The following is a 144179-nucleotide window of genomic DNA, read 5'->3' as shown; positions in this document are numbered from 1 at the left end:
AACCCCACAAAACCTGTTGTACCTGGGGGGTAAGACCCTGTCATGCCCAACTGTACTACCCAATCTGGCTTTTTCCAAGGGTCACACCCTGGGCACCGCTGCCCTACAGAAGATGCACCACAATTTGCTGTTGGTTCTTTCAGTAATCACAATAAAACTGTGTGAGCACTAAACTTGGATAAATACACCCTAATTCTGTCAGGTTTTCATTCACCTCAGTGGTTTATATTTTTTTTATCTTAAGAAAACAACATTGCTGATGAACTTCACAGCAGAGCATCCACTCTGGAGACCAGAGCAGGAGCTGCATGAGAGGCTTTGAGAGGCTTCTTGTGCTGGTGGCAGAGGAGGTTGGGCATCCCTGCTCCAGTGAAACAAAATCCACATGATCCAAGCCAAAGTACACACTCTCCAAGCCACAAGTCAGGGCCAATATAAAAATCTCTCCTTTTTGTAAACACCAGAATGGAATTTTATTAGGTCTAAACTACCTGTGTGAAATCCAATCACCATCCCATCAGGAAGCAGAATTTAATCCTCTCTTCCCAGCAAGTGTAAGAATTGATGTTTTCATTGGCAGTCAGGTTTGTTTCAGAAACACATATTAGGAAAACCACAGTTGGATGGAGGTGAAAAGGTGCATTTTCAGTGCAGATCCTCTCTGGTATATGTGGCAGAGGATGAAGTTTGTTTCATCAACACGGAAAACCCAGGCCATCTTCCAGCATTCAAGAAATCAAGGGCTTGATGCAACAACAATTTCAGATGTGGTCATCCAGGAAACATCGTGTTGATGCACAAGTGGCCTTGAAAATTCAGAGCTGAGGAGGCAAATGTTCTCCTGCTCCCCAAACACAGGTCCCCTGACACAGTCACCACCACACACTGACATTCAGTGCGTCTTAGATTCCCAAATCCTGATTTACCAGGGGATGATTCACCAAATTAATTAATTCTAACTAAAGCAAGCATGCATCTTCAACATTAAGTTCAGTTCAAACCATTTCCAGCACCTTCCCCACTCGAGGAGATTTGTGCCCCTTCCTGCAGCCACACATTTCAGCCCAGGGAAAAGGAAGGGCATAAAATTGTGCCTGCTGAGGAAAATATATCAAAACTGGTAAAGAAATCACTCTTTCCTCGAAAAAATAAACCACACAATCCCACATAGGCAGATTTGAAGCTATATGAGTTTCACAGCAAGGGAGGGGGCTTTGTGCACACACAGCCAGAGCCTGATGCCACCCAGGGCAGTTTCAGAGCTGCCTTTTTTTTTTTTTGTCCTTGCTCAAGGCATACTATAAACATAATAACAATTAAAAAAGGAACAGAAATATTTTTACTCCCTGGGTTAGACACTGGCTGCTAAAATGCATGTTTGTCTCAGTTCAGGGCACGGAAAGTTTCTGATTTTAACAGGAATTAATCTGTTTACCACAGCCTGTATTAATTAGGCTTTATTGCAGAACCATATTCTGTGCTAGAAAAACACCACCACACATTTATCAAATTTTAACCGTGATTATTGTGTTTTATTGTTTCATAAACTTTCAAAATGTCATGTCATGATCTATTTCATCTCAGACTTTCCTTTCCATCTAGAAGCCATTACATATGCTCCAAGGAGAAGCCAGCCCAGCTGCACATGTATGTGCTGCAGGATCCTGTTTGCAATGAAAATTATCTGCAATTGATTCTCATGGAGACCAATCTTCACAGGCATTTTGCGAAGCCAGAGCTAAATAACAAACAGGGTTTGTAAAAACCATACGTTTTCCTGTGGGCAAAAAGGAAAAAAAAAAACAAACAACAAAAAAACCAAAAAGGTCAGGGGGAAATACAATTAGTGCAGTAACGGCAATTCCAAGCTAATGAAATTCTGAGACATCAGCAAAGCGCCAGAGGTGCCTCGCTGCAATTTCAGATGTTGGACCTTTGTGGAAGAGCCCAGCAGCCACAAAACCACCAAGTTTTAGAAAAATATTTAACTGGCACCAAAGGCAAACCACATGGTATAGAGCAGAGAGGGACAAGCCAGAGGGCCTTGCTGGTGCTTCTGCCTCCATAAATAGTGCTGCTGGTCCCAGTGCCCTCAAAGGGGTATGATGAGCTCCAGTATCCCAGAATGACAGTGGAGAACCACGACAAGTGGGCTAGCTGTGCCACTGGAGATCTGAAAATCCAAATTTACCCCCATTCTCCCCCCTGCTGGCACTAAACTCACAGAAATGTTTCTTTGCTTTGGTACTTGAGCCCCCATGAGCTCCAGACTCCCTCACCTACAGCAGTGGCCATGTATGCACCAATACTCCCTCCCCATTTATTTCAGCATTCGTGTTACCACCTAGGAATTTAAATTACAGCCCCTCTATGGTCACTCTGTGTTCACCCATCCCTCTTCTGAGGATTTAGTTAATTCATCAGTTCAAACTCTGTGTGATAAGGTGAAGATGTCTGGGTGGGGTTTGGATCTTCTTTGAGCCCAATTGCAAGGGTTCCATGTTCTCTATCTTTCCTTAATGGTTTTGCAGCCTCCACTGAGACAGGGAAGATACTTGGACAGCAAAGGCTCTGTCTGTGGATGCCTGTAATTCCCCCAGGAGCTACTGAGCTAATTTGACACAGAGCTCAAAAGGCAACATGCTTCAGGCAAAGTCTTGCTTTGCTCAGCCCCACACAAGCATCCCCTGAAGAGATGGGCAAGGCCATCTCCACACTCCTGAGATGGTAACTGAGCTCAAACTAACAAGCACTTTGACAATCAAGGCAGGCTCTGCAGCACAGGGTGCTTTCATCCCACCACCCAGGAGCAAGAGGTTCCAAGTGGCACAGCTGTGACCCCACAGGAGCAGAGGAAAGGTGGGAGATGCACATTATGGATCCTGACATAACAGTCCTTGCCTCCTCTGCACACCAATTATTGACCACTGACCTCAAAGCTGTTACAAATCAGCAGATACTTGACTGTCAGGGATCCTCTGACCCTCTATCCCACCAGGGTCAGGAGCCACTGCCTCAACATCTTCAATGCCAAAAGGATCCAGCACAGAAACGGGGAAAACCAATCCATGAATTGCATTTTTGTCTCCCAAAGCCAAGGGAGAGCCCCACCATGCACACACAGGGTCAGGGCATTGCTTTTAGGGAAGAAGTATCCTCAGGAGCTCCCTCCATCTCCCCAGACACACTCCAGACACAGGGAGGACAGCTCTAGGGCTGGGCTGGCTGCTCCCAAGAAGCTTGTCCATTACAGCAGACAGACTCAAAAGAATCCCCAAACCCTACATAATTGATTTTATGCATATTTTGTAGATTTTATGCATATTTCCTATCTTTCCTGGCAGCAGAGTGGATACAAAAGGAATCAGGACCAGTACTACTTGCTAAACAGATGGAAAAAGTCTGTCCCCTGCAAGAAAGTACCACTGAATAAAATTCAAAGCAGCAGTGCTAAAACCATAACATCTAGGCCAGTCTTGAACATCAATGACTGGATCTCTGCCTCCCTCTGACCTTACAAAAACCAAACAAATGTCAAAAGCTCCCTATTTCTTCAGCACCAAACACACCACTTCATGTCCAAGAAGTGCCTCCACCGCATCTCCTCCTCACCATTGATGCAACACTTATCCTGGTTTTTATAAAGCCTGGAGAGATTAATATTAGCTGATAAATTCTGAAACAATAGGGTTTACAAGTGCAAGAAACACTTTTTTCCCCCCCTCTTTTAAGCTTAACCAGTTGAAACAGTTTGCTGGGATCTCTGCCAGGACCTGGTGGAAAATTTTCACATCTGGGCTCTACAATTAAAATGTCAAAGCCGGAGATTATTTAGTGTATTGAGAGTAAATCTAAAGAAAAGCCACACATTTTTAAGAGCCATTCTTCACTGAATTATGCCAAACTGTCTCCTCATTCAGTGTGAGCCAGTATTTCATATACTATTGCAACTATTACCAGGATCTAGTCAGTTTTTAAACTCTTTTTGTCACTTCATCCCCTCCCCACCCCAGATTTCTTCCTCTGCCCCACCAGCAGCAGTACCTCGAGCATCCCTCAGCAGTGGCACCAAACCTGCTGCCAGCACACTCTGTTGGCTCTGCTGGATGAGAAATTGGGATTCAGGAGGTGAATACCTGCAAAAAGCCTGGTCTGTGAGGGTCTGACATCAGATGGAGAAGTGCACCTGTGTCACTCGCTATTTGATCACTCTTGGATCACTAGGACCTTGTTTCTTGAACTCTCAGTAGCAGTTTCAGATCAGAGCTATTGCCATGCAAAATAAAGAAGTCCTGCTGTTCAGGGCAGCAGGTTCCCACCTTCCTTTTGCAGATCTGCACGGGAGTCTGCAGACCTGAAGCAGGATGCTGACAGCAGACCAACAGCATCAGAATAATGCACTCAAAGAAAGTGAATACTCAAGTGTGGGATTGGAGGGGAAGGGTTGTTTTGTGGGTGGTGCATTGGGTTTTTTCTAAATAAATCGATCATAGGGACACCTCAGATCCCAGGTTCATGGTTTCCACACATTCTTCTACACTGGCATGAGCTGTAGAGGAGATGCAGTCCCAGGACACCAGCAGCAGCACTTGTCCTGCTCCTGTGACTCAGTGACCTGCAAGGCCAGAAAAACCCAGAACACAAGAGCAAGCTTGGTTCCTGAAGGGCCAGTCACTCATTTTGGCTGTCTTTGTGTGTAGCAGGGATAGGGGAGTGATGAACTCGAGCTTAAGTTTTCTTGTGTCAACAATTCTACATTTTCAAACAGAATTTTTATCCAGAAATTCTGGGAAAATAAAATATCTCTTTCTACCAAAATTAAATCAATTTATTTCCTCCTGAAAGTCCCTCCTGCCAATCAGGATGTGCTGTGGACCAGTGCTGTCCCCACACAGTACAGGGATGCAGCAGATGCTTTGTGGAGCCCTCCAGCCCCCCAGTGGGGGTGACCAGTGACAACCAGAACCACTGCAGTTTCTTAAAGAGGATTCACAGAGGCACTACATCCCAAGCTCTCCAGTACACATTGGCATGATCCAAATAAAACCAAAATATTTTTAAAAATACGCTCATTTTTCATTGATGGGACTGCTCAAACCAATCCTGCGTCTCATTTTCTTGTTTCTTTGCCTCAGGCTGCCCAAATAATCACAAGTTTCACTCAACCTGAGCGAGGGCCAGATTTGGACAGCAGCATCCTTACCAAGAACTGGAACTAATGGCTTTGCAATTTGATAATGTGAACCAGAGCAAGGAGGAAATTATTTTGGCAGAATGGAGCAGAACCGAAACCGAAAGGTCAATCTATTTAAGGAGTGGTACCACAACATTACAGAATCTACAGTTACACCACCTGCAGGAAATATTATCATCTTCAGGATGATCTGTTCAGAGCACTGGACAAATCAATGCACACACAAGCCTAATAAAAATCTCTACGTCCTAATAAAAACCTTTCAATCCTAATAAAGAAAAACACAATCTGTTAACAATAACCAGAATAACACTGAGCAATCAAAAAACTAGAACCAGGATTGACTGCACCCAGGGATTTGAAGTTCCATTCCCATAAAGAGCTACCTTGGAATTACAACTGTCTTGTTGCATAAAGCAGAGAGAGCAGGGATTCACTCAGCAGTGCAGGGCAAGGCAAGGGCTCAGCACTGAAGCCTGTGGGAGGAGGATGGGCTTGATGACTAAATAAATGTCCTTAATTAACCTGCTGCAAAAATATATATTCCTGTCTAGTTTAATCATTATGGTCCCCCTCCTGCTCTTTCAAGGGGGGATTCAAGAAAGGGCAGCAGGTCCAGCAGAGCATTTAGCAAGAAAGGATGAGATGGGACAGAGGTAGGAGCCAAGAGGGGAAGGTTCCCTTTCATGCCCAGGTAGGTTGTCTGTGATGTTTGACTTACAGGCTTCATCAGTCATCTTTCCCCCAAAATCGTGTCTAACTCCATGTGAAAGACATTTATGATGGAGATTTATCTCCTTTTGTTTCTAATTATTCATATGCAAATCCATTTTGGGAAGGGGCAAGACCACAAAGGAAATGACATGTCAAGATACATAAACTGGTAAGGAAGACAAGCAAACCAAAGAGGGCTCCTCCAACCAAAAATATCTGCAAACAAATAACTGTAGTTATTGCTATTCCCAATTTCGGATGAATAATTCACAGATGAGAGCTGAAGAGTTGCATGTGAACAGAAATTAAAGACTTAAATGATAACACATTAACGATGTTCATACTCCAGGCCAATCCATAAGAAAGATGCAATGGGTCATGCTAATCTGATGTATTTTCACCTGGCTGAGGTGAAAGGAGCAAATTTTGGCTGAAGCTCTCCAGCTGATCAGAGCTGTGTGTGATGCCTGGCACTGAAAAGCTTCAGCTCAGCCCCATTTTGTACCACTTATGGCTCTAACCAGCAAATCAGTTTGTGTTGCTTAAAAAAAAACAACAAACAAACAAAAAAAACCCCACAACTTTAAGAAGCTAAAAAAACCACATCCAAAAAAACAAACTAAGCAAAAAAACCCAAAAAACAAACACCAAACAAAACAAACAAAACCCAAAAGCAAACAAACGAACCCCCCCAAAACCAACCAAAAAACCTAACCAAAACCCCTGAACATCAAGCAAAGTTTTTCTCCCTTAAAACGGCCAGAAAGGACCCTTTCCCTGCAACAGTCCCACAGAGGTGTTCAAAACACAGACCTCCCATTTTCCCCTCTCTGGAAATGACAGCCCCGATTAGGACTTGGCTGCACAAACCCGATGAGGCAAAACAAAAACATTTCACAGCCCACAGCATTCCTGGCTCCCTATCAAAACGCTGGCAGTAGGGAGAGGGAAATCAAACCCTCTGGAACCGGGCTGAGCCTCCGTGCCTTCATCTTCCAGCTTTTGCACTTCAGGCTATCTGATAAGTACAAATTGCCTGTAACAGGCATTATTATTCAGCATCCCAGGTGCTGTCAGGAGTGTCCTAATTTGAGTGGAAACAGCTTCAGTAAGTGGCCTTGATGAGAGGGGTCCCCCCTCTGCCTCCCAGCTGAGGGCTATATCCCAGCTGGCCCCAATCCTTCGGCTGTTGGCAACTCCTTGGCAAGGGCACAGCCCCAAGCAGAAGAGATTAGTGGCTCAAACCCGGGGCCCCATTTCACATTAAGCCAGGCTATTGCTAAACTCTACCAAGCACCGAGGTTTAAGAGCAGAATTTGGCACCAACCCCACAAAAGCTGGCACCCATCAGCAGCGACCTCGGCGTCCCCCAGCCCCACCAACAGCCCCCAGTTCATGCTTCATCAGTGTGGATGAGCAGCACAACAGCAATGAGCAGTCACTGCCTAGCATAGGGAAAGATGACCCTCCAAAGTGGGCCTTGGTTTGTGGGTTTCTCCCTCCCTCTCTTACATTTTGTGACACCCCCCAAGACATTCTCTCCTTCATCAATAAAGGTCAGTCTGCTTCCACACTGCACCAGTACAGGCATTCCACAAGGAAACCCCCAAACAAAACAAACCACAGGGAACAAAAATACTAAAGACAATAGTGCAGTCACAAAACTGAGTTGAGTTGGAAAGACTGCCACAGACAGAAGCCAATTAGTGTTATTACCAACCTTCCCCCCACTGCCTGTTGAACATTTTCATCTCTAAGTGTCACCTTTTTGGGATGGCATCCCAGTGTGCCATCTGCCATTCTCACACAATCCCATGCTGGTGTCTCACCAGGGCCAGTAACCAGGCTCAGCCCCTGCTCCCCACCAAGTCCTGAATTCCACAGAATAAAATGGAAACCTGGGAAGGAGGATTCAGGGGACAATCAGCTCAACAAAAGTTACTGACTTCTCAGCCACCTCTCCTCTTACAGACAGACCAACCAGCTGGTTACAAAGGGTTACTCACAGGGAAAAGTGAAGCCACTTGCTCAGAAGGGTGGAGGAATACCCTGGAATAGCTGCACAGCCTGTGTGTAAAAGCAGTGCTTTATACAAGAAAAACACCAAAAATAATAGCCAAGGAAGACTAAGACCCCTGAGAAGCATCCTATGGTTTAACATCTTGAAGTTGGGCCACTTCATTCTCCTACTCAGGATTTCTCCTCAAGGTGCACATTTGTTAGACATTTCTCACATTACAGCACAGTCAAGCAGACACCCAATTCCAGAGGAGGTGGGCTAAAACAGGCTTCAAAATAACACACTTGTGCCCCTGGTCAGATCAAAAGCTCCCCTGCAGCAGAGCCCACCTCCTGCAACAAAGAGGCACAGAGTTCTGTCACAGTCTTGCACCTCCAAAACAAAAATGTAAAGGACTTCTCCTCAACAGCCACCCACACACAAACCTTCACGAGCTGTCCTGCACACACGTGCATAAATATACACACCTCTGCTTGCCTACTTCACTACAGTGCATCTTAATCCCTGCCCCATATTTCAAAAGGCAAGGGGATTCTGATATTTTAAAGTCACCTGCACATAACTCTCATGCCCAGGCTGACCAGCAGTCCCACCTCACACAAGAATAAACACACACTTCCAAATTGTCCCTTTGGTGCAGCTTCCCGAGAACTGAGAAAGAGCAAATGCCACAAGACTCACCTCAGCCACAGAACCACATCCTCCCAGCCTAGGGCCCCCTCCGTGCTGCCAAGGCATCCCACAAGAGCTCAGAGGACAAAGAGGAAAGCACTTCCTGAGCCCAGGCTTTGTAGAAGAGGAGGAGCCCCCCCCCAGACACACCTGTGGTGAGGGAGGTGCATCAGGAGCAGCAGCTGTGCCCAGTTACCAGCACAGGCAGGTGACAGTTCTGATTCTTCACAGGCTGTGTCTGCATCTTGCACCCCTTGGCAAGAACAGGGGGAGTAGTGCTATTGTTTTTTCTGTCCCCCTCCCTGAGACATTCAGAGGAGGGAGAGAACTTCCAAAATTAGGTATTAAATCAATTTTAATGCAAAACAGTTCAGCAGACTGTTGAGTTCAAGCAACACATAATTACCAGCTTAAACCAAACCAGGATGGAGCCACCTAGTTTCACTCATTCCCCACAATGAAATTACCTGGGGATGAGCTGTTGGTGCAGAGCTGTCAGCCAGGGCCAGTCTGGAGCAAAGAGGACCTAAAACCTGCAATAAGCAAAGCCCAGAATAAAACCCAGTAAAAGAGAGTGAGCATTTAGTCACCAAGGAGAAGGAATGTGTTTGTCACTCCCTAGTTTTCATTGCATTTTGCTTTGCCACTTAACAAGCACTAAAGTATATATACACATATATATATATATGGGATTATATGTGGGAAGGGAGATATATATAGATATAGATATGTCTGTATGTATTTCTATAAAAAACTCCTTCTTATGAGGAAGGCTGAAGAGGAAGGGGCTCTTCCCAGAAAGGGAGAGGGTTGGAAACATCCACTGATCTGATAGGGTGAGAGGGATGGAGAAGGGATGCTCCAACTTCAGACTCCCTTGTTAATTCAAAAAAGTGAGGTTTGGTTGTTTTTTTTTCTTGCTAAATCCCAAGTCCCCACTTTAACAAGACACAGCCTCCCCTTCTCCGCTGTTTTGCTGTTTTGTTTTGTTTGTGTGTGTGTAAGAGCAGCGAAGCCTGGCTTTCATCAAAGGCCTGAATGTGTCTTTGTGTCGCTATAACCAAAGGGAACCAGACCAGGGGGGTGGCTGTGCTGCTGCTCCTCCTCCACACAGTCCAGACCTCGTGTGTCTGATCGTCTCCAGCACGGCCGTCTGTCCCCGGCACCGGGGCACGACCGAGCGGCGGGGATGCTGCGAGGCACTGGTGCACTCTGACCTCGTGTCTGTGTGAAGGAACAGCTAAAACACTGTGAACCTTTTCACTCTGAAAATGAAGCAGAGTTCCTTAAAGCCAGGCTCGATTCACACTGAAGCAACCCTCGAGGAGCTCAAATACGGCACTTTTATCCTTAAAGACAACTGGTCTGCACAAACTCCCAAGTGGAGTTGAACACCCCTTCTTGGGGAATTTTGCCCTATCTTTGGAATTCAAATAAGGCTTTTATGTGGTCCTGATCTACAAAATGGATGGATTCAAAAATTAAAAGAAGAAAAAAGAAAATGCAGCAGAAAAGAAAAGCACATGCTACTTCTGGACGGGGCATCTCTGTTTTCCTACCGTGCTCCAGCGTGGGAGTGACATGTGCCCAGGATGAGGCCAGTAGCCAAAATGCCAGGACTTCTCTTAAGAAATGGGACATACATTCCCAGTTCCCTATCAGGGTCCATTTTTGCCACCAGTCATGCCCTCAAGCTCCTCTGGGATGGCGCGTTAGTCCCTTGACAGGGTTTCTGCGCAACACGGTTGAACATATTTAAATGTTTGCACAATAGGGCCCCAGAAGCATCATTATTTGGTAGTAGTTACTGCCAAAGCTTCCCAAAATATGAAGCAGATCGTATCAATACCAACTGTTCTCATCCTCCAGACAGATCTGCTGGGGGGGGAAAAAAAAAGAAAAAGAAAAATTAAAAAAGAAAAAGAAAAATCTGTTCAACATCTCCTCCAAGATCCTCAATCTCTCTTAGCAGCAAAGCAGCCCAAACCTGCTCAATCCTCCTGCACCGAGTGGGCTGGAATAGCACGAACAGGGGCTGCTCAGAGACAGCACAAAACGGGGAGAAAACCCAGACAAACTCGAGCCAGAAAAAAACATTTCCAGATGTACTGCACTGACAGATCTCATCTCTACCAGTATTTTTTTTTTTTAGAAGTCTGACCACAAGCACACAGATGGTCGGGAACATCATCGAACCTATTTAAATTTTCTTTGTAAATACTTCCATCTCCATCATGTCACACTTGCTGGGAAGCCACCCAAGAGCCTGGGGCATGAGGGGTAAAATTTTTATGTGGTGCAGAGTTTAACAGGTCCACCCAGGGGCCACTGGCCTCTACGTGCTGTTTGTATGGCCAACGTCCACGGATGTGCTATGAAGAGCCAGAAGCAAAGGGATAAACACGGGATTTCTTGCAATGCATAGGACACATCACATATGGGCTGGAGCCAAGTCCACCACTGGAGTTGTCTTGACATAAATGGTCCCAGTCAACTTGTACTGGAGGGGATCTACTGATGAACAAAGTCCCGTGCCACTGGGGGTCAGTGGTTCCTGCCATGGGGCTGCTCTGGTGGGTTAAAAAGCAATTTGTGTCACGCAACCATTCCCAGGCACAGACTGGCTTTTCTTGGCCTTCAAGTCTTGCCGTGATTGCAATCACTGTGAAAAAATAAACCATCCAGGGCATTCACCATTCAGCAGAAACCAAGTTCTGTTAATGCCTTCAATGCATAATTACATAAACAGACCCAATTTAGAAGTGTGCAGAAACATGGACAACAGCTTCACATGCAACCAACACAGCCCTAAATCCCTACTCCACCCAAGACTCTGCATGGTGTACAAGATGAATGTGAGGTCTTTCACAAATACATCTCCAACTCAAATTTGTGAGAAAAAAGTGGAGTCCTGCCACGAAATCCAAGAGCCCCCTCTATCAGTCCCCTGGCCACACTCAATTCCTCCTACACATGCAGTTTTTTCCCCTTCTTGCCCTACTAGGTCACATTAAAAAAAGCAAACACCCCATGCTGGGCGGGCAGGGGGTCACTGAGGCCCTGCCATTCCCTGCATTTCCACAGCTTTCTGCCTTGCTCCCACAAAAGGCCATGAGCTCAATCCATCTGCCGCAGGGATGAAACCCAAGAAGCACATTGTACTGCACAGGCTGCCAAATCCGGGTGTGCAGGGGCATCTTGGCACCAGGGTCTCTTCTGCCACATGATAAAACAGAGACTGATGGTGACAAACAAAGAACAGGTGGAGGTTTAATTAGGTCATTAACCATGTGAGTGCAACCTGTAAGGCTGCATTAACCCAAACTTGCACCCACCAGACTCTGCTCAGGGTGGAAGGCACAGCCTGCAGAGACCATCACCTCCTCCCAGGCTGGATGCTGGGTGGGATTACCATGGGGTCATAGCTGGGAAATGATGAGAATTATTGCCTCCTGGGTCTGATTTAGAAAAGCAGAACAGAAATCCAGCCTTTTTACTGTCTTAGTTTATCATGGCAGGACAGGTGCAATTAAAAAAAGATCAGCCACTGACTCTGTCTCCTCATGCTGCTTCTCCTTGCAGTGTGTCCCCGCAAGGACCTGCCACTCCGGGTGGTGGTGTACCTTGTGCACGTGCATGGTGAGTTCATTCCATGGTTCCTGCACATCCAGCACCAACCCCAGCCAGGCACAGCTCCCGTGTGCATCCCTGCCACCCCACCCAAAACCACGTGGTTTGGGTTGGAAGGGACCTTGAAGATTATCTTGTTCCAACCCCCCTGCCATGGGCAGAGACACCTTTCACTAGACCTTCTGATGAACAGGTTGCTCAAAGCCCTGTCCAACCTGGCCTTGAAACCCTTGGGCAAAAGACAATCCTGCCTCCTTCCTCCCTGCCACTGCCTTAATTAAACAGCTCACTCCAGCCAACTTCCCAGGAAGTTCTGTTATACAAATGTTTAATGATCTAAACACATTTTTCCCAGACTCATTGGAGGTGTGATCCACTCTCTTTGCCTTCACTGACTCCAAGAAGTGCCTTGAAGTTATTCACCACGTTTACAGGCTTCCCCCTTGAACTTCACTGAATCTTCCCAGAGAATTGTGGCACATATTTTGAGAAAACAAACAAAAGTTTCCTGATCTCTCTATCCTTTTATGTCTGAAATGACACCTGGAGTTTTAAGCACAATCCCAGCTGTCATGATCAATGCTTGGCTCGTGTTTTGGGTTGGTAGTGGAGGGGTAAGCGATCCACACTCGCGGCTGGTGTTTGGATTCACACCCTGGGCTTTCTAATCCAGGCAAGCCACATTTCTCAGTGAGCAACTGTTGCAACATAATTACTTGATTAAAATCCTGTTAGGACTCTCAGCTACGGCCAACTAGGGGTTTCGCTCTCCGGTTCGCCTTCCTCCCTCCCATGAAAATATGATGGTCAAAGCATGAGCAAAATTTGCGATGTGAAGGCACGTTGTTCAGGGGCTGGTGCTCAGAGGAATGCTGTCCTTTAAGGAAACTCTATTTAACAAGTGCTGAAAGGCACTGTCTTGCCCAGAAATCCATAAAATAACTGAAAAAGCTATTGATAGATTTGCTAATGTTTTAACCCCAGCTGGGAACTAAGTACCACACAGGCACTCGCTGCTCCAGCCTTTTTGGAGTGTCATGAGTGATGGAGTTATATTTGGATTCTTTAAAGGTCACTACACCTACTGCCCCTGCAACCCTACAAAGTAAAACACATGACCTTGTCTTAGAGCAACGAAACAGGAGCAAACAAACAGCACCAGGGGAAGAGCAGTGTTTCTGATCGTGGAATGGCATAACAGGAGATAACACCAGGTTTATGTTGTCCAGGACTTCTCAAGTGGGAAGCCAAGGGCAGAGGCTGGTGGGGCAGATGAGGCTGTTTGTCCAGCCTTTGTCTGGGCTGGCACTCCCTGAAAGAGGCCAGAGGGAAGGTTTGTTAACAGTACCTACTGGTGAATGACCCAGCGCAGGGAGAGCAGGGGGAACAGTTTTACAGCCCTTCTGCTACAGTCTGATTTTGGCTGCTGTTACCTACATACCTACATGTGCTGCATGCACAGGTGATGGTGTTACTGTGCAGGGTGTATTTGTGCAATGTGAGCCATGAAATGTCAGCCTAGAGCTTCTTATGTCAGAGAAATAAGGCAGCTCTCGCTCCAGGAATACATCAATGGTAGCTAACTGCCTCAAAATAATTTCTATGCTAAAACCTGCTTCTATCCACACTGCATGAATGATAAGATCAATCTAAAGCCAGCTGGGTTTGTGACACATTCCCATCCTGTTACACCCAGGGTGGACAGGAGATGACAGCACTACTGGCTCAGTGAGGAAGCATGGAGATACAGGAGGTACCATGCCAGCACCATCTATTTTCAATAATGGGCTCTGCAAAGCCAAGTCACTGCTCACACGGGTGACAATAATCCTTCGTTTGAACAAGAAAGAGGAGGAAACCAACTGGAAGCTAATGGGAAACTCCCAGGTGAGTCAGTCCATGAGCACTGAATCAACCCGCTCCAGACCCTCTTCTCTGGAAAGGCAGCACTGAAGGGGTTGGCAGCAAAAAATATCTGTGCCTGGATAAATGACTTCATATGTCGAGACAAAGATAAAGTTACACAGAGCCTCTCACAGAGGATATGGTCATCGGGTTTATTTTTGTAGTTTTCATTACACTCAAAATAACTTTGGCAGACTTAGAAAAAATAAATTTTCAAAGCCTTCTCCTATTGATGTCACCAGTTTTAATTAATTTTTGCTGAAGTGGTCTAAAGGCAAATGCTGCTGGGATGGGCTGGTTCCTGGTGTACTGCTCTGGGCCTCTGTGTTCAAACGCTGGGGCTGCACCAAACGCCACCAGGACAAATCCTGCCTCATCCCCACTGGAAGGCGGCTCCGGCCCATTTCCCTGCGACAGTGGTTTTGAGGCCAGACTGCCTTTGAGCTCGTGCTCCGACTGTGTCAGAGGCGCCGTCAGCTCTGGGAATAACACTGGTTCCACGCTATTTCCTGCCTCTGAAAGCCGTGGCCACAGCCAACAGTTAAAGCCACCTCGGTAGGACGTTAAATGTCACTGCTGGCTGACACAGCAGCTGGTCTGTGGGTATTGTCTGGATGGGTGTTGAGCAGAGGACGTGCCTTCCTTCAGATGCCAGCACGCTGGGCAGCTCGGTCTGAGAACAGACCCCTCATTCCCAGACTCAAACCTGCCCTTTGCTGCACACCTGGTTGTCACCTCCCGCTCCCACCACCACCACGAGCTGTCAGCAGGGTACCAAAAGTGTAAGCAGAACCCCTCCAACAGTGCCATGATATATCTGGCTGCTGCCACCACGCCAGCAACCCCCTCTGGACACACAGCAGCCCACAGGACCACCAGAAAATCATTCCTCTGCTTTCCAGGGGGACTCTGGGCTCCTTCCTCATTGCTGGCTGGCACCCTGCAGCACACAACACATGGCTGGGAGGAGATGCCAAACCAAGCAAGACTCCCTCTCCTCCATTTATTTCCATCTATTGCAACCACTCAAGAAAACAACCCCTGACCTAAAGGCTTCCATCAACAGAGAGTCTTGAAACCAGAGTTCCCCAGGATGAGATGGGGGCCTCTTTCCAGCTGCTTTCCAGCACCTTTCAGTAAGAGGATGCAGGTTATCTGTGCCCATCCCAGGTAGCTCCCAGGAGAAGGAGCTGGTGGGTACTGCACATGTGGCATGCAGACACAGCTCCAGATGTCCTTGGGGCCTTCCACAAATATCCAAAAGGGACTGGGGCATGGTCGCCAGGAAGGACTGATGGAAGGGAGCCAACAGTCATTTCTATGCTCAAAGAGCATTTTTCCAAAAGCTGCTAAGGTCTGCAGATTGGATTTTTGAAGGGGTAAGATTTGAAAACACCTGAAACAGAAAGTAAGTGCCTGCATTTAAATGGCACCATTTGTCAAAAGCCCTTCTCAGCCAGTTGTCCTTCGTTACTTAGATGCTTTAACACTTGGCTTCTGGCTCATTTTTTAAAATCCTGGCACCGCTTTTTCTTAGCAGGAGAGAATTCTGATTGCATTTGTAAATTTAGTACAAAAAAAAATCCTGTTTATGCTAATCTGTAATTCTGATGTTCCAGCCTCCTGCAGGCAAAGGCAGATCAAGAAAGCAAACCCTGTCGAAGCAAAGTGATGGGAAGGGTACAGGAAACTGAGGCAAGGGGGATTCAGGAGGCATTTTAGTACCTGAAGATGGTGTAAAGTTCATTGCCTGACTTTTAATTACAGAAATTACAGAAAAATACTGAACTTTAATGGCTTCAGTAAGCAGAAAAGTGTATCTTAAATGTCTATAAGGAATACTTCAGAGGTTTAAGCTGAGTAGGTGCAAAGCAACTCAGAAAAGCAGAGATCACTACTAATTTAAAAAAAGAAATATTTGCTTTTATTTGATATTTTTTATTATCTATTGAACTATCCAGAAGGACTCATGACTCAGAAATGCAGCACTACAGGCCCAGATCCTGGAGATGTAATAACAGAGCTGCTATCACGCGAGAGTGTGAAACAAAGAGCCGGCATTAGCAGAGCTCGGCGCATCCCATTTGGCCTCCTGGAAAACATCTGCCGTTTGTCAGGACTACAAAGCCAGCAGAGCCCTCTCCCCCTTGATCTCCAGCAATTAGTGAAATTCTGTTGTGCTAATTACCTGGGGAGACAAGGTGGAGAAGGCAGATAGCGAGTGACACTTGAAGGGCAACATTTACACCAGTAAAAATTAGGCAGATATTTCAAGTCACTGGAAACCACAAAAAGTACTGTGCCAGACTTCCAGAGCAAGCTGGGGAACGCAGATCTCTGGGTATAAAGTTAGGGTAAACACTAAAATACTACTACTACTACTACTACTACTAAAAATAAAATTATATAAATGATACAAGCAAGAGAGTCTCTGGAGTTGCTGAGTCTGCAGGGGTAGGGAGGGTTTTAAATGATCGTCTCCCCCAAAGTACACATGGTTTGAATTGCTGAGAAGTGGAGCAATCCGCCGTCCTGCTGGCTGGAGCACCACTGCGCTCGTCCTGCTGCCAAGCCATTATTGGGAAATATTTGTCACATATTAACTGGAACATCAGATTACTACACTCGACATTTAACACTGGTTTAGAATATACACATACGTTCGAAAGCGTATGACACCCTCCCAGTGTGAACTCGAGATGAAGGCAGGGATGTGCCCCATCCAGCAGCCAGGAAATTTGGAGTTCAGGCTCAGGAGGTGCTGTTAAATAAAAAGGCACGTGGAAACACAAGGCATAGGTTGAAATACGCTGTGTGAGAGCAGCCAACAGAGCTGGAGCTTTTCACACCCTCAGTCTACAGCACAGCAAGGACCAGCTGCTGGGCAAGGCGTGCTCTGTGGACTGGGGCTGGTTTTTGCTCATTTTTACTGGATTGAAGAGGAAACATTTGTTCTCAGGCTCTAGCAGGGTGCATCCAGCACCTTGAGCTCTTACGGGACCTTCTCACAGAGCTTAGAGACTTTTGGCGTGGCAAATACTGCATTTAACAAGAGCCTTTTGCACCCCAGGTTTTAAAAGACTGCATTGAAAATATAAGGTGGAAAAAATAAAAAAGAATCCTTAAAAAAACCATATATGAAAAGGCATCCAGTGCTCACACAACTGATAAACAAAGCGTTTACAAGCACGAAGTTTTAGTCTTGCCTTCAACCAAGTGCTTATCAGCTGAAGGCTGTCCTAAATGCCATATACACAAGTGTTCCTGCACCTGCTGGGTCTCATCCTGCAGCAAAGGCTGCGTGAGGATCCCATCAGAGAAAGAGGATGAACATGAGGGGATGAGGGGCCTCTGCAAAGTATTACAGGCCTGGCTTAGGGAATGACAATAATACAAATACTGCACTGCTGTTTCCCAGTGAGACAATGTATGGGGACAGCCTGTCCTGGCCCTGCCCGGTGCCCACAGCATGGAACTGCTGCCACCCTGTCCCAAATAGCTCAGGAGACTGAAAGGCTGTATTTGTCCCCAGAGTGGGGTCACCAGCCCATCACAGCGTTCCAGAGCCTGACCCACACTTGGTCCAGCTGCCCCAGCCCCCCAAGGATGCTCTTCTCTCCCTCAGCCACAAAAATGCCCAAACCACAGAGGACCCAAAGTGACACAAAGCTGTTGTCATCATTCCCCCCTCCTTTTGGTTGAATGAATAAAGCAAAACAAGTCAACTCAAAGCAGCACACAGATGTTCAGAGCAACTACAGAGGCAACTTTTTGCAGCGTGCCCAGCATTAGAGACAGATAGCACTATTTTAAGCTGTTAAAATTTTTTTTTATTTTTTTTTTTTTTTTAAATTGTTATTACTGTCAAGGTCAGGTTGGGTAGGGCTCTGAGCAACCAGATCTAGTTGGAGGTGTCCCTGGCTACTGCAGGGAAGTTGGGCTAGATGACTTTAAAAGGTCCCGTTTCCAATCCAAACCATTCTGTGATTCTATGATTTTTCTTGATGACCGGGATGTCTCCGTGGCCCTGGTGAAACAGCCGGGCCCCCTCTGCCGGCCACCAGCTTCTACTGGCCACTGGCCCCTCTCCACAGCCCTGAAAAGCCCCATTTAGAGGCCAATGAGCTCTGCAGACAAATAGGTGACTTAAAGCACAGAATGAGTCAGTTTGTGTTGGGGTTTTCTTTTGGGAGGGGTGGGTATTTGTTTTGTTTGTCTGTTTTACAAGCAGTGATTTAGGATGCTGTAGTCAAAATAATTTGACCCTTATTTAACTCTTAGGTGGATCCTAATCATCGTGTCCCATAAGTCAATTCTACCAAAGCAGTGCCCCAAAAGCAACCTCCACCCCCTCAAATCCAAATGACCCCCCAAACTGACTGACTTCTAGGAAAAAACAGGTCTTGTTTAAAACAAGCCCAGCTGGCAGGGCCAGCTCTGAACATGTGGTTTGCTCCTGCCTCTGCCCACGGGGGGGTCTGTGGGGCTGCAAGTCCCCCTTTTCCCAAAGAGGCAGAGAGGGAGGAACGTCCCCAGCATGAGTGCAGACAGAACCCTCATCAACAGCTCACCAGTGGCTCTCCAGCTCTCTGTAAATTCAGTGGTAAGAAGGAATTCTTAAGCTTAGCAGGGTTTCTGGCAGAGGAAAGCCCCCTTCAGCCCACATGTTCAGGACACCCAGCAGCTTCCAGCTGCCCCCAGGAAGCAGGAGTGGGGCTGGCACCATCTCCCCATCCCCTCCACAGGGGAATTTTCTTTCCCCCAAGGGCTGTTTTTTCAGTGCACAGAGGCAAATTGAAGCTCAGCTGTTAAGCTTGCATCCTGGGGTAGCCCAGCAGTGAATGCCAGCGAGGGCCTCAAGCTCTCGGGAGTTTTCCAGACCAAGCTCTTTAGGTACAAACCAGGAGACAATTCAGCCTTCTTCAGGAGAAAGAGGGAAAAAAATTAAACACATGTAAAGATTTCTTTGATTTGTTCAAAAATAGCTGAAAGGCTTCAGGACAGTCCAGCAGCACATCCTCGTGTAGCACAGCACTCCCCTCCCTGCAGGATGGGACGTTTCCTACCCACCAGGAAATCACTTCTCCTTCCCTGGGCTCACAAATTACTTTGACGTTCGTTACTAATGAGTGTAAGGAGTATTACAGCAGCACGTGGGAAAACCTTCCCCCTTCCTCTCTTCCCCCCATCTCCCAAACACAGCAACCAGCAAACCCAGTGACCCAGAACAGAATTGGGACCTTCCTGGACAAAAGGAGCCTCTTCAATCCCAATTGCTTTCCACAGAGCAAAGGAAAAGCCTCTTGACCACTAAGGCACACCAGTAGTGCCCTGATTGCCCAGACCAGAGAAAGACGCAGCCCCAGAGCCCCGTGAGGTGGATGGATTTGTTGTGTATCAAAAGGGAGGAAACTGTTTTGAGTTTGTTTTGAGAGCTGAAAATAAGCAGGATTTGTGTCTCAGCTGATGGGGCTTGTTACCAGGCAGTGAGGCACACAGGGAACCCACAGGAGCCTTCCACTGGAAAAGCAGCAAGTATGTTTAAGAGCATCATTAGCGAAACGTTTCTGAGGTTATTAAACATAATCTCATGGGGGAAAAAAGTCCATTTCCGAGGTTATTAAACATAATCTTTTGGTAAAAAAAAGTTCTTTTTTTTTTTCCTCCTGTGAGTATGGACTAACGCTGCATGTTCTGGCAGGAGTCAGACCCAGGAGGGCAGGAAAAATTGAGCCTGTTCCTTTGCCTATCCTGCATCTCCATGTAGCATTTATGGTTTGTTTGTTTTCTTTAAAACTACAGTGGAACTATCTGCTGCTTGCAAGTCCTTGTAACACGCCTGTGCATTCTCCCCCATCAAAGCACTGCACATCTTTCACCCATCTTTTGCTACTTCTGTGAAAAGAAAAAAGAAGAGGCTTGAAGTGCTTCAGCTCAAAGTCATTTGCCCCGTTCAGTGTGACAGCAGAGCACTTTACAGAGCATTTCTATAAATGAGGTTCCTTTACAAACTAATCTGAGCTGGTTTTTGTCTCCAAGGAGCATGCACTTCCACAGAAGAAGAGGTTTTTCCGCAGAACAGGAAGTTCTGACGGTTTTAGAAGTTCATTAAACTCTGTGAGGAAATTTAAACAATCGGTGACAGCTTTCCTACAGCAAAAGAAGTTGCTGCCCTCTGAAAAGGCAGAGAGGCTGCAGCTTTTAATTATAACACTTCCATTAAGCCCCAGTGATTGTGTTACTACTTCTAAATTGTTTTGGCCCAACACCCAGGACCCACAACCCAGTCAAGCTCTTCTCTCTTTTATTCTTATAGCCAAATGTCGCTTTTGTCCAAACCTCAAGCTCCTTTATCTGTAAACAGGCCAAGGCAAGGCAGTGGGAGAAGTTAACGGTCTCAAGCACAACAGAGTGCTTCAGCTTGAGAAAAAATACTTCATAACACATTTTCCTTGATAAAAAGGAACATATAAAATAGGAGAGGTGGAGCTCAGTGGCCTCAGAGCCTCTTCAGTGGCCTCAGAGCCTGGCTCCCAGGCAGCTCCCAGGCAGTCTGGCGTGGGCTGTGCTGGAATGTTTGCACCTACCTGGGGGGCACATGCAGTCTGAGGGAGCCTCTCTCGCTGTCCTCAGCTTTGCTAGTCCTTCACCCAGTTTCTGTTTGGAGGAGGAATAAAAACAGTCATTTAGAGAGTACATTATGTCTAAATGCAGGCTGTGCACACGTGCCAACAGCCAAGCCATCCAGCACACTCCCTTCCAGGGAAGTGTAATGGTTTCATCCTGTTGCATTCAGCCTCTTTGGATAATAACCCATGCTTTAGAAGCACATAAATATTAAAGATTTCTTAGCAAGTGGCCAGTCTACAGCTCTCATATGGAGCAGGCAGAGACTCCTTCTGCACATCCCAAAGTCCCTTTAGCCAAGCTCCATTGGTAGGATTCATCCTGAGCTCCTGTTACAAGTCCTGTGTTCAGTTGTGCCGTGATCTGGCTGATATTGTACTTAAAATCCATGCTCTGTGGAGTATTAGAGGTTTCTTTGGAGAGGGATGAGGAGGGGAAAGACAGTCAAGACTGGAGTGCTCACCCACAGCCAGGTCTACCAAAAGCACAGTGTTTCCATCTCCAAGGTGAAAAACTCATTGATGGGACAACTAGAACTCATAAAAATTCACGAAACTCAAGCAGTGTCTACGTGGCATATTGCAGGCAGATGTGAGCACACTCTGCCTGCTCCCTAAGCCAACCACACTGTTCGTGCCTGTTTCTAGGACACTGCCAAGCCCGAGTTAATGAGCCCTGTTGACAGGTATGTTACATTAACTCCAGCCCAGCACTTCATGGCTGGGGCAGCCCAGTGAGGGTGGGAACAGCTCTTCTTCACCCACAGTCCTCACCCTCAGTCCTCCAGGAATGCCCTGTCTTACCTAAAGTACTTGCCAAGAAACAAACCAACAATCTGATAACTGGAGTCCCTACATTTCAAAGAAAGAATATTCAAAGTACCTATTGATTTCAGGGTGTTAAGACTTCAATTTTATACAGCCAATGACCCAGTCTCTGTTCAAATATTTGAACACTGTGGACCATTCAGGAATTAGGCTACCTGTGAATTAGGTTATTTTCCTTTTATTCTGAGGATTAAATAGTTTATCTGTTGCTGAAATCCTATGCATTCCGCTCTAGCTGCTAGGATGTGATGCTAAGAGATCCTGAAAGTATCAATATGGTTTCATAGCACCTCACAAAGCAGTTGTCCTAAGGGCAGTACAAATGCCAGAACAATCCAGTTGCCTTCTGCAAAACACACACCTTCCTTGAGAAAATGTGGCAAAAAATTAGCTAAATGACTTTTCTGACCTGCAGTCTAAATGTCACAGATTTGCTCAAATTTTATCTGTTTACTTTTAAAGTAATTTGGATGATGAAGATGCTTGAGGAAATGAAAATAAGCTCTTCCATCCTTTTAGTTCCGCAGGCATCACTGGGAACAGCAGAGGAGATCTGAATCCTGGAGCCAGTCCTCTGTTCTCCCATTGAATTGCTCTTGTCATGCAACTGATTAATCTGGACACTGTGGACAATAAATCCTTTGTGAACAAAACGGTCCAGCTTTGTTTACAACAACTGGATGCTTCTATAATCCTCCCGTTAATATTTTCCCTCCAGTGTGAAAACTACACGCTTCGAGTTGGGGCTTTTGACACAGAGCAAGTGGAGATGCTGCCACGTCTGGCCCACGCTGTTGGCAGTGTTTCAGAGGCCATCAAAGCAGGAGCCTGCAGCATGTCCCCCTGATGGGACAGCCAAGGGAAGGGCAAGGTCCTGCCACAGTCAAATGAGCAGTTTCTCTAAAGTTAGAGGGATGCCTGTCACAGAGCCAGAAACTAAATCCTAGTTGTCCAAATTGGTTTTCATTACCTTAACTACACACTCAACCTTCCTTTACTGTTTCCTATCCTCTTTTACTTGCCAAACATTTAAACAACACTAGCAGGAACCGAGTCAGTGTGTTGATGTTGTGTTTGCTGCTCTTTACACACAGCTCTGCCATAAATTATGCCAGAAAATCACTCGATTGGTATATGGAGTAATGCTTTTTGGGTCGTGGCAGAACAAAGGATGTTGGGTCATGCACAGAGAGAGTATGGAGCTTTGGTTTCACTTCTGAAATACTGTGGTAAACTTCAAAGGAGGGCCAACACAGAATTTAACAAAAAACTGACCCCAGGCATCAGTTGATGTTCATGACGATGGAAATATTCTCTCGCTCTCCAGAAACTCTCAAGTACAGAAAGAACAGGAGTTGCCTGACAAGCGAGCCATCTTATGTAACAGAGTTTGGTCAAGAAACAGACCCTTCCTGAAACTTTACCATAAATTAATAGGTTCATTTGAAATGGTCATTAATAGATAATCACAATCTCTACCATGCATTCTTTGAATTTGTTACTTGATTCAAAATTTGCTCTAGTATTGACAAAAGTTTGGCCATACTAAATATTTCAACAAGCTCACTCCTGCATTAGAAACACAATTATGTGGTTTTACTTTATTTTCCCCTGTACAAACTCCATCTGAGCATTCCCAGTACAAAACAAGCTTTCCACACTTAACTAAATCTCAGCAAGAGGTTGCACATGATCTTACGCAGTGCCACAGAAACCATTCCCATTGCTAAGCACATTTGTTGGAATAATTGGAACAGAACCACTGCCACGACCAGCAGGCTAATTCCTGCCTGGAGAAAAGACGTTAACTCGAGTCTGTGACTGTGCCTCACAGGCACCCCTCTGGTCTGGTATTCAGGGGTTTCACAAAAATATTTTTAACATTTCACTTTTATCAAGGCACATCAATGCAACTCCGACAGCAATAAACAGCATCAGGAATTGTCTCCCCATGCCCCCAGCACTGCCTCCATCCCTGCTAAAAGCCCCACAGCTGGTCACAGGGCATCACATACAAGCACATTTTTGCACGACTGAGGCTTCATGGCTGTCACATTTTTATGCAGCACCATGTTTTGCACCCAGTCAGGCCATTAATGAAATCCCAGTGTAAAACCTTCCCCAGATGTCAGAATCGATCACTTGGGGTGTCCTTGGGCAGCCCCGTAAGCCGTGTTGAATCTTGCTGAACTTTAGGAACTACTGTTTAAACAAATCCAGCAAATCAACTGTGGGATCTTCAAGCATTTCCTATGAGTGATGGAGCCGTCCCTGTCCCCCCGTGCCTGCAAAAAGCCCCAAACCTAAACACCAGAGTCAGGAAAAAGATGATCCTGGAATCAACTAAAACTTCTTCTAGAGATTTGGTTTAGTTACAGAGAAGGGCATCAGTGTGCATAATAGTTCTCCAAGTAGGGGAAATCTTTCAGCACAGAAATATTTATTGAATAATTTCAGAAAACCCTGGGACTGAAAGTTAAGTAACTAGTGGCGGGTCTCCTCTGCTCGCCGTAAATCAGTTCTGCACTGCCAGACCACAATACGCTGGGAGAGACAGTCCAGATAACAGGGATCATGTTCATAAATTTCTAACAAGGAAATTATGGTCCATTACATCCCAAGATAAATAGTATTTAAGTACTCGGGTTACCTGTGCCAGTGAATAGAATGAGAGGGGAAAGTCGCATGTCCTCAAACCCTGAACTGCCCGCCCTTCACCTGGGGCATTTTGCCTTGTAAACCAGACGGGCACTGCCACGCCTGATTCACGGAAATGGCAGCAAGAAGGGGAAAGTTTGGTAAAAGGGAGGAGAAGCCGGTGACACTCGGAGCGAGCCCCGCGCTCCCCGCGCCGGAGCGGAGCCGGGAGCGCCTTCCCGGTCCTGCGGGCGCTGCCCGCCCTGCCCGCCACTCACCTCGCGGAAAAGCTGCTCCACGCGGGGCTGCAGCGCATCCAGCAGCGGCCCGTGGGCGGCGGCGCCCCGCTCCTCCAGCGCGGCCAGCCGGCCCTGCAGCTCGGCCGTCTTGGCGCCCAGCAGCAGGCACACGGCCACGGCGGTGAGCGAGAGCAGCAGGCACAGCGCGGAGGTGGCGGTGCCCGCCGCGGCCGCGGCCCCGCTGCCGCTGCCCGCGCTCATCGCGCCGCGCTCCGCGCCGCTGCGCGGGGTCCCGCTCGGCTGCCGCCCGCCCCCCGCCGCCCGCGCATCCAGCGCCGCCCCGTGCGCCGCGGGCGTGGGGCCGGAGCTGCGGAGCGGCCGCTCTCCTCCGCTCGCCCCGCCGGCCCGGGTCTTAAACGGAGGAAGCGGGGGGTGACGGCTCCCCCCCGCCGCCTCCCCCCGCCCTGGGGAAGGGGGGATGCTCCGAGCGCTGCCCGCCGCCCCCCATGGGGGATTACGCGGAGCAGATCCCACCCCCGCTGCCCGGCCCCCCGCGGGGACCGCTCCCCCTCCCCGCACACCCCATCCCGCCCGCCCGCCAGCCCCCCCGAGGTCCCGGTGGATCCCCGCGGCCGGGGCACGGCCAGAGCCGCTGCGGGGCACGGGGTGGTCGCGGGGCAGCCCCGCTCGGGTCCCCGCACCGGTCCCGGTGCGGCAGCGGGGGCGCAGCGCAGCCCGCGGGCCGGGCGCCCTCCAGCGGGATCCCCCCGCCGGGAGCGAGGGAAGGAGGGAGCGCGAAGGATGTGCCCGGCCGCGGGGACACGGAGACGGGGAACGGCAGCGCTCCCGGAGAGCAGGACCTGCGAGAAGCGTCACCCGGCCAGGAGGTTTGTGCCTTCTGCGCTACAGCCCGTCTGGACCGCGGTCTGTTTTAGGGAAGAGACCTTACCGGTAACCCCATGGCGCATTGTAACTCACGATGTTACCGCGCTGAAGTGCCCCATACACTTTAGGGAGCCCATGAATGAGAGAAACTGTGCTCATATATAACACTAAGTATCCCCACACTCTGCCGTGCCTTTTCCTCGCTGTTACAAGTGCTTTACAACTTTTAACTTACCCGTAAAACAACCTCTGGTAACTTCATGCCTTACTGCCTGTCTAGACTCTAAGCACATAGCAAGTCCAAATGTACTCTTTGCCTGCTGACCACAGACACTGCCCTAGTAGGAGTAATTCTTACTTCTAGAATAGATGAGTGAAGCATAGGACAGTTAGGAAATGCTGTTATGTCAGTAATGATACCAATGTCAGATTCCAATTAAGTTTGTCAATAAAACACACACATGTGCACAGCTAGACGGCAGTGCTGCATATAGACATGATTTCGTAGCTATTTCCAAAGCAGTTAGCCAGGCAAATCTGTATCATTTGCTAACAACTATTTCCTGCTCTACTTCAGGGCCTGAAGACACAAAGAGCCTCTTCCTTACCTCCTTCTCCCCCTCTCCTTCCTCTGAGCCTGCCAAAACTATCCTTGCAAGCTCCATGAGATCAATTGCAGACTCACAGCACCATCCCACTGAGGGAGAAGCATCTCATCCTAAAATGTGCCCATGTGACCCAAGCCCCCTGGCAGCTCTGATCCCCAGAAACTGAAGCAAGAGGCAGGACTGATCACTCCTGCAGCAGCTGAGCCCCTGCCCCAGAACTCCAAACCCCTTTCCTTTGCTGTTTATCCCCCAGCTCAACTCTTCCCCCACTCGAATGAGGTTCTGAACCTCTGGATCTCCATACACTCTTTGCCCTTCAGCAGTGTCCTTATGTCCTTCTCTTAGAAGACAGCTTTATTCTGTCCCATCATCCATGTCTAGTGAAAGGTGAGACTGATCCATTATGGAACACACTCTGTTGGGTCTGCCTGGCTGACCCAGTCACAGACCAGGCATTTAAGCTACAATAGCTAAAAATCAGATGTGCAGAAACAGACATGAATGCTCTTGTAATTATTTAACCAACAGCCATAGCTTGATCCAAACGTGTAAAGATTACAAACTGCCCAAATTACACTGAGGTATAAAGATGACAATGAGGGTGTGCACATAATCTGTCTCCTACTGAAGACACATGACCAAGGGCAGCCCAGGAGACACCAGAGCCCTGGCCCTGGGTGCTGCTCAGCTGCCAAGAGCCCCACTGAGCTTCACTGGGGAGTCCAGGGGCCCTGGACACGTGTCCCTGCACATTAACACTCCTGTACACACTGCAAGGCCTGCAAAGCCACTTGGCACCTCACTGCAGACGCCACATTAATTGTGATAGTGGTTTTTTAAAAGTTTACTGGAAGAAAGTCAATTTAAACAGGGCTTTGTATGTTTTTCTAGCCTGTATCTCCTTGATGCAAGGCATTTCAGTACCTACATCAAGTACTCTGTAAGCAGGAGTACAGTGTCCTTGCCTCATTTTGATAGAACTGTTTTATGGTTACAGTTTTATTGTTATAGCAGCATATAAACTTTTCTCCCCCCCATCTGCCTTTGATTTGCAGTGTTTGGCTGATACACTCGGCCAAGTCCTTGCTTTGCCCCTGAAGCTGTGGGATGGGAAGTAGTGAGGGAAGAAGGGAAGGAATTTACTCTGGTCCTGCTCAGCCCCATGGAGTTGACCTGGACGGCACCAACTGTTCCATCTTCTGTCATGCAGAGCAGAAACAATGTCACCAACACCAACATCCAAGGAAAGGGGGTGGCTAGGATGGGCTTAATCAAGCCCAGGAGGTGGCACTGGTTACAGAAGATAAGCTTTCAAAGCCTGTCCCAGCTCTATTCTACCCCCACGATTCAGAGATATGCACGTCTGGAGCCTCTTGCAAATGAAGACTCATTCACATCAGTGGAACAAGGACATCAGTCTAAAATCTTACTGTGCATTAGGGCTAACTCAGCAAGCACAAAACCTGAAGTCAGGCTCCTGTGGAGCTGGAACAATTTACTGTTGCCACACAAACCTTTCTTCAAAGGAAGGAAAAGTCAGGACTGAAATAAAGAGCCAAAATTTGCTTATTGCAGCTACCCTGACAGACAGCCTGAACACTTCCACAGAAGGTTCCCCTCCTACTGCTCAGCAAGCCAACCATACTGTGTCAAATGGATTAAGAGAGTTGGAGTAAGACCAAGAAAACATCAACTTAGACATGGAAGAACAAAAACTAGCTAAGTACATCAATGGGTCTTGGAAACTTGTACCATTTCCTTCTCAACTCAGCACCTGAGTTCAGGAGTCACAACTGAGAACCCAGCCTTTTTCTTGTATAATCCTGATGCCTGTGTTTCTCAGTTGCCAAGGTTACTTCATTCATCGAGCAATTAGAAATCAAGCTCCACAGAAATATGCATTTGAAGACTTCAGAACGATCCCCTTACTATGGCAAGGGCTTAAATATGCCACAATTCCATGGCACACTGTATTCCTCTGCAGCAGGACAGTCCTCCTAAAAACCTTATCACAAAAATCTTCATCTTTAATGACCCAGAACAATATTTAAAATAGGAAATGCTACTTTTCAAACCTCAACTAAAAAGATTATCTATAAATACTTAACCCTGAAAGCATCAGACAAGTTTCCAAGGACTAACTAGCCAGGTGATTAACGGAAAATCTGCAAAAAGGTGACTCGCAAAAAATACCTACTTAGGATAATACACCACTTCCAACCACGTTTCAGAATGGCAAAAACTGTTACACATTGTAACTAGGTGGCCCTAGTCCTTCAAATCTTTTCTTATGACTAATGAAACAAAGATTTTTTTTTTTTTGATTGTTTCTAGATCTTCTTCTCCCAGCCCAGACTCCTCACCTACAGGCAGGTGGTCAACCAGCCTCGTCTGCAAAAGGAGAGTGGCACAGGTTCAGACAGAAAACAATTTTCAAAAATGAAAATTACTTTATTTTTCACTTTGATACCGATAAGACTACAACTCAACAAGGTAAACATAACAGTTATACAAAACATATGTAATTATTTACAGACTTAACTGTACAAAATAATTTAAAGCTTACAAAAGTTTCATGCAACCTCTGCTGACTGACTGACACAGTCTAGGAAATCTCCTGGAAGAAGCATAAAAGATCTTTGAATTTATTTATTTAATGGTTCAAAGAAAGGATGCTGCAAGGCTTCATCAAGAGTAATTCTTTTGGCTGGGTCATATTCCAGCATCCTGCGAACAAGGTCAAACAGACTTTGATGATCCGTGTCCTGGCAATGCATGAATTCCTGAAAGAAAAGAACAGGAGGTATTTTAGAGAGTTGTTTCACAACTGCAAGTCTAACAGAGCAATAAAAGTGTTGTCTCCTACCTTTAAAGGCTTACAGCGCCTCCTGACATAGCGGCCTGCAGAGCTGTGCTCATCCCAGTCCAACTGGTCATGGTGGAAATAATGCTTCCTGCATGACAAGGAACATCACGTTAAGACAGTGCCAGTGCACAAAGCAGGCAGATGCTTTTCCAAGTCTTGAAACACCATAAGGTGTGCCTGTGTCTATCTCTGCATTTGGGAGTTAACATTTCTTCTCGTGCAAATTTATTCACAGAGACCTGTTGCTTTTCTATTACCATTGTCAGAATAATTAGAAAACAGGTCCTTCAGTATTCCAACCAACAAAGCAGGCACTGAAAACATATTTTCCATTACTGACATTCAAAGAGATGGATGATCTCAGGTATTTCAAGAGAACTACTTGGTCTCATCTGCTACTAACAAAAAGACAGCTTTTGTCTATCTATCAGCATTTAAAAAACATTTCCTATAAAATCTGCAGAGTTTAAGTCATTAGCAACTATTGAACAAAACCAGATATTCCCAAATGCCTTTAAGAAGTATAAACACATGAGACTACCAGTGCAAGTGAAGTTCTGACAAATCCACAACTCAGCATTGCATTAACAGTGCTGCATAAGTAGCATTTTATTTTTTTAGTACTACCTTTATCTATTGCAATTGCTGCTTTCTAAGTTTTTTTTTCTGTGTTTCCAAATGCTCTATGATCAGCTGGACAACTGTAACGAACTCAATACATTACCCAACCCAGCATGACTGCAATTCTACTACAAGTTACAGTATTATCGACATTAGCTGGCAAGAGGACAGCTTTTTTCAGAAAGAAAATGGACCATCAAATCCCATCCTCGAAATTTTTGACATGGGGGTTAGGAGAGAAACCCTTTGCCAGCTGCTCTTCCTTGCAATGGAAGTGGGAAACTTCTCCTGCATGAGTTGTCTTTGAGGAAGAGAGAAAGATCACTGAAGCACACGTCTGAGGGGTAAGAAGGGCCAGTGGAAGAGGATGGCAGTTGTATTAGCAAGACAGGACCCTCTTCTTCCTCTCAATATAAATATTCTGACAGCAGGTTCTTTATTCTCAGAGTTTATACAAAAATCAATGTCTAATACTGTTCTGGTGACCATTCCAAACGTGGCTTTTAAAGACCTAAGAACATTCATACTCAGTTACAGCTCGAGAGCCTGACAATTCACACTAAGACCAGAAAAAAGGACTGTCAACTATTTAATTAATCTCCATCTGACACCACTTCTTGCAACAAACTAAGAGGTAACAAAAAGCCTGTGAGTCCCTTTGTTGATCTTCAGCAGCTCATAGCTAACAACGGCAACTTTACAATTTCTCTTGTAATAGGAAAATATGAGGCAACTTACCACTTGTATAGTGAACATACCTGGATTTCTTGATCATGTGAGTGGGCAGAGGCCCCAGGATTCTTTCCATCATTGCCAGGTGTTCTTTACTATCATGTGTCTGTGTGGAAAAAGCAATGAATGCACTTAGCACATTTTTCTGCTCTTAGCCACTTGGTAACAACGTTCAACTACAAACAAGATGTTTGCCAGAGTACCGTCCCAGTACCTTTACATGTTACCACCTCAAATTATTAAAAACAGATTATGCAATGCAGATTATACAACACTTTCCACAGTTAAGATGGCCCTCGAACAACAGAGTTCATAAACCAAGTTTTGTACAAGTGTTTTCTTTACTCTTAATTTCAGCAGTATGAGAGATTCTACACAGGCTTCTTCAACCAAAATGCCAGAACAGACCATCTTAGACACTCTGAAGGAGATATTTAAACATCTTATTTTTATATGCACACTGGCTTTACAATCTTCTCTATATAATCCTTAAGAAGCCTGTGAGGTTGGTTATGTCTTTTACACTAACAGTTAGGTACCATCATTAAGAGATCAAAATCAGTAGCCTGTAACAAACACATTGTATTTAACTTTATGTACCCACCTGAAACACTGTAAATCCCAGGTAATACTCAATCAGAATACAGCCAATACTCCACACGTCACATGGTTGTGACCAGCCCAGTGCTGCAAAACAGGCAAAGTTTATGGTTTACTTTTCAATACATTCTCAATACCTGTAACCCACAAAGCACATGCCCAGTTTCCACACATTTACTGATGCTGATCTTACCCCTCCACGACTCCCCAAACCTTGGTGGAAGAGAGTGGGAAAGGAACATGTTTGGACTTCTGTTTTTAGCATATTTCTTCTACTGTTTACTCTCAAGAATTATAACACCACCATCTGTTATGGTGATGGTTCCACGACTGGTTATCAGAACCATGAGTAATTCCCCCAGTCTATGAAGTAAGGACATCTGAATGAACTGCAATGAACTGTCAGAAGGTTTAAGATTCTTTACTGACCTAAAATAACCTCAGGTGCTCTATAATGTCTTGTAGACACTAATGTGCTGTGATGCTCATCATCAAAAGTTGCACTTCCAAAATCAACGACTTTGATGTCAGTGTTTTTTAAAGTGCGCTCATCTCGCTTCTGCAAGAAAATCAAAATGCTGTCTGTTAGTATCTGTTAAAAGCATGCTCAGGCAAAAGGTATTCATCACATTATCTTCAAAGCACTAGCTATCAGAAAATGCTAAAAATTAAACCCCTGTAAAAAATCACTTCTTCCAACTACATCAATTCCTATTCAGCTCAATCATCCAAGAAAGAAGAGTGGGTAATAGCTGAGTAAAGACCTTTCCCACAGTAACAAGAGTTCTTTTCCTCTTTCCTTAACTTTCAAGTTAACTTCAGTTACTTGTTATCTCCATCCTGTTATTTTTTTTTTAAGAGAAGTTCCAATGAAGACAGAAAACAGCACAATTCAAGTTGGGAGAAACAAAGAACAAACTTACCATTTTGGCATTGTACTTCACTATGTAATCAGACTCCACAAACAAGATATTTTCAGGCTTTAAGTCTGTGTGAGTTAGTTTATTATGGTGTAGAACTAGAAGGAAATAAAGAACAATATTCCATAATTTATACAATAATTTCCAAAAGGAAAAAACAAAAAACACCCACATATTTGATAAGGGCATGGAAATTTACTTACAGTTTATGGACTGGCAAATTTGATAAGCCATGTTTCTAATGTCATTAATATGAAATGGCAGAAAGCTGTTTTCCTTAATAAAGTCATAAGTACTAAGTCCCAGTAGCTCAAAAACAATGCAAACATGGCCATGATGATCAAACCATTCCAGCATCTGGACACAGCGGCTTTAAAGAGAAAACAAAAAAAAGGAAAAAAAAAATGAAAACTCCATTCGTTGAATAATTACCTTCCTCAAATCCGTGGTAAATTGACTGATTTTATACTTACAAATTGCTGCTGGGATCCATGTTGTTCAAGTGTTCCAACACCTGTATTTCTGAACGGGCTGCCTCCCGGTATCGACCAACATTTTTCACAATTTTAACTGCTACATGCATTCCTCTCCTTTAAGAGAAAGCAAAGCATCACAGACTGGATCAATTATTGTTAAATACCCACGACCTCAAAGCAGTTTGATTTTAATAAGAGAAACACAGGAAGATTAAAGGTCATGGAGAATTATGAACTGGATTAGGGGAATTTGACTTAAGCACGCTGCACTCAACCAGAACAGGTTTTATGAAAAATAAATGTAATATTGAGCTTTCCTTTCTCAAATACTCATTGTATATGCTACACTAACTACTTCCCAGTGTTCTTATCTCATCTAAAGCAGAATAAACATCAGGAATCCACCTGCAAAACGATGAAAAATATTCAAAAAGTTCTCATTTGAGCAAAAGTATGACTTTTTCTCCTGCAACTTGCACAACTTGTTCTGGTTCTTTCCCAGTGCTCCTATGAAATCAGGGCAATTGAGTAACTTCTGAAGTTTAGGTTATGAGTATTTCATACCAGTGAAAGCTGCCCTGAATTGACTGTAAAAATTCCAACTGTAAGGTTATTACTTAAATGGAACACAGACAGACACGGGTCATTCTGTGCCATTCACTTTCAGACAAGTTTTAATTGTCTCTGTAGAGCTCTTTAGATTGTAACGACTTCAGAATATTGTCTGCCCTCACACCATGATCTCAAGCTCCACAATACACCTAACTTGTGAAATGGCTGAACAAACAAATCAAATACAGAGGAAAACATATTCAAACCACCTCACAGAACTGCAGACATAAAACATACAGTTAAAATAGCTTAACAACTGTTAGAACATACAGAACTATTGGAAATACAACAATTTTCTTCTCCTTCACCAAACATGCCATCACACGGAAGTAATCATTCCCTAAAAAAAAAAGACTGGATAATAGATTACTGTTTATTCAAAAAAACTTTTAAAGGATAATTCTGATTATGGAGACTGAGGAAAGCAATTTACAGCTCGACCAATTGCAAGTAACTGCTTTCATTAAAAATTAAATCTACTCAGTATCTCACTGCAACATCTTCTGAAAGTCAGTCTCCCAAACTCTCTAGTTATGGCAGCAGCACTTACAGAATCAACAGAAAAATGTGATGAAGCAAAACATAGTTCTTGGTCATTAAAAAGGGTACGTGACTTCTACTTAGTAGTTTGCACCCTGTGATTAGACAGTTTGTACAGAAAAAAAGTTATTAAAGGTTTATTTTGAAAGAAACCCTCTCCAAACAGACGTTTCCAATGACAAATGTGGTTAAAGAAGTTTGTTAGAGACAGATTCTCAAAAACTTAAGGGGAAAATTTGAAGTATTTCTCTAGATAGCATCTTGTATAAAGTCAATACCATCCTAGAAACAAAATACATTTATACAGGCAGAGATGACTGAAGCACCTTAAAACCAACCAGGGACATGTAGTATGTAGTATCACCTAAAAGTCCTTAACAATTTTAAACCAGGAACAAGCTTAGTTTTCAAAACCAGTATAATTGCTTTTCTTAAATATACTGCCTCACTTCATTTGAATTGCTTTCTTTTAAAGAAAAAGTCCCTGAGCTTTAATTTCTGATCTAAGAAGTGTCATTTAATTTCTGATCTAAGTAAGAGATTCACTTAAAAAAATAATCAACACTTACATATCATGATCTATGCACTCCACTACTTTTCCAAAAGCTCCTTCTCCTAAAGTCGCAACAATTTCATCTAAAAAGAACAAAGATAAGTTAGAACTATACAACTACTTAAAAGAAGAATGAATATTATTAATGTAGATTTAAAAATGTGCCATTATAAAAGCATAATTACTTTAAATTTCAGCATCTGAATGCATTACTTTATTGGACAGGTGTCATGAAAACAGTTAGCCAAAAAACTATCTCTTGTTCTAATCTCAAGATTCAAGTTCATTTACTAATTGGAACTTCTTGAACACAGTATTTAAATTCTACAGAAAAGAAGATATGCAAAAAAACAAAAAAGCACAAAAAAAACAGAACAAAAAGAGCAATGAAGATTTCTTTAGCCCCCCTCCTCTGACATACTATTCTAAACAGATTTTTTTCTGAAAAGTTTTTTAAAAGTGTTGAAAAATGTTCTATACATCTTGCTCTTAGAACGTCTCCACTTTCACAGATCAGGTGACCCTCCTCATCATCCTCTACACTCCTGGATCTTTTCCTTCGGTGACTCTTCTGGGAACGGCACCAAGATCGTCCAGCCAATCAATATATCAGAGTGAATTCAGGGCAGAATACGCAATTCATTCAGCGGGGAGATATTCAGGCATTCAGTTACACACCAGGCCACGAACAGTTGGCAGGAGCAATTTCAAATTCAGTCCCCAGAAATTCACAGGGCACAGTTTATGTTACAGAAGAAAAACATGGCAAGGAACAGATTTTCAGATAAATACTTAAAGTGATACAAGCAACAGAAAAAAAACAACACAATTTTGTCTCTCAAACAGTGGCTTAATTGAAGACAGATTAAGACTGCAACATTGCTATTTCTAAGCCTTTGCTAACAAATAGTGAAAAACAGTATTTATTTGCATATCTAAGCTCTCAGTCAGGTGAAATGTTTCTGTTCTTAAAACATACAGTTCATGTAACTGATTTTACTTCCCTCATGTTTAGAGAGAGAAGAAAAATTACTCTCAAGTCCTTAATTTGCATGGGATAATCTAATACAGCTTGCTGTTTCTACTGCAGAAAAGTGACATAAAACACCTGGAGCTGCAGATGCATCAGTGGGCATCATGCCAATCCTGAGAAATTCAGAGGGCAAGCCTTCAAAGAAGGCAAGCAGCAAACGTCTCCCATCTAAGACATTAGGTGCCATTAGCTGGGCTCACACCTTATCAAAGGTTTTTTGGAATTAGGTGCAGAATTGTTCTTGTCAATTTAGCAGACATGCACATTCATACTTCCAATTAAGCCTATGTTAAAAAGGCATGTCATGTCAATTACTCAGAGTAACAGGATGGATGGCATCTCAGTCTGCCTGAAAAAGCACAGTTCACTATGCTGTAAAACGCCAGCCATACTTTACACTAGGATAGCTACCTGTCTTCAATTTCAAGACAACATTTTTCAGATCAATCCCAGCGATTTTGACTACCAACCACCTACATTCCCAGTGTCCAACTTGTACTGATAATAATCCCACCCCCCACCCAACAGTGATACAGAAATCTCAGCTAAGAACATATTTACATGCTCCACAAACGGACTCAAATACAACTCCTTTTTTACTAACATATTTCTTAACGTACTGTGGATCAGGAATTGAAGCTCTAGCACTCACTTAAGAAGTCTATTACCACTAATTCATTAATAATAAAGTTAAAAATTACTCATACCGAATGCGATTGGTGACTGGAGCAATGATGTCTCTTATGCTTCCTTTTATGACTACTTTTCCTGCTCCGACCAGAGGATTTGCTATAGTGGTGATGGTGACTCTTTTCATAGTCTCTGTGATAATGCCTGTGGTCATACACTTCACAGAAGTCATTCCTGTACTCCTCAACATATCTCCGGTCATGATGGTCTCTTTCATTTATGGCTCTATCGTCCAAATAATGACTGAAAATATATTTTAAGTGAATGTTCTCCACTTCAAAAACTTGAGCTTCCAACAAGATAAGTGACTTGAGCTGAGTTACACAGTATCTGTCTTTACAGCAAAAATTGACTCCCTCCCCAAAACCAGTGGAGCTTTTGATGTTACTTTATTAGGAATTTAACAACATTGTCAGTCTCAAATACATAGCAGGCGTCCACAGGAACAATATATGATCTGTCCACAGTTTGCACTCTAAGTAAGAAACTCAGACTGAAAAAGGAGAAACACTTACTAAAACATACTGACCAACTCCATTACAATCTTAGAAGTCTCACAGTTAGACACTTCCAATATAGAAACATCCCTTTCTACACTTTCAAAGCTCAAAGTGTTAAAGAAAAATAAACCCTAGAGACTGAGAAATGTAGCATCATTCTTAGTGCTCTGCAGGGAACATTAAAAACTCAGATCATCTGGAACATGGATTCTTCTGCACAGGAAACAGACCTTTAAGAAAGCTGCTGAGGCAGAGTCCCCTTACTGCTGTACACCTACCCTTCCAGCATTTTATAAGAATGAGTATGAGCTCTTAAAAGAATTCCATTGGATCTTCTTCTCAAGGGAAAAAAAACAGAAAAGTACATCTTTCCAGTGAAAGCAGTGTGGGAGAAAACACCAACCACCTCTAAATTAGTTAAGAGAAATTCATACTTACCATTGTATTTAATGATTAAACGAACGTTCTCTTCCTCTTGTTCACATTAAGTAAATTAAAATGCATCCTTTTTACTTGAAACTTAACATTGATTGTATTCAGTACCAATATTTAACTGACACCACTGAAACAAACTAGTTACATTTGCTTGTTTTTATTAAAGAACTTCTATTTAATGGGTCAGGTATTATGTTAACAACTACCCATTAAGCTCGTCTCAAGTGAGCCAAACCATAAGGAACTGGCGATTCTGAGCACTCAAAAACTCTTATCCTGAAAACATATTTATTTTAGGCACAGCAAGAAACATTTGCACTACTCAATTCAGTCTTATACCTTTCTGAAATGCGACTGGGTTTATAGTGCTTGCTTTCTTGGCCGCTGCTCTGGGACCTCTTTCTGCGTTTGCGGCTGCTACTGTGCTTCCTCTGATCCCAGCTCCTCCTGTCATCCCACTCAGGACAATGGGATTGCTTTGAATGCCTCATCTCCCACTGGAAAAACAAAACAGATCAACAAACACACATGTAGATGCAAGTCAGCTACTGCAGTCTGATCAAATATGACAGAAGTGGAAAGAATCGTTTCCTCAAATAACTCTTGTTCCTCAGCCTCCCCCCCTCTATTATTTCAGTTTGGCAGCAGACACAGCTCTGTCAGCCCAACACTAACGCTGTTATGAAACACAAATCAAGATTAAATAGGCCAACTCATCTTCACTTAATAGCTTCAAACATGTCATTAAAGCCCGTTCTAAATAAACTCTCAAGTGACTAAAGAGAATCACTTCCTTAAAGAGCCTCCTATTGGAAAAAAATCCTTCATCTCCAAACATCCTCTCTGACGAAACCTGGATTTAGCTTTTCATGCTCTATGGTGCATAAGTTACTATGTGAAAATCAAGTATATAAAAATCAGTCTAAAAACTTCTCTCACAAAACTCTTCACAGATCCCAAAGCCAAGCCACAATTTTTGAACCCTATCAGCATTCAGGTCTGCGGGTGCTTTACAGTTCAGCTGATGTGCCAAAGACAAAACCCACCAGCTTCTCTTGCTGGATGTTAGGTGGAGGAATTCTTTGTTCAAACAGGTACATGCACAACTGAAAAAAAAAAAAAAAGTAAAGTAAAACAGTGGTAGAAATAAGGAATATAACAAAAACAATTATTATCTGTCTACTGATCTTTGGCAGGAGTTTTTTGGAAGCAAAATAACCTTACCTATCTATTCCAGTATATTCCAAAGAATTAATTCACACAAGAAAAAGTCTGCATAGCAAATAGTGACACTGAGAACAGCAGTTTAGACACAAAGACAGCAGTACAATAGAAAAAATGATTGTAAATCATGTGTGACTTGTGCGAATCTGTGTAAATTTACACAGAACAATGTTGGTTGCCTCTATACAAAAGAGGAGGCATTAAAAAGGAAAGTCCTAGAACATGTAAATGAAAATATCTATTCTGAAAAAAAGAAGTTTTCTGACACTTTCACAAGATTTGTGAGAGGTTGGTAGTTTAAAAAAACCACAGCAGACACATGCACCAATACTTTTTACAGAAATAGGTTTTTAAACTACCAATACAATGTAAATAGTGACAAACTCTGCAAAAATGAGTGACCGGCAAACCCTTTGGGTCAGTCATGATCTAAGTCTCAAAAAATCTTATTCACTTATGAAACGTTAACAACAATTAAAAATAATAATGTGGCAAATGCCAAACCAAAATACCTGAAAAATTAAAACCGACTTGGTGCTTCATTTATACGCTTGAATTTCTTCTCTCCTTACACAGCTCCAAAGCCATTTTCCTCTATTTTCACCTTATGTAACTCGGGTTCTGAAGCGCACTCAGGTTTCAGTTACTCAACTTTTGACGTGCACGAACACTGAGTTACAGGTGAAGCGAAAATTTTACTTATGATTGCTTGCTTTTTCATTCCTTCCCCATTTGGTAGAAGGCAGGCTACACTAGAGCTCTGTAGGGCAATAAAATCACCATTAAAGGGTCCTGCAGAGCACGGCTTGGGGGTGGAAGGACGGACATTTGACACGAAAAACTGGAGAAACAGTTTTGTTGAAGATTAACTGCTGCTTAACTACACTCAAATGCTTATGGCATTACTGGAATTAAGATACGAGTTGCAAATTCTGTCCTTAAAGGAGCAAAGGAAACGCGAATGAGGAAGAAATGGTCAGAATCGGTCTGAGTCCATTTTACAGCGAGAGCCACCTTAAGATTTCTGACTATTGTGCTCTCCCCTCTGAATTTATGCGCCGAGGAACTTCACTTATGTAATCCTGACAGCTGCCACGAACATATGCATTCCTGTAGCATATGGATCTAATCCATATCGCAGGCAGTTTTCGCTCCCACATTGTGCCATCAGGTTCCTCAAAAGGGAGCCGCGGCCCGTTTGCAAACGATCCACGCACGCAGAGGCCGCAAAAGCCGCGCCGTGAGCTGCCTACACAGCAATTTCTAAATGCCTCTCCTCCAAAACTTGGCAGGCGGAGGAGGTCAAAGGCTTATCCCTTTGGGATGGCCAAAGTCCGACACCGCCGTCCCTAAAGGGGCACCCCTAACCCCAGCCCGCGGGCACCGAGCCCCTTCCCCGCCGGGCTCCCCCGGGCCGGCTCCGGGGTCGGCGGGGGGAGGAAGGGCCAGTGCTGGGCGGGCGCCAGGCACGGAGGGCCCGGTGACGGAGCACCGCCCGCCCCAGCCCCCCGCACAGACTCTCACACGGCTCCTGTGCCGAAGAGTCCCCTCCGCCTCAACATCCCCTCACGCTGCGCTCGGCGCTCCCCGCGCCGCGGAGAAAACGCCAGCACCCCCACGCCCTCCGGCCCCCCCTCCCCCCGCGCCCGCTGCGTTTCCCCGCTGCTTCGCCTCCCTCGCCCCCCCGCAAACAGAAACGAGTGAGAAGAGAAGCAAAGATGAAAAGCGGACAGGGAAGAAGGGCGCCCCTCACCACTCACAGCTGAAAAAGAAGGCGAGCGAGCCCCGTGTCCGCCCTGCGCGCACAGACAAAATGGCGACGGCGACGAGCGCGGAGAAGCTGCTTCCTCCTTCTCCCTCGGCCTCACAGCGTCTGTGCGCCGTGACGTCAGACGCACGGCGTGAGGGTGGGCGGGGCAGGGGCCCGCGGGGAGGCCCCGCCCCCGCGCTCTGTCGCTGGGGCGGTGTCGCCGCCATTGCGGGTGCTCTGAGGGAGCGGTTTGGTGTCAGCCCCGCGTGCCTCGGCATCGGCTTTTCACACATCCTCCGTGGGTTTGCGACCCGAATCCATGGAGGGGCTCAAGCGGCACGGCCGAGTTCAGCGGCCACCCCCGAGCTGCGGGGCTGCCCTCTGCCGGGTGCCTCGTGAAACGGGTGTAGCAGTGCAGAAGTCACCGTTTAGTCTCAGTCGCCAATTCGTTGCTTCTAATGAACCCTCGAAGCGTAACGTTTGAGCAATGCAGAAATCACCAGTTAGTCCCAATCGCCATTTAATTCCTTCTAATGAACCTCCCAGTCGTAGCGTTTGAGCAGTCCGGTGCCCGGGCAGATTCCACAGTTAGGCCCAGCTTCATGCTCCCCATCAGGAGACTCTGAGTTGTACCTGCGTGACACAGTAAAACCCCGATAAAATTGGTTATCTAACCAAGTCTGCAATTCCCAGCTGCCCCCTCCTCTGTGAGGAATTGCTCTGATTCCTGTGCAATTCCTGGTTCACACCTGAGCTCGTGTACAGTGGTGAATCTGGTTTAGTCATGTCCTGGCAGAGACAAAATCCATACTCCAAGGAAAGCAAAACCCAGCGCCACAGGCCTGAATTTATAATGGACTCTACAGTGGGATTAATCCTGAACTGTACGGTGGAAAAATACTGTTACCAACCCCTCTAGCTGTCAGTCAGACAGAGAGTTCAATAAGCCCAAAGAGATTGTTTGCAAGTAAACAAAAGCAAACCCAAAAGCAGGGAAAAGTGGAACTGGAATGCAAGCTTCAAATTTAGCAACTCACAATGTTTTATCAGGGGAAAATCACAATCCATGAGGGTTGATGGGTAAATTGAAAAATTCCTGCACTCAGTGACTCTTTCCTAGAATAATTTTAGCAAGTTTTACCTCTAATACAGCAAGATTTTGCAGCTGAAGCAAAATCCAGAATATCTAAGGTGTAGTGTACTTTTTATTGAATGTGTGTCGGTGTCTTTTTAATGTCAGTACCCCAAAACATTAGCAAAAAGTAGTTAAATAAAGACACGCTTTTGCATTTGTGGTTTTAAAATGTTCATTAAAATTTGTTTGCCAGAGAGCTTAAGATAACCATTTAAACCTGGTTTGCACTAGAGTGAAAATCTCATTTCTCTTTTTTTTTTATTTTTTTTTTTTTTGTAAGGAGAGAAACTAAGATGTGGGGCATTAACATCTGTTTGTTGCCACCTGTTTTTTAAAAAACCTCCTTGCCTCATCAATATTGTTGTATACCAGATCTGTTAATGCCAATTATGGCTTTGGTGCCAGTGGTTCACTATTTCTCACTTAGTAACTAAATGATTGATTATTATATATAAAGCTAGTGATAACATCTGCAAAGTGTTAAGAGTTTTTGCAGCATCCACTGACCCAGTCCCTGTCTGAGGAATTCTCTCAGACTACAAGCAGCAGAAAAAAGATAGAGGCATAAAATTAAATATACAGAGTGAGTGTGCACACGTGAACAGGCAGAAAATACCTGTGTACCTGACACTCGTCAACTGTACCAGATAATTACAGTTTCTCACAGATTCCTTATTCCAAGAGATGTGTCCAGGAAGAATATCTGGATTTTACAGAAAGTTCCTTGCTGAAAAGCTGATGACAAGCCAGTGGTTGGTATCCCTGGCAGGGCAGAGAAGATGGGATGTGACAGGGTCACGCTATCTGCCTTTCTTGCCTCGCTGTCTCTTCTGGGGTTTTACCTTTGCTATTTTTGTATCTCCTTATAAATAGATGACAGGCCCTTTAACAGGGTATAGCAGCTCAGGGACAATTTGGGGAAATTACATTTAATGAAAAAAAAAAAAAAAGCTAATGCTGAAGAGACTATCAGAGCTGACTACCTTGAAGCAGGAAAATTTTGGTTCTAGGGTCTTTTGGTTCTCTCCTGTCAAGAAGAAGGATCTTCAGCCTGGAATAGAAGGGGTAGAAGTAACTAATGTTCATTATGAAAATGAAATCAGTAGCAGCTGTAAAAATTTATTGGTTTCAGTCAGAGGTTTTCAGTTGACAGTTGAAAGAGGAACAAACCTATCAGAAGTGAAGAATCAGGCCTTTCTGAAGAAGAAAAGCAGTGTATAAAGGCTGCACCCCCTTTATAGCATATATACATAAAGAAATTTCCCTCTGAAGCAAAAGCCTTACAACAGATTTCGTGGAACAGATTGCAAAGCAGTTTCAGCTACTGCTCTTCATGCTGAATAAAACACTCTCAAAAATACCTCTCCAGGCGTGCAAAAGGAAAGCAGACTGGGAAGCAGTTAATTTTCCTTCCTGTTCAGGAGGTGGCAGTGGAGACCCAGCAGTGGAGGGATGTCAGCTGGAATTTAAGTGGTGTCTCAGAGAAGGACTGAGTCAGGAGAAATTCTCTGGCCATAACCAGGTTATGTAGCACAAAGTAACAGCCCCCCTAAAAATGGCCATTTTTAAGACAGCAATAACTGAACAGTGTAGAATCAAACTAGAGAAATTTAGCCTTTACAAGACTGAGAAGGAAACTCATTTGACTGCTGTCAACCCTTATGGTGTTTACTTTTGTTTATATGAGATATTTCCTTCTTTAATTAGATTTGCAACACCAAATGCATGCACAGCTTGAGGAACGAGTAACACACAATGCAACTGTGTTTTAGATTGCTTTGTACAGCAGAATATATTACGATTCAGTGTTACTGTGCTGGTGTGAGTGTATGAAAAGATACCTTCAAAACATTTGCTTCAAAATGCAATTTCGTAAGGTCCCTCTTTCAAATGCCTTCCCACAGTAGGTGATCCATCCTCACAGCAGCTCTTCAGGAGACGTAAATCTCATTTAGTTTTCTCATTGTTTGGATACAAAATTTAAAGCAGGGGTTGACTGCCTTGCCCAAAGCCTCAGAAAAACTCCACGGCAGAGCCAAAAATTCCTGGCTTTCAGTACTTCCAGTGCTGTGCTTGCTTCCTCTTAATTAAAGATGTATTGGTTTTGTTTTTCATCCCTCTGGTTACCATCAGAGGGTGGCTGATTAGCAGTTGTGTTTTGCCTTTAGTTGTTTATGGATTTCTGCAGTTCCATGGTTTGGTTTTTATACTGACAGAGAGAATTTCTTGGGTTCCCTTGACTGGGTGGGAGCAGCTGTAGCTTTGCTTGGGAGCTCAGGGACAGAGTAATGACAATACTGTCTGTTTATAAGGGACTGAACTGAATGGGGATGGAAAAACCTCCAGGAGCATTTCTAAGATGTCTCAGGGAAAATACATTATTAATTTCACAAATCACTATAACTACTGATCAAGGGAGCCAGTGTCCCAGATTGTTGTGGCATATGTAAATTCAGAGAGATAATAGGAGCTTGGATGGGTGGATCAGCAGAAAGGCAAAGTGAGAACCCACTGACAGTTGTATTTCCACTCCACGAGAGTTCATTTTTGTAAAAGAAGTTTTTAAAATAGATTTTTTTAATTATTATTTTTAGATTACACGGTAGAATAGGAAAAAAAAAGCAAATATTCAGCCAGGTGAAAAAGAACAAGATACGGTTATGGCTTAGGGACACATTTTCCTCCTTAATGAGTTATTAGAATTTTTCTTAGAAACACAGTGGCCCAGAAACTTTGTGTGAGCGTGGGCACTTGTGTCCATTCACATATGCACTGGTGAAAAGTCGTGCCAGATGTGGTGGTTCTCTCTGAGCTGTGAGCGGTGGCAGACGGGAACAGCCCACGCTGCCCTCAGCACGGTGGCACACTGGCAATGGGAGCACTGTGCCTTGAACAGCTGGCAGGTCACCCCCCAGGCAAGGTTTGTTCTCTGCAGTGGTTAGACTGGTTTGCACTTTGCTAATGCACAGCCCGGCTGGGATCACCTTGGGCTGAGCTGAGCTGATCTGATCCACCCCCTTTAATCGCGAGGCTCACAGGGATGGTTGAAAAGTGGACTTTTCTCACTCTCTGTGGCACAGCTGGGCCTCCTGAGGATTGAAATGTCTCAGCCTAAAAAAGACTCGGGGGCTTGACACGGGGAAGCCCTAAAAAGCCACCATTTACAGGAAATTCAGCCAGATGACTTAACAGTCCTATTTGGCAAGAGCTCTGGCACTGTGAGTAAGAACACTGTGCTGAGAAAGGAGGTTGCACATCACACTTCCACGGGCTTTGGAGTCAGTGCCACTACTTACATGGACAGAAGTTCTCACTTGGTGACAGCAGGCAGGACCAGGCTGTGCTGAAGCAACTCGGTGTAGATGCCCAGTGTTACATCAAGGAAACTCCACCACTTATGTCTACATGAGTTTCACCTCTGAGCTTCTTTCTTCTTTATTTAAAAGAATTTTAAGCTACTTGCAAGGATGTCTCTTACTGTACATTGTTACTGAAATGGGTCCCCCATCTCTGTAGAAGCTCTCAGCTTATTATTTGTATTGCCCTCAGCAATATAAATATTAAAAGAACATATTTAAACATCACTTGTACCATGGAGTTTTATAGGAACAAACTAAATATACTCAGGTCCAGTCTTAGCTTTTTGCTCTCCTTATGAAGAAGTTTCCATTCTATGACTCCTATTTGGGAAAATGCTTTATTATGGAAACTGAGAATCTCTTTTCCTTCAGTGCAATGTTCTGAATGTGTGAGGGTGAAGAGAGAAGCAGCAAAGTGGAAACGAGGAAGAGCAGAAACCACAGATACATTTCTGCCTACAAACATATTCATGAATTATTATGCAGAGTCAGGGACATCTTTGTATTTTGGAGTTTCAAAGCAACCTGAATTTCTTTGCAGGTTATTATGAAGATTTGCAGCTGTTGAAATCTCTACTACAAAACTGAAGAACAAAACCCACACAGCCAAGCCGTTTGGTTTTGGTTTTAATTATTATTCTTATTTGACACTCACATTACAAAATTTAGAAACCATAGACAGTTCAGGCAAACTGTTAAAACACAGTATAAATTAGGGGGGGCTTAATATATAAATTCTATACATAGGTAAGTTAGCTGGAACATGACTGACAAAAGGAGTTGATAACATTCTTACCACAACTGTATAAAAAGGCATGGGAATAGGATGGGCACTACCATCATGAATGCAGGTTAAGACATTTTCCACAACAGCTATAAAGCGTAACAATGACCATGCTATGCTCGCAGTGGTTATGTGGGGTACAGAATGCATATTTACCATTAACATTTTGCAAGATCTATGTACAGTCACAAAATCATAACAGCCACTTTCAAGTAGCTTTGCCCTTTCCTGCCTGTGCAATTAATAAGGTGTTGGTATTTGTTCTGAGCACTTCGAACAAAGCTACGTGGTTTGGGTGTTATGGATGGGTTAAAAGTTGGACTCAATCATCTTTCCAACCTAAATGATTCTACAATTTTATGATTCTAAGGTAGAGGGATTTCAATTTGACCTGAAAATGCTAATCCTAACATGAAATTGTTTAATTTAATGAAGAAGGTACAGGAAAAGCACAGTTCCTCATTGCTATCACTCACATAAGTATATACCAGTCTTTTAATCCGTATTTATTTCCTAGCTTGATTCTTTTTCAGAACGAAAGTGATAATTTAGTTCCCATTTTTCTAAGCACAGTTGTAAAAAGGAGTTACACCAGAAGAAATGCTAAACTAAAATTTGGATAGTTTTTTGGGGTAATCCTTTGAAAGCACATGCTTCTCAGGTGACCGAGGACGTGTCATTCAACCTTTGAATTTCTCAATCTGAAAATAAGGACAGTTCTGCTTACCCATTTTTACTCTGTGCTTTTAGGTCTGTGACTAAACAGTATTATTCTAACAGTTTTTGAATAGTGTGTTCCTGGAGTGTAGGTTTCAGATAGCTGATAGTCAGTGTCGCTAAAAGTGGAAAAAAAACCTTAAAATCTGATTTTTGACCTTTATAAGATGATGAACACTTGCTAGGAGTTCTGAAACCCAGAGGATAATTTATTTTCCATCTGTGTTGTGTACCAGCAAACGGTGTTTCTACAGACAGACCCCTAAGAGAAGTACTTGCCCATTTGTAAGAATCATATCTTGAAACACTTGAATTTAATAGCCCTGTGTGTGCATCTTTTGCTAAGTTTTAATAATTAGGAGGATTCTATTGGAACAATTCCTTCTGGTTCAAGGAGAGGACAGACAGTAAGTGATAACACAACTAGGGCTGCTACAGAAATACATGTGATGTCAACTGTCCAGACTACAGCCCCCATTTTCTCAACTCTGTTTGCCCATGGGCCAAACATCAACAAACCATCAAACATTTGTTTCAAAAAGACTGGAATTTTAGAAGCATAATTAAATAACGAAAGCAGGGATATAGTACTGACCAGTAACAGTCCACTGAGGAAGTCATGTTTCTCTGAAAGGTAGCTGGACTATGGAATTTTCTGTTCAGAACTCCGTTAAATGAGCTCTGCACCTTTTAGAAGGAAGTTTCCTGTACAGACATTTAATTTGTAGGACTCGAGTTCTGAACTTGAAGTCTTTCTGCATTCAAGAAAGCCTGGGAACATTGCTGCACTGCAGTACTAATCTGGGTTGGCAGCTTTAGGGCCACAGGGATGAAAACAGAGAAGGACTCCTATTCTATTATGACAGATCTGGAGTATGATTACAGAGCCTTTGTATGGCAGAGAGCTAGAAAAATGTTCCTTTGGCATTTTGCAAGAGCTGTTTATGGAGCAAAATACCACTTCTGTGGAGGGAAAGGCACCAAGGGAAAAGGGAGCAGCCTAAGCCACTGTGAATTTACAGCACTACAGCCTGTGCCTGGCCAAAGAGCAGGGCAGGAAAACTGGGCAGGAATTACTTATATTCAGCTTTTTTTTCTGTAGCTGAGGCTGTAGCCTGAGTTTCAGAGTCTTGCACCTGTGCAGAGTGTATGAAATACCACCCATGCAAGCTATTGGGTCCCCATCTACATCTTGCATAATGTAAAAATGCAGGATGTGATGCTTTTATGAGCATTAGCTTTAATGAACTTAGTGTTTTTTGAATACCTGAAAACATGTGAAATATGTAGAAAGAATTGTAAAATAAATGAATACAAAAGAGATTAAACTCCAGATCAGTAACAAATTCTTCACTGTTTCATGTCCACTAAGAAACCTCTTTTAGTTCAAAAGAATTTTCTTTTACTCATTCTGTTGGATGGATAAGGAAGCATAGTAGGCTTTGTCCCAGGTGGACTTGCAAGAACTTTCTACCTCTCAAAAGGGATGTGTCCCAGGATCAGAAAGCTAAGAGTGCAGGCTCAGATATGACTTTGTACAGGATCATCTAATCCCCCCTGTGCCTCCATTAGCACATGTGCCACCACAGGTACGTGTGTGCTGTTCCCCAGCCACGCTTCAGTAATGCCCTGCACCAACTACAGAGGAGATTTCACTCAACAGGTAGTGTTAGAAAGGACGAAAGAAGACAGCTTTGGTCCACAGTTGGGCCTCTGAGCAGTAACAAAGGGGCTTTTCCCTGTTTCCTTGTCACTCCCTAATCCCATTCTGCAACTACAACAATGGAAATAATCAGTTCACAATCAAAGGGGTTTTAATTTCCAATGAGAGAATCATCTGAGATAGTATGGCTAATTTCTACCAGTCTAAAAAGAGAAAAAGGTTCTAAAAGCCAGAAAGTCAAATTCTGATCTCAGACATGAATCAATCCATTGAATCAGATTTAGTCCTTGAATTTGCTGCTGAAATTTCAACAATGTCAAAGAAAACTTCTGATAAGGCTGGATTTTCTCCCTATTAAGTGCACCTCCCATCTGAGAGTTGCACCTGGCACAGGGACTATACCAGTTGTCGATGCAGTTTAATCCCTATTGATAAGTAAAAACTGTAGTACAGTTAATAACTGCAGGACTGCTCCAAAGCCCAACACAATCAATTGGGGTTTTTCCTCTGGCACATTGCTGTGGTTGGGATCAGTGTCATTCCATGGAGCACAGTCATTGCTAAGCCAGAGGCTGTTAACTGTGTAACATTTTTACCCTGATATGCATAACAGTATCTTTTCTACTAACATGTCTTCCTGTTGATAACTCCAATTACATATTCAGTAATCTTAGCTCTGTTCTAAACTGGATTTACAGTCATGTGCAAACCAGCACTCATGTGCTTTAAGAAAAGGTGCATAAACTATTGCAATAAAACACAACAAATTAACCAAGATATCAGTAAGGGACAGGCTTGAGTGATTATCTTGAGTGATTATCTTATCACCACTGACCACATCATAAAATATTTTCAAGCTGAGAAAAATATCTCCATGCTTAAATTGTTTCTTATTTGAAGTGCTTTAGCATCTGTCCACACTTTGTTAAAGTGAAACCTCAGCAGTTTGCTTCCGGATCTGCACGTTCCCTATCCACATGGGGAGCTTCCAGAGATGTACAACAGGATTGTATTCACTGCCTAACAGAGGGAATGACGATAGGCTAAGCTCAGGGTACTCTGGTGCACAGGATTCTTGTGTGATTTACTCATTTTGAGGTTTTGCCCTGAAAATTCAGTCACACCCAGCTGACCAACATCCATCCACCTTTCGTGTGGTAATGGGATTGATGCTGATGTGAAACTGAGGGCAAGATTGTATGATTTGAGTGTCTTTTGAAAGGCATTGAGCAAGTTCATCTACTGCCTTCAACACAAGCTGAAGGCACACAATTCCCTCATTGCTTCCTGCTGGGCTTATGTCGAGCCCTGTGTTGCAGAATGGCACACTCAAGAAATGGAAAAATGGGACTTTTGCTGCCATTCTGATTACACTGGAGGAGATGCAGAAGTGATTTCATGTATTTGGGTCTTTTAAAATACTGCTGTATACCAGAAGCTAAGTTAATGCTTCTGGAAGACTGTACATATTCACATCTTTCTAGCTTAGGGGTTTGATACCAACACTGCAGACCTGCAGGTCTAGTTTTGCTCTGTTCTCTGTGTAGCATTAGTTCAAACAGCTGTCAGGGAGGTGAATCCTCTCAAAAAAGTGGAATTAGAAAGCCATGACATTACTACTAGTAACTTGTCTAGATATTAGTCTAATGACTACATGCCTTACAGGGGCTTAGTGCTTGGATACCTTTATAGCAAGAAAAATTAATTACTGCACATGGGTTTTTTTCCTCATTTTCATGTAATACTAATACATTTTTGGAAGAAATCTATTCCCCAAATTGTCATGCTTTGTTTTCAGTCAGCTGTACTCATGCTTCCTGAGCCCTGCTGGTGAGGCAAGGCTGTAACCACTGTCCTGCCAGGAGCTGGACACCCTGACTAGGCCAAACATGAACTAAAAATGCAACCGACAGCTGTTAACTTAAGGCTTACATTGTTTCTATTTACATCCAATAGGATTTCGGCTACAAAATTCTGTGAGGACAACCTGTGATTCCTTAACTCCATTTTTTAAAAGCACTGTCTTCTCACTGTAAGTTGTTCTGCACTCTCATCTCCAAGTCATTCTGCAAAGAGCAGTGAGTGTCTCTGGACATCAAAGACTACACATTAATCTGCCATGCACCTCTATAAAGCAAGTCTGAGTACTGCCCAAGAGATGAGGATGTTTAGCACCTCTGAAGACGACCTTTTAAATGTGTGACTACATAAAGGCTTAAGGATATTTAGTGCTTTTGACAGTCCCACTAAGCCCTTAATACCCACCCAAATCTGACCTTTATGCTTCCATTTTAAGCACTGAGGTTCGAAACTTTTGGACTATGACAGTGGTTTAGTGATAAACTTGAGGAATCTAATGTAACTTATACTTACAAAATCGACTGAATTCCTGGAAGGTTCCCCAAAATATAAAGTATTATGATGAGAAATCACATTTTAATTATCTTCAGGGTTTTATAATCTCAGCTGTACCAGACTCTATTGGCTCATTAGAAAAGGAGTGAGGATTTCAATTTTAAGAAGCAGGTTTTAAGAAAAGGCCCATCCACCTACATTGCATCTCAGATCAATAAAAATCCTACATTTCCACTATGAAGTCACACTGTGCCTGTTAAAAAGATGCAGATAGCAAGAAAAAATGACAATTTAGCAAACACTTTTAAGCATTAGCATTCTTGTAAATATGTTTATGGTTATTGCTCTGGATTTGTCGGGAATTTAACAGGCTTTTAATGGCTTCATTTTGGAAATGGTTCTGCCTGAAGGAAAGGCTATGTGTGTATGTTCCTCTGTATTGCTCTCAGCTCATGTACAAAAATTGACAAACAGCATATTGACAGTATCAGCAGAATAGTCATCATTCCCTGGCTGAAATGATGTTGTACCATCCTTACACTTAGTTCTTCCGTACAAAGCTTGAATAAACACATCAAAGTTTTATGTCCCCCCTGCTTGAATTCATGCACTGATAGACCTGTAGGAAAGGGAGACTCAAAGTTCTGCTTCGAGCCCTTGTGTAAGCAAATCTAGAAGCACCTGCTCAGCTGAGCCAGTGCAGGAGCAGAACATTCCACATGGCCATGATCCAGACTGGCCGGGTTTCCACAGGTCACAACCCAACATCAGAACTGCACTGCAGGCACAACAGACCTGCAGTGTATCACACAGAGCATGTCTCAGCCTGCTGCCCTCAAACACCAGCTCACCAATGCTCACAGGTCAACAGCTCACTCAGGCGTGGATAACTTGGAGGCCTGGCAGAGGGCAGGAACAGTTCCAGTTTCTTGGCTAAATGCGTAGGCCAACACAGCCAGGTTTTGTGATTAGCCTAATTTTTCAAAACACTACAGCCACTTGGAATCACTCTGTACTGAAATAAAACTATTACTGATCTCAAACAAAGGGTTACAACCTTTTGTTGTAGGCAGAGAAAGACTGGAACATCTGAAAAGGCCAGCATCAAGTCAGTAATAAAATTGAAAAGTTCAATATCCTGTGCCATTTAGCTTTCATTTAAGCTTTTTGAGGTCTTTTCTGGGGCAGCTAGAAACATTCCTTCCACACACAAACAATTAGTCTATTGTTAGGGCTTAGTTTTCAATCTAATATAGTACATTATAATTTAATATATCTGTTACAGTAGCACCTTGATTATTGTACAACTTTAAAGACCAGAGATAGTCGCTATTTCATATTATCTGTAAGGTAATGGTGAAAGTGGTTTAGATCCTAAAAGTAAAAAAGACAAAAATGGTTATCTGCTCATGAATAGTGCATTCATTCTAGTCTGAAACCCTTTCTCCTTTTAAAGCATTCCCAAATTCAAAGCAATTACCCCCACCTCCCATCCTCCTGGCATCCTGTTGGAAAATAAACAGTACTGTGTTAATTGGAACCTGATAGAAATGGTAATGAAGGTTTGGTTGTTTTTTTTTTTTTTTGAGTGTGATAAAACCCTCTAAAAGATGCAACTCGGCATCAGTGAATTTAGGGAATACACTATGTACATTAAATAGAGGTAAGTTGAGTCCAGAGTCATTTTCTTCTTCATTCAACTTCAGAAGTGGTGGGGGGGTGTCTTTAAGCAGCACCATCTGCACTCTGTGCCCTCCTCAGACCAGCCAAGATTCACAGTAAGAAAAGCAACAACAGCCATGGGAAGAATAACTGAGCAACAGTCACACTTGAGATTGTTCTCTGCAAAACGCCGTGGGGTCTGCGGGACTGTCCCTTGCTGACGTGGCCTATTTGTGACATACATGTATCCATAGGAGTGATGTCAGCCTTCATCCCTGCAGCAGTCAGTGCTTTGTTCAACAAGGCTGGGGGACTGCAATTGCAAGGTGAAGTTCTTTTTTCTTCGTTCAGCAATTAACCAGATTGCTGCTGTGTCTGTCTTTTGATTTAATTTTACAAGCCTCAGAGGGTTTAAAGAGCCGCTGCCTGAAGCACCTGCTTCCAAAATACTCGTGTGTATTTTTGCTTTCCTTTTTTACACTTTTCCATTCTCTGCTGCAGTTCCATGATGCTCCGTGCTCCTGGTTTTCCTGCGTTTTCCCTCAGAGGCAAAATTACAGTGATCCTGACGCAGTTTGGGCACAGCCACAAGTAGTCTGTTTGTCCTTCCTCTCTGTGTCTCATAGCTAGAAAAGCATCATTGTGCACACAGTCCCGTTGATTTCAGCGGATGAATCCAGTTCACCCATCGTGTTAGGCAGTCAAAAAAACCCAGCGAAAAACTCAAACAAAAGAAATTGTCTAAATCCCAAACAGGCATCTTTGGAATCAGTAGTGCAAAATGTTTGCGGATTTCTTTTCCTTGACCTACTGCAATAATCTCTTAATCTTCAAGTCTTTCCTAAAATAGTGGATCTGTAAATTTAAAATATAAGGACAATGAAAAAAAAAGGCAAATGTAAAGTGTTTTGTTGTTTTTTGTTTGTTTTTTTTTTAAATCACTCTCTTCAGATTCTCACTTATATAAAACCATTATACATCTCTTATAAAAGCTGTAAATTGTCAGAAGATCCAGTTAACCTGGGGTATTCCTCATCTACACCAGGCTTTTGCATGGGTACAGCAAGCAGAGGGTATTCTTTAAATGGAGGATAATTTGAGATTACAATGAGCTTTTATCAGGGCAGCCTCAGCTCTGCAGATTAGTTTTAAATGGAAGAGAGGTCCCTCAAAGGTCACAGTTTAAATGCCTTCACTTCACAAGCTTTGGCTATCAGTGCAGCACTTTAGAAATGAGCTGATAAAATGAGAGGTTACCTTAAGGATTTCCACCTGTCTTTTTCTGTCTGGTTTTCCGGACTTTCACTTTCATAGGAAGCCAGATACAAACCTGGAAAAGGTAAATATGTGTTATTCCAACAACGTCAGTAACTCCTCCCATTTCTCTGCATTCTTGTGTGTCCTTACATTTTACCACACAGCTAGAGAAACTTTAAAAGTTTATGATCCATCAGGTGGCTGGTAATGAGTAGGACTGATGTTTAGCTCACATGTCTACCTTGGAAAGCTGTAAGGTTAATTTTCATGGAACAGTAAAGGAGTCCAGAGTTAAAATATGTTAGTGTGACCTCCTTTTAACAATATTAAGTAGTTGAATGGTCTCTGGTTTTCCATATAGAGGTCTGGGTCTATTTCCTTCATCACAGCACTGCTACCAAAGAGTTACACAAACACTAAAAAAGACAGACAGAGCTGACAGCTAAACATATACGTTTCTAAAACTTAAGGATAGTCTCATCATTTAACACAATTTTATCTTCCTCAATCTTTTTAAAGCTTATGGGAACATGGTATCTTAAATGGATACACAACACCCTTGAGGTAAGAGTGAGTTCCAGAAACCAGAGAAAGAATGCAGTGGAAGAAAATAAATGTCTTTTTTTTTTTTCCTGCAAATTTTTACACTGTAGGATGCATTTTATGACACCAAAATGTGTCTAGACTGTAGAGTTTCCCCTGCACAAGCTGGCAGTGCATTAATATCTCACTGTCTTCACAGAATCACGGGCTGTGATTTGTGTTCACACACATTTCCTCATTTGACTGTTTCATGATGCTTTATTCTTTAATGCTGGAACCATCTCACTGCTGAGGTCTGTGCTACAAATCAATTGCCTTTTAATACTCCAGCGCTGGCCCACGGTTCCAGCACGCTGTGACACGCACAGTGCAGCTGCAGTTCACATGCCACTGCAGCATCTCTCTCATATATCCTCCCACCTTTTACTGAGGGCAGGTCCTTCTACTCTGCACTTCCCCTGGGTAAGGAGATAGGCCTCCTGTGGCTTCTGCAAAGGGCATCTCATGAAAAGAGTATGAATATGAGGAATAGCATGAGACAGAAAATCTGCAAACAATTAGTGGGTTGAGGTCACCCTTTTTCAGTCCAGTAGCCTGAAAACTGTACTTTTACCCCTGACTTTCCTTTTCTGTCCCTATTGAGCCCAAAGCCAGAACAAATGCCTCCATCCTATCTCCTTTTGACAACACATGACTTTAATCACATTAATTATTCTGTTCCAGCAATTATTCTATTTTGGCAGTCATTCTTCTTGGGGTTTAGGCAGGATTTTAGAAGTGGTATTTTGTGTTCTGAAGTAGTCTGTGAAATAAAAGCTGTCTGGTCTGGTTACCTTGGATTAGCACAGAAAACTGCCTATAGAATCAAGAAAAAATAAACCCAACACCAGTTTAGCTTAGGGGAAGGTGTCTATAGAGAATTTGCATGACAATGTACTGAGAGGCAGCTAACAATAGGAAATGACACAGTCTGACATGCTGGATACCAAACTGGAGAGGACAGATGAGTACAAAAAGACAATCAGAGAAATATTTTCAGGGCTTTCATAGCTACAGCTTAAATTAATTACTAGAAAAGGTTTTCTTAAAAATTCTTTTCCGTGGATAACGTGTTTCTTTGTTGGAGAGGAGGAGGTCAGCTGGACACTGTCGCCCTGGGCTGTGTTTACTGAAGAGATGACAGAGCTGGCTTGTGGAAGAGATTAGCTCTGGCTCCATCAATCACAGAATGAGTGGCTAAGGGACAGCTGACATTCACAGCAGTCCATGACGTGCTTGTGTGGCCTCTTTTTGTGACTGCAAAAATAGGGCCACAATGGCAGCTTCCCAGACAGAGCCTCATAGAGAAGCTACAGACAAGAGAAAAGCAGCAGCTTTGTGTGCTAGAAGGTTGTATTTGCAAAAACCCATGGATAGACTGGGGATGAACAAGCTGTGGGACAGGAAAGCTAGGAAAGAACTGGGACTGGTCAGTGAGAGAGAACACCAAAGCATGGATCAGGGTGTTAATTAGTAGTGACAAAGAGACACATTTCTAATGATTAGAGATTGTACAGAGTCTTACCATCTTCAGTAAAAATGGGAGCAGTATGCAAGTAGTGGATGATGTTAGGGTCTTGCTCAAAGGGACATTCCACTTGCTTCCATGTTATAAATTCTCCTACTTGCTTAGCCAGTTCCAGAAATTTCTGTAAACATGAAATCATTCCACTCAGATTATCTCACATTCAGTGTTTGTTGGTCTGCACTGAAAATTGCAGGCAAACTGTCTCAGTGCTATCAGAATGGAATAGGTAAAAACATTGTTCAGATCTTACTTCAAAGTTGACGTGTCCATTTGGAAGGCGATTAGCACATCCTTCATTCAAAAAATAAATGTCTTTGATCAATAGGCTGAAGAAGGGGATCACAATCTGCGAAGAGAAATGACATAACTATTATCTTTCCAGTTCAGTATTTTCTCTGCATGAAAGAACAACTCAATTGGGAGAGAGGAGAATAAAGAAATATTAACTTTTCAGTGTGCTATGCACTTAAAAAGCAGCACAATAACAGGCAGGCAAAAGGGCAGTAGTGTATAGAGAGACCTTCAGCCATCAGGAGAATGTATGCTGAGATGAAAGTGAATGAACACAATGTTCACTGAGCACAGTAACATGACTAAGAAAATGCTAATAATCCAGTTTATTATCAACAGCATCACTGCCTGATGACAAGATCAGACAGCAAAGAGCAAAATAACATTTCACAACTCTTCCCTTTTCTGTTGTGTCTTTGTAAGCAAAGATGCTGAATGCACAAACCAAGCAATTTAAAGACAGTTGGGAATCAAAGAATCAGTACTGTCCCTGAGAGGAAAGGCAGAATAAAATTTCATGACCAAGGACTTGTCTACAAACAGTTAATGGGAAGCTGTTTCATGTTCAACAGCTCCATGCATGGCTACCTCTCGAGGCATGTAATTTCCTTCCTGGTGCCTGATTAGTACAACCTGCTTCTCCAAATTAACCCACAGACAGTAGGATTGAAAATATTAAGCTGGTTGACAGGAAAGTGCCAACAGTAGCCAGAGAGACCATTGTAGTGCTCAAAATTAGCCCTGGCCATCATCCAGGGCAGAGTGGCATATGCAGTGATCCAAGCCTTCCCCCTAACCAACCAGAGGTGGGTCATAATTTGCTATAAAAACGTCTACTCTGGGTAAGACTCTTGAAATTAATGGAATTTCAACAGGGATAAATTTGATGCCAGATGTTGTACAGCAGAACACAGTAACAATGACCCTTAAGTGAATCCCCAGCATTCCAGCAGAGATCCAGAGCGAAGCAGCGTTGTTCCAGGTCCTCTTGTGAGACAACTCCAAGAGGAAAGAAAGGTAAGACAAAGGGCCAGTCCATGACAAGGCTGACTCCCAGGGCTCTGGGGTTTGATAGTCAAATCTCAGTCTCCCCACCTCTCCAGCAGTGACACGCAACAGAAAAAGGCTGCTTGGAGGGTTTGAGCTGTAAGGTCAGCAACCTGAGAGCATTTTCCTGTGGCAGCAACACCTGTCTTTTAAGCCACCAAGTATAAACTTAATCACCATGACCATGCACAGTGCATGGCAGAGTGTCCAAATGCTTCCACTGGCCTACTTGTATATTAACTGAACTGTAGTTTGTTATCAGCACCAAAGCTAAAGTGCCTTCATGGCAAGTAAGACCAGCCAAGGCAGCAATCCTTTAGTTAAGTATTTAATGTTGCACTGTTATTCCATCTCATGCTGTACATCAGCTGTAACGGGATATGAAATGGACCTAGAACAGGATTGGCAGCTGTTATTTTCCAGTTTACAGCCTTCACGTTGCTAGGAGTGCAAACAAGTCACAGACATGAAAACCCTCACTGAGGCAAGGAGTCCACAAGCCACTACCAACACGTGCTGTGAAAATGGAAGCCAACTTCTGTTCCAGCTAAAATACCACATCCAGTAAACAGCTAAAGATCTGCATCTCTGCTGGCTTTTTTATGGGACAGATAAACTCTGTAATGCCACTGCAGCACCCATAAAAAAGCCTAGACTGACACTCCAAGAGCCATTGGCATTATCCTGATAAAATTCAGAATGAAAACAAAGCACATCCTATCCCCCTGTCAGGGTCAGGTGGAACAATTTCTAAGCAAATTGAGCTAAGTGTGTTTCAGGACTCGTTTTCACAATATTCAAACTAGATCAACAAACCTGCAGTAAACAATATAATTCAGTCTGTGATTTATTTTCTACCAAAAATGATGATGACCACTGTAACCACTGTGGACAGATAGAGAGCTGGAGCCAGACACTGATCCACAGCTAGAAATGACTGCCAAGTTCTGTCTACATATTTTTTTTGCAGGCAGATGCGAGCTTGTCCTGCCCTGCTCCACACTGCCTGGGAGCAAGGTCACCACCATTAGTGGTACTGAACAGGAGTGAAAAGCCTTGCTGAGAGGGAAGGTACATGAATGTGGGCTCAATGCCATGCTAATACAGCTACAAAGCCACCAGTCAGCTGAGAACATGGCAGAGCTCATTCTCATCTGCATCCAAAAGGTGCCAAAGGCATACTCGAGGATACCAGTTCTTTACACATTTTCATGGGATTTCTGTCTTTGGGTCACCATTTATTTCCCCAATAAAAATGTATTATCCAGTATGTTTTGCTTTCCAAATTTATGTAGGAAAACCAACAAAAGTGGTTTGGCTTCAATCCAGGCACTTTACTAGCATAAAATCTAGGTTAGTGCCAGAAACTCATATTTCTCTCTGTTTTGATTCCCCCCCTCCGTGCCATCCAACCCACCCACATGCTGAAGCACAACTGCCTCCTGCAGAAAGAAGGAAGTTAATGAGATCCAACATGTTCTTCCTCCACAGCATCAGACAGCAACAACACATGGCACTGCACTGTACATACTCCCAACATTTCAAAGCCAGGGACAAGTCATTAGCACAGTGCAGGGTTTCCCTGTGGAATGACTTAATTTCGGAGGTGTCACAGGTCGTTTGACTGCATAGACAAAACCAGACTTAGTTACTAATGAGTAACACCCCTCTGCAAGCACAGTTCACTTTGAAGATAAAAATTTTCTTCAGAGTGAGCTTTGCTATGTGTTTGCCAAGAAGCAACATAACATTTTCTATCAAAAAAAGCAATCGTGTTCTTTCAATTTTCTTCAAGCTCATTAAAATAAATAAGTCTTGCTTATAAAAAGAAACAATATTCCTTAATCCTACAGCAAGCATTACATGATCTGCTTTATCTGACACTGTAAAATACTGTTTGAATAGCTACCAAATCATATCCTGGAGCATTTTCTTGAACTAATGTTCAGAAAATAGAATATGGCTTTTTCTGATGTAAAGTAGATTCCTTTTGATCTAATAACCTCTCTGCCCTCAGTATTAACCAGCTAGGGGTAGAGATATGACAGAGATTGCTGACTTCACAGGAAATTAAGTCAAACTCTAAAGAATTGGTTTGAATATCTATCATGGTCACAGAAGAACTAAACTGCAAAAGCACCTCAGACTGACAGGTCCTCACTGCAGTGCGTGAGAGTTAAAAGAATTTCTTTGCCAGTCCCAAACATCCAAAGCCATCATCCCTCCTTTGCACAGAGAAGTGCTTTTCAGAACAACTCAGTGTACTCCCATTGCAGCTGAGTCAGCCTGCCACCAGATGCTGATCTCATTTCACTGTAAATGCTGGGACATTCCATTAGCTTCAGCAGATTTACATCAAATTTACAAGGGTGTGAGATTAGCATCTGGTCTGGCTCCTCTAGTGAATGAATACTAAATTCCATATTATTCTTGTTCCTGCAGTATCTACTTTACCTTTGCCATGCCCTGTGCAGAGATTACCCATTTCTGACTATGGGCAATTGTAGTGTTAAATACAAACCCTCTTCCATAAAGCAAAAAAAAAAATAGAGAATTGAATGGAGAAATAAGAAAATTAACAAGAAACACACTGGGGCACAAAACAGGAGGATCCTGCACTCCAACATCTTGTCAGTCTGATTTTTGCAGCATCAGTGACATGTCAGAAAGCTCCGTATCTGCCCTGAACACTTGATGAAACACTTCCATTCTTGCTCAGTGAGATGGCAGCAACAACCAAATGAAACGAAAATTCACAAGGACAGAATATCACTCCAAATTTGCTGCAATGGATTCAGACTAGACTCCTTTGCAGTGCTTGTGGTAAGTCATCTTTTCCTAATGTAACTGGAGAACCACCTCATCTCCAGTGCTGTGCCCTCTCTCTCCATCTCACATCACACTCTGCACAATAGGGGCTTGTCTGCCAGAGCCTCGAGCACGGTTGTACCAAAGCACAGTTCCACCTGGGCCTGCCAGGCTGATGCTCCATACCAAAATGAAAGTCATTTTTAGGCTGGAATACCTGTTCCATCAGGTTTATCGACCTAAACAATGTGAATTTCCCAGGGATATAGAGATGTTTGCAACAACATCCTCCACGCTGTGTGTCCTGCCCTCTCCAGCCCCCCGGTGTCTGAGAGCAAGTCCACAAAGCCCTTGGACCCACTTCAGACTCTTTCAGCCACAGATTTACATTTCCAGTTGCATTCAGCAGCGCACAAGCCTCGCACTGGTGACCCATGGAAGGGAGGAGAACATCTGCATCAAGCCTTTGAGCCACTGGCTCCCAGCAGCAATGCACTGCACCCCTGTGGAGATGGAGATGTGGTCACACCCACCTTCTCCCTGTTGCTGTGTGCCGTCAGGGACCTGTGGGCAGCCCCCCGCAGCGCTGTTCGGTAGTTGTAGAAGTTACCAGTGGGGTCCATCTGGTGCTGGATGCACAAAAGAAGACACTGTTGGTTAGAAGGCAAGCCGGGTCCTCCAAAAACAACTTTACACTCAGTTGTAGCAAACCCTGAGCAGAGCTTAGCCTACATCTTGAAAAGGTACGTCTTCAGAATCCACACACCCGCAGAACTGCACGCACCAAAGACACAGTGAGAGGTTACAGCCCATGGCTGTTCACACCTTTGATTTTTCTACTAACAGCTTACTGAGCTTTTATGTGAAAGAATAAGGACTACACACTTTATATCTGCCAAAGAATCTCCAATACAAAAAAACCAACCCTGGGCCATTGTTCACTCAACATCCAAGGTACAGACTCAGAACTTTACATTCAGCATCAATGGAAGCACTATGGCATATATGCTCATATTTCTATTTTTTTTTATTTCTCCTATTTATTTGAGTGTCTGAATCCCCTCTACATATCAGCAGCTTCACATCTTCCTCACTGCACCTGGGAAATTTCAGCTTAGAATCTGGCCCTCTGCCTGTCAAACGTGCCTGCAAACATCTCATACCTGGGTAATAATGTGAAAATTCCCAAACAAAAAAATCCAGAATATAATTCAAGCAGTACATCAGCACCTTTCTTTAATTTTTCTTTTCTTTACCTCGAGAATGAAAAATTTGGCTGTTTTCACTTTTGACCAAGTCTTCTTTAGCCTGGAAACTGGGCTCATGTTCATTCCAGCTATGAGTGAGAGAGAAAAAAAGAGAGTCATGGATAAGAACTGGGCTTCCTTTTTCATCTGCGACAGCTGATGGAGAGACCTGGTTAGAAGCTGTACTTACAAATGATTGCCATCAGCGAATTAAAATTCCCTATGTTAAAGCACTCTCGGGCAACATCAATGAAGAATTCAATGACTTGTGCTCGCTGTTTCTTTTTTGCAGGCTGTAAATTAAAATAAATGAATATCTGTAATAAGCAGAGGCAGAACTGGAGGTCATCCTAGGCATTTGTACCATGTACTGCATGGTTCCATGCACAGTTTGGACCATCTGCTATTAGTCATTGTCCCTAATTCTGTTCCAGCAATCCAGTGGATGCTGGTGAGTGGCAGCCTCCAAAATCAAAGCTCTCATGGCAGTGACACAGAAGAAACCCACAGCAATCCCCAGGCTGGCCTCAGTGACTGTTCAGTGCTGGAACAGGCAGCCCAAGCAGGGCCTCAGCTCCCTGCTGGCCTCTCTCCAGTCACTGGGCACATCAGCACAGACTTTCCTAAGGGCAGGATTTCACACCCATATAACAGCAGCATCCTTGTCCCAGAAAGAGTTTGTTTCACTGCATTAATCCCTTTCCCCTCTTCTGTCCCTTCCAGCAATACAGCCAGGCCAAAAGGTAGTGTGCATTTTAAATACACATTTTAATTGGACTGGAATCACCCTCCCTTTCCCAAAGATGATCTTCAAGTGGTAATTCTTATGTGTCATGGGTTATCCAGGCTCTTTAAACTATTATTATTCATCCCTTCCACACCCATTTCAAAGGGGAAAACATTAATTGCATTTTGACGGGGCCAAATTAAACAAACTAAAACCATGACCAAGTTAAGAAACAACAGTCACAGCTACAGTAGTGGGCAATGGGACAAAGAGCCATGCAGTGGGAATTTACACACACAACAGAGCCTTAGGATGACAGGTAACAAATACGGCTCCACCAGAATCTTTTCCAGCAGAAATCTCACAGGATAATTCGAGACATTTTTTCCTCTCTTTTTCCCTGCAGGGTTCATTATTCCACACTGTGCTCCTACTACATCAAGAGAACAGTGCATCCCTCGTGTGCTGCCGGCTCTGCTTTGCAATACATTTGTCATTTATCAGGTCGCTTCTGCAAGTGCAGTATCACTAAAACTTCCCATCAGGTGCTTTGCTGGGTCATAAGAAATAAATCCCCAGGTTTGCTTATTAATGTAAGATCTCAGAGTGGTACCTCAGGCGTGTGGTAAAACACGCCACATACTTTTGACTTACCATGCAAATTTCTGTTGCTACGAGATAGCAGAGTCTGTTGAACCATTTCACATAGGCCTCAAGGTTACTCGTCTTCTTCTGTTCACTGAAACAAGTCTGGGGAGGGAAAAAAAGCCACAGAAAGATCTAACTGTGTTCCAGGTAGCTGGCTGATCACTAAGACAAATGCTGCACAAAGGTGATGATGACTGGCCACATCTCTCTCATGCACGTGGAAGACTGTGCACTGAGGGCCCTTTTAAAAGTGGGTGGGTGGGTGGGTGGGTGGCTGGGTGGCAGAGGGGGGTCCAGCTGAGTGTGTCACACTGCTGGTGTTTTCTGTACCATTCACACTGGGGTACAGAAAACAGCCTGTTTTGCCTGCAGCAAGTGTTCACTGACACCGGCTGCACTGATCCTTGTTCACTGGCATATGAACAGCTGGGGCATTGCAGGCTTCTGACAGCAACAAGAATATGCAGACAAAATAAGACAGGCACAGCCTTCCACAGCACGCCCAGTCTGTGGCCTTGATTCTGGGACTCCCTTCAGTAAATGCAATCACCCACAGCCCTTTTCTGGAGGGGAGAGACCAGAATTTAGTGAAGTGTACAAGAGATAAGCAAGAGAAAACACAGTTCTAGTTGGTTGTTTATGAAAAATACCCAAACTATTTCCCTGATTGAGTTTTCAGGAAAACAGGTTCTTAGTGACCAGCTCTGCCATGAGGGCTGCACTTGAACAGGTCACTTACATGATAGAGACACTTCAGTGATAAGAGCCATTACAGGAAGCACATTTTTCACTTACTTATATAAAACTGAACATAAATTCCCATAACTGATACAGGCTGTGGGAGCAGATACTTGGCTGAACTCTTCCAGTTCCTTTGTCATCAACAGATAATTTGACTTCAGAGGAGTGATAGGGCAGCTCGCACAGCCTGAAGATGTTGCTTGGGATTATAAGAATTCAAGTCCTTTTCCCAGCCCTAAGTTGTTAGACAGTCCACGTATGACACACAGCTCTCTGGAGTTCATGAGATTTGTTTGAACATTCATTAACATCCACTAGAGGGTACCAGAGAATACTGATTTTTTTTATTTCATTAGGATGATCATTTCCCAGCACTACTATAAACACGTGTCATTAAGAAGAAAATCACAATGCATAAGCACAGATCCATTAATGTCAATGGGATCACTCATATTATGTCGGGCAAACAAATGACTAAGAACCCCTTCAGTAATGAGGCTTAATTGGATTCCCAAGGTAATTCCAAGTAAGAAAATATTCACCTGTGATTCTGTATACAGGCGTGTTTAGAAACAGAAATCACAGTACCATGCTATGGAGGAGCAAAGCTTAACAAAGCTGGAATTCTGAGGCACTTTATGAATAGACTACATATACAGTAACAGTGTATTTTTAAAGCATCTCAAAAGTAAATGTCAGCAAGCAGCATGCAAATACCAGAAAACCCAAAGGAAACTCAAATCAGCCCCAGTGTACGCACAGCAGCTGCTTTTCACGAGCTCTGTTTCTTGTTCCCTGTTACAGCAAAAAATACACAAAACCCCATTTTTGTTCCAAATATGGTATTTCCATCTCAGCACTGTTGTCCTGTGCCAGGGCGTAAGGACCACAGATAATAATACGAAACTTGTGAAAAATGTGCAGCAGTTAAAGTTGAGACAGACTGCTTTTTAAAGGTTAAGCTTTATAAATGGCAGCAATATTTAGCACCTCCCAAGCATCTTCCATCTGCAACTCAGAATGCTTGATAAACATTCATAAGTGAAGCCTTTTGAAACCCTCGCACAAGAAAGATGTTTAATATGATCTTCAGCTGGAGGGAATTCAGACCTGAGCCAACTCCCTGTGCTCAACAGGGGTGTTCTTCACAGGTCAGGGAAAATGTGACTCCACGTAGGGTTTGTGCTGCCACACAGGGCAAAGGAGCTGGGGAAGGGTCTGGAGCACATATCTGATGAGGAGAGGCTGAGGGAGCTGGGGGGAGCTCAGCCTGGAGAAAAGGAGGCTCAGGGGGGACCTTCTTGCTCTCTATGACTTCCTGGAAGGAGGTTACAGTGCAAGCAAGGGGTTCCTTCCTAAAGAATGTGACCAGTGCTCAGAATATCTGGAACTGAATCTCTGTCATTTCCCTCACCCTGAAACCAACTGCAGAATCTCTGTGGCTCTAAGAAGAAGAATGCTGCACTCCTCATCCATCCATCCATCCATCTTTTCACCATTACAAGCTTTGTGCAGCACTACAAACACATGTTCAGCATCCAGTGAGGAAATTCTGCCATTGATGTATGATCTCAGTGGGAGCCCACATGCAGTTCAGGGGAAGAATTTTCCACCCTCTTTCTTTTCAGACAATATGTGAAATCTCTGACTCTCCCTCTCCAGCTAGGAAGTCTCTTTCCTCATTGAGGCACTCACTGAAATGCTGCTTCAGACCCCAGTGGAATCAGTGGAAAGACTCCAAGTGGCTTTCACAGCCTTTGGATGAAGCCCTGGTCAGGCACTCCACTCCCTGTGGTGCTTTGGGTTAACAGCTGTTGTGTGGAGAGAGAGGAGTACGTTGATTCATGATGCACTGACTCATTACTGTGGTGTCTGGGCACACACTCTGGGCATTACATCACATCCCGAGCCTCTAAACCTTCAACAGAGGGAACAGACATTCCCTGGATGTGTAAAGCCACAAACCATCCATCCCAGTCAAAGCAGGTCGGGAGGAACAAGCCAGAAAACAGAACATCAAAGGTGCTGGCCAGTCTTTTACTCTCACCAGGAAGGAATGGCAATGACCTGCCAGGGCAAGTTCTGCCAACAGGTCCCATCCTTGATGGGAGGACACAGGTCACCACTTGGCCTGGCCTCGGTCAGCACGTGCCTCAGGCCCTGCTCTTGGCGACCTCATCACACCAGTTCACCTGGGCAAACATCACAGGAGACACTTTGCATGCAGAGAAACCATACCTTGGTGCCATCCAGAGGGTCTTTATGTACAAATGCCTGCACAAATTCCTCGGGTCCAATGTGACTTAACCTTTCCTGTTGGGGGGGAAGAGAGAGGGAAAAAATCAGAAAGCACCCCAGAATCTCCTATTTCCCTTGGTAAGGCATTGCCATTATCTGTCACCTCTGAATGGTGTTAACTGAGCTGGTAGACAGCCAACCAACACTACACATTAAAATTCATAAGAACAATTAGAACTATTTCAGCAGAAAGAAGAAAATGAGCATAAATATGTCTCATTACTGACAAGCCACAGTAAGAGTCCCCTCCACTGTGCTGGATGCACAGGGCTCTATCTGGGAGCCAGCAAATCTCAGTTCTGTGCTTGATGCTGCCTCAGACCTGCTATGGTCCAGCAAATAACTGTTTTAAATAAGCAGCAAATAATTCTTACTAACAACTAAGCACCAGACAGTTTCAGTGCAGAGTACTTGGTGTATCACATGTAGTAATGAAAAAGAAGGCAGAGAGCATTGGTTACAGTACAGTGGAATGAAAACCTCTAACTGCATCTGTTTTAAAAAGGCAGTGATGCCTCAGTTACAGGGAATCTCCCCTTGGAAGACAGTTGTACTATGGAGGAAAAAAAAACAAAAGCAAGAAAAAGACTCCAGGCAAAAGAAATTCTACTCTCTGGCTTAAGTTACATAAAGCAAGGAGAGCCAAAGAGAGCCTGCATGTTCTGAAAACTAACCTAGGTTAGTTTTCCTATATTTGGGATCCTATATTTGGGATTTCTGAACCATTCCACTTCTTGACAATAGAATATCAACTACCTTCAGAATTCCCAAGGCTAATTTAATGATATTCACTCCAATCCACAATCCATTTCATGGTTTGCTTTCCCAGCCTTCCTCTCAAGGATGAACAGTGTCCACAGGACAGGCAGCAGGGAGTCATCAGAGCAACAGGAGATCTGCAGAGGGCAGCAATGTTTTACGTTCTCCTGTGCACATCCAGGAGGTCTGCAGGGAGGACCTGACCCTGGGAGAAGGGTGTGCAACACAACAGGCTGTCCAATGTTTTGGCACCGCAACTGGAGTGATTACCAACAAGAGCCTGTTTGGGAGAGGACTGCAGCCCAACGGGGGGAACAGCAGGACTTCCTGTGGGTGGTATCTGCACACCCAAAGGGAAGAATGAAAACCATATCAGACAACTCAGATGCTTTGTGTATCAAGAGGAATGGATCTGAACTGCTAAAATTCCTTCCAAATTGACAGAAGGGTTAATGACCAGCCATTTCAACAGCACCTGCAGGTTGTGGGGCTCTGAGCACCTTATAGAAGTGACCTTCCTGAGACTTGATCTTCCTGGGACTGTGATTCACATTTCACAAATAAGCAAGCTGAAGTGCAGTGACCCTCCCCAACATGCACAGGAACACTCTGATTTACAGTTTTCTTCCCAAGCATCCCTTAACCTGTCAAACCCTGCCTCCTGCTGCAGTGCTGATACAGCATGGGATGTGCTGCAGCAGTACAGACATTTTTTAGTTATGTCTGGAATACTTAGCTGATGGCTTAAAATAATACCTCTGGCTGCAGAAGTTGGGAACCATTCCCACTTACCAGCTCCACATGTGTCAGCTGCTGAGCCAGAGTGTAGGGGTCACTGCAGACACTCAGGATTTCTCTCTGAATTGATGGGGGTTTAGTTTTAAAGGCAACCAGCTTGTCAGAGACAGCAGCACTGATCTTGACAATCCCTTCTTGCCCATGGCTGAGGGTGGCAAGCTTCTGATTCAGGGTTTGCAAAAGCTGATTCATCTTTTTCCAGTAGGCCTGGAGAGACAGGGAGAGAAAGAAACATAAGCCACTTAGAAAATTTGACAAAGGAGTGTTTTTGTGCTGAATTTTCCCTTCTGCAAGATACTCCTAAGCCAGCAACAGGTCACCATTTTATTTCCAACAAGCCTATTTCAGAATAACCAGTTGGCTTAATTACAGTTCTCTGCCCTGGACCACAGAAAGAGACTGCAGTCAAGAGAAGAGGCAGGCAGGACTGGTGGGTTGGGCTGGCACTGATACTCCCATATTCCTGCCAACATCAGGGTCAGAGGAGAGGGAATGCTAAACATGAGTTACTGCAGCTTTCTGGAGCACAGCAGCATTCAGTACCTATCCTTTATACCAGCTACATGTTGGCTGAGAACTCTACCTGTTAATGGTGCCTTGTCAACTCTTATTTATTAGGAGTAAGAAATGTTTCTAACACTATTCTCTCCATCCTTTTGAGCTGAATGCAGCAGGAGCATGCTGCTGCTGCTTGCTACCCAGGTGGAGTGGTTGGAGCATCGAGTAGCTTTGAGTATTTAACATCCAAAATGTTAATTGCTACTGAAGGAAGCTCATACTGTATTCTGAGCACAGCCATGTGCTCAGCAGGATGATCATTACTAAGGTGCCCAGGTGGTTCTCAGAGCTGGAGCAGCTCCTTACAGACTATGAGTGGAGCTGCTGGCCATGGAGGATGGGCAGAAAGAAATGACTTCAGCTCTTCATGACTGACAGATGCAGACATCACAGGACTAAGATAATGGACAGAACTGGTAGATGGGCTCTAAAGACAAGGATTGATTGGAAATGCCCTTGGCAAAAGCCATACATGCAGGATCAAGTATACCCTGCTGAGGAATATGGTCTCATGGGCTTTCCCAGCCAGAGAAATGAGCACTGGGCATGGGTGCAGTGGGTGCTTGCCCAATTTCAAAGAGCATGGTCACTTGGGAGAACAGTTTACAGGCTGGTGACTGCCAGCAACTCTTCTGGCACAAAGACACACAGCAGAGATCCCCTGGCTGCTCACGAGTGGAATAACTCCTCGCTCCCCATCCAAACAAGATTTAATAATGACAAGTTGCCAGTAACATCAGTTTGTCATCTGTCAGTGAGGAACCTGGGCTGGCAAGGAGCCTCTGTTCCACCTGCACTGCGCAGATGTTCACCCTGGCACCCTGCACGCCCTGCTCACCACCAGCACAGGAGCTGGGGGAGATGGTGCCTCCCACAAAGACCAGCACACACCTGTGTCACGTCCCAAGCTGGACACAGCCCAAGGGAGCTCCTGGGAAGTACTGAATCCTGTGGTTTAGATCCAGCCTTTGTCTCCTTCAGAGTTTTGTAGGCTGTGGATAGTCTTCAGTGTTAGGCATTGACAGCACTTGTGTTTAAGGAACCAGAAACCAGAGTCAGTGCCCTTTTTGCCTACACAGAATCCCATCTGCACCCTGGAAGTAGCACGTTCTTCTACTTTACAGTGAAGAATAACATGGATACACCTACTGTGTCTTCATTACAGGAAAGGCTGGAGACCTTTAGAACATCCCAAGTGCTTCAACTTTTGAGACAACACTTTGTAACTTTGACGCATCTTTTCTAACAGAAGGTTTCACATTGCTGAGGACCCTCTCCTTCCACTCAAGAAAGACATCCTCTTGAGCTGGCCCAGAACGTGGGCCAGATAAGCAGGATGTAGACAGGCTTTTTTTTTTTTTTGGAAAAATAAAGCTGTTAAGTCTGAAATGAAGCAAGCATCTAGAAGGCAAGAGGACTTGTCTTGGAGAATGACAACACAGAATGTATTTGGAAGCAAATCACACAGCAAGAGTGAAAATTGAGTGAGGAAAATAAAAGCCCACCTTCATTTTTTATCTGTTATGGGTGTGTATTAGCTCCAAGCAAAAGAGACTACAGGCCTTCTTCATGTAATTCCTCATGCAAACAGGTGGTCACACTTTTGATTTACAAAGACTGTTCCGGACTCAAACTACTGACCACCATCTAAATATTTCTCTGTTTTACATCCAGGTGTGTTTGCAAATCTGCTTATGAACACAATGTTATTTTTTAGTGAAAACTCAAATAGTGACATATTTGGTTTTTTGTGAACATATTTTGTAAACAGGGAAATTAATTGGGGAGGGGGGGCGGGCAGGCACAGCACTGAAATCCAAGTTTTCTAATAAATATAAAACATCTGGCTAAAAGGCTTAGCTGGAAACCCAGTTATCTTTCTAAAAGGAGTTTGGATGAGAAATCTTGGACCAGCCATGTCTGTGCAGCATCAAATTCCTCACTGTTTGGATGAAAAGCCAAAAAGCAGCATAAAATTGCTTGGAAGACATGTATATTAGCCAGTCTTTCAATAGATCCTTATCAAGAGATCTAGTTTCACTTGGTTTTGTAGATCATATGGCACAAGAAACAGATATAGACAACAGTAATCAAAGACTCAGGTAAGCCAATCACTTAATAAAGAATGAAATGAGAGAGACACTTAAGGGACACAAAAAATTCCACAGAAATTAGACCTCTTGAAGATACAAGTGGTTGGGTGCACCCTTGCCCAGAAAGCTTTTCTGTGTGCATTGGAGGAAAAATTACAAAAACAAGGAAAAAAAATCCTGCTTTTGCCCTTGTAAAAGCATTTCCTGCCTTCTTTAAACCACATTCACTAAGTGAAAACAACATTGTTCATTACCTTCAATGTGCTGGTAATTATCTTGCCACAAAGTGACCCCCCACTGTACAGGGGCTGCATGCTGGACTCCATCAACCAATTTCACTTCACTGCCACATTAACAGTCAAAAGAAGCAACTACTGTTTAATATTTAAAGAAAATGTTTCGTTCTTAACTAGGAAAGTTCCTCTGAAGACAGCAGGCCTCAGCAGGTGGCTTAGGAGCTCAAATTTTAATTAAAATTTCTAGCTCTAAATGCAAATCACAGCACTTACTCAGAAATGCTTCGCAGCATGGACACCTTTCTAAGCACATCACAGAGCCTTCAGAAAGTGGACTCTACAAAGGACAGGAGCACACACTGCAGGGGAAAATCCTGCACTGACCTACATGGACTGCATGACATCACAAATCTTTCGGTCTTTATTTTCTGTGGTTCACAACAGGAACAACTTTCTTCCGAATGACTAACGGGCACCACCACTCTTCTGTGCTGTCCCTTAAAAAAGGAAATTTGCATTGTAGGATATGAGCTGTTTCTTAAATTAATTATTGATTTTGCTCAGGCATAATCACTTGCAATCACAGTGCCTGGTAATATCTGAAAAACAATGATTTGAGACTAATGTAGTCTGAGGGCTCCCAGGGCACCCACAAGCATTGGTACACAGCCAGGCACTCTCCAGAGCAAAGGTGTGCAGTGCTTGCTCAGGTTAGACAAATAAAACTATTGTTTTGTATGCAGAAAGTTGATTTACTGTATTTATGGCTCTTCACCAGGGCAACTACTGCTTTTAAAGAGCACACACAAAGCCCCTCTTCTTTGCCCTTTGGCTGGTTCCTTCTTCCCAGTGGGCATGATGTTGGTGGGTCTGTATGGGTTTCTCTCACTGATGCTGAAGGGCTGGAAGGCACCTTTTGTGGTGGTTGGCAGGAGCAAGTCCATTGCCTCTTCCCCTAGGGGGAGTTTCACTACTCTAGTTAATGGAACTGAAGCCACTTGGGCTCTTTTCTGAGTTTATTTTTGTTCCCTTCACCTCCATCACTGTGTCACACAGCTTCCCCTTCCCACCCCTTCTCTCCCACGGGCTGGCCAGCCCAGCCAGTGGATCCAGGCCAGCTTACAGCTCCCTGAAAGTGCCAGACATGATGCCAGCCCAGCCCAAGGGCAGCTGTTCCCATTTCTGACATATTTCATGTGCGTAGGAGGGCCCAATTTCATTTCTGTTGTGCTGCAGCCCTGCTGATTCCTTCTCTCCTCTCTTAGTCTCATGGGTATGTTCTTGTTGTTCTACTGAACTCCAGCCCTCTGTGGCTTGAGGCCAGGCCTTCAATGGAACTGAATTCTTCCACATCCCATGGTTAACCTAGAAGTAATTAGAGACTCTCTGTGTACTATTTGCTTATTATTTTTGTGGACTTTGTGGTCTTTTTAATGTTTCTGAACTAATTTATGGGGTTCACCCACCTGAATTTGCAAGCAGGTCTCCCAGAGACTCCATTCACTGTGACTTACTCTGCCACACACACAGCTCATGTTTGAGCACTGAGACCATACAGGCATCTACCCTGAGCTGCTGCTCAGCAGGCCACACACTGCTGTCTTCTGCCACTTTCATGCTCCCAGAGAAGCTACATGTTCATTAATATTTGCATTTTCTTCAAACACAAGAACTTAAACCTAGAGAAGCTGTGGCTGCCCCATCCCTGGAAGTGTTCAAGGCCAGGCTGGATGGGGCTCTGAGCAACCTGGTCTAGTGGAAGGTGTCCCCACCCATGGCAGGGGGTTGGAATGAGATTGTATTTAAGGTCCCTTTGAACCCAAACCATCCTGTGATTCTAACCTGGGAGATCACAGCTCTGTTGCTATTTGAATTGTCACCAGCACATTCAGTCTATGCTATGCCTTCGTATATTCCTTCTGTAAAATGGGAATATTGTTATCCTACAATTCGATGTGCAGTAGATAAATTCTACTGATCGCTCTGATGTGTCCCCATGTCACAGCCAAGGAGTACCCAAAGCGAGAGATGTGGCTTTCAGGGAAGCTACTGCAGGTTTTTTCCGTTGTTGGAGAACAAAACTGTGAGAGCATCCGGGAAGAGGCATGGAACAGAATGTGGCAAAAGGAGGAAACCAAGTGGAAAAATGAACTTAGCATCTTAACACAACATCCAAGATCAGGCATCCTCACCTCATCACACGGGGCTATCCTGTGAATCATGTCTTTCAGATGGCCAATCATCCGCTCTTCCTGAAAGTCATACGGGAATGTCTCTGTCCACTCCGTCAGCAGCTGTAAGATTTTGGGTCCAAATTTTCTGATTCGAGCCTGAAATGGAAACCATTGAATGATGGACAGGGATTGAAATGTGTTTACTCCTTAAAATCTCCCAGCAAATATGTGTGTCACATATTTTCAAAGATTTTCAAAGAAGGCATTTACGGTTGCACCTGCAAAATCTGCCCCATGCATACAAACAGTGGGGTGCACAAATGATACACTTGGGCATGCAAAATACACCAGCACTTAGATGCATGCACAACTGTTTGTTTTACATGCAGATTTAAGTATTCTGCACATGCAATTGTCTGGTTTATGGCTGGGTAGACATTTTGTTGGTGCAACCTTTATACCTTTTTCAAAAACGTCTGGCCTTTTTGCTGATTTGAACCATTTGTTCCCTTTTGTACTTACAACCCTGCTACATTTTCATCTTTCTCTGAAAAATTGATTGGAATGAATTTCTTGACCAACCACGAGGGTTTTTTTTTGCTTCTTTGCTTTCTGGCTGTATGAAAAAACTACTTAGTGACCAGTGGCAGATGTAAGATGAAGAAAAGACGGACAAAACAGCAGCACTTTAGTAACTTGACCTGGGCTACTGATAATGTTGCTCTCTTCCCATATGAGCTCAAGGTCATGATAGGACAAGGACACTCAGTCATATAACACACAGCTGATATCCACTTTACTTTTGATGTAGATTTATCAGAGGATGCAGCAGTGGGAATAGTCAGGATGATATGGGGCAAGGAGGGAAATGTGGGGAATGGCACAGTTGGTGCATTAGTGTTATCTCAAAAGATGGCCAGCACAGCTGCTCCCAAAGCTTTCATCCTCTGTTATCCAAGAACATGTGAAAAGAAAATTGTGTTAAACAACAAACTGCATTTTTATTTACAGAAAACAAGACTGAAACAAACAGCCTTCTTCTGTATCCTACGTACTGCAGCTAAAGTGTACCCTGTAATCAGGAAAAATTATACTCTTAAGCTCCCCAACTCTTTGTTTTTCAACCAAGGTGGTTAAAATGCATATTTCAGCTTTCCACCAACAACAGGTTTCAATGAACCACATCTCTAAAAATAACTGCTGTCAGCTAGCATTAAGCTCAGGCTCAAAGACCAGCAGGTGGCTGCTAAAGGGAAAGCTTTATTGGAAACTACAATGGTCTGGGGAGACATTTGCTCCAGCTGTGTAAACTGTATTACCAATCGATGGAGGGGACTTTGTGCAAGTCACAGGACACAGGGGATGGGAGGTCTCTTGTGTGCAAAGTTTCAAAGTGGGCCCCACTCTCGGGAACACAAAATCAGCTGTGTCCCACCCACCCTGTGTTACTACAAAACACAGATTCACTCCAGGCAGATAAGAGATCTTTGTAATAAGATAGCTTTTCTCATTTCTTGAAAGTGTAATGAGCAGCAAAACTGTGCAATGCTCACATTTTAATCCTCCTAAACTTGTATCTGTCATAGAATTGCAGAGCAGAACCTATCACAGCTTATAAAACCTGCTTTGCTTGGTGCACTTCACACAAATATTTCTATTAACAAGGAGTGTACGGGCAATCCAAGTCTCGGATTGCTGAGTAGTCTGGTGAATGGCTCTCCACAGTGAAGGCAGAGCTCCTGTTACTCATGCAACCAGGTGCCTGTGCAAAAACAAGCACAGGTGTTCAGATGTTGGTGACTCAGTATTTGATGCCAAAACCACTGTTTCAAAGCTGGAAAGGCTGATCCTGAGAATCATTTCAGAATCCTGGGGGTTCTGGAAAGTTGCAACTAATGCATGTTCTTTCCCCCCCCTCTACTGCTCTGAAGGTGCATCTCCTGCTCCAGGTAATGCACAGGACAGGTCTTCAATGCACCCAGGAGAGCTTGGGCAGAATCCAGCACTGAACAGGATCCAGTGGGATACGTCACCACCGTGGCACTGCCAGAGGGTGCACATGTGTTGCTACACACTGTATCAGCCTGCACAGTCCCTGGGGCAAAGCAGGAGGAGTGCTGAGGCAGGAACAGCTTGGATTTTCTCATCTGTTTGCCTGTCACAGCCTCACTGCTGTTTCCACTTGTTCCTGGTGTGCCAGGCAGTGCCGCCGGCGTGCGGCCGGTCTGTCAGCACTGAGGTGAGTGGGTACCTGCATGCTGTTACAGAGTGTTCAGAGGCATAGGGAAGGCCAGGAGGAAATATTACTGTGCCAGAAGCAAGAAAGGAAAAGGGCAGAGGCATTGAGTAAAAATGGGAGAGTGGTGTGTTGACATCTGCAGCTGACAGTGAGTGAGGTTCACGTCCTACCTCCTTGCATCCCGCAGGCTTCATCAGAGCCTTAAAGAAGTTAAGAAGGAAAGTCACCTGGGAAGACTGAGACAGGGGAAAGGGAAAATTAGAAGAAGATTTGAAGTGATTAGTGCCTGGAGCACTGCTCTCAGACATGGATACTAGGACGCCTCAATGTCAGGATTTCAGCGGCAGCCGTCATCCTTTGTGAGAAAGCTTCATTCAACCCAAAGGGAGGCAAAGGACACAGAGCAAAGCCCCAGAATTCTCTGCCCATTGGAAACACCTCACATTTTTCTGCTGCAAAGGTAAACTAACCTTGTCCAGCACAGGGTCGTCCAGCCGCTGCTGCTCAATGCACTTGTGACAAACTCGGGACAAAAGCTCATGGGGTTCGATGAAGAGTCTGGAACTCAGCAGGAATGTAAAGATATAGGCTTTCTGTGGGAGAAACACAAGCAGACCTGCTGTAAGCAGCCACACAGTGGGTAATATTGACCATAAAAGCCCTGAACTCCACAGTTTTTGCATTTTCACTGGGCAAGATCTTTATGTCTGGAAGACATAAGGATTCCTGACCCTGAATATGGAACTGGTTATACTGGGCACAGGAGGCAGTGGCATCTGTTCTCCACAGCATCCACTTCCAGCCCTTGCTTGCCTAAATATCCAGCAAAGACAGTGGGTAGGTCACTCTGCAGGAGCAAGCCCAGGTACAGGAGACAGCACAACCAGGATACTGGGAGCCAGTAAATCTAAATGTGCAGACACTCAGGAATCTCTGTGTTGTACTGGGTTGGGAGCTGCAGACACCCCCACATTAGCCACATCTTGCTCCTCTCCTGCAAATTGCATCCAGCCTGTTTTAACCAACATTTCATTTATTCTACTAACTCCCCAAAATTCATTTCTATCAGCCAAGTCACATCATATGCAGTTCCACATCTGTGAAGCTGTGGGAAGCAGGTCTGCTGGATAAATCCTTGGATTATTTAAATTATCCCAGCAGTGAATTTAAAATATATGCATGAAGCCTCAGTTGCTTGCATCCTGACCCTGCCTGGCACCTGAATTATCTTCTTTCCCCCAGCCCTAGCCATGCTCCTGAGCAGCAGGTATAATATTACATATCACACATTGCTTAATGAAAATCTCACAGCCTGATCTATCCATTACCTATTTTTATTGCCTTTCTATTCCTTTTTTTTTTAATTGAGATGCCTCTTCATTACTTATTTTTAGCTGATCAGAAACTGAGCTCCGGGTAATTTAAAATATGCTGCCTGCTCTGCATTGATAACTTTCCTAGTCTTCTAAAGTGCCCAGAAGTCAATGCTACTCTGTGCTTTGAAATACAAGCCTTTCCATGGAGATATATTAGCACTTAAAAGTCTTCCAGTCAAACTGTGTCTGAATTCCACAGAGGATGTGCAATATCCAATGAAGTCAATAGCTTGCAGGACCATAAACCTGCTTCCAGTTTAGATCCTCACACTGCTGGTGAAGAAAAACAATATTCACTGATGGAACAAGGATTAGGATCTGGGCTGTGCTGTCCAGGGACTGCAAAGCTGGTGTGACTAGAACCCCAGGTAAATTATGAACCCATCAGAAGAAGCATCTCTGTTGTCACCGAGGGAATGCTTTGCACATAACAGGCAAACCTGGCTGACTTCAGCAGCCACTGAAATTCAGTTAATTTAATGCCAGTTCAGACTTGGAAGTTTTTTGCTTCAGTGTTCCTCTAAACCTCTCTGGGATGCACTGCTATTTTTGAACTGTTCCAACTGCTACATCACTAATTCATCACCAGGACAGCTCCCCCCAACCCTGCTCTCTTATTTAAAGGCAGTATCATCTTTGGGATCTGCTTTTTCATGGGAACAATTATAGAGCAGTGCAGCAGCATTTAAAGCAATGCATCAATTTACCAAGCTTTAATTGTATGCAGCTTTTAAATTAGCCTTCTTAATTCAAAATTTAACACATTTGCACTTTTTGCATAAAGTGCCGCCCCAATTCATCAGAATTAAACCGTTTATTATCCCGTGAATTGCTTACTTCAGGGTAGTAATCAGTGGTAGGTATCAGATGCTGGATTAGAGCATCCAGAGATGCTGAGGTAAGGTTTCCATCCTGGAAGATCAGTCCTCCTTGTTCACCTTCTTTCGAAGTATGTAGATGAGGGCTGAAGCCACATGGGGTAAACATACTGGTAGAACTCAGCGTTTGGGGCATGCCTTCCTGCAAGAGAGAGACAAGACCCGTCAGACCCACGGCCACTTTTGTCTCCTGGTTGATCTGAAAAACTCAAGACATCAACGAGAGTTTCTTGTTCACAGAATTAACACAGTCCCTTCATGATAACTGCTTTTATTGTTGGCATTGGCAGACCATGCCTGTGATGGGAAGCACACAGGAAAATGTGACATTTTGAGTTGGTTTTGGGCCAGAAAGTGATGGCAGCTACTTTGGGCTCCCAATCCCAACAAGAGTGTCTGTGGTGATTCCCTTTCTGCTGCCATCCCTGGTCAGTCCCACATAGGAGAGGAGAGATACCTGGGACTTGAATTCAGCAAGTTCCTGAGCAGAATGGAGCAGTTTGTTTGAACTTCTGCCCTCCCGAGAATGAGGCAGAGAGAACTGAGGGAGAGAGAAGTAGAGAACAGAAGTGCCACCTCAGGCTTGCTCAGGATGGACCTTGAAAAGTGCCCTGTGGCTCCCATGGGACAGAGGAGGTGTCAGAGTGAGCGAGGAGGTGGAAACAGGAGCAGAAGTCAACTGGGGGAAGATGGAAAAATGAAGTAAGTTGGAGAGAACAGAGAACGTGGGAGCTGATGAAGAGATTAAAGAGCAGGGAAAAGAAATGGGGAAGAGGGAGAAGGCAGACACCTGCACTATATTTGGAGCCTGAAGTTAGTCAGTCCTAGATCTATACTTAGGTACTAAATAAATGTTTCAAAGAGATCCTGAGCACTCATCCCTTTCACCAGAGATGCAGAGTCCTCAGCACTTCGGAAAAGGAGGGCAGGCAGACTCTAAGCACATAGCCCAGTTTCAAGCTCCCTGTTTTTCGGTTCTCTGGGTTTTTCAGGCTGCATTCTAGGCTTCATTTCTTATTTTGAGGTTTACAATCAGCTTTAAATGTTCCTTCTGTTGAGCAAAGTTGTTTTGTTTTTGAGCTGATGCAGAGGTATGACAGATTTTGCCCTGAGAGCTTTAAAGCATCTCAAGGTGCCTCTAAAATCCTCCCTGGAAGCCGCTCCTCAGCTAAAGGCAGCATTACAGGACATGGACTGGGAAAAGGACAGTGCATGCTCCCGCACAGGTCTGCAAATACATCATCCAGAGCAAGGGACCCTTCTGGGACCTGACTATTTGGTTCTGTTTGATTTTACCTTATGCAAGGGAGGATGGGAAACAGATGAGGGATGGGAAGAGTATCAGAGCCAACCCCTGCTGCTCCGAGCAGCTGCAGAACTTCTCCCAGGACTCCAGCTCTCCCTTCTGAGCACAGCCTCTGCCTGCTGGAAGAGCAAGATCTGCACCCCAGGGTCTGCTGAGCCAGCACCAACCTCCCACATCGGAAGGGCCACGGGCTGGCAGTGCCTGTTGCTGCACCTCAGCCTGTCGGGGCTCGGGCACACTCAGCCAGCAGACACACCTTAGTTTTTTATATATTTCTCTGCCCTTTTCTGTATTCTGTCCCATCTGCTTTCCTGCCTCTTTACCATCTCATACAACTTCAAAAGCTGCCCCGTGGATTTGGCTCAAAATTTTGAGTTTGCCTTTTTCCCTCAAGTATCGGCAGCCGTGCTGTGACCCAGACAGTCAGCTCAGCTTCAGCTACAGGTACAGCACGTTCTGGTCACTCCTGTAAAACCCTCTCTCTGCCTGGCACAACCCATCTACTCCTCCAGCTCAGGCTGCTGTGCTTTGCCAACTCAGAGCCACCCCGGGCCGCCCAGGATGAGAAGGGCAGTGTCCTGTGAGCCAGGCAGGGTGTGAAGCCCTGGGAGAGGCTGGGAGCTGGGTCCCAGCACAGTGGGAGATCAGGCTTTACAAGCAAAACTTGGGTGACTTCATCCTTCAAAGGAGGGACCGTTCCCTGGAGCCAGCGATTTGATCACTGCATCTTATCTCCTCCTGGGAGGCTCACACGGGGCTGCCTCTGGGATCTGCAAGCACCAAAAAGGAACCGAAATGCCAAACCCAACAAATTCCTGCCTCGACTGAAAAATAAAATACACGTTGGATTTTAGTTTAAAGACCAGAATATCTGAATGTCATCCCAGCCAGGATGGAAGCTGAAGTATCTGGTTTTAATGAATGTGCAGATGTGCCTGCTAATAGGGTTCTGAGAACAAATAATTGCTGCTTTTTGTACACAGCTTAGACTCTGTGTAGTAAATGGGAAGCACTGCCAAATCCCATTTGTTACTTCTAACACGCTCTATGTTATTGCTTGTTTCTATGGCAATAATCCCAATAAGGATTTCATGTCCACACAGATCAAGAAATAAATCTCATGGACATACAGCTGTCTAGATGAGGAAAAGAGAAAGTTGAAACAGCTGTGAACTTACAGGACACATCCTGGCTTCAGCATGAAACAGAACTCACAAGTAACGATTTATTCGGTGCAATCCCTCACTGTCAATGCCATTTTTATTATCAAATAGAAACACATCTAAACAGGATATTGCCTGAACTTTTGCATCTTATTACATGAGAAATCTTGCTGAAATATATAGTAATGTTTTTGAAAAAAAAAGTTACCATTTTTTTTTAAACTGAAATGAAACAGCTGTACAACTGTCACTGGGACATCCATCCTGGGTGTTGTCAAGAAATAAAATTTGACTTTTTATTAGAAATTTCCTGGTTTAATCTCAAGTTTTCAGGCAAGGCCTGTGTCCTATCTGAGCTGGCACCTGGTTGCCACCTTACCTGCCACCAAAGAAGACCTGAGGGTTTTAACTACCTGCCTTTTTGTTCTCTGTTAACTGGTACTATTATGCTCACAGCAGGATGTGGCCAACTCTACAAAGACTAAGAACCTCTTGCACTACTAAGCTTGAAAGTAACTAACATTATTATTTGGCAGACAGGAACATAGGACAGGGACTTCTCTGCTCACAACACCTAATGTCTTTTTTCTGTTCATGCATTTCCAAAGTTTTCTTTTCAAGAGTACTAAATAGAAACAAGATCTTTCTTTGAAAGAGCCCAAATACACAGCTGCTTGCAATAGGCAGAGGATAAGGCTCTGCTGTCAATCACTCCCAGAATACAGAAACAAGGGAAGCACTGAGAGGAAAACAAACAAGCAAACAACCTCAAGCAGATTTGTCTTATTGTACTGACGGTGGTTTGGATGATGGAAAAGGCAGGTGGTGTAGACAGAGGCAAACCCTTCCCAGAAGACCACAGCGACAAGATGAGAGGCAGCACCCCCAGGCTGCAGCAGGGAAATTCCAGCTGAAGAGAAAATCATCCCCTGAGCACAATATGAAATTGGAACAGGAACCTGGAAAGGATATTCAATTCAAAGGATTTTCAAAACTCAGCTAAACAAGACCTTGAGAAAACGTCAAGCCCTGATTCAAGCGTGAGCTCAGACGAACGACCATGAGAGGTCCCTCCTGGTTCTCTGTGATTCTAATACACACCTATCTCAAACTGTTTAGTACTGCCCCCATTCTGAGCTTTATCATATAAACCATGGCAAGCAAAAATGGAGTCCAGATTATCAGATATTTGTAAAGAAGTCCACTTTGGGCATAAAAACTTTTTTCCACTTTTCCTGGAAACAACAGCTCACATGAAATGTCTCAAAATCTCACTTGAAAATCACTTGAAGTTAAACCTGCAGTCAATGATATTTAAGCATGCAAACATTCAGCAAATAAGCGCTTCCATGAACTTTAGTCCAATTCAACACACAGTGTTTTGCTGTTCCTCTCATTTCAGAAGGAAATCAGATTCCCATTTCAATTGATAACTGGTGCTCTGGAGGAAGTGCTGCAGGTGAGATGGTAGTGAAGGGCAAACTTCCACACCCCAACATGCAAAATGACTGATGATACAGGTGGCTGCCCACACATGGCATTTAAACTATCTCTGTGCTCTGAAGGACTGAGATCTGGAGATGGGAAAATGTGTCTGCACTGGTTAAAACAGCAAAAAAGAAAATCCAGGGGCAGACACTTTCTGAGACTGGTCTCCATTACACAGGACCTCCCATGTGGGAAAAGGCAGGGCACATGGCTCCTTCCTTGCCTACAGAAAATCAAGATAATAAATTGGAAACAAGAGCAGATTGGTCTCAGCCTTATCTGGACAAAGGGAACACAAAATGCTGTTGAGCTGGTAGCATTTTGCACTAATTTTACCAAAACATTGTGTCCACCAGCAGTGGCACAGAGCAATCAATAGCCCCAGCTCTGAGCAAGTGGTGCTGAGCAAGGTGGCACAGGAGAGGTTCCTCCTCACTTGTTGGGGTACTTTGCAGTAAGGTGTCCTCATGACTCCCTGACCCCAAAAATGAGGAGGACAATGGTGTCACACCGGATCACAGTGGGCTCCCAAGTCTTGGGGCTGTATGTTCAGTTCTCTGATTGAGCAATGCAACAGCTCAAGCAACAGCTTGTTCAACTGTGGCTTTTTTGGATGATAAAATCTGGTTTTCTGGAAGTCAGCCCATTGCCACCCCAGAGGAAATGCACTTCTGGGATGTTATGCTAAAAACTGGAACAGGAAACCTTCTCCTGTATTTATTTCTACCTCTGCTCTTTTTTTTTTTTTGCTGTTCTTCTGTTTAATTGCTCATCATTCATGGCTTTTATTGGCTGTTACAAAGTGCTTTTTTTTTGCATTCCTTTGATATATTTCATATGTTCCTAAGACTGGAAATTGAAAAGTAATGGCAATAACTGCTTTTAAATCTTTCTCCACTGGCCAGCACAGCTCAGCATTCCACCACAGTGATGAAAAGAGGCAATCCATAGACACTTCTCATCACAAATTATGCTGCTTACACAAAAATATTTAAGGACTTGATTCACTGAGCTAAAGCCTGGAACTAAAGGATCACCACACAGGTAGATGTACCTATCTATATCTGCAAGTGCCTTAAAACCTCCAGAAAACCAGTGCCCAAACGTGCAAAACCGAGCAGGGCATGGTTTAAAGGGCTGCCTAACCATGCACATAATGCCAGCCCACTGATCTGTGGCAAGAGAGGTTTGAGGTGCTAGAGGATGGCTGCAGGCTGCCAGCTCTGCCTGCCTGGGGCCAGGCAGGTGACCTGCAGCAGGGCCACGAGCGTAAATACTCACCAGCCTTCCCCAGCTCCACCACCTGCTGTTACCAGTGTCCTCATGGCAAGTACAGTTAATGCTTACGTGGACACGAAACGTTCAGGAAACATTTAATGTGGTTTTCAGTGGCTTTGATGTGATAAGTGTTTTATCCTTTATCAAAAACTTAATCACGCTGTTTACTTTTGATCCTCATTTCATCTCTGCCTTCCATCTGTTCTGCCTCTCTCAAGGGGAAACAAGAGCTGGTACCATGTGACGAGTGGAGCGGGGCTGCAGACTTATCTTCCCACCCACTTAACTTTCAGATTAACCAAATAAATAAAAGCCTTCCCACTTCAGGGATGAAAGGCACAAGCTTCTGACAATCTCCCAGCAAAATTACAGGAGCTAAAGAGGATGGTAAGGGAAGGTGTGGAGAGTGGAGTGTCCAGCTGTGCCATGAGGGGAGGTCCAGTGAGCTCCTCCTGACAAGAACTCAGAACGTGTAAGTCAATGCTCAGTGAGCACAGGCAGGGGATAAACCAAGGGTATAGGAGACTCAGGGTCAGGCATTACTTTGGTAAGGCACAGACTTCAACAAACACACCTAATCCAGAGTGAATTGGACTCGTTCTTACTTCCATCTGTGAACCAAAATAGCAAACATTTCCCATCCTGCCTCAATCCTGCAAAAGTCTTACCTGATCAAACATTCACAAAAACCACAGTTCAAGAAAGTGGAGACAGTTCACAGTAACACATTCTGGAAAAACATCCTGGAGAAATCTTGGACACAGCCAGATCTACTACCCAGCCATCACTACATGGGGAACAAATCCTGCTCCAGGTTCTCAGCCAGGACAAGACGAGACACACTCGTGTCTCATCTGCCTCGGTACCTGCCCACCACTGTCACACAAGCCCTACATACCAGTGAGCTCAGCAGAAGCTTCAGTAGCAGATGCTCATTTTTCTTTACATTACTTTCAGTAATTTTCCAGCTATTCATCTTTGCAGAAAAATATTCAGAAGGTAATGATAACGAGTTGAAATTCATATTTTTCTCTGCTTCTTTTGTAGGGAGGGAAGCAGAGGAAAGAGGAAAAAAGAATTCTAGTGTTTCAGAATACAAAAGGAAAACCACTGCAAAGTAATTGCTTCCAGTTGTCAAGGCCATGGTTATAAACATTTTCTCAGCAAGAGTACCTGGCATTAGCAAACCCAGAGTATGCTGATGTAATTAGGAAAATGGTAGCAGATGTAGCTTTCTTTTCACCTTTTCAACAGCCCCTAAAACATTCAATTTACAGCCCACAAAGTTGTGAAATTGCTGAAAACTCAACCTGTCAATTCCAGTACTGTTGGAAATGGTTAAATAAGCAATATAATGAAGTTTCTACATGAGTTAGAAACACAGAGGGATCACAAGGGACAAGAACGGTGGGACGGGAAAAGTAGGGAAAAACACTTAACGGCAATATTCTCCAAACCCAATAACAATAATTACATCTCAATGTGGGCTCCTTCCCCTTTCCTACCCATTCCTTGCAGCAGCTGAGGCACTTTACTGACACTCCCATGAATGAGACTGCAAGAGCAGCAAGTGAATTTAAGGCTTTGGGTATCTAATCAGAATTAGATGACAATTCGATTTCCTTTGATCCCACCTGGTTCTCACCTCTTACTCATCTGCCCTCCCAAATCACTTCCCTAAAGAGTTCACCCGTGTGGAGCTTTCTTTGGGTGGAGGGGAAGGAAACCTCCTGACAAATCTACACCAGCAATCACAAAAAGCAGCCTCGGGTAAAGGAAAGGGAGTAGAGCAGTGGAGAGGAGAGGACGGTTCTACCACAGCACTCCAGAGCAGGGGAGGGATGTGAGACAGGAGCCTCAGGGTGCCCAGAAACCTTTACTTCTTTTTCTTCTGTAAAAATCAAACTCCACAGAAATTACTGGGCTCTACAACTCACAGAATTTACTCCAGGCTAGAACAAGAGCTGTTATTCTCTGAGATAAGCCCACGGCTGCAATGAAAGCTGCAGCAGAGCCGAGCGTCCGTCTGCCTGCTGAATTTATTCCATCATGTCAGTAAAATGATCATAGAGGTAAAATGATCTTGTACTAGAGGTTTATGAGAAATGTCTTGCAGTCAAATCCTGTGGTGAAATAACAACTAACCAATTACCTCAAAATCTGATGGACAAGCCTCAGAAAGAGGTCCAGTTATAGGTAAGGAGGCATTAAATCAATTACCAGCACAGTGCAAGCAAGAACGAGGTCACCTTGCTGAAGGAATATTTCTGTTTATGCTCATGTCAGAGTATTTTGCTCGATAGAGAAAAATGAAAACCTGATTATCATGAATTTGGTAGACTGGTCTGAAGTAGAACGTAAATCAGAAATGAGGAGATTTATGGCCAATTAAATTCAACTCCAATCAAAATCCCATTCAGGCAACAGTTCCCTGGAGGCTTCAATTTGTTAGTGCCACATTTTTTTAATAATTTTCTTTTTCATGTAACATCAGCAATAATAAAAGCCTTTCAATAACAAGCAGAGCCATGAACACGTTATTTATCTTAAAATGCCATCATCGCCTGGAATCAGAAAGCATTGAAAGGATGTGCTGTAACTGCTCAGGAACAACCCCCCCCCCCCATAACACTGCAATGGTGTAGAGCTTTTTTTTTCCTTAGTCTCAGAGCAATTTCTCTTTTCATTAATCTGGTTCAAGTCTGAAGTATTTCTCCTGAGTAAGAGGGAGCTGGCGCTGACCCCGCCATGAGACCCAAGGCAGCCTCTGATGTCTCAGACTCTTTCCCAACACTGGGTGTGCACGTGACACACACGGCCCGTGGCGTATCTGTGCCTCATCATTAGCAGATTTTTAGTATTATTAGAAGGAGGACGCCTATCAACATATTCCAGATGCCCTTGACAATATTCAAATGTATGCCAAAGGCAGCAGTCTGGATTTCTCTCCCTTTAAGCTAGGAAATCTATTTTCTGCTCTAATGTGCCTCTCTCCCCTCACAACTCCTCCTTCCTCCCAAGTTCCTGGTATCCTGGTAAAACCCTCAGACAATATTCTTGTGCATAGAGTTGGGGGAGTTTTAAAGAAAAAGTTATCTTTGCTTAGAAATTATCCTTTATCCTTTTCCTTTTTTTCATTAAGGAAAGAAAGAGGATAAATAGAACATAAATGGAACAAGGAAAATGAGAGTGCTTAGGGTGGGAATGAGTTACTGTACCTTTAGTTAAACACAGAATTGTAAAATCAGCCCTGAATGAAGTCAGAGCTCAACCAGGCATGGACAGAGAGGGAAATCCCGGAACAAAACCATGCAGGCAGCATTCCCAGAAACCACTGACATCAACAGGAGCCTTTTGGCTCAGTTCAGTCGTCGTTGACGGGCCACCACTGTGACTGCCTGGAAGTCAGTCAATGGTTGGATTTTCTTGCTTCATCAGTGGAAGTGGTGAGGAGAGGAAGTTACTTAAGGATAACTAACACTTGTCAACCTGTGGGGCTGTGTGGTTTTGTAGGGCAGTCTGGGCTGTGGCATCATCGAACTCACTCTTAAAGACGAGAAAGCTGCTGTGGGAATTTTATTTAATAACTAAATAGCCGGGCACGACATCGCGACTGCCCTCAGACCTCAGCAGCCACCTCCTCTCAGGAGCAGCTTCTTCCAGGCCAAACCTGGAGGAAATCAGGGCAGCTCAAAAGCAGCGTGGCAGAGTCTGGCCCCCGCAACACCAACAGCTTTGCATGAGCAAGGTCGCCTCCCCCCAGCCAAATGAATGCTGTCTCCACCGCATGCTGTCAGAATTACAATGGAAAGCCCGTAAATAAAACAAAAATGCAGATCTCAGTCCTCCTCTCATGACATCTTGGTGAGAACAAGCCCTGACAGGAATAAAAAAACCTCCCACACTAAGCAAAGCAATTCTGCTATTTATGCAGAAGGAAGAAGGAAAGCTGTATATCAAACAAATAATTACAAGAGCAGCTTTATCAGTCCCTGCTGATTACTCTCAGCTCAGTTTGATGATTCCGCCAGCGCTCCGCAGGTTGTTCAGAGAGGTGGATGTCACAACATTTTACTTGCAGTTCTTTCATTTATTAGCACCTACTGCTACCTGTCTCTNAAATCTTGGCATACATTTAGAAATTGGTCTCCTGGAGTCTGTCAGGGAGGTTTAAAAACCTATAAATCATATTTTTATATATACACATACATCCTCAGACAGACTCCACATGTGAATATGAATGCATAATGATGTATTTTGGGTGTTACATATGTATATGCAGTTATATAGAGGCACACACGTCTTTATGTAAGTGTACCCCTCCTCCTCAATATGTAAATACAGAAATTCAAGTGACTTGCTTGCCACTGCTCCAGTTTGGGTGGGACAACATTTCATTTGACTTCTTTTCTTTCCCAAATTTGCTAAAATATTAAATGGAGGAGGGTCTAATTTTTATCTGGCAAACATCAACAGCTTCTGAAGAGCAGCATAAGCTCTGACTGTCACCCATGTCAATGTATCACCCCTGTTAATTATACTGTATTAGAGCAATGCTCAGTTACCAGATTAGGAGCAAAAATCTAAGAGACATTTGTGCCAATTGCCACGGTCTGGAGGCATCCTCGAGATTTATGCCCAACTGCAAGACATCCTTTGTTGGGAGCACCTCTGTGGCCTGGTGTGCAGTGCCCAGCCAAGGGAACAGACAACTGAGCACCTGATTCATGGTGCTCACATCCTCTGTTCTAAACTCACCTCCCAGAGCTGTGCCAGGACTGTGGACAGGTAAACCAAGAGGTCAGACCAGAGCCATCAGTGATGGATGCAGCCATGCAGGCTCCCTAGCTAAGTCCCACCTCTCAGCCCTGGGCAGGAGAGGCACTGATGGTGACACTCAGACACACAGGACTTCCCTCCCTGGCAGGGAGGACGGACAGAGCACAGGGGCTACACCAGCACAGCCAACAGCTCCTGCTTAGCTACAGATCCGGGTCATTCCGCCCAGGCAGCCTGGGAGCGCTCCAGGCTGACGAGCAGGCTCTCCTGCTCTGTGGGTGACATATGGACGCGTCTCCCTAAAAGAAACGAGCTCGTGAGCTTCTGGATTTCCCCTTCTGGAGCACCATCTGTGCCCGCTCCTGGTGCCACCACCCACTGCCGCGGCGTGACCCGCGCCAGCCCCGTGCGAGGCAGCAAAGCAGCATCTGTAGCTGCCCCCAAATTTAAGCATGTTCTCCCTGGAATAGGCTCAGCCCACGCAAGCTCAACCTTCGTTCGGGCACGCAAAGAGTCTTCTGCTGACAGATTTTTCTCTGGCTGTGTTAAGTATTTAAAAAAAAAAAAAAAAAAGAAAAAAGAAAAAGAAGAAGAAGAAGAAAGAAGAGACTCTGCTGACATTTAGGATAACGCTGCAAGTCTGTAGCTGGAAAATAAATCCCTCTGCTCCAGAAAGAGGGAATTTGAGCTGCAGCCCAAGTGCCACTGCAGGTGAGGGTGCTGGGCCCACACAGATCCTGCTGGGGCTCCCACATCCCAGGGAAGCACCACGCTCAGCCCCGACCACCTCTTCCCCAGGGGCAACTGTCAGGGGAGAGTCACTGCTGAGCTGACTAATTGCTCATTAGCTGAAATTAACTCTGCAAGACAATTCTGTGATCACTTCTAGAAGTCTGTCATTAAAAAGGACTGCAGACATTAGTTCTGAGCTTCCTATCAAAGCAGCAGCGATATGATGCCCTGGCTTCGGGATCAACAATCTGCTCTGAGAGAACCATGGGAATCACCCATGGTCCACCCACCCTCTCACTGGCCACCACTGGATGCATCACTGAAAGGCAAGAGCACTGCAGAGGGCAGAAATACAACAGTTTGCTCACTGCAGCAGCCTCTTTCTGCTCCCGAGTTAAGAGACCAGTTCATACCCTGAAGCACAAGATTTAATATCCATCCAAAACCTGCTATTGTTAGCGATTCTCAGTGCCCACATAGCAATTATAACCTTCAGGAACCAGCAAGCAGAACCCTTCCTAGAGCTGTGGTAGGGAGCTCAGTGACACACACGTGTGTTGGAAGAGCTGACTTTAAATATTAGGAGAATAATTTTTTTTTCTTGGCATCATTCCACTGATTTTTGTGGTACAAAACCCAGGGGTGAGTATGGTCCAAGATATACACAAAATGAGCTAAATTCTGAACTGCACTTGCTGACCTCATAACTCTTCAGCTGTTGAAATGTGGGTTACAAAGCCAATTTCCATAAAGGACGTGCTCCGTTAACAGTGGGAGACTGTGCTGACTCGAGCTGTGTGAGCACACTACTGAGACATTTCCCACATAATCTACATTCATTCCATACTTTTTGGAAGTGCTCCTCAAAAGATGGTGTCAAGGGTGCAAATCCTATAGATCAAAAAGATATGTGACCCGTCAGAAAGCACAGAAAGCAGAGCTTTCTTAACTCGTTATTCTGGTGCTTTGAGAAGCCCCAAATAACACACATGGTTTTTCTTCCCCCCTCAGCCTTCAAGGCTGCAGGGCACCAGCTTGCCTGGGGTATGGGTAGCCCAGACTGGGGGACACACACATCCCTCTGCAGTGCTTGGAAAAGGACATGCTGTACAGGGACACAGTGAAAATCCCAACCTGCACCTACAGATAGCACCCAACACAAAAAACTATATTCATTCAGTCATTTTGCTTGAGCAACAGTGAGGTTTTCAAAGCAGCAGCTACCACTGTTATGAAATTGCACTATTTTAATAATACAACAAACTACCTGATACAAAATTTGAGTGCACACCAGAGTTGTTACCCTGTGGCTAAATGTCTCACCCTGACTTAATCTTCTAAGGCTCCAGACCTGCACAGACAAGAGACGTACACACCAGGACTTTAAACTCCGTAGGGGAATTTCTGGTAAAACTATGCACCTACAGATATGCAAACATGTAGGATTTGCAAAAGGAAGAGTCTAATGTCACCTGTAATCTCTCGAGCCTGTAGATTTATACATGCAATTGAAGAAAATCCTTGACTTTCCACTCTGCATGGGAAATTGGGTGAATCACATGCCCAAATTAGGTCTGGCATCACCACATATCTGATGGCAAGATGGCTGAATTCTTGCCATCTTATCTCTGTTCAGTGGCCACAAACTCAACAAGCCCTTGAAATCAGTGAGACTATTCCAAAAGTATGTTCCTCTGGATAAGGGGAGGCACCTTTGCTCCCCAGATACAACTGACAGCTCACGTCAACACTTACAGAAACAAGGTTAGAGATCCCATTTAAAAACTCAGTCCCTGGTATTTGTAAATTTTCTAAGAGTGCTACTATCAAAACCAGAAATGTGCAACTTTTCTTGAAACGTTTATTCAGCTAAATAATTATTTCACTTTGAATAATTCTAAAGAAGTTGAGCCAGCAGGCTGCTGCAAACAAAGAATATTGACAAGAACATTGGTTTATGCTCAATTTAAGGCAATAACTAGAAGAGACATACAGCCCTTTGTCAACTGAATATACACCAAGCAGGAATATATGATAGCACAGAATGGCCACAAAGACTATTTTAGGACTACTTAGAATTTAAATGATCACAGAGATCAGGGGTCAAGCCAGCAGCGTGTCCAAAACTTGCATGTGTGGGTTCCCAATGCAATACACCCTCCATGGATCCAGTCTTTGAGAACAGGGCTCAGGCTGTACTCACACAAACATTTACTGTCACAGGAGTTTGCAGAAGGATGGACAAGGGCAGGTGAAGATTCCATTGCTAAATGCTTTGCTGGGATGACTCCGGCTGCAGCTATGATGGACACAGAGTATGGCAATCTGACTCAGAAACAATCTGAACTCTACAAAGAGAAAACCATGGAAGTGAGGAATGTAATAATGTGAGCAGTGTTCAATGCAACCAAGAAGTGGGGCTGACTGTTGGTTTGTAAATAGTGCTAATTAGACTAGAAAATTAGACCAGTGGCAAAGCCTCACGTAATGCTCCGTTAAAGTTTCCAGCAGCACAGCTGAGGAGCTGAAACACCACATTCAAACAGCAGAACCCCTTTTCCTGGCTGCACTAGGACACTGTCCTTCAGATGTGGTGTATGGTTATTCTGTTTTATTGGGATGACACTTTGAGATCCAGGACGCTCTCCTCGCACTTCAAATTTTCAAATTCCCATTTCAGCAGTCCCTGCTGTACTTTTAGGCAGCACTGAAGTTTGACAGACTGTTCTTCCCTACAGAGAGAATCTATTTAGGAGGGAAGCAGGGAGGTAACCAGCTGGAAACCCATGATGAAGGAAAGATTACTTGTTACCTCCCCAAGGGAGATGGAGGAGAGTAAAAGTTAATGGAAGGATAATCAGGAACTCTTCAGGGATATCAGTTTATAGGCCAGGAGCACATATAACTGAGACTTGTTTGCATATCAAGAAACTCCAGGAGAAGGTGTGACAGCCAAATGCAGCTTATGAAAATATGGCTATCTGAAAAGCTGATAGCTTCCTCACATGTGAAAACACAATCCTAACACTCAGCTTGGCAAGTGAAGGCTAAATAACATCAATACGTCTGCTCTGGGCAGCCATACAGTGAAATCGCTTCTTGTGACAGTGTTTGCAGCAGACATGCCTGGGACTCAAAGAAACAAGCTGGTTTTTTAGGGATTTCAAGGATCCCTCCTTAAAATATCCACAAAACTGAAATATTCAAGCTTTGAAACAACACGGTGAAATCAGGTGCCTTTAAACAGTCGGTAAAAAAAACCAAACCCAACAGTTCAGAAATTGCTTGAAAACATCACACTGTACTACAAGAACAGGACAAAATGCAATTCAGCTTTAGAAAGAGCCCGGGTATTCAATTTCTTCAAAGAGTTTTAACAGATGAAACTCCAGAGAAGCTGCAGTGCCCAAAAGCAGAGATGTAATGGCCATTTACCTGCTCGGCAGTGCATGTCTGCAGTCATGTCACCTCACCTGGAGAACTCCCTGCATCCCAGCAGGGCCAAGAGTCAGTGACAGTGACCCTTTGGGAAAATAGGAGGAGTCCACCCATATCTGAACTCCCTCCACACTATAAGAAGCATTTTGTTCAAGTACTGTCTCTAAATAGAGGTATCTGTGAAGATCACCCCTTCACACCAGTGGTTCCCATTCACTTCCACTCTGCACATTTAATAAAGCCCCCAGCTGGTCCCTGCAAGTGCCACCACACTTGGGCCAGATCTGTGCCCTGACCTTCCTGCCAAGGCCAGCACAAAGCTCTCCTTCCCTTCCTGCTCCGGGCTGGTTGGCAATGTCACCACAGCCTATTAAACACTATGAAAAGGAAGGACCATGAAAAGTCCTTTCACTGACATAAGTGATCAAAAGCAGGATTTTATTATTAGGATATGTTTTGTCAAAAAGGAGGATATTGGCCAAGATTATCTCAGTCTGTTTTGTGATCATTTCAGTGAAATCTTTCGCACTGGCCAAATCCGGAAATGTGTGGGAAATTAAGTGATTTAGCCCATTATGTCTCTTTTACCACATTAATGACCAATATTCTTTTTTGTCCAGGGCATTTTTCAGTGTGTTCTTGCCATTCAAAAACATACAATTGCTTTCTTGTTTAAAATTTTTCTTAACATAGTGAGTATTCAGATGGCTACAACAATTACCTGGGGAGAAGAAAGTTCCATCTTATGTATGGCACAATCCACCACCGTTTTTCAGGACTGTAGTCCATTTTACCAACTGAGTGACTTCTCAACGAGAACTCAATTTCAAAATTCCCAAATCCTCCACTTTGAAAGCTTCTCATGTTACACCAGCTCTTCGTTTCGCTCCGCTGCCACCCCACACACCATGAGAAGCCAGAGTCAAGAGGTTATCCTGGAGCTCAGTCCATTGCTATTCAATGCTCATTTCTACAAAAGCCTCCAGGAGCTTCCGAGTTCCAAACGACCCTTCCACAAAGAAAGGGGTTGGTCCAGCACCATGTCTCCATCCTCTGTAGAATCTTGAATATTTTTTTTTATCTCTTTCTCACAACTGCAAATCTTTGATAATTTTCACCTTCTCTAGGCAGTTCAATGACACTTTTGATTTGCAAGCTGAGTTCAGGAAAGAATTTTACTGGGTGAGTAGTTTCACTATCTGCATTTTGCTATCACATCAGCACTGGCTTTCTTCCAACCAGGAGACTTAGAAGAATCCTGAAGAGGTCTTTGTATTCAGACCAAGCCTTCTGCTGAGCTGCGGGCACCATCTGTAGAGTGACTCTATGAAAATGACATCACTGTGTGGCAAACGTGTTCTTCCTACAGTAAATTTGTTTGGCACGCAAAGTCAAAACCGAGCTTTTTCAAATTGTCAGCATCTTGAGCTCAGTCTTGCAGCTAAATACCACGTTGTCTTCTTTCTACTCCATGTCTCGCACTTCAGCAACAATACCATCTCGGCAATCAAACCTGAGCTGGCACTTTTTGGGATGACTCACAGAGCTGACTACAATATAATTGCTCTCCCAGACCTGGGCTGGCTCAAAATGGCAGCGAATGTATCACAGAGGTGTCTCTTAATTCCCCACCCTTTGTTCAGAAAATTAAACACACGCACGGAGAAGAGACAGATGCAGCAACGGAGTGTGCATTTTGCCCTCATTTGTAACCAGTCCAGCTCTTAACTAATGGGGCTTAATGTGGTTGTACATTATGGTTTCAGACGGGTGTCTTTACTCACACTGAGTTATGCACTTCATGAGTGGCAGCAGCAAAACCACGCGTTCACCAACCGAGGCACTGAGAAATAAGGCTGGAGTGAGACTCTGTAAGTTAAAGTGACATTTAGTAGCATAACAGCCACATAACCTCCAGATAGAGGCTCTTAACCCACAGCAGACTTATTTCTAATGCTGTGTTTGTCACAGGTGACATGCAGTTACGTGCTCTCCAGACAGCAGTGACACACAACGGAGAAACCTTCAGTCTCTCTCTGAAGGCAAAAATGTTTGTCCTTGTCACCCAGTGAAAGATGGCAACCCCAGCCTGGTGTGTGCTGTAATCACACCAGCACAGCGAACCCAGGGGGAGGAAAATGAAAGCAGCCAAGAGGCAGTGCCTACCTTTTGATTCAATTTATCTCAGGGCATGCCTGTAGCCCTCCTCTGCAAGACACCACTGCTGTGAACCGGCAACATCGCTGAAGTAGGCAACAAATATCGACCTCTAACACATCAGCCAGGCTGTTCTGTATGAACCTTGGATGTGACTCAGTGTGGGAATACATCTTCAAAAGCAAGAGTTTCAGACAGCATTCTCTTAAAAGAAAAAAACCCAAACCAACTCCCAAACAAACAGTTCATTTCAAATCACTCTTCCTGCTTCCTTTTGTTTTTGTTTTTAATTGCAGCAGGAATGAGCTTTTCTGGGGTGCTATTTTAAAAGTCTGGGCCTCAGAGAAGTTCTGCCAAGTCCCAGCAAAACACAATGTAATTTTAAAATTACAGTCTGACAAACTGCTGCTTTGAGAGAACAATCATCTTCTAAATGACTGAGCACGCTGCCTCAATCGCTGCTTTACACAAGCTAGAGAAGGGGCTGCAAGAGCACGTAGTGGTCACTGCTCTAACTCCATGCAGGCCATGGACTTCAACAACATCTGAGCATCACCATGTTGGTAATGAAAATCCCAGGGAATTTCTCTGCACCATCTTTGTTTAGCCTGATTTTGGTCACTGTGCTGAAACATCAGGATGGTACCACAGCAAGTCTGTTCATGTCTTGTTACAGTGTCAGATTGACACCACACAGCTCCATCAAATAACTGTAAATCATGTCTCATAGATATGACTAAATTAATCTGTGTTATTTTAGTCTGAGCAGGACTGAGCACTAGAGAATACTATACAGAGACAAGGCACACTGTGTATAGCACTGATCACCTGAATGAGCCTGATGCTCCAGACAGCAACCCAGATTCAAGCTGCAAAGGCAGTGACAGATGATCTCTGGATCACCAGAGATGGGAGAATCATCTATTTTCATTTCCCCAAATCCTCTGCAGCTTTCAGACCTGTCTGCAATAAAGCACTGCCCAGCAGGAGCAAAGCAGTCCAGGATAATCCTGCAACATAACTCTTCCTAATAAACTGGAGCGATGGGCAATGGCACCTCCACTGTCAAACCTCGCTCTGGAATCCCATTCAGCACCTCTGGGACCTCAACACGCAGGGAGGATTTGGGAAACTGTCAAAGGGCAAAGGAGACTCAGCACCACCAGCCCTCTTCTCTGCACAGCCACACTGCAGGTGCCACGATGACACCCAGGACAGGATGATAAAAGGCAGAGAGCAGCTGGCTGAAACCAGACCAAGCTGCAGAGATGTGATGCTACCCTGCAAAGAAAAGTGGTTTGGAGAGAGTTCCAGCCACAATGCTGTCTTTTAGCCCAAAACGAGCCCATGCCCTGCAGTCATCCATCCCAGGTCCGGATCCCAGGAGGGACGGCGTGTGACATGTACCCCATGGCTGACAGCTGTGCTGGCAGGCAGTGAACAGCTTTGTGCTGCTGGATGTGAACCCACATCCTCCAGCCGACTGCCCAGAGGCCGTCAGACTTTGAACCTTTATCACTGTGTCCCTGTGGCCAAGGCCAGCACAAGCCACCTGCAGTGCCACCCCCAAGGTGAGCCAACATCAGCAGCACAACCCGGGGCCACCCACACCACAGCTGCTGCCTCCAAAGGAGCTGGGGGAGAGGGTGAAAGCAAGGGACATACGAGTTGTCTGGTGAACATTAGATCGTGGCACAAGCCAAATTATCCAGAGTGGAATTCACCCCTGAATTTGCCCCATGGGGGAAAGATAAATTCACTTTTAAGAGTTTACAGACTTGAAAAAAACTCCAGCAGCTGGACACACTGCAGTCGCAGCAGGTGTGTGTGTCCCTGTCTTCCAGCTTTATCAATCCACAGCTCTGCTTGCTGTTGGCTGTAACCTAGAGCATTAACTGTACAAGATTTATGTTTAAAGCGTATTAGTAACACTTTTAAATGATGGAGGCATTTTAGCAAACAGTAAATTCTGCAGAAGCTCTTTTTGGCAGAGTTATCAATAATCCTATTAATGACAAGGTGCAATTTACAGCAAACTGGCAGTGGAAAGGAGATACAGGACTTATGTGAAACAAAAAGATAATACAATATTATTCCATTGACTGTGTTTTCTCTTAATTGCCTTGTTATGTATGCTCAGGGCTCACAATCTATCAGGGATGAAGTTGTTTGTTCATAAAGCAGCACACAAGAGATTTTTAATCCAAGATCCCTCTAGCTGCATTTCAAAGTTGTCTTTAATTTTGCTATTTTGTGTAAGTTTATCCTAATATTAGCAAGCACTCCTCTGAAAAGAAATTGCTGTGCTCAGTTGTGCTACTTGTACTGGATTATATGACTGTGCTTACTAAGGCTTTACTCACTAAGACTGCACAAAGAGACATAACTTGCAAAACAGACTGCAGAGCTCGTGTCACTCCTCCCTGTCCCCAGGTTTGCAGAAGGGCTGCTGGCCCAAAGGACTGAATCCAACTAATATTCATTTGTGTGTGTCCAAGTGACTCAGGCTCAGTGCATGTGTTATAACAGAGGCATCAAGAATATCCTTTGCACAATTATGAAACAACTCTACCAAACGGAATGCACAATTCTAATGTAACAAGCAAACTTCGCCTCTAAGAACATATCTATCCTATTAACACATGAAAAAGAACACACTGGAAACTTTAAAGATTGTAGGAAGACGCATTTGAGGCTTTAAATTATTTAAATTGTTTTCTTTTCAACATTATCTCATCTTCAGGTGTCTGTGTGGGAGGGCAGACAGATGGTCACTCAGCTGAGGAACTTGAGGCAGTTCTTTGTACAATGGCAACAACCAGCAGTCTGGAAGGAACATGGGCTCCAGACCAGGCCAAAGTCCAAATGCAGGAGAAGAGATTGTGGAAACATTTACAGGAACTGCTCAGATCTAGCTTTTGTGTGGTTTTGCTTCAGCTTCGATTCCCAAGACTCTCCCAGATGGATTTGGTCATTACGCCATGAACAGCTAAAAAGCCCAAGGTGCACATTTTTATACCATATATAGTGGTAAGAATGTCAGCTATGCTGGGAATGAAGATGATGATGAATGCACTTATTTTATTTCTAGTTTTAATTATCGGGTAAATTCCATTTACCACCTAGAATGTGAAATGTGTTTTATTACAATAATATGCTTCCGGCATGAAGCCAAGACAGAGCTTCCAAGCAAAGGGGAGGGGGCATTAAACCGTGCTGGCTGGTGTTGAAAGCACTTGACATTTCTCCATTTCATTTCCTAGGTGCCACATCATAAATAAGCCCAATAAACTGTTGCTTACAGCCCTGGCCAATTTGAAACCCTACCTGACAGATTTATTTCAAGTATACCCTGTCCTCCAAAGCTGCTGGGAAACAACAACTTATCACTGCCAACCTGTTATTTCTAGGTCCAACATTGTCTGTAACATCAGCGAAGCCATTTCCAGTGCTTGTTTGCAGAGATGCTGAAAGTCACTGGAAGCTGATGGCTGCCTGCACTCATTGCTGAAGACACAGCAGATAAGCCAAGTGACATTTAGCTGTCCTACATCACATGCACTGCCAAAAAAGAAACCACAAAAATGAAGAAATAGATTTGGATTTTTTACAATTCATATTCCACAGTTTAGGAGAACCAGAGAATCATTTTAATTATTCCTTGCTAACCCTAACAGCATTGGCCAATCCTTATCTATAGCTCCACTCACATCACAGCCAAGTTGACTTGCACCAGAATAACTCAAGTTTCTCAGAACTTTCTCTCACAAAAGCTGTCAGCTTGGCATTACCTGCCTTTAGCAAATGCAGAGCAAAAACCTGCTGAGGGTGTTTCTCTAGCTGTGCTTGCTAAAATATACACATGTGGCTGGTGTCCTCCATGCAGATGACTGATGGGAAGACGACTGGGATGTTCCGGTCTGGGGAGAGCCTTACCTCAAAACCAACTGGAAATGAGAGCATCATGGCCCCTGCTCTGTTAGTTCAGGTACACGGTGAAATCAGTGAAACCAGCTCAGTCCTGGGGTCTGATGCCTCAGTGACAAGCAGTGCAATTGTTCCACACAGCTGCTGTGAGCGGGGAGCTCACACCCCAGGAACCATCTGCAACCCACACCTTTGGGCTCTCTGGCTCAGACATATTTCACACTCACACTGTTAATGCTGCTCTGGCTGAAATTTCAGTATGCAAATCAAACCTCACCCTGTTCATCCTCTGACAAGGCCATTTGCCACCCACCACTCTCTGCATGCCCAGAGCCCTTCAGCAGCACTTCCTTCTCCCACATTCAGTGCAGCAGTCTGGCCTGTGATCCCGGCTGGAGCTGCTGGGCAGGAGGAGACAGTCCAAGAGATTTCCACATTATCATGGCTCTCCATGAATGACTTCAAAGGAACACACAGATCCTATCTTCAGGAGATTAGCTGGAAGTGAACCGCCTGTGTAGGCAAGCTTGTTCCAGCCTTTTATCCTGTAACTTGCAGGATCTCAATACAGCAGAGACAATCCAAGCCCACATTTGCCAAAGCCTCCCACACTGTGTCTGCAGGATGGTCATTTCCGGCTGCCAGGGCTATAAGGGAGGACAGGATAACACTCACAACCTCTCCTATAGGACAGAGATGTTTATTCCAACCTACACAGCAACTGCCATTGTTTTGGTTAATAAGCATTCAAATCTTGTCCTGTTGTGAGTTCCAGAATTACTTTTACTAGTTAGTTTACACAACATACATAATTACATTTCCATGAATACAACCCCCCCCCCCCGTTTCCTGTCGTGCCTTTACATTCAGAAAAAACAGCTCAGCAATACATTAATGCCTGGCTGAAGGCTACCAAGTCCCTGGGAGCTTCGGGTGCATCCTTACAGGAAGGAGCTTTGCCTGCGAAGTGGGGAACAGGAGCTGCACCTGCCATGGACAGTAAACAACACTGTTCTCAAAAAGTACTGTGTGGGCTCCTGTGTGCAGCTGTGGAGCCCAGGAGAAGCTCCATATGCTGTTAGATGTCCAGTTAGTGCTGTCAGACAGAGGCTGCTTGGCTCTGCACAAGCTGCTGTGGGTGGGTCTGGGACAGTCCCTACTCCTGGTTCTGTAGGAACACATGTGCTCTTCCACAAGGCAGATTTCCAGCAGCTCTGCGGCAACTGCCAGGTATGCAATGGAGTCACCCACACCAGTGCTGTCGGGTGCACTTGTGAATTTTCAGAAGTGCCTCAGTGTCTGACAGACTCCCTGGATTCCCAAACACCCCACCAGGACAGCACTCGGGAGCCAGCGACAGAGAAAAGGGCCACTCGCAGCACATTCAGCCACTGCAGAAGTTATCAGAGAGGTCTCTGTGAAGGAAACATAAGCTGAGCTTCACTTCCACATCCTGCCAGCTGGAAAAGGAAGGATAGGGGAGAGAGAGAACAAAAGTCACATGGCTGTGGTTTTCTCTCAACAACTTGAGCTCGGTGCAGTGGCAGGCTCCAGGCTGGCGGCTGCCTGCCACCCCAGCTCCAGAGCCAAACCCCTTCACTCCTCCCAGCCTGGGCACACTCAGGGCTCCTGGCAAGGCCTGCCTGAAGGGTGTTTCTGTTCCCTCACCTAAACTGAAATGTGAACAAACCTCAAAGTTACAGGGTGGCAAAGATAAACACGGTACAAGTTTCCCTCTCCTGAATGAAACATCAGGTTGTGCCAACCAGTGCTGCATTATGCACATCTCATACTGCTCCAGCTCTGCATTAGCATTCTGGAGCACAGCTTTATCCTCCTGCTTCAGAGACCAGCCCCTGCTTTACATAAATCTTTAATGAAACGCTCTGCCTCAAGCACCGATGCCTATGAACAAAAGGCAGAGTTGAAGGAAAACAGTTTTACCTCCAAAAAACCAGAGCAGTTCCACAGATGGCACATCGAAATTACACTTACTACACCAGTCTGGGATCCCTGGAGCACCACTAAAAAGAAGGCAGAGCATCAAGAAACGTGAGGAGCTGGGAACAACTATAAGTACTCTCCAGAAAGGCAGGGTGGAGAGTCATTCAGCTGAAGTTCATGCTAAAACACAGCAGGACCCATCCAGTCTCCCAGCACAGGTGTCTGGCTGATGCCCACATGGGAGGTTGTGAGGCTGTGTGTGCCAGGTTGGCATCAAATGCTCTGCAGCAATGAAAGAGCCTTTCCACTGATCAGGAGACTGATGTTAAAACCTCGAGATTTAAAAACACATGCACAAATCTATCAACTTTCTATTCCCTTTGGGGGTCTGAGCACTTATGGTTAATGCTGTCAAGTGTTTCAAGTGCTTTCTTCACAAATTTAAAGGTTGTAAATGTTCATCTCCCCCTACAAGACAGGCTAAGTAGAAATAAGACTAGAAACTGAAACGATACTGATTCAGGAGCAGGAATTGTCATTTTAAGATAAAACTAGGTACCATGGAACTAAAGACAAAGTTGCAGGGGCTGGCAACAGTGTGACAAGGACAGTCAGGGTCCTGATGCAAAACAATGACCAGGAGATGCTACAAGGCCCTCAGAGCTGAGAATACAGACTGCAGTGCAAAGACATCCAGCATTTAGAGTTTCAAACTGGAACACTCCATTGATGTTCCTCAAAGCAGTCTACAGGAGTTAAGGCATGTAACTTCCATAAAACTTAATGGAAAATGTTTGTTTAAATCCTCAACACTGCATTGAAAAGACATATTTCAGCTTCACAATCTGGACTGGATGCTTAAATTTTCATTTTTAATATTCACATCTGCATGTAAGCCCCAGGTCAGTAAATCAATTAAATGCGTGCTTCAAAATGCAACAGCCAATGAGGCTCCTCGTGTGCTCAAAATTTAGTAAACATATAAATGTCCCATCCAGCAGAGATGAGGTTGCTCACATGGTTCTCTGTTTTCCTGAACTGATGCCTAAAGCCTGCAGAGGCTGCCATGAGGGAGTTACCATTTTGCTAATAAATACCATAGTGTTACCACACTTATTCCTACAACCCAAGAGAAACAGCAATGCCAGAGACAGACTGATGTCTTGGAGACATCAGTTATTTGTGCATTTTGGCCTTTTAATCCATATTTTGGGCTCCCTAATCATGGATCTGAACTAAGTTGAAAACCTGGACCCAATTGGACATTTTTCAATTATCCCTTTAGTTTTAATGAGCAGCAAGAATCCTAGACTAGGTTTTCTGCATCACAATCATCTATTGTGAAGGTGACAAATAAAGCAAGAAGACCCTCCAAACCCCAAACCCAACACCTTAAAACAACAGCAATGTGCTGTAGGACAAACTCTCCTCCCCAGCTCAATTTCAAATACTCAAAATACAGAGCGGCTTTGGCAATTCAAAATACCTTCAGATTTGGCTCCCCCTTACCTTTGCAGGACACCATGGGATAACCAGGGACAGGAACTGAACTCAAGACCTTGAGCTGAAGGCCCAGAGATGGGCAGGAAGGCCTTATGCCCTTTGGGATTAGACATTTTGGGAAAGATCACCATGAACATTTGGACCTAATCTCCAACTTGGGAACTGAGGTTTCTGAAAGCATGGAAGTATTTGGATCCCATGATCTGATTCTCACTTATACCCTGATGAGCCTAAGTCTGACAATAAATTAATGACTACATGCACCCAACATTTAGCTTTTCAAAGCCAAACAGCTATTTGTGGCTGCATTTTGAAACTCAGAATCCAACAATAATCATATAAAAGCTCAGCAGTTTCCATTTGCAGTCCAAGGTAAGAAGTAAGCAAGACAGCAGTTGGATGTTAATCTGGTGTGACCACATGCAGCAAAGCAGAGATCTTGCTCTCCCATCCCTGTTGCTTTCCTTGCAACAGAGACAGCAACTGGCAGAAAGTGGAGTGAGTCTGTTCACTCTGCTGATCTAGCAGAAAATTAACACACCAAGAAGTAAAAAACCCTCCAAGGACTGCCCTGCCCCTTATCAAAACTGAACATTGCCTACAGAATGAGCCCAGGGAGCCCACTCCTGTCAGCCACACAACCTGCAAACCCGAGGCAAGGGAGAGGGAGGAGATGCACAGCTCCAAAAGAGGAAAGAGTCTCCCTTTTGGCACCAGTTCATGGGCAGGGTAAAACCTTCAAGCCATGCTGTCAGTGAGCAAGTAGCATCCAGCACATGTTGGGGAGGAGACAACATGATGCATTTTTGGGTCTAGTCAGCAGACAGAGGCAGGTCTGCAGAATAACACATAGCAGTGCACGCAGAGATGAGCACATAAAAATCCCAGCACATGGCTGGCAGTGGGCAGGATTCCTCCCCGCAGCTGTGCCGAGGCACGCTCAAACGGGGGGGCACATTTGGCCTCCCCTCTGTACAGCTGTAAGCCTGGACAAAGTCCTGCCAAGCACAGAGGAGCACCAGTTTCCACACCAAATCCCTCCCTGCTCCCTGCAATCCTCTGTGTATTTCTGAAAACTGGAAGAAAGAACACGTGTGAGAGAGGCAAGAGGACTTGTCCACCCACTGTGTGTTGGCGCTTCAGTGCTGAAGGTGTAAGGACCCTTTGCATGGGGACAGCAGGCTCCTGGCAGCAGGTACCAGACACAGCAGCTCACTGCTGGACAGCTGCACAAAATTCCACCTCAGGCAGTGACCACAGTCTGAGCTGTGCCCACATTGTCCTGGAGACACTCAGCTGAACCCAACCGAAACCATCTTTTACCCACTGCACTGGTGCTGCCAGCAGAGCAACAGCAAACTGCAGGATTCTCTGCAGCCCTTTATTCATATTCTCTCAGTTAAGGGTATTTCCCTGCCTCTTCTGCAGGCAAACACCTTTGGGACCCACATCTTCCCAAACATACACAGACCCCTACTCCTACATTACGGAAAGACAAAGACTTACATGAACAGGTACTTGGGTCACAGCACACCCTGCATAAAGAACAGAGTTTCCTTGAACTCGTTTCTGTGTGAATGACAGCTTCATTTTCAGAAAGAGAAGCTCATTTTGATCCTTCTGAGTAATTCCACTGATTGGAGCCACCGGTAGATTGCTCTGTGGCTCATTGATTAAGCTCAATGTGAATAATTGCATTACTAAAATAGACTGGCTCAGGCGCCACTGGTGACAAGTCAGAGCAGCCAGGGGTGGCAGAAGCAGCGCACCCACCTGACACTCCAACTCCAGGACGGCAGTAGAAGGTGCTCGTGTGGCTGCAGAGAACTGACCTCCAGAAGGTCAGCAGCCTGCCTGTTCTTCCCTATGGCTGCATCTGGCTCCCGAGTGGAAGGACCACTTCATGCCGTGGTCCCAGACGTGAATTTAGTATGCATGACCGTGTTCCCGAGGGCAGCGCCTACGCGGAGCAACGCTGAACATGCTGACAAAGGCAAGGGAAGTGACCTGGAAATGACAAAGTGAAGCAAGGGAAGGAGCAAAGACGAGGTGGCTGAGGAGAAGCGTCTGCACAGTTCTATCCATAGAGCCCGCTGGGAAAGGCGGCGAGGTTTGTCTGATACGGTTGGCGCAGTGCAGGCGCCGCTACGTGTCTCGGGGTTTGGGCAAAGCTCTGTAGATTGGCAGCCAGAAGAGTAATCTTGTACCGCCCAGAAGTGGTGGGGGATACACAAGGAATCAAAAAAAAAAAAAAAAAGGAAAAAAAAAAAGCTACTTTAGTTTTCTATCACGTAGAATATTACGTCGAACGGCAGAGACGCACTGTCCTGAGCACAGCACCAGCTCCTGGCAGCAAGCACAGAGCTGCCACACAGTTCTGAGCAGCTTAAGCTGTAATTCTCAAAGTTGGGGTCCCTTTTTCGTAACAAGAAGCAGCAGAAAAATTGCTTTTAATATGCAGAAGGAATCGCTCATAAAATCAGAGATCACTTCTAAAAAACTAAAGTGCTACTTCTAATGGCAGATGAGGTTTTAAACACTGCAAGAGAGAAGAAACTTCCCTTAAAAAGGTGCCAATTAATTAATGAGATTTGGTAAATGAGTGCATTTCCTGTGCAACAAACTACAGGCTTCCACTTCCAAAGTACATTATGTTAAATTGGACAAAGACTCGTTATTCTGGAATAAAAGATTGCCCACTGGAGGCTTCACACTAAAGTAAGTATTCCAAGAATATCTTCATCCAGGAATACAAGCAGTGTATTTGCAAGTGGAGACGAGGCAACTCTTAAATATACTAATATCTCCTAAAGGAGTTAGCACAAAGATTTAGCACTTAGCAGACAAAGGAAACACAGTAGCTCAGCCTACTGGTTACACAAAAGCTCAGGAGACAGAGAGATGAGCTGCCTCCTGTGAACAGAAGACCCTCAGGGCATGTCTGTGATATAAAGCAATGAACTGGCTCCACACCCTGCACTACACCACGGAGACATCACGTCTCAGACTGTCTCAGTACCTGGGGACCACCGTGTACTTTTATTTAAACAGTGAACTACAGTGTGAGCTGCTTTGTCTGGAGTTAGCTGAGGGTTGTGGCAGGAGCCCAGGTCGGGGTATGGACAGGACAGGAGAGCATCTTTAGCACTGTGCACAAGTCCCACAGTGGATTTGGGTACCATCATCACGTGGGTGAGAGCACAGCTCGAGCACAAGGCAGTGGTGGAGACCATAAATGGGCACCTGCTCCCACTTCACACTGGAGGTCCCCCTGACACCCTAAATCCACTGAGAGGTGGCAGGTTGTCACTAACAAGGTCGACAGATGAGACATCAGTCACTAGACCAGTGTGGTTTATAGGGACTCTGCCCAGCTCAACCTGTAACACTCCCAAAGCCTCCTCCTCCAAATTCCTCCCAAAACCTTGCCTACAAAAAGCTTTACAGCAGCAGGGGGCTCAGCCCAAATGAAAGGACACTCACCGGTGCCACACAGAGGGTTCCTAGGCAGGTAAGTCATTTGGGATAGACAGCATCCAGATGTTTGTTCCCTAGACCAGCTGATGACAATCCTTAGCAGACCACATGCTACTGATACAGAAAGACTATTCCAGTTGTTCCATGGAATAATAAGCATCAACCTTGCCTCTTCAGGGGCATCTCTCAGCACTCTCACAGTGAACAGTCAGAGTCAACTCACCAGGATGCCCAGCTCTTGACTTTCATTATGGTAAATTATTCACAGCATAAGTGTCACTTTAGCAGGGCATAAATTCTTGTAATCATAAATATTTTCATATCATGACTTTCCTTCTCTTATACCTGTGGAGTCTTAGACCACACTGAATCTTTCACCTGTGCAAAGCTGTTCCCACACAGAGGACAGTCCTCAACTTCCTGGAACACAGAAAAAAACTCACAAGGACCCTCTCCAGATTTTCAGAAAGCAGCATTAATAGTAATTTCCTACAGCACTTTTAGGGATTTTCCCCATTCCTCAAAATAAATTTCCTTTTCCTACCACAAGACTCATCTCTGCACACACTCCCCCTTCAGTATAATCAATATATTGATACAGAAGTGAATGCCTTGCCATACATCTTTTTACTGCTTTAATACCCTGACTTTTCCCTATGGCTGTGTGAACTAACTCCATTCTAAACCCTTAACTGTATTTCTGTACCAATGATTTCCAATTCAAAGGCTTTGCATTGCCAATTACACACATGCACGCACATACCTACATGTGCATCTTCTGTTAATGCTTTAAGCAATACTTCAATCCTTTAATATTCTCTTCAAGGCCTCTTACAATTTTCCCACAATGCTATTGAGGCCAGCAATTAACCCCACTGAAACATCACTGCTAGCACAGTGCAGTGGGCAGAGACAGGACAATGTCACAGAAACGTGCATTCACTTTCTCATACACAGGTATGAAGTCCTGGCTTGCCTATAACCATGTTTTTGCCAACTCAGCTGGGGATGCAAACAGTTAGTATTGGTTATTCACAACTGTACTTACCCACCTCTGTTTTGGTAGTTCAGAGCAGGAGTGCTGAGTCATGCCAGGAGAATCATCCCTTTTTCTTCAGTGATCTGCCTGCCACGGCCAGTGCCATCAGTTGACACAGATTTTGCCTGCTGACAGAATTGAGCTGGGCTGTACAGCAGCAGGACAGCAGGAAGGTCTGCTACAGCAGCTGGGGCACATCGAGCCCCTCATCTCCTATATCATCCACCCCCGAAATGGCAGCAGGGAGGAGCACTAATTTCCATCCCCAGGCCTGCTTTTGTGCTGCCAACCACCTCGAGGTGTGGACAAGGGCAGCAGATTAACCTGTCACAGACAGGATATGGCTGTATCCTCCCTGCAGTTTGTGCCAAGAGAGCTGGAGAAACTCCAGAAGTGAAAACTCGGATGTTCCTCGGAACCTCAATTTGCAGTCAGCCTTCCAAGAAACTACTTGTGTGTCTATAAAGTCTCCAGACCCATATTGGTTCTCACCTGTAGGAAACCAAGAGTAGAAAGAGTCCCTTCCACAAGCCCTGGCTGACAGCAAATGTTTGACTTCTCACTCTGGGTGGTTTTTAAGTTGAAGTTACCTGCAGTGTCCTGTTTGAAAATGAATTTTTGTCTAATGGGATAAATGCAAACATCTGGTTAAAAACTGAGACTTTTTCTTGATCAAAGAAACTGGAACTTACATTGCATAAAGCAATACAGAAATCAAAATACACTTTTCCTATTTTGAGCAGGAAAAAAGAAACCTTCCTACATAAACATGACAGAACAGACACCCAAGTCACACACTAAGCATTTTACAGTGGTTTGGGAAAGAAAAGAAACACAAAATTTGAAGTTAATATTTCTCCTGGAATGAGATTAAAGATATTATTTTACGCCCTACTTGAAACATCATAGTAATTTTCATCTGCACTAATAAAAATAAATCAGCAGCTGATCTTCCATGCATTACAATTACCATTTCATGCAACAGTCACAATGTTTCTGAGATGCATTTGCCCTTTGGAACTCCTGCCACAAATAGAGCTGAATTTAGGGACTGCTGTGTGCACAAATTTATTACATCAGTTCTTTCCAAAGCAGGACATTGTCACGCAGAAAATGCAATGTGGGCAGCTCGAGAAAGGCATCCAGCACTAAAGTAAAGACTTTTAAGGGGAAAATAACTAGAACCAAACAACTGAAAAAAAAAATCATCTTGCATGACACCAACTGTTGGGTGAGCAGCAGAGCCCTGTTTGGAGCACACCCATCACCCAGACATGAATTAATGGATTCACAAGCAGCGCTCCTGCCCGCAGCTCAGCCTCTCACAGAGATGCTCACGTGCAGAGCAGGACACAGCCTGCTGTTAGGCAGGAGAAGTTCAATATTCATTAAGCAAAAGAGCCCTCACTCTGTGCTGCTGCCTGCAGTACAGATCACCTCCCCATGGGTTTTGTCAATCCCGTGGGGAACGCTGTACCTCGAGACACCACACAATGCACCAACACCTCAGCTGGGGTGTTTGCACAGCCAGAGTCCAAAGCTGGGAGCCTGCAACTTCTTTTCTGGAGCAATTCAAATAGAAAATGCTGCAAAGACAAAAGGTTTAATCTCAAATTTGCATATAGCAACTTACCCTCGCAATAGCTCACTCCTCGAAAGAGAGCTACACGAACAGGGAGAACTGAAGCAGGCAGCTGCACGGTGGGAGATTTACTCCCAGAGAGCCTATGGAGGCTTTCTTTTACAGCCCAGGACAGTAATACATTCAACTGTGCTAAAGCAAAAGTGTCAGGCACAGAGATTTAAGGAGATAATACAGTGAAGGCTCAGGGACTAGATAAAAATCATAAAAAGATGCAGGCAAAAGCTGCTTCTTCCTTGCTCTTTGCTATCAGTTGTCCCTGTTGTACTGGATGGGGAAGGCAGAGCACAACAGTTTCAGCAGGAAGGGTGGCTGGGGCAATTTTCTCTTCAGCTGCCCACAGCACACTCTCATGATCCAACTCCAAACCCAGCTTGCCCCAAGGGCCCCAGGGCCCCCTGTCCTTCTGGCTCAGACAAACCCAGCTCTGGTCACCAATGCAAACACCTGCATTCAGGTGTATGAGGCACCAGATGTGCACAGGTTCAACCTGCTCTAGCCAGCACTGTCAGGTGGAAGTCTAACTTGCTTAAAGAGGCCAAACCTTACCTTAGATTCTTCTGTGTCTACAGTTCTACTACTGAGCTCCACCTTGGCAACACCGAGATAATCTGAGAAGCTCAGTAAAACCACGGATAGAAAATAGGAAGGTGTGGTAGAGACCCAACACTACATAAGCTGTCAAAACCCCCCTGCTCTCCTATCTCTGGAAGCCATGCAGAAAAGATCTTCATAGCCATCTGCTTGGTGCCTCCAAGCACTTGGTCCCACAGGTCACACTGGAAAAGCCCACCAAACTGGAAAGCCCCACAGCCATCTTTCCAGCAGCACATGGGCTGAAGTCTGCTACCCCAGCACTGGCCACGCATGTTTGTCTCTGCTCTGTGCCTGAAAATGCTCTCTTTAAGACAGAGCTCTGCCAAATAGGCTTGTCACCATCTTCCAAATAACTCACATGAATGTCTTGCATTTTTCAAGTGATGTCATGAAACACAGGGCTGCACACACCACAAACACTGACATATTTCACTAATACAATCCAGGAGCAGCATATGGAGAATATTTATACAGGTCTTTATTATTTTTTATGAAAAGTAAATGACCCTTTTGGGGCAATGGTGATTGGTGCTGACAGCATTGTTTCTAGGAAAAAAAATACCAATGGAGGAGGCTCAGAGGCTTTGCAAATCTAACTCATGGGTACAAACTCCTCCAGTTCTGTTGAAGGGAAAAAACCATTCTCTTCTTCCTAAGATTTAATTGTCGTTCCTCTTATAAGCTGGTTTTACTAAACTTGTTACTCAACACAGTAATTAGCAGAAATAAGAAGATACATATAAATAAAATTCAGCTATTGACTCTAATTAACTCTTCTTAATAGCTGTTTTACTAATTGGGGTGGAGCAATTTTGTCATGATTTTAGCTGCTGACGAACAATTAAGTAGAATGCAGCTTTAATTCCTTCTTGATCTCCTGACAAAAGCCAACACACATTCAAACTCATGTGAGAGAAAGCAAAACTAAATCAGAGCAATGTGACATTGGCACATGTTGTCTCGGCAGGTGAAAAGCAAAGCTGGGACGGTACCGAAACCTCGAGTCTTTGCACTTGAGCTTTCCTTGCTGACAGCAGTAACACCCTGGTGCAGGAACAGTGACAGATTTGTACAGCATTTCTTTGCCCTCCCCAGGAAGGGCAAAGGCACAGAACAGCCCAAAGGAGGTGCAATGCATGACTCAGGGGACCAATGTGGCTTTTAGGGTGCTAGCACTTAACTCCTGTGCTCTGATACATCTCACAGCAGCCTCTAGACAAGGCCCATAATCTCACTGTCCCTGTTTCCGTCCGTCAGAAGTGGATACCAGCCTGTCTCCAACATGGAAGGACGCCTTGATAAATGCAGTAATTATCACCAGACACCCCACCCAGCAAGCAAGAAAATAAAGGCCATTTATTTGCCCGTCTAGTTACAAAACCACTACCAGAAAACTCTGCAAATCAAGGGCCTGGAATCTAATTTAATTAAATCAATGAGAATTATATCATTAATTTATCAGCAAGCTCAAACCTAACAGGAAATTGTTTATATTGACCACAAACTCCTTCCGCGGAGCCGCTTGTCGGTACCTCTGCTATCGAACAGCCCTGGCAGCCCAGCTGCACCTCTGCTGCTCCATTTGTCATCTCAGTGCACCATTTGTTCCTCCCAACACAGATCATCTTGCACAAAGCAGTTGTCATGCCTCTTCCTAGTCCCCACCATCTCAAGCACTTTACACATTCCCCTCCACACGTGCTCAGAAAAATCACTTGCCATAAGAGTTTTTAAATGGGGCTTGTCAAAGCATCAAGATAGAAGGTGTGCAGGGCAGAACCTCCAATTTCTTGTGCTTCTTGCTGAAACACTCAAACCCACAGCCTCATACAACAGACTTTTCTTTCCACAGCATTCCACTGAGATATTTAGACATGACTTGTAAAAAAGAACCCCGACAGAAGGGAAGGCAGGAGAGGCACAACAATCTTAAAAGAAAACTTCATGCATGTAAAAGCCTACCAAAAGTAAAACCTGGATACCTGCAATGTAAACGATCAGGAAGTGATTTAAGGCAGTTTGGAAACACCATGTCAGTGGCTGGTTGAACACCTCCTTTGGAACACAAACATTTATCAGGCTATTTATAGTCCAAGGGGAAAAGCTTCTGGTTTCCCCCATCCAGGCACAGCAGAGCACAGTCTACTCTCAGTGAAGAACATAAATTTTGAGCAACTCCAACAGACATGAACAAGTCACTGGTTTCATCTCAATTTAACTGATTTCAGAAAACTTAAAGAAGTGATACTCAAGATGAGGGCTCTCAATCTGAAAGACACTCAAACCCCTACTAGACCTTCTATTGTGTAGACAGCAACTGCTGATTTATTGACTGCCAAATGCTGTGGATCAAGCCTTAGTATTTGCTAATATCTCTCCTGAAATTGGCCTTTAATGGCCTAATTCAACTCCCATTAAGAAGAAAGGAACAGCACCTATTCTCTTTAATGGAATTGAATAAGTTGTATCAGTCAGCAGCTGACCAGGAAAAATAAAACATTCAGACCAATTAGTCTTTCTGGCTACATTTTGTCTGATATGAAAACTTCAAATTTAGGGCTAAAAGGAAGAAATTATAGTGCCGTTTCCAGATTAAAAAGAAAGGTGTTGAGAAGAGGAAATCCACCTCTCATTCACTTGGGTGTAATTCAGAAGTAACCCTGGCAAAACCAGGGCAGCTCCAGGAACACAAATACGAAGTGACAGGGAAATCCAGCCTACTATTCACATCACATATTCCATGGTTCTTTCTATTTCACAGTAATACACCAAGTTAAGCTGCTTATTAGACGGGCACGTTCTCCTAACAGCAGCCAGACTTGTGTGTTATGTTGGGCTCGCCATCAGCACTGACCGCCCCGTAATCATAATTCTGCTGTCATTTGTGGTTCCACTTCAGAAGATCCTTGCTTTAACACACAAATTGGATCACTGTTAGCACTGTTACAGCCCAGAACAGAGGCATGTGAGTAATGCCACGAGAGGGACTCCTTGTAACCATCCCTGTTTATACAAACCTCTTGCACATTTTCCTAACAATCTGTTCCTTCAAATACTTCTGCTGGATGCTGTGGTACATGCTTCCAAGCCCCACAACACACCCATTAGCAAATAATGGCCTTCCTGAAATTACCTAATAACAGCCATAAAGAATAAAAAGGCTGTTGGATAGAAAATCTTCTATAGAATAAAAAAAAAAACACTAAATTTTTATTAGCAGAATCACTAACAGACACATGGTTCTCACGTGATCGATTTACTTTTAGGAAACGCCTGGTATCAGATAACGAAATTATCCCACAAAACAAAAACAACCCCCAAACCAGCAATTTCAAAAAGCACGCTGCAGTCTAGCAGCTCATGAATGAAACACTCCGTAGGTGTTTGTGTACATTTATAATTTACTACACCACATTAAGAAATAAGACAACTGCAAACGACGAGCTGATGCTCTCCCAGCTGTGTACACTATGTAATGATACCTTCTACCAGGGCTCAGCCAGCCTCACTACCAGCCTCTCAGTTGGGAGACAGAAGGATCCAAATCAGTTCCAGCAACTGAGTAATGAATGGCAGCCACTCTGCTTTTATAAAGTTCTAAAGCAATACACACTGAGCATCTGAAATGCTGTTTAGCATATGCACATGCCAGGAACAGAAGCAAAAATCCCATCCTCGATGCACAGAAGAGCACACAATGCTGGCAGTCTCCATGGAGGCCAGGAGGAACAGGAATCTCTCCTCCAGGTCTTGGCACAGCAGCAGCCACGAGGGACGCTGCTAACCTTGTCCTCCAGCAGTGCTTGGAGATGGGGAGCACTAATTGCACCTCTCCCTCCATCCCCTCTCCTTGGAGCGGGGCAGAAAGTGCCAAGACACACTGCTCCTCAGCAGGGACAAACTCCACAGCCTAGTGCCCGGTTCTCACCTCTCTCATGTTGTGTGCACAAGGCACAACTGGTTCAAAGTTCTCCCCCAGGTCCTGAAAGGTCTCATCTCACCTCCTCCAAACCTTGCTTTCATCCTGCATCCCAAACTTGTATAAAATCACTGCTAATCTCATACAGAGGCAGACATCTATACCTGGCAGTTCATTCAGGACCAGGTTCATCCCCTCTGGAACAAGGCACCAAACACAGCCAGCCACGCACTCAGCTTTACACACGCTCCCAGCTCAGGGAGATCTCCAGGTGCAGTTTTCAGCACATAAGTAATCCTATGAAACATCAATGTAAGTGTACAATGCTCAGAAGTGCCTCACAGCATCACAGGATAATTTCTACAATACTTTCACCTGCTCTTTATCTTTCAACCTGAATTTCTCCACTGGACCTGCTGTTCGCAGTTGCACCTGTAACCCTGGTGAATTATTTCATGCTGGGCCATCCTAAAGGTTGAATCATAAGTGACCCACATAACCATAACCCCAAACTCCTTTCTGTGCACGTGGGTAAAGGAGGCTCTGGAGCGTTTCAGTTCCATGAACAAGGTGACAGATTTGAATGAAGCGATGGAACAGACTGAAGATCCTGACAGTCATCTTTGCTCTCTGCAGATCCTCTGACTACACGTAGCATCTTGCCTGTGTTCCAGTTTCAGTACAGCTGAAGTCTCCTGGCAGCAATCCAGGGACAGCCATCCAGACCTTATGCTTTCAGAGGGCACCTCCAGTCCACAGGGCAGAGCAAGGGACTGTCTGAAGATGTTCCTGAAGCCTGTTCTCTTGCCTGACTTCCATACCCCTGCACCACCCTCATTCCCAACCCTGTCCTGAGCTCCAGCCCTACAAAAAGCATCAAGCCTTTTGCCGGTACCAGTGTGGTTTGTCACAACTTCCTGCACTTGTGGCTTTCTCTTCTACTTGTTTTAAGCTGTGGAAGGTATGTGGAACGTGAGCCCCAAGCCAGGTGACCAGGCTGTACACGGGATGGGATGTTTATGCACACGCATTGGAACAGCCAACACGTACACGTTCAGAACTGCTGTAATCAGGAAATGAGCCATGAAATGTGTAAGCGGCGGCACATTAATAATCTGTTTTATAGCTTAAATTAGAATCTTTGGAATTTCACAGCCAGACACTTTTAAATAGGTCAAAAATGTGGTAATCACACTTAATGATCGCACTGCGATGTGCACGGCATCAGAGCTGGGAGCGAGGAAACCTGAGCAGCATGGATATGAACTACTGGCACACTCCAAAAAGCATTGAATGAACCTCAAGAGCAAACCAGATAGCCCAGGCCAGAAGTTTGTTTTTTTTTTTTCTTTTGGTCCTGTTCTTCAGAAATGAGGTCTGAGATCTCATAGATCACAAACAACAAATGCTGTGCCTCTGTATTTTCCTTTTAGTTAACACTGCAGATTAGCAAAGGATTTGACCACTTATAGGCAAAGAGAATTTAATGATGGAAACAAAGCCTTTCCCAGCTGAGGACGTGGGTTTGGCACACATCACCCCCAGTACACAGAGTTAGAATACATTCCTGGGTATCAGCATTTTGATTTCTTTTAAAGAAGAGAACAAGAATTGACAGATTGATCACAGTAATCTCACAGTCTCCAAACCAGGGAAACCCTTCACAATTTTTCTAAGTTTAGACACATGACTATGGTCTCTTTACAACAACTTGACTTTAGGTACAATAAACCTGATGGGAAAATTAAGTAAAAAATTGAAAATTTCAGCAAAAGAGGCAGTTGTTGCTCCTGTCAAGCTGCTGAGGCATAACCAAAAAGGTAAAACAAGGAAAAAAAACAAAACAGTTATATTCTATGAAAACAAAGTCAATGTTTGTCTACTGTGAGAGTACAAAGTCAGCAGGGGAGACTGCTTGGAAGCTTATAAGAAAGCAGGAGAGAAATGTTTTTTTGGTTTCTTTTTTCCTCCAGTCAAACTTGGTTTCTTCTAAAAAAACAAAGCAAGGCAAAAGATGAAAGGCCTTCTCTTCTGAAGCCAAAGATGAAGAATACAAAGAATATTAATGACTAACAAGTCTGTCTGTAAATGCCATGAGCTTAGCTGTAGTAGGGACTAAAAGGAAGAACAGTACTGCTATTAACTAATAAGTTTCTGATCTAACAAGCAATGATGAAGGCTGATTGGGTCATCTATGGAAGGGACCATGAGTTCTGAAGAACACAGGTTCCCTACAGAGGATAAAAGGAAAGAGGGAAAGATGCCATTATGTACGTGTAAAAGCTCAGGAAGGTTGTGGTTCATTCACAAAGCACGTAAAGGCAGTAAATTCCCAATTAGGGCTTGTCTGTCCCTCACACACGTTTGTATGCACAGGTACTGCTGTCCTGTGGGAAACTCCAGAATTGCTGCAAATTTGTCACTTGCCTTGTACAAAACACTGGATTTTGATAAATTGAATTTTATAAAGGGAAAACTCAAAACACACAGAAACTTGCCTTTGTCACAGTTTACTGGACCCAGCACGAGCCTGCCTGGGCCCCAACAGCTTCCCAGCACACTGGCATCCCACTGTGGGTCTGGGAAGCTCTTATGGACCAGGGCCAGAGCAGCAAGGGAGGGAGGCAGGCACTGGCCTCTCCCCCCTGCACTGCCCTGCAGGATCAGTGCACAGCACGTTCCTCTAGGTTTGAAGTTAACCCATTCTCTCTTGAGAAATTCTTCTAATTTAAGAAGTGAAGCACAATAAAACCAGGAAGAAGAAGAAAAAACACCTCGGAGCTGAAACTGACAGGATGCCAACTTCAGATTTGGGAACTGATTCATTTGCCAGCTCACAGGCACGCACACCTAGTGTGTCTATATTTGTATGCATGGATTTGGGCTCCCTGCTCTGTAGAGGCACTGAGTATTTTTAAAACAGTGAGAAATCAAGAATCACTGCACTTAGAGAAGATGGAAAAAATCCCCTTTTTCTAAGCTCAGATAAGAGGAATCTTGACGCAGCAGCTCTGCCTGCAACATCCAGCAAGGCTGAGAGCCAGCACGGACACACAATTTTCTCTGAGATTCCTTCCCTTAACAGGCCACTGCTCACTCCTGTAGACAGACTATTTTGCATTGGAGTCTGACCCAGCAGATAATACGAGAAGCCTCTGTGTCAGGATGCAAATCTGGGGAGCATTCTGACCATGTGAAAGACGGCAGAAAGAACCCAGTACTGCCAGAGAGCTGTGCTGCTGCCCTTCCTGCTGCCTTACTGGGCTGGGAATTCAAAGCCCCAGGTTCAATGCCCAGCTTTATCCATAACCCACAGTGGTCTCACCAAAGATCGCCAAACTCTCTCAGCATCCCCTTCTGGAAAAAGGGGATAACAACACGTCTCAGCAGCATCACAAAGGTTTGTTAATGCTTGCAAGCACTTTGTAGATAAGGAACATCAAGACGGCAGTTAGCAGAGGGATTTGGGGCACAGACAGACATAAATCCAAAGCACTCATATCATACACTTTTTAGACAAGCATAGCAGTAGATCTGCTCCCTGCATTTAGTGGTTGCGGGCTCCATCCTCTCAACAGACTGAGCACTCTTGTCTTTGATCCAAAAAATGAGTCTGTGGAGAATATTCACATGTTTAATGTTAATCATATGCTTAAATCCTCTGAATCTATAAAGAGGGTAAAGGAGAAAAGTGTTCCCCGGCTCCAAAACAAACACACATTCCCAGAAGTTATATTTAGGACATGAGTAAACATTTGACCAGCAAAGGCCTTCACTATACACCTGCTAAGCTTCTGCATCCCTGAGGAAACCTGCAGGTGGGGAAAATGTCCAGAGGGAGTTTGCTTAGACAAAATCTCTCAAAACACAACCAGCATGGTGCTATGTAATAGAAGCATCCCAGAGCATGTGAACTACTATTCCACAGGCAGAGCAGCTCTTGAGAAAGGAAATCAGAATCCAGAATAAATGAACTAAGGAATTCAGCACACGGATTTGAACTTGTGATTCTGGATTCATTTGCAACTATTAATTCCCTCATTTATTAACTGTCTTATTAACTGTCTTATGTCTATTGTGAGGGAAGAGGCCTTCCTCTGAGGACACTATCTGAAACATTTAACTCAATTTACATCGGGGTAAACTCCTGGCCAAGCTAATGGCTTGGAGTTATCAGTCTCCTAAGCCAGCTGGCCAGGGTGTCCGTAAGGCTCTGCTCTTGCATCGACCCCACCTTTACTCAGATCCTTTCCTGCAGATGGATCAAGTCAGTGGAGTGAGGGCACAACTCCTTTTGCACAGGTTTGCTCAGCAGAGCAAGAGCAGGTACCTGCAGCACTAGGATGCACCGAGCTCCAGACGCTCCTGCAGAGCAAAGCACTCCCAGCCACATCCACGGCTGCAGAGTGGACACAGCCCTGACCAGATGAGCATCTGCAGCATAAACATACAACTGGCATCCAGAGATCATTTTCAAAGCCCTGTCAAACAAGAAAAGCCTCAGGCAACCAAAGGACCACTATCCAGAGCTTCGCTGCTATAGCAGATCTGTAAACATTATCCAGCTTACTCACAGCAACATCACATTTTGCCAGCAATGTGAAAAGGACAAATCACTCTCTCACCAGAGTAAATTGCCCAAGATGCTAAATAAGGCTGCTAATTACTTCTGAGGATTTTAAAAGAATCCTTTATGACTACTGTCCTCAAATTTGATTAAATAATGCTATAAATCCTTTCAACTGAACATCATCAGATGAAGTTGACTTGATGGTAAAAAAGAAATGTTTTCTCCTCAAGCAATGGCCTTCTGAGAAGTGTGCTGTATTTTTACAGTACACAACACTAAACCAGAGGGAGCTGTTCCATTTGCACCTTGCAAAGGGTTAATAAGGTGTTTATCTTCCTTGTTTGGCTCAATTAGAACTATACAAAATGCCAATGTATTTCTACCTTCACCTGCCCTGAACCAAGAACCGCAAGGGATGGAATCACATTGCTGGGTGAGGCTGTAAGAAGTCCAAGGGAAGTTAACACAGCACTAGAAATGCTGGTTATGCTTCTCCACATCCTGTGCAAAATGCTTTGCTGCTCCAAGGTTTGCAGCTACTAAAGAACAACATGAAGTTCATTGCTGTTGCAGCTCATCAGCACGACCTGGCAAAGCCCACCACTGGGGAAGCCCTCTGGAGAGGACTGAAAGCCCCAGGTGACACTTCCATGACTTTATCAACAATTCCACGGAGGAAGAAGCACTATCTCTTATGATAGGGTAAGGTACAAGGCATAACTTCTCAGTGAATGTCTCACAATAAGCTAAGACCTCTTAGACATCTCTGGTGCCTTTGTGTTGTTTGGTGCCTCCATTAATATCACCCAGGAGGTCAGACTTCATTACCAGGCACTCTTCCCTGGCTAGACCCTTGACTCTCCCTTTGCTCTACCAGTTCTTTGTTGGAATATGTGAAGAGCCAGAGGGTAACAAAGGAATGCTCTCCCCATCCTCACCCCTTAACCCAGTTGTCCTTCCCCATTCCACACAGGTAGCCCACTCCTTCTCCCATCCCTGACAAAACAGATGAGATTAAAAGAGTCCTGGAAAGCAGAGCACCAGCATGATGCATCTTTCAGTGCTGAAGAGGGCAGACACACCTTCAGGCACAAGGTGCTCCTGGCTGCACCACAGAGCACAGGTATCCCACATCCAGGACTGCTGGAATACACCTTTTACGCTACATTGGCTTGGGAACGATAATTAAGTCTCAGACTAATTTCTTTCTGATCGACAGCTCTAATTCCTGAGTGATTCCCATTAAGTCAATTCCCAACGCCTTAAATAAGGAGCCCACGAAGCTACTAAAACAATGACAGTCTTTTTACCTGGGAAATAGCTGTCTAGGAAATTTCTCCTGTGCAATATAAGCGTCAGTATTTTAGGTTTCAGTAACATGATAAGATGTGCCATCCCCAGCCTACTCAATACGGGCAGAGACCATCAGGTCTAGAGAATACAATCCAAGCACAAGTGGTCCCTTCACTTCTCTTTTTCCCCTCATCTCCCAGCGTTTCATCCTGTGCCAGAGGGATCAGTGCCCAGTGCGGATTCTCACAAAAGCCACCGAAACGCCCCAGGCTATACGATGTCACCCAGGAACACCGTGGGTATTAAAGCCACCACTGCGGGATGAGGTCTGTGCAGCTGCTCCCCTGTCCTATTAATTGGGTACTACGGACACGCTCCCGCCCTAAGCACATCTTTGACATAACATAGCATGACAATTTCTTCAGTCACAGAAATGCAGAGCATACAAATAAACCTGAATGCTGAAACCATTTCATTGTTCATAACAACATGCACGTTGCACCTGTTAACGACCAAGGGCTGTGTCTGTGCCTTGGAGCTGATTATTTCAGCCTCTAACAAGCCTGTCTTGGAGGACTGTTAAATTCCAGGAGTAAATAGAGCAACAGCAAAATTATTTTACAACAAGAAATCATTACCGAATATACACAGAGAGAGGTCTTTAAATCCCAGGCAAAGAAAACAACCCTCATACTGACATTTTTCCCCGGAGCTTCTCACAACCGCTGAGTCAGTTTAAATTAAATTTGGCTGAAACAAAATAACTCCGAGACTGATACTGGTAAAGTCCTACCCTGAAACAAATGTTCGGGAGCCCAACTGCACGGGGACTCCGGATAGACAGGGAGGCAGGACGCTGGCGCGGCAGAACCGGGGAGCGCTCCCCCAAAAACCCCGTCCCGGCGGGAGGGACCGGGCGGCAGCGCCGGGGGAGACGCGGCCGCCGCAGGGAGCAGGTGGCAGGGCCGGTCCCCGCAGCCCAGCCCAGCCCAGCCCAGCCCAGCCCAGCCCGGCCCCAACACGGGGCGAGGTGGGGGGCGATGTTTTCCGCGGAGAGAGGGACGCGGAGGAGCGCGGGAGCGGCGGCTGCGGCAGCGCGGAGCGGGCAGGGCAGGGCAGGGCGCGGCGGAGGGGACGGGGATGGGACTCACCGAGCTACGCGCGGCTGCTGCCCCCGCTGCCGTCCATGGGGGCGGCGGGGGGACGGGAGCCCGCTGCGGGCCAGAGCCGCCCCGCGATCCGCCGCATCTGCCCGCCGCCGCGGAGAAGGAGGAGGAGGAGAAGGAGGAGGAGGAGGAAGAAGAGCAGCCCGCCCGCCCCGGCCCCCGCACAGCCCGGCCGCAGAGCGCCGCCTGCCCGCCGCGCTGGGAGGGTCCGCGGCGGCGGGGGGGGCCCGGCCGGGGGCAGGTGCGGCCGCCCGGGGCGGGGGGCGGCGCGGGGATGGGGCGGGGGGCGGCCCCGGGGCGGTGCAGCTGCCGGAGCGCGGAAAAGGGTGGAGGGGGAGAGGAGGGGGTGGAAGCGCCTGTGCGTAACGTGGCCCGGCGCGAATCCGCCCCGCGAGGGCTTTTAATGAAGTACAGATGTTCCCTAATATAATTATGTCGTCCTCGCCCCGATAATTGGCTTTGGCAGCCGCGCCGATCGAATCCCCCCTGCGCGGATGCTGTGCCCCCCTCCCCCGCCGGCATCTCCCCCGACACCGCGGCCGGGCACTGCCCCGGGGACCCCTCTCCAGGTGTACCCCGCACGTCCAGCACCCTTCTCCTGAGAACCCCGTGCTTAGGGACCTGACATTGCAGTGGATGCTTTTTCACAGCAGGTGAAAACTGAGGGGCAGCGTTTGTTTGCTTATTTCTTGAAGTGCGTGTCCTTAGAAAGCACGGGCTTGCTTTCTAACTGGGCTGCTCGCAGGCATGGAGGACAAAACGCCCCGGTTACATAAATGAAAGTTTATCGCACACGTTGGGAAAGGGCCGTGTGATTGAACAGGAGCACAGCACTGCTTTAGGGTGGCAGCAGAGGGTGTCCTGGCTGGCTGAGCAGGACCAGCACACCCTGTGCAGCTCCCTCGCTATACCTGTGCTCTCAACGGGCCAGGTGAGTTGCAGCTGGTTAAAACACCCCAGTTCTCCCCAGCTTGGTTTGTCTTTAGGGAATTTGCCAGTGAGGACACGCTAATACAAGCCATCTATGTGGGGAAAATGGATCAAGCCCACAAATTCATCTTGCAGAGGACAAGCAGCCAACACAAGGTAATGATTTCTAGTCACTACAGGCCCCAGACCACACTGCTTTCACCCGATGACTCAAAGCCGAAACCCAGCCATGCCATTCCTGCTGACACTTGGACACTGTGAGGAGTGTAAATACTTCAGATAAGCAGGATTAGGGAATTCTCCTAGCCCAGGGCTGCAAAGGGGAGCCACAGAGAGCCTGCACATCTGAACCTCTCTCATGTCAGCTCGGGCAGTGTCTAAAGGGTTGGGCATTTCTGTGTGTTAACACAAAATGCAAGTTGGAAGTCAGCTCCCCCCACCCCCAAAAAAGAGCACATCCTGCCCACTCCTTTTGCACAGTCCAGGTTTTAACCACCAGATTTATCAGCTTTTTTGTGTGTTTTTTGTTTTAAGTGAAGGCAAAAATTACAGTCCTTTCAAGCAATTACCAACTTCTCAGCACAAGCCCACAAGCATAGTCACGCTCCCATTTTATATTTACCAGTGGCACCAAGGTGACACCTGTGGACTGAGAATCATTTTGTACCTATATGAAGGGTAAAGGGGTGGCTCTACCCAAAGACTGGGGCTACATCAGTGTTAACTCTGGCCTCAGCACGAGGAGCTCTGCCTTTTCCTCAGCAGGAACACTAAAATGCTCCTTGTTTTTACACCTGCGCTCTACAGATTTCTAAGGGACCCAAGCAGACAGGGCTTCACAAGCTGTGCAGGACAGGGAGTATCCTTGGTTTGCCTTAGACTGGGCCCCTTTGGGGTTTTGCTCACCCTCCAATACCCCCATGGCTGCTCAGATGACACAATCACAGAGACAGAAGTGATGCCGTGTTTCCAGCCACTATTTTTCATATTGTTCTTGATTCAGTTGTGATCCCCAGAGAGCAAAGGCATGGGGAAGGTGTAATGTCAGAGGCAGCTGTGTGTATTCCCTAAGCACAGTTGCCTCTAGAGCTGATGGCTTAGGAGGCAGGATGGGGATGAAGAAACTAAGATTATCCTTTCCTCTAGTTTAACTTTAGCCACAGTAGAATCTTTTCTTAGGAGGATATAAATACAAAAGAGGTGAGGGAGGCACAAAATCAATACAGTCTGGAACAATGTGACTTGAACCAGAGGACAAGCAGCCTGACAGACTGACTGCAGTTTCTCTCTTAAGGTCTTTTTTCGAAATGTTAATTTTTTTATTTTAAAAACCAGCCCAGCATAATTACAGGCTCTCACTTAGACTTCCCAATCTTTCTCTAAAACCAACATAGAAATAACTTCAGAGAACTACCTAGTTTAGTTTTCCCTCAAGGGCAGATGTAGGAGAACATTCACCCTTAATGGGGGAGTCCTCCAACCTGAGAGCTCTTGAGTGAAGATACAAGTAAAACTCACACACTTACCTTATTGGCAACATCCTTGGGTTTTTTATGCTTCATGGACCTTTCAGCAGGAGTCTTCTTCTCCCCTCAGGTCTGCAGATCAGTACTTTTCAGCTGCCTCTCATTGACTCAGTTTTTCCACCATCTTTCCAGGTGTTAAGCTGATAAGTGTGTGATTTCCAAGGACCAGCTTTGTCAAAGAGAGGAGGAACAGTGTACTCACTCCTCTCTGACCTCTGTTATACTTCCCATTCTCCACACGTTATTAAAGGTTCAGAGCTGGCTTCAACTTGTTCCTTAGATATTCCAGGGTAATATTCCTCAGGCTTTGCCCTTTTCAGTGTACCTTTTGTTTCTGTGCCCCTCTGCAAGCAGGTACTTGCTGTTTCCTGAAGTTATTCTCCTAGAAGCAGAAAACAGGGAAGCTTAATGTAAAATTCAACCACTAACAGGTCAATTACTGATTTTGTTCTTTATTTCGTTCCCCTTTAAGAATAAACGGTTTCTTAAAAGAAACAAGGTAACATAACTGTTTGATCCCGAGCAAATAAGATCAACGCCTTTCTCCCCCTGGGATAAGGCACCTGTCCAACATTTTATTAACTTTGCTAATTGCATTAAGCATCCTGCAGTGCTGAACAGTCATCAGCTGCTAATTCCCAAATCTCTATAGCGGAGTTGACTGTTAAATGAGAAAAATTCATAGCAGGAAAAGAAAAAAAAAGGGCATTTTAGACCCACAGTAGTAACCAAATTATCATACAGTTCTGAATTCTGATCAGGTCCCAAGCAGTGATCATATTTTATGAACTACTGGAAGATGATGTTAGGACTCACACAATAAATATGAGCTATGTGGGCACAAGTGAGATTGATAAATAGATCTGACATGTTGAGACATTTCTACAAACAAGAAAAATTAGGCTTCCATATGTGAATATTTTATGCAGATTTTTATGCAGATAATTTGTACCTGCTCTTTCATTTTGTTACCTGTAGTACTACATGTTAATGTAATAATAATCTAAATTTACATACACAAATTACTGGAAGGTCTGGATCTGGCACACTGGGGAGTAATTTCTGGCTGGAAACATTAGCAGTGTGATAACTATTTAGACAACTATATGAAATGAAATAAGCACTTGTCAAAGGAAAAGTGCATTGTTATGAAAACTGGAATTGGTATAGTCTCAACAAAAAATGTAACCTGTGAAAAAGCGTTAGTTAGAAATTATCTCCTGCCACTCTCCTGCCTTACTGCTTTTCCTGTTTCTTTCCTGCCTTTCCTGGGATGAAATCCTGCCCCCCAGGAGCAGAGAGCTGGGGAGGCAGAAGCAGCTGTACCTTGCTGCAGATGTGGAAAAGCAGTAAATCACAGCTCAAAGTGGAAGATTGGCAGGGACCAAACATGCCTGTGCCAGAGGGGGACCCTGTCCAGGCTGTGTGTGACCCACACACAAGGACTGGTGGTGCCTGCACAGTAGGTTTGGCATGGGAAATGTCGACCTTTAATTTTGGTCCTGACAGTATTGAAGACCTGAATTCTGCTCTGCACTAAGGGGAAGCAGCAAGGTTAGAGGGGACACATGGAAGAAGCTGCAGCTGTCCTGCAGTCACTGTCAGACAGTGTTTTCCAGTTGACATGTATCCACATTTTCCATTTTTAAGAAGCACAAGGGCATTTTGACCATAGTTTTGTGAAAGTAATATTATTTCTGTCTTTCATTATTTGTTCACCAGGGAACCCATTCTACAGCCAACCAGAAGAGCACTGTATGGAAGGAAGCAGGAAAAAAAAAGAGAAAAGAAAGAAAAAGCCAGTCAAGCTACTGCTAATCATGTTAATTTATATATGTTGTTTATAATTAGCCTGTTTAAACAGGCTTATTTCTTTCTTCAGTAAAGACCACATCTCTCCAGGACTCTTGCCATGTCCATTGTCTTTGTGACAGAGAGTAGCGATGGTACCAATTACTTGGCTGTTATTTAGTGAGTACTCCAAAGTACTTTGATGCAGCAGCATTGTAAATTCTCAGTAGCAGCTAATTGTCTCATTTTAATTCATTTTTAATGAGACACCTGGGAGAACGAAGAAACATCACAAACCCACAAAAAACCCAGAATATTCTTGAGTCAGTCTCCCAGTCTCTCCTCATTTCTGCCTTCCTACAAAAGGACATTTTGGTACTAGCACACAAAGGTGCAGCCCCTTGGCTTCACCCAGCTGGGTGACAGCATCATTCCCTGACACATCATAACCTTCTCCCACAGGCAAGGGAGGACAATGGTAGAATCTAGGAAACACCATGGCAGGAATCCAGATAGAAGAAGCCTCTGGTCCTCAGACATTCCACATCTTCATCACTTCTGTCTCTCTAGACAGCCAAACCACATTTCCACAGTCGCCAGCAGGCTGTAAAAGGAAGGGTTGTCACTCACCATCATTTGACATTTAGATGTTGTTCTCAGATGGAAAGAAAAAAAGGTGGCAAGGGGGTATATTTGCTTCAGCAGCAGCTGACTTGTTCCATACTTTTTTGTGAAAGGGAAAGGTGTCCTCTGACAGTCACCAGCTTGGTTTCCTTAGTAAAGAAAGACACACACCCTCTTGGTTCTCACTCACAGGGCTTAGTGCTGCACTCTGTGTTAACTTCAGCATCCACATTTTATTGACTCAACAGGGGAATTAATTCCAGTAAGATAGAACTGCCCAAATCTCTATCAGCAGTCTGGCTTCAGGAAGTCACTGGCACAGCATCCCGTTGGTCTCTGCTGCTGTGGTGGCTGGAGGACAGAGGAGCACACTCCAAGGTGGCCACTAACCAAGCCACACAAGGAGCTCATAGATCAAACCCAGCCCTCCAAGCCAGGAGAAAGAGCACTGGACACTGAGAAATGCATGTGGTATGTTCTCACTTTAATTAGAAAGGTACCTGTGGTGACAGATTGGCCATGTTTTCACTGAGGGATTTATCAGAAATTGAAAGGCACACCCAGTAAATCATGTGGTTTCACTAAGATATTCCCCTCTCAATTTTGGTAAACAGCTGTGCTCTTTCCTTAGGGTTGTGATAATTTTTACCAGGTGAGGCCTGTCAGAAGCCACAGGGTGTGGCTGGTCCACAACCACCACAGGAGTCACCATCCCTGGAGCAGTGTCCCCACTTGCCCCCAGGCTCAGTGTCTGGAGCTCTTTGTTGTGTGGCTAAGCCCCATCCTTGCCCCACATTTTAACTGATATTCCCTGTCTTTAGCTCTGACACCTTAATGAGGGTCTGGCAAAGCTATGGGGCTATGGGAACATCCACAGGTTTCAGCAGGGGCTGGAAAGGAGCTGTGGATGCTGTTACACAGAGCTGTGTGCACCTCTGGGTAGTGCTGGCCTGCCCAGATGCCATAGCCTGCAGTCACTAACTGCTCTAGCAGGGGAGAACTCCAGTCCAAACTCAGTATCCTTGATGTTTAACAGTATGATGACATTCAATACTATGAGTATGCCAAAAAATTGTTGTGGGTTTTTTTTAATTTTATTTTTGGCTATAATTTAGTTGCTTAACGCATAAAGGAACCTTGCACATTTGGAGTACTGAGACAAGGGGCTCGTTGATTCCAGCAGAAGAGCTCCCGAGCCTGTGGTACGGCCATGGTGGAGGGCACAAAACACTCAAGAGTTTTATCCTGCTCAGCTGCAAAACTCCCCTTCAGTTTTGCTGCTTCTGGGAAATGCCTAAGAGTAAGGTGAGCTGGCTCCCTTGCACAGAAGGCTGCCAAGCTGCTGAGTTTGTTCAAAGCAAGGGACTGGGGGTCATGTTGTGACCATTCGGTCAGGGAGAGCGTCACTTTTGGGAAATGGGCATTCATGTATTGAATCTACTATTACAGACAAAAAAAGAGCTAAAAATCCCATAGCAGTTAAGAGTCCTTTGTTGATGAAGATTATTTTGACAAGAGCTCCAGGAGACTTACTTTCCCACTGGAAACCCATTTTCAGGCTATTTTTGTCTTTACTGTATTTCATCTCCTTTTCTAAGATGGATTTTCTTCACCACAGATGAGATCCCAATTTCTTTTCAGACTTGGACAATGGTGCAGTTGAAAAGGGTGACAACAACAAGCTGCTTCTCAAAGTACCACACAAAAGACTTCAGTCAGGATATTTACAATAAATACAGGCACCAAGTGTCAGTGCTCCCGTTTCCTGGCAGCGTTGCCTTACGCAGTTTTTTCTCTGGCAGGAATCTATTACATCAGTGGCCTCGGGAATGTATATTGAGATGGTTTAATCAGAGCTGAAAATCGCAGTACAGAAAGGGGCTTCAGTTCTTCTGGCTGGACAGAACGTACCCAATTTGGGAGCCACTAAGGAATGTCACTGATATCACACAGTCTGTAGCTCATCCCTGCCCAGCGTTAAAATGGCATTATGGCCCTGATTCAGCAAAGCACTGAAGCACATGTTAAGCTTTAATTTCTTCAATTAGACTTAAATACTTGCTTAGGGATGTGGATAGGCCACAATACCCACAGAGATCACAGCGCTGTTCAACAGATAATTTGTTTTAGCCACTGAATCCCTCTGTAGATAAAAGTTCTGTCAACTTTCCCGTACTCCTCTCTGTTGCTTGGATCTTCCTGTTGACTTTATCCCTACACTGCCAGGCAGTCTTTCAGGACACAACACTTCCTCCTCATTATATATTCCTACAACATCAAGTACAAATAGGGTTGTCGTTTCTATAGCTCTCATAACACCCATAACTACAACAGGAATGGATTTAAACATGGGCTTTATTGTCCTCGCAAATGGAGGCTTATATTTAGAGGCTTTATCTTTCTTGTGTTTTCCTCCCTGTGTGAAATGGGTCTTTACTCAACCCAGCTTGCTTTAGATCCCCACGAGGCAAAGTGTCTGTGGGTGGAATGACATCCATTTGAAGGGAAGAATATTATGTGAGGAGTAAAGATTAAAAGGTCTGGAAAACTTCTAAGACTTCAGATGACATACTGAGTAATGCCAAGGTTGTGGCCAAGTTCCTATGTGGCTTGGAAGCCATGGAAATGCAGAATGTTTGTGTAGCAGTTAATCTGCTGATAAGAACCTAAAGCAGAGCTAATTACAGAGCAGGTTCAAGGGAGAGCTCGGCTGAGCCCACAAAGTCATTGGACAGAGATACAGCTCAAGGCTGGAAAAGGAACTATGGAAGGCAGGCAGGTAACCTGGGAGAGATGGGCCCAGGCCCACTGTGCTCTGCCAGTGTAAAACTGACTGTCAGCAGGAGCAGATCCAGGCTGATGATTGTCAGTGAGTTCCAAGGAGTGCTGGAATGAGCTGCTGAACTGCGTGAGAGCTGTGAGGGAATGACAAAGGTGGATCTAACTCATCATCCAGGGGCAAGTTCTAACACTGCTGGACAAACATTTTGCTGAAGGGTCTTTCTTAGCTATCAGGTTTTTATCTGAATTCTATCAACTGCATTCCTCGGAGGAGGAAAAAAGCTTGCAAGAGCAAACCCTCGCCCAGAGAATAGTGTGTGTTTGACTGACAGTCATGTAGTTTTTGTTTGAAATTAGATTTTTCAAAGGGACAAGGGCTTTCTCTTGCAGAAGATCAAAGGTTACATCCCTTGCTCATCTAAACCAACTTGGCTTCAGTGACTCCTTTGTTGATTTGTAGAGGCTGAGTGTCTACCAAAAATACAGCCCAGACACAGAATCAGCAGCACACCCATGCCTGCTCCCCAACTGTGAAATAAAACATGATTCATACCCCAAGCACAGGAGAAGTGGAATGCAAAAAGCAAACAGAAGACAAGGTGAAAAGTAATTACATTCCCTTAATTGCAGATTAAAAAAAACCAACAAGTATAACACCAAAAATTGTTCATTAGATTCTTTCTCTTTAAAACCTATAAAACATGAAGGCAGCCTCTTTATTGAATCCTGGGTTTTGGCAGAAAAATAAATGTTGCTGTAGGAATTATTGGAACACATCTAATTAAAATCTTCAAAAAATGCACTGTAAATGTAAGAGCTATTAAGCTGGGCCGAAATATATAGATCATGTTTAAACTGGAAGGAGGTAAATAATCCATTGCTCTTTATGTGATTGTCATTGGCAGAAAAGAAAATAATGTGGAATTATGACAAATGGTGCAGCCAGTAATGGAAGCTGTGGCTAGCATTCCCAAGGGAGACACCACCCACAAGTGGCGAGTAAAGAAAGTAGTAAAGTAAATAAAGTAGTGGCAAGATTGAAATCACAGAATCTATTTAATAAACCACAGGTTTGAATGTGGAGAGAGCTCTCTTCTAATGGCTGGGATCACAGGACAGAGCTGCACTGGGGTAGCAGAGCTTCATCTGAGTCGACCTTACGATCTGCTACCATTTAATCCTGTTACGTGACTCTGTGTGTGTGTTCTGGGGCATGGACTGTTCTCCATTTCAGCCCAACCTGGGAGGTGATGGTTGGCTTTAATTACTTTTAACTGATTCAAATTATGTAAACATTGATTTCACACTTACAGGTTGAGATAGTAGATACTGTCAAAAGAAAAATTAAGAAAAAAATGTGTGCACAAGAGTAGGAAGGGCTCAGCAGCAGAGAGAAGAGAATTCTGCAGAGTCTGAGAGATGAACACAGCAGCCACCTTCACCAGGTATTGCCCAGTATTAGCATTTCCTTAATGAGAACAGAAACTGATTTTGATTTTTGCCACAGAAGACATTTAGGCTCAATGTCCGTGATGGAGTCTGTGTGATTTGAGAACCAGCAGAATGATATTGTGTGTGTCCAATATCCTAAACCACAATTTATTTGCTTTTTCCATCAAAACACACTGTTCCTGTGGGGGCATAATTTTAGAGCTCAACTCTCAAACTGGCTCTGAAACCTTCTATTAAGACAGAAATCTCCCAGATAATAGAAAACTGTCTCAGGCCCATTCTCTTGCACATCAGGCTCTGTCAGTCCATCCAGGAGTTTATAGCAAGCTCATCTTTGCAATAATAGAGAGACTCTAAAGGAGGTCTTAAAAGGCCAATGCTTTCCAACAGCATCCCTGTCCCCTTCCTTCACTGTTGTCTCTTTTTCCTCCCTCATCACAACAGGTCAGCACTGGGAAACAGAGAGCTCTTGCACTGAGTTTGGAGGGTGTCAGGGTTGTTCAGACAACAGTGAAAAGACTAAACTAGGAGTCCTGAACCAAACCCACTCTGTTACCAAAGCTGAAATCCCCTGGATTTCAGCAGTAGTTTGTGCCTCCACATCTCCCTGGCTGCAGCCAGGCTTTCCCTAGAGGGGGGGATCACAGACCTTGGGCTCTTTTACAGAAAGATGAATAAATAAAAGAGAAAACAGGAACATGGCAGGCAGCTGCATTTCATTACTTTCTGATTTAGTCATCCAGACTCACAAAGTGATAGTAAACACTGTTATCTCCGTGTACTGGGTGGGTGTGAAATATAACTTGAAGGACACGCTCTGTTATTGGCTTCCTTTATGCTGTAGACTTTTCTAAAAGATCTGGAATTAAATTCTCAGTGCTGTATCACAGAAGGAGACTGGGCTTATTTAATATCCAAATATATTGGCCCAAACAGGTGGCAACACTGCCCTCCATCAGCAGATGGAGAGGAAAAATACAGCCCTGTTCTTTAGTCTATTTGCTTTACCAATTTTCATTCCCAGCATTCAATTAGTCAGCAAGGTTAATCTTTAGCTAGAGCTCGTTGCAAGGACTGTTTCTTTCCTCTGTTCTGCTGCAGTTCCTTGTGCATGGAGCCTTAAGTTTGTACATCTGCAAAGGTGGGGACTGACCTGGGGAAAATGCAAAGGTGTGTCCTTGTTCCCCAAATTCTCCCCAGCCGAGCAGGCAACATGAGGCTGCATTAGCACATCCCCTCTGTCACCACGTTTCCCACTGACCCAAACCTAGTCCAAAACAACAGCCCAGCCAAACCACCAATGATGTGATATTTGCTCTCAAATGTCAAGCTGAGGAATTTGCTCCAGTCATGTCGCTTCCTGTGCCGAAATCGAATTTCAGCAGCAGCACTGTCCTCACCAGTCAGAACTGGCTCTCGGTGCATTTCTGAGTGGGTTTGTTGCAGCTCAAAGCTGTCGGGAGAGGCAGGGCAGAAACACTTCAGGAAAAAAAATGTAATAAACTGCAGTCATACTTCACATATGAACTCATTTTTCTTTTTTTCTGAAGAAGAAAAAAAAAATCGTTAAACCTCAGAAGAAACACTCCAGATTGTGAACTTCAGATCTCTTCCCAGCAGAGTTCCCTTATCTTGCCCCAGACTGAAATGCAGGCGTGAGAGCGCAGGACAGCTGAGATGGGATCACTCCTTTTCCTTTTGTTATGCGGAAGTTATGGGAAGACCAAGCCAGGACAGATGATTTGTCTGTGCATTAGTCAGCCAAAGAACTCGTACTCTTGCAAAACAAAACCACTACCAACAATAATTCAGGCTCTCCAAGGAACATGTCAGGGAATGTAAAAGCTGGAGACTGAAAGACAAGCTGGGAGGAGGGGGAGTACTTGCCTCCCTTTGACATGAACAAAACATTCACATCACTCAAATCTGATGGTGCACCATGTCGAGGTTCATGAGCAACCTCTGAGCAAGGCTAAAGCACCTCAGGATAGAGCCACACTAATCCCAGAAGCTGAAGTTTGTGGAGCTACCTCAACTGAAATTAGGTGAGACAACAACATCACTCTTGATTTCACAGTACAGTCCTGTGCCTTTGTATCTCAGAAATGCATTTGGGGATTTACCTTCCTTGATACTTCAGAAAAATAAGCTCTGCAAGACATTGTTTGTTACACACAGGGTGCAAAACATCAAACAATGTGAGAGGATTTTAAAAGGCTCTTTACAAGAATTTGTTGTTGGTCCCCAAAGCAAGGAGAATAACTGGACTATGAAATAACTAGTCAATACAAAAGGATACAGAGAGGCCAAAATCCTAGTAATGGATTTTTATCCATCCAGGCAAACTAAAAAACAACATCAGGAAAAATTAGATTGGAAGTCTTTGGTTTTGGTGCTGAATCGAGTTTTTAGAGCTGAAGCATATCCAATAGGGAATGAAGTTGTACAAAATTTGATCAAGCAATACAGGGGCTAGACTGAAGTTGGACAGAAGGGGCAGAGCAGAGCACAGGCTAGAGAGATTTTAAAGGCAAAGTGCACCAACAGAGAAAAACGACCATCTCTGAACAGTAGGCAGGCAAGATCATTTTCCAAAGTACATTATTCTGCAATTAGATGATAAATCTGGTCATGATGTTATTTATTCCTGACAACATCCAAAACTTTAATCTGCATTATTTACAAAGTCCACAGCTATTTGGCAAACAGGACAGAAGAACTGTCAGCTGAAAGGCGCTCCTCCTTTGAAGACAAATAGACAAGCAGACAAAGAAGTCAAGGAAGGGCTCTAGTGTTTCAGCTGCGTGGCCAAGAGCCACTTCTTTGTAGCATATGGCTCACACTAACAGGTTTATTTTCCCCGAGGAGGATGTATAAACTGTCTGCAACTGCTCTTCACACTTGTCACTCTAAGTCAGATAATTTTTCCGAGGCATCCTGCAAAAAAACAGCCCCCCAGTTGAAGCTGAACAAAGAATCTGTGGGTCGTTCAGGGAGCAAAGGGCTAAGGCTGCACAAGGAGACTGTGGTGAAGCGCACGGGGAAGTGTGTTGGAGAAGCCGACAAAGGCAGACGGATGAGATATGAAATGAGAGCAATTAAATGAGGAGGGGAAGGGCTGGAGGGGGGGCACTGCTGGGAAGTAGAGTTAAATTCGGGTCAGGGAAGAGAAGCAGCAAGTGGCAGCATGTCTGCAGCTGTCCCAGCCCTGCTGTGGTCCCAGCCCAGCGAGGTCTCGTCTGCGCCAGCAGCCCTCGGGCTCTCTCCTTCCACCAGGCAGTGGCCGGTGGGTGCGAGGGCTGGCCAGCACCTGCTGCCAGCCCCATCGAGCTCCAGCCTGCCCCGAGGCCCATTGCACACCGTGATTAATATGCAGAGACCAGAGTGACTGGCAAAGATAATTACACAGCGAGTCAATTGGCTGGCAAAGTTAATTATGCAGGGAGTCAAATGAGTGGCGAACCAAGTGACTGAGGCAGAATAAAGAAACATTTGGCAGTGACAAATGGCAAAACAAGTTACTCAGACAGGGGGTCAAGCGTGCTGGACACTGGGTGCGTTCTGCGGCAGCAGGAGCTGGCACGGTGTCAGCGTGTGCTCGGTCCTGGCAAAGCCGCTCCCGGCGCAGCTCCCGGGGCAGGGCAGGAGCGCAGCCCCGGCTCCGGCGGGACTCGCACCTCCATCAGCCTCCACTTCAATTACTCCGCAACCTCGAGCCATTTAACCTCCCTCCGCCTCAGGACTGCTCGCTGTCCCCATTGCGCCACACGAGGAAGTGTTTTGCATTCTCTCCAGCCGAATGTTGAGCAGACGTATCGACCTGGGAGGGGAAAATATTAACTAACCCCGGGGGCCGTTTGTGTGCCCGCCCTCGCTCACAGCCCCGGGGCCACCATGGGCAACACCCTCCCGGCACAGGCAGGAGCTACAAGGAAAGAAAACGTTTTCTTTCTGTCATTACATTGGAAAGCAGGAAAATCGCACACGCTGGGACAGAGGGGTTTCCACCAACACAGACCAACAGGCCACATCTTATCTGGAAACCAGCTACATTTACTTTTCCTGACTATGAGCAATGGCGTATTTTTCAAGGACTTAGTGAAAGAAGATAGCACAGAGCTTTGAGATCCCTTTGGGAAAGGTTACATACTTTATTTCCATATATATTATATTACAAAAATAGTAAGAGCCCTGAAGTGACCTGCAAAGGGCTAAAGGGAGACAGGTAACTGCGACCTTTTTTATTCCTTACAAGGTATAACCAAACCTAGAAGTGTTGAGATTCTCAAGTCTGTTCCTTGCTTTTTTCTACGTTAAATAACTTACATGAATGTCAGAGCTAGAGCCCCCCAAAATTATGTTATGCCTAGAAATTACTGAAACGAAGTTAAGCAATTGCAAAAAAAAAAAGAATGTTTAGTCCTTGTATCTGCAACAGTTTTGGGTTTGTTAATATTTACTTCACTGTGCTGGCCAGTTGGCATGGTTGGGCAAGGGAGAGCTTTGAGACCAGATCTGCTGGGAAAGCTTAGCTATCTGTAATGCAAACTTACACACAAGTTCTCCAGTAAAAGAAAAGAAATTAAAGTCAGCTTTAGTTAGTTGCCTACAAAAACAGTTTTCCCAAACTATATCTAGTAGTTGCCAGATAAACTCTGTTCTTTACATGCAACATTTTCATATCTTCCTTGAGCATTTTATTTGAAAGCAATGTGTTTCTTCTGCTGTGAACTATGCTACCATAATCATGAGGGGGAAAAAGGGAAATAAAAAGAAGGAAAGGCAACCTCGAAACACTAGGCAGTTTAAAACAAAGAAGAACAAATAACAATAGCAAAGAATCAATGTGGTACATGAAAAATAAGTCCTTTCTAGGTCACGCTTAAATTTGCATTAATGGCCTTCTTGTCAAATTATCTCAGGGGAATTTAGGATTAGCATGCAAAAGAAGCATGATACAAACTAGAGCAGTAATATTTGTTTTATTTACCAGACCATTTACTCCAAAGGAACTAAATATGAGAATTTTGAGGGACCTGACTTTCATCTTTTAAAAAGGAAGTACAGGAGTTAGGAAGAGCTCACTGTAATTAGGAGCTATTCAAATAATATATAATTCCTCTCTGTATTTACTCAGCAGTGTGTACTTTAATCATGGCAAACATTAAACTGACCCAAGCCATCTCCTTCTATAGACTGGCTCAGGAGCCCATTTGTTCAGCTCTAGGATCAGCTCTAAAGAAAACAAATCTTATCAAGTGCACTTAAAAGTAAACACAGGGAATTCCCAAATCCGCATCTGAAAACATATTTGATAAATATGATAGAGAGTGGAGGGGGGAAAAAGAAGTCACAAGTATTTAATCTGCCAGCGTAATAGAGGTGAGGTCACCTAAGGGTTGTTGCTTTTGTTTTGGAGTAGCAGGGCGGTGTATTGACAAGATTTGGGAATTAATAAAGATACTGGCTTTTATTATTGTCTGGTGTGCCAGTGGGTGGTGAGTAACCACACATTCCTGCTGCTTCAGCAGATCCTGTGGGATAATCACCACATCGGAGTTCTGATTCACACACTCTATCAGCATTAGATGGTCTGGCCCTCATTGTCTTGTCACACAGCTGGACAGAAAGTGTTTGTTGAGGATGCTCCACTGCTCAGGTGCTGGCAGTGGGTGGAATGTGGAGCTGGTTTTACACTGCAGCCTCTTACCTGGTGGGCCATGGTACCACCCGGCTACTAAGCTTTTACTTAGCAAATCTGTGAAGGTTTGCTACATAACCAACCTCCTGCTTGCACAAAGGCAGCCTTGAGAGATAACAAATGGACTTCTGCACCCAACTCTGAAGGGTGTGTGAACACACTGATATAAAGGCTGTCTGACCTATAACGGGAGTATCATTCATGCCATCAAATCTCTGCTGTCAGAGCAGGGAACTGCACCAGGAAACCTTTTCTCAAATCCTGAAATCTCACCACTGGCCCAGCAATATAGCAGATACAAGAACACTGCCATTATCATTACTTCAGGCTGAGAAAATTGAAACAAATCTTTTGAATTAACAGTCATCTTTACAAATAGCCCGGAGCTGCCAAGTTCTTGGATTTTCTTGAAACTCTTCTGAATTTTAAAGTTCATCAAGACTTTGCAGCTGGAGTGGGAGTCGACAATCCAGCTGAGCCAGTGCTATGGGAAAGAGACCCAGCATGATGAGAGAACAGACATAAAACACTGTGGCTGGTGAAAACTATTACACCCACTTTATGGAGTCACCAAATGTTACAGGGGGCACAAGGCTGTGGAAAAATCATGACCAAAGGAAATTTAAGGCACCCAGGGCAGGACAAAAGCAAGCTGCTAAACAGTTGTTTTTAAAACATGCCACCTACAGTGAATACACAGTTACCTGTTTGCATCCTGGTGTATTCAAATGCTGATTTTCAGAATTATAAGGCCCACACATTAATGTGGTTTGATCAGCAGTTTTACACAGCCCAGCCACGGCTGCTTTCATTATCTGCCACCCATCTGTACTGTTGGTATGCTTGGCTCTTTTACAGTGTTGATCATGTCTGATTTAACATGCCAGGTTACATTAACAGCTCTGAAACCCAAATGGCCACACAAGTTCTGAAAAAGCGGTCGGGCTGCTTTGCTGTTGTTACACATTATATTCCTCTTCTCATTGTCACTAAATCCAACTGGAGAAGCACTTCTAGGGGGACACCATTAGCCACCAGACACCCCAGGGCATCACAGCAGCCCACAAAGCTGATACTTTCTGCCAGCTGACCAGCAGCTCTAAAATGTGCAAAGTTTGTAAGGTTCCTGGGCACCCCTCCTCCCCCCAATTAGTCATACCAGTGACTTGTCTGTATGAGGACTTAGGAAGAGGAAAAAAACCCCAGCTTTTCCTCTGGCTTCCAATTTAATGAAAGGCTTAAAAGTTCAGTGAATTCAGAGAATGTAACCTTTGGGGCTCTCATGAAGAACAATGAAAATAATAAGAAAATCTAATGTTTCACTTACAAGTATATCTCTTAAAACTCTTACAAATCTTAGCTTTTTTGGTAGAAAAAATTTAAACCAGAGGTAGATCAGAGTCTTGTCAGCCTGCTATAAGATTAAATAGTCTATTAATCAAAAATCAGATTAACAACACTTTGTTAAAGCTAATTATGTGAGGAAAGCCAGCTTCTTGTTGCATTGCCAAAATATTGGATATAATTTTTTTTTCTTATTCATTGCATCATTTTAGACCAAATGTTTTGGCAGCTTAATTAGAGGCAGGTGGTGCCATTGCCATAATTACACAGAAGTCCTCATATTTTGTCATCATGCTTATTAGAGTCGTTGATTCAGCATGAAAGGGAAGCATCCTGGCCAACCAAATATTGCAGCAGCCTTTGTGGGAAATGCAATGCACCTTTAGATGAGAGCTGCCTGATTTAGAGGAAGCCAAATATTTACTTCAGCTTTGGGACAGCACTGCCTTTTCCAGTAGGAAACAGTTAAATGGAACTGAAAGCTCTCAGCCCCAAATGAAACCCAAACCCACTGCAGTCAGTGGCAACATTCCCATTGACTTAATTGGGACCAAAACCCAGCTGGCTTTCTTGAACAGGATAAGACTGATTTATATAGGATGGATATGGGACAAGTCTACAAATATAACTGAGATCAGAACTTGGCTCATTAATCTCCCAGGAGTTGGGCTGGCTGTGGCCAGGGGAGGCAAGGCTGGATTTGGCTTGCAGGACACCACAGGATCACAACCCTTGGCTTGGTCTGTTCTGAAAGGGGACAACATTTTTTTTCCATGAGGACCCAGTAAGGCTTGTGCTGAGGCTGTAAAGAGAGTGGCCATCTTCAGTTCAGGGTCACAGTCTACAATTCATTTACCTACAAGTCTGAAAAAAAGCTGATAAAGCTTCAAATGCTATTGCCACCTTCTCAGAGCCTTGCATTGCACCAGCTGGTACAAATGGGAAATTCACATCTCATGCCAACCACATGGCTGATTTTTCAGAGTGACAGAGCACTTGTAGACGGCAAAGTTACAGCCTGTACACCCCTAGGAATCAAATAACCTCTCAGCCTTGGGTGGTCCTTCTGGGATAGGGAAATTGTGTCATGGCACGCAGAGGAGTGGCTCAATCTGCATCACATCACAATTTTCAGCACCCCAGATGCAACTCCATTCAGATGTACCAGGGCAGCAACCCAGACTAACACCTCTGAACACACAGCATGCACCAGGGCTGATCCCAACTGAAATGGATCTAATCAATACCTGCATTTTTAACACCTTTGCCCTCTTCCCCATTTCTGCCATCCCATTTTTTACAAGTGCACAAATTACTTTATGACTGTGCCCCTTAGACCGAGCTCTGGGGTCTCTGTGTAGATGATGTGCAGAGCTCCCTCTGATCTGGATATGGTGCTTCAAGCATTAGAGAGCGATTAATCAAAATCACTGCTATGGAATGCAAGTAATAAAGTTCTTTAAGCACCACATTTCCCTTAAGCCTTCTCATTTATCCCTGAGATCTTACGCTGCCTGTTCAAAGTTAGTGACAGGACTCAAGTTCCCATCTGTGCTGGCTAATTTCTTGCTGATCTTAGAGGTTTTAGGCCATTCAATCTATATAGATCTTCTACAGGGAATAGGGCCAACCTCACATATCTCAAAGAGCAGACAACAAAACTCAGGAAAACTGAGGAAAAGTGCCCAGTCCCCCAGGAATGTGGTCACTTAGGAAACAATTTGAGGAAATCAGTGCTACACTTCCCTCTACTTCTTTGAATTTGGAGCCCACCTCCCACTTACATAAGAGAGGCAGATCAGTACCAGCTTAAGTGATATTTTGATTCCCCTGTCTCCAGCTATTTCTGGGAGCCTAATTCTGTTAGTGCAGAACTGATGGGAGCTCAGCTTCTTATCAGCAAAAATATCAGGGTTTTCCCAGTTCATCTGGGCACAGTGCAGTCTTAAAAAACTGTGAATGAATTCCAGCATAATCAATACATTTTATCTCCTTTCTAATGTATGCAACAATTTTAAAACCTTGTGGGTACTGTTATATTTAATGCCAATAACCTAGCAATAATCACCTTATAGCTGCAGCATCAATGATGTACTTAAGATGTCACAAAGTGCAATCAACTCAACAGCCTGAGTGAAAATATTACAGATTATCAGATTTTAGGGTGTTTTCTCTATACACAGCTAATAAATGCTGAAAGGTATTAGAAAAGCCTAACAACAAATCAAGATTATGAGGCTATAAAAGACCTTATTTAGGATATTTTTACAACTAAACAAACCAACAAGTGTGTCCTGGCCCCACATGTAAACTCTGAAGCCTGCAATGAAGAGAAGAATCTCCTAAAATGAATCCATGGACTTTTTTAGGTTTTCAGGAAATAGAACAAGCTTGTTGACAGCATTTACCTGAAATGAGTGCTCAGCCAAAAACAAAAGCCAGATTAAAGTCTTGAAACCAAAAGTGGTGTTTGTGTTCATATGGGGAGAAGGCATGGGAGGACAGGTTTGAGCAGTTGTCAGAATCACAGCTTGGTCTGTATTTCTGCATTTCTGTTTTGGATGGACTCCAAGCTCCAAATGAAAATGCTTTGCCCAGTACTACAAGGGAGTTTAATCCACCCCAAATTTAGCAGCCACAGCATCTCTTCCCCCGTGGCACTGAGCATTTAACAAAGAACTACTGCAGTCATTTTTCCCTCTTTTCCCAAATCCACCACGCTGCAGAGAAAAATCTCGGTGTTTCGTTTTTATTATTTTCCAAATGAAATGGCAGGGAAGTTTCCCCAAGGGAAAACTCACTGCTCAGTCCCACAGCTTGGCTGGTTCAGCAGGCAGCTGAGGAGGGGTAAAACCACTGTGAAGGTTCCAGCAGGAATAGCAATGTCCAGAAAAAGCTCAGCCTGTGCTCCCAGACACACTGGCACAGCTCTGCTCGGGTGTTGTGCTGAGGCCAGGCTGGTTCAGGTGCTGCCAACTGTTGTCTGTGAATCCAGCCTGGGTAGTTGGATGCTTCCCTCTGTCTGTTCACAGAGCTGAACATCTGCAGCCAGAGCAGCCATGGTGGTGAGTGGGTAAAGGGAGCTTTGGGAACCCGAGCTGAGGGGAAACAAGACTGTAACTCCTTTAGTTTCTGGGGAGGGGAAAAGGAAACATCAGAACTCTGCACAATCACAGCTGGATGGCACATTCCTCGCTGCAGCATTTTGCTTGCTTTAATTACCCAGACCTTTTCTATTTAAATTAAAGGTGTTTCCTGCAAATGGAAGAACTGCAGACACGACTTAAGGGGTTTTTTTTTTGTAGATTTTAAGATGCAACTTGTGGCAGTCATAGCCAACCTAGTGTAACAGGTCAGAAACTCTCCACAAAAACTCTCAGCTTGTTTGGACAACCAAACCTTTGAAATATTTGAATTTGTCTGTAATTGATGGAGAACCCAGCCCCTTCAAAGACTCTGATCAGCCCATCTAAAATAGCACATCTCTATTTTCTCATGTTGGAAACTTCCCAGATAAAAGTAATTTTCGTTCAATAGATACATGGAAGCCCAGCCAGCAATAAGGCTGATTTCCCTCATGGAAGAACTAGAAGCAAAGGCAAACATTGTGCTAAAATCCATGAAACACCCAAGTGAACCAGAATGTTTGTTATCCCTCTGTCCACTGAGGTTTGGAACATGGCACTTCCTGAAAAGCCCAAATTCACACATCAGTGCAAGTTGCTTTACACTGATTCTAAACCCATAAATTATTTTAAATAAGAAAGACTCCAATAAAGAGAATAATTTTGTATGAAAACACATCTTGCCTTGCATTCACCAGGGCTCATTGGTTCCAGCTAAGCTCAGCCCTGGGTCTACAATCTCTGCTTGAACTACACCAGAGGAGCACCTGAACCCAGCTCTCTCCCACCACTTGCAACTTATTTCTAGTTTCAATTTTTAGCAACTCTACAGCGCTCTATGAGATGTCTGGTTTTCCCTGGCCATTATGACACCTGTGCTAGGTAAGGTTGGATGGAAAGTGCTTTCATCTGAAAACCAATCAAAGCAGAACGATCACTGTCAGTTTTATTCACTCCATGTTTGATAGGAAGAGAGAGGCCAAAGCATGTGTTGCTTTGGCAATCCTTATTTCTCCTTAGATAGCTTGAAGAAAATCAATCACAGCCAGTCTGCAGGTGTGTTGTGGGTTTTATCAACCTTGCTGGTACGGAAGAGATATTCCATGACTTAGTGTAATGTTCTTATCATTACTATTCACCCTTTGATCATTCATTATTGGCTTTTATACTGGCTGATTCACACACCACCACCCCCAAATAAGTAACAATAAAGAGCACAGGCTTTTCCTTGATTAAGGCTTTGTCACAGTGGTGGCTGTTTGCTCATCCTTACCCAATCCTGGTGGCACTAGGAACTCATGGGAGGATGCAGGAGCCATTGTCTCCCTTTCTGTTGCAACCTGCTGCTGGGAGAAAAGCCAGCTGAAGGAGTTGCAGGGTGCATGGGTTTGATTGTGAATGAAAGTTGCTTCTGATCATGCCACTACAAGTGGTGCTTGAAACAGCCACGAAGAGGGGAAGATCTTCAAAGCGCGTTCAGTTCTGGTGTTTCACAGTTCAAGTCAAAATGAATTAAGGCCATTCTTGATGGTCCACTTGTTTTTTCTAAGAGTTTTTGCTGCTGCTATCCTGGTCCAGTGCTCCTTGACACAGATAATACAAGTTCACAGGACACAAATGCCCATGACACAGGAGTGGCTCAGAGGCGTCTGCTTGTTGGAAAAGTAGCACAGACCTGGCTGTGACAAAATAAGCCCCTTCCCAGAGCAAGCTGGTGTGGGGAGATGGGAAAGCTTCAGAGCTTTCTGTGTTTACTGAACAAGGCTGTTACTCAGCAGCCCCCTCAGACTTCAGGGAGTGGACACTAGTCCTGCAGGCACAAGCTCGAGGAAGCATGGAGGCAATTTTGACAGGGACTGCAGTCCTGACTGGGAGAACCTGGGCCTCCCACTACCCCACGCCCTGTCGCTGCCTGTTTTATACTTCGAAGCTTTCAGCTGTACTTCAAAGGCTTTTACCCCACAATCCTTAATCAAGGAAATCAAAAGGAATTTTGCTAGATTAAATCAAAAGCAGATCTACAGGATTAAAGGCTGTAGAATCAGGAATTCAGGTTGAAAAGGAGAAACTCTGAAGTGCTCAATGTGCAGTAAAGAAATATAGTTTTCCTCATGTGTCTAGGCTGGGAATTTCCAGAAGTGTGATGCAGGAAGGCACCCAGATCCCACTGAAATTCCTGGGAGCCTGGCACCTAATTTCATTAGGGCACTTTAAAAATCTCAGTCATGCTTATTAACTGTCTGTCATAAAATTTAAGCGATACATTTGCCCTTCTGTTTTACAAGGCAATAACCCAATTAATGTGTGGATAAACTAGGAGGCCAACGGGAATTGGATTATGTCTGAGGAAAACAGAGGAGCAATTAAAGTATCACTATTATAGGAGACATTGAATTAACATAGTAATGAAAACATTCCTCCCTGTTTGGGAAATGGGGACTAAGTCTCCAGTTTTGTGCCTGGGGATTATAAGCAGCAAGAGCCCCTTGTAATACTCTGTCAATTGACATCACAGCCACCATTTCATTCACTGGCCATACAGGGAGACTGAAAGAGTAGGGATTAAAAGAGCAAAGATTCTTGCACCTCTCTCTGCCCCAGAGCTGCACCTTGCCACCAACGTCAGCCTCCCTCTCACATCCAAACCCAGCTGCTGCTGCTCTCTTGCTTCCAAACAGTCCTTCAGGTTTGAGTTCAAGTGAATGTTTTAATTAACAGAGAGCAACTTCTACCTGGAGCAATCTCATTAAACCAGCGAATGCAACATTGGTCAGGATTTGCCCTCAAAATTAGAATGGTGCCTCCAGGAAAACATAAGAGTGTCTTGCAAACCCGCAGAAAACTATAACCATAAACCAAAATGCCTTGGAGTAACAGAACAGCCTTATTTTGCCCAGCCTGCCAAGCCTATGGCAGGCCTGCAATTCTAGTCCACAGGCCCGTTTGTCTTTACCAAGAAACAAGTGAACACCATGGTTATTGCCAGTTTACGGCTTCTCTTCCCCTGTTGTGCAAGTGCCAGGGTCAGGCTTACAGCTCTGACAGCAATATTGGTGTGCACAATGGTGGAAAATGAGTTATTACTTGGTGTAAGAGGATGGCTTCTGAAATCACGATGATAATGCTTAATCGTGTACTTCACAGACCGTGTTCCCCAGAGTCATAAGGATGCAAAACTGGAAATACATTAGCAAGAGAAAGAAGGACTTCCATCCCTCTTACAGCTTTGTTAAACCTCTGCATTTTGCATTATCCTTTCTGGGGATGTGAGTTTAGTCCTGGGAATATTTAACAAACTGACAAGCTAACGAGTTTTGCCAATGAATAGGATTTCAGATTTGAGGCTAAGGGAGGGTTTGTTTTAATTGAGGATTTTGATAAAGCTGTTTTCAGTTGTGTGCTAAAAAGTACTTGCTCGTACACCAACGTGGATTATTCGGTTACTCAAGCAGAAAAGTAGTAGCAGAAAATTACTACTCATACACCAACATGGATTATTTTATTGCTCAACCAGAAAAGTAGTAGCAGTACTGCTAACCCACTTGTGTTAGCAACACTATAGCAACCATAGAGGGACTAGCTGAGATCATGTGTAAACTAGTTGGCAATATTTTTTGTATATGTGGTTTTTTTCTTTGCTTGGGGGCTTACGTTTATTTGGGTGTTTTGGTTTTATGGGGTTTTTTTCATCTGTTTGGTTGGTTTGGGTTTTTATTTTTGGTTTTTTTTTGTTTGTTTTTTTTTTTAAATAAACAGGAGCTTATTTTGGTTCCTGTGCCTGTTGCATCCCCACATCCCATGCAGAATTTCAGTGGCAGTAGCTTAATCTGTACTAGCACTTGTACAAGTAAACTTTGAAAAGCAAACTAGAGTAGAAGAGAGGCAAATTTCTTGCTCAAAGTCCAAGCTAAACAAGAACTATATATGAATAATACTACGAGTCCAAGGCAAACATTCCCACTAAGTCTCTTCCACAGAACATGATGCATCTGTAAACAGACTTTCCCATCCGTATGCTGCTGGGAAATGAAATGTGGGCTTCTCAGGATCCCCAAGCCTTACAGCTGAATGAAGGCTGTCTGTACTTCAAATATTTATAAGACCCTTTCCATATTTTTAACTCTCCCTGTTAAACTCTTAAACCTATCTTCCTAATCCACACTGATTAACAGCAAAAGTGTCTTTAATCACATGTAATCTAATTGACTGCTTTCAATATCCATGCCTGTAAACCATGAAACAAGCTAACATTACACACACATTGCAAAAATAAAGATATATGGCCACCCTTCCAGGCAGTCAGCTCAGATCTGCACCCAGCACAGGATATCTGCTCCACAGATCACACTGCTAACCTGGAATAATCTCACAAAAACAAAGCCACTTCACAGTACACAAATCTTCCTTGTTAGCTCTACTTCCCAGTGTAGGAACCAATAGCTGAGACACTGTCTCTGAAGGCAGAAGTCCTGCTCTCTGCCTTGCTTCAGCTCTGACATTCACTGGAACTTGTGCTGAGCCAACCCTGTGGCAATTCTGCCAAAAAACCCCACCCCAAAACAGCCCACAAACCAAAAAAACACACACAAACCCCCCAACCAAACAACAACCAAAACCCCCACATCCCTTTTGTGGGGGAGAGGTTAATTTTCTAGTGGATTAACAAATGGGTCCAGCCCCGTGCAGGGTCCAAAAAGCACCAACTCCAACATAACACCGGTAGAGAGAGCAGAAGGGAATAGGGCAGAGGCCAAGCAGTCCCTTCCTATTTGGCACCAGTGGGCTGGACCAAGGAGAACCTGCCCCTTCCTTTCACATGTGGCAAACACACACAGAGACATCCCAGGCACTCGCCCTTGTGCCAGTCTTGGCAAACAAACATAAACTGCTTCTGACTTGAGATGCCCAGCAGTGCAAACTTGCAGCTGATGCCTGTCCTCACCCCCACAGTCACTGTTATGCCAGCTGCAGGCTTCATTCCTGAGCACTGCTCCATCCCAGGGCTGTGCCCTGTGCTCCCAGAGACAGACATGGCAGGAATTCAGCCTCTCCCCGAGCCAGCAAACACCACCACAAAGATACTGCTCTTGCTTTAGAGCTGCTGGCTTTGCCCTTCATATTTAAAGTTGATTTGATCCCACAGGTTACAGCATTTGAGAAGACTGCAGGGGATGCAGAGCCACTGGGAGAAGCCATCCCTGAAGATGCCCAACCAGAGCTGAGTGATGGCTACTGAGCAATAAGTATAGAAGTTGATTAATTATTGAGGGACAAGAAGCCTTTCTAATGCAAAATTTCCTTATCAAAAGGAAATCCAATCCTGTATCACCCACTGCAACCCAGACATTTGAGCACTTTATCTGGTTTTAGCCAATCCCAGTTACTATCAATACATCCACTGTTCCTAAATATCCATCAAATTTTGGATCCAGTTGCTGCACTGAGACCATTACCAGTGCAATTAGCCTGGGCATGTGCACACCAGGTCCAGTGTCCCAAGGCAGACATAAAAGACCAATGCTTGTAGAAGCAGCCAAACAAATTTTCTGGCTCATTTGATTTTAAAGTGTGCAACAGGAAGATCTGAAAGGACATTCATTTTTCCTCAAATTGAAATGCTTTTAATCTTCCTTGGAAAGGAAGTTTCTTCAGATTCATTCCTTACTTTCTTCTCTGCCTTCCCTTCCAACAGCTGCCCCTCTGCTATTTTAACAAGCTCTCAGTCTCCTAACACTTCATTGCGTTCAAACATTTCTTAACAAGTGCCTAGAGAGAAAACAGGAAGAAGAAAAATTATTATTTTCAATCCATTCCCCAGTCAAACTCTTACATTTTAACTGCAGTTAAGCTGAAAATTCATTAGCAAATTATGGGTAAAGGATTCAGAGTAAGATTCAAAGCAGCTTTCTCAGAGATGATTCCCTGCAGTCTGGTTATTGAATATAAACATTTGTCCTTTGAAAACACTTCTAAAAAAAGCTATTCCTCTGCAACAGCAACATTTTTCTTTAAATGGTTAATATTAATAATTCACTAGTACTGAAAGGATTCCAGCATTTTATTTCATTTTTAAGCTAGAGCTTTGGTTTTATTTTCAGGGGTTTAAGTCAGCCAGAATGTAACTGAGATTATATTCACATAACAAGACAAAGATCATTCTGTGGTTAAGGCCCTACTAATACCCAGGAGCTGTAAGTTCAATTCTGCTTCTGGAGTATTTGTGAGACCATGGGGAAGTCATTTAATCTGCTTGCTTTCAAAGGCATGTTTCCTCCACCTTTCCTGTTAGATGATAAATAGAATGTAATGGTAAACCAGACTTTAAGAAACAAAAGAAAGCAAAGAAAATAACAACAAAAAAATTTCCAGGACCATTTTTGGCCAAGACCCCCAGCCTTTTAACGAAATTGAAAACTTTAATTGTTTATTCAGTTTACAGGGGATTTTGGAAAGGCTGGGGCTTCTAGGAAAGCAGGAAACAGTGGCTGTTCAGACATGGATATGCTCTGTCAGAAGTCTGGGAAGTCAGATCATTTCCACAAAACTCAGGTTCAATAACTGGAAAAATTCCTGTTCAAGAAATTCCCCATGGATCCTGCATACAAGTTCCAACTATAACTTCTTCAGACCAGAGATGAACTCTAATTACCCAAATATATGGATATTTTCACCGGGGACGCTTGACAGTGGTTGACACCTCCACATGCTGAATGATCATGTGTGCCTGATGAGGGACAGCATTTTTAATATGCAAGATTTGCCTTATGGAATTAGGAGGAACTTTTTTGGCAGCAGCCACTCTCAAATGTCTCACACACACTGCAGAAGCTGCTGCTTCCTGTAATAATTGGGAGGGAGAGGAGCTGATCCTCTGCCCCAGGTGCCTGTGCACAAGCTCCTGCCAGATCAAAGCAGTCACCCACGGGGGCTGAGGGGAGAACTTGGCCCCTGGCACTTCCCAGAGGATGTGCTGGGGCATGCCTTGTGCTTGGTCAGGACCCAGCACGTACCTTTGATGTGTGATAACAGCCAGGCAGGTAAAAGCATAAGGGGAGAGCTAACAAGTAATAGCATAGGTGGGAAAGGCAGTTACAAGTCCAGGGTAAGTTGAATGAAACAACTTTTGTGCTTTTCTAGGAGAGCCCAGACACCTCTCAGCCGTGAAATGGTCCAGACAAAGGCAGAAAAGCACAGGATCCAGAAACCTGTGGACTGTTAATAACTGTGGATGTCAGATGAATGACCTGAGAACTGAGACAGCTGTGGTTGGGGCAGGGGATCAGGAGGAGGTGGTTGAAATACAGGCCAAAACCCACCCCTTTCATACACACAGAGGAGAAGCCTTTAGGGTAGCAGCTCCTTGGAGCCGAGGTGGTGGGACCATAGATGGGTGTAATTCATTACTGACCAGGCTTTGTGGCCCTCAAGACAACACACTGTTTCCACTTTCACTAATGTCTGGAATACTGGGAGCAAACTGCGTGTGAGCAACGTATTTGTATAAGTTTAGTATATTTGCATCATAAGATTTCTTCCTGATGACAGAGACCTGGTAAGCCCCTTAGGTTTTGGAGGTAGTTTCTGTTTAAAAATGGTGAGAGACAGTGCAAGGCTGAGCCTAACCATCATCCACATGGCAGATCATGTCTGAAATTCAAAGTTTTAAAAAAGCATGTATAGTCCATCTTCTCTCTCTTTTATTTCATACATCATTCTCCTAACTCAGGTATTAGCAAAGACAGGAAACAATTCCCTCTACCAATGTTGTAAGATATCATTTGAATAATCTTTATTAAGATTTGAGGAAGGGAAAATTTCTGCCTGGTTACACATATTTGAAGCCTGGGATACTTCAATGTGTAATATTCATACTTATTTTCCACCTACAGGCTTATAGCACAGAAAAAAATACAAAGTCACTGAATCGGTGAAGTCAGTTTTCTTCTCTCCATTTCACATTTATTGTTAAGGAAAACACATCCTCGTTGGATTTTTAAAATAAGGCTTAAATAAGCAC

The 144179-nt window shown here is 44.4% G+C and overlaps 3 protein-coding genes across 10 annotated transcripts in view; all 3 read right to left on the bottom strand.

Annotated features, from left to right (window-relative positions):
- COL23A1 (collagen type XXIII alpha 1 chain) overlaps positions 1-20879 on the bottom strand; it is a 172789-nt gene extending 151910 nt beyond the window's left edge. For all 3 annotated transcript variants that reach the window (XM_017827897.1, XM_017827895.1, XM_017827896.1), the window contains exon 1: positions 20723-20879. In XM_017827897.1, coding sequence (XP_017683386.1) covers positions 20723-20879 — 157 coding nt within the window. The remainder of the gene's footprint in view (positions 1-20722) is intronic.
- Positions 20880-28388: 7509 nt separating this feature from the next.
- CLK4 (CDC like kinase 4) lies at positions 28389-39641 on the bottom strand. Of its 6 annotated transcripts, none has more exons than XM_017827881.1 (14): positions 39521-39641; positions 37583-37642; positions 36876-37033; positions 35619-35844; positions 34359-34449; positions 33895-33961; positions 32171-32287; positions 31901-32067; positions 31701-31795; positions 31207-31336; positions 30782-30864; positions 30204-30283; positions 28825-28912; positions 28389-28741 (listed from the first exon to the last, which is right to left on the bottom strand). In XM_017827881.1, the coding sequence occupies exons 2-14, from the start codon at positions 37634-37636 to the stop codon at positions 28604-28606; spliced, it is 1494 nt and encodes a 497-aa protein (XP_017683370.1). In that variant the 5' UTR covers positions 37637-37642; positions 39521-39641; the 3' UTR covers positions 28389-28603. The 6 variants fall into 6 exon arrangements, with proteins under 6 accessions (XP_017683370.1, XP_017683371.1, XP_017683372.1 ...); XM_017827882.1 differs by having other exon boundaries at positions 39514-39637; XM_017827883.1 differs by lacking the exon at positions 37583-37642 and having other exon boundaries at positions 39521-39632.
- A 4982-nt stretch (positions 39642-44623) lies between these two features.
- On the bottom strand, positions 44624-116977 carry RASGEF1C (RasGEF domain family member 1C). The gene is made up of 14 exons (XM_017827988.1): positions 116874-116977; positions 75430-75612; positions 73687-73809; positions 70996-71133; positions 65911-66123; positions 64300-64374; positions 61327-61422; positions 60136-60238; positions 59955-60034; positions 59232-59327; positions 54803-54898; positions 54550-54673; positions 52443-52515; positions 44624-52040 (listed from the first exon to the last, which is right to left on the bottom strand). Exons 2-14 carry the CDS (start codon positions 75604-75606, stop codon positions 52016-52018), a joined length of 1419 nt encoding a protein of 472 aa, XP_017683477.1. The 5' UTR covers positions 75607-75612; positions 116874-116977; the 3' UTR covers positions 44624-52015.
- Positions 116978-144179: the final 27202 nt, after the last annotated feature.

The sequence above is a fragment of the Lepidothrix coronata genome, unplaced genomic scaffold (assembly GCF_001604755.1).
Source record: "Lepidothrix coronata isolate B3197 unplaced genomic scaffold, Lepidothrix_coronata-1.0 Scaffold144, whole genome shotgun sequence".
In the NCBI taxonomy this organism is placed as follows: domain Eukaryota; kingdom Metazoa; phylum Chordata; class Aves; order Passeriformes; family Pipridae; genus Lepidothrix; species Lepidothrix coronata.
This window is presented reverse-complemented; position numbering and strand designations above follow the sequence as displayed.

What these genes read in the sequence shown, in the direction of transcription:
- CLK4 (XM_017827881.1), bottom strand. Translation starts at nt 37,636, where the DNA reads ATGTACCTGTTTGAACAAAGAATTCCTCCACCTAACATCCAGCAAGAG. An exon ending in CCCAGTCGCATTTCAGAAAG is followed by an intron (nt 35,845 to 36,875) that starts GTATAAGACTGA and finishes ATATATTTTCAG; the next exon opens with TCATTATTTGGACGATAGAG. An exon ending in GAGTGCATAGATCATGATAT is followed by an intron (nt 32,288 to 33,894) that starts GTAAGTGTTGAT and finishes TTTCTCTTAAAG; the next exon opens with GAGAGGAATGCATGTAGCAG.
- RASGEF1C (XM_017827988.1), bottom strand. Translation starts at nt 75,606, where the DNA reads ATGCCCCAAACGCTGAGTTCTACCAGTATGTTTACCCCATGTGGCTTC. An exon ending in CCACTGATTACTACCCTGAA is followed by an intron (nt 73,810 to 75,429) that starts GTAAGCAATTCA and finishes TTTCTCCCACAG; the next exon opens with AAAGCCTATATCTTTACATT. An exon ending in ACGACCCTGTGCTGGACAAG is followed by an intron (nt 71,134 to 73,686) that starts GTTAGTTTACCT and finishes TTTCCATTTCAG; the next exon opens with GCTCGAATCAGAAAATTTGG.